Consider the following 144,179-nt stretch of genomic DNA (forward strand, 5'->3'; position numbering starts at 1 on the left):
TAAAAATGGTGGTAAAATGCAAATAACATAAATTTACCATTTTCATCACCTGAAAGCACACAGTTTGATGGCATTAAGTTCATTCACGGTGTCGGGCAGCCAACACTGCCATTTAGCTCCGGAACTTTCGTCATCTTCCCAAACTCCACAGCCAGGTGTCCCTATTGTGTATGTTTTAAATGGAAATATACATTTTAAAGTTTTTCTGGAAACTTAAACCTCTTCCTTTGGAGACTAGAAAAGACCTGCTCAGGCTGTCCACAGAGTCTGAGCTCACATTGAGCTGATCACCCTTTGCCCTTTGTTAAAACCCAGCCACGCAGGGGCTGCTCGCCGGGGCCAGCTGCCTGCCATGCCCATGTTCTTCTCTTGGCCCGTGTTTTCCTCCACCTGCCGGCTTGCAGCCTCCATCCCTGCTGACCCCAGCACAGGGCTCGGTAAACTCTTTGTCTGGAAAAAAAAAAAAATTCATATTTTCTGTCCCCGAGAACGGGTCATTAGCTCCTCAAATATTCCCTTGGGCTATGTTCCAAGCTGCTTAAGCCTCTATCCTAACTGCATTGAAGTCTGTTTCCTCTCTTCCTCCGATGCTTGCCAAACGCTCTCCCTCTTGAAAAACAAATCGTAAAATGAAGTAAAAACAAACCCCGCTCCACTTTATCCCACGTGCAGTTAAATCTTACTCCACAGAGTTAAGTTCAGATCTTTGCAAGCTGATGGTCTCCGGTCCTTCGTCCAACGAATGTTAACTGTATGGCCGCGAGTGGCAGGGATGGAGCTTGACAGAGGCAAGGAGGACAATTTCAGTCATTGTGACCTGTGGCTCAGCGGGGGAAACAAATAAATAAACAGGAAATGACAGCCCAGGGTGAAAATGCAACGTGGGAGTAAGCACCCTGTGGGAGGGCGGGCTGGGGCCCCTCACCCAACCCAGTTGAAGAGATGGGAAGGAGGGCATCCCAGAAGGAGGAAGCCTCAGGAGAGAAGCTTACAGCAGAGACAGGTGCTGACACCCGAAGTAGGCAGGTGCGTGTCCCCCAAATCCCACAGTCACCGCCTCATCTGTTTCCTACAAAGCCAGACCTGTTTCTTACGGGTTGATAGCCCTCAGTTAGTTTTTCCTACTTTTCCTGTTCAAAACTTCCAAAGAACCAATACGAGAAAAACAGCGCCTCATCTTTTGAGCTGTCACTCCTTGGAGAGACCAGGCTTTCAGGACGTTCCACACCCGGTGTTATCCTCCTTCCCCTCCTGTTTTCCTCCTTCCTTAGCACTAGGTTCAGGGGCACTGAGCAGAATATGAGTTACGAGAAAGCAACTTGAAGGCTCTGAAGTGCGATCAAAATGGTGGGTATGAATCATCATGGTTAATAATAGGATGTTTTGTACAGAGGAAAGAGCAGAGGCTGAGATCCCAGGAACCTTGGGTCTAGTTCCTTCCTCTGACTCTGTGCCCCAGAGTAAATTCTGAATGTCTCTGCAGTGCATGTTGGCACTTTCCTGTGTCTTGCACTCCATATTCTTAGACACATGCTCATCCCCAAGCACACGTGCGCACACACACACACACACACACACACACACACACACACATGCATGGATAGGTGATACAAATGTGGGGATATGTTTACATTTTTTAATACAAATTGTAGCTTTCTGGGCGATCACTATGCTATTCTTTTAATTTTTCTGAATGTTTGAAACTTTCGTAACAAAAATTTAGCAAACAAAATTCCTACCTTCCAGTTGCCTTCCGTCTGTGACCTGTGACTTTCCCTCAGTTCAGGGCACCCTTCCGGCTCCCAGGCAATTTTGTACCACCCCTTCTTCCTATATCAAAATCTGCTCAGAAATGGATAATTACCCATTATCACCTCTCCTTCGCTTCGTGCATATTTATGCTAAGTTCTTATTTTTTTTAAGAGCATTCCCATGTTATCTCTAACTGTGACATAAAAGTTTTGTGTGTTCTTTAAAGGATTTCAGGATGAGCGCGTGAGCGAGGATTGGAGGGCCAGGGAGGCTGTCTTCCCAGAGCCCCTTAACGCATGCCGTGGAGACTATGTCTGCCCGTCTACGCCCACGCCTGCACGGCACAGTATCGCTTTTTTTTTTTTTTTTTTTTTTAGGATTTTATTTATTTGGCAGAGAGAGACACAGCGAGAGAGGGAACACAAGCAGGGGGAGTGGGAGAGGGAGAAGCAGGCTTCCCGCGGAGCAGGGAGTCGGATGCGGGGCTCGATCCCAAGACCCTGGGATCATGACTTGAGCTGAAGGCAGATGCTTAACGACTGAGCCACCCAGGCGCCCCCACAGTATCGCTCTTGAAGCTACATGTCTCAAGTGGGTTCTGCTTTAAATTGGCTTTAAATTGGATGCTGTGCTGAGTTCCCTTAGCCCTCTAGACCACCGACTGCTCATTTGAAAAATAAGGCCATTGCACCAGCTGGGTACAGGACTAGCTCCCCTGGGCTGCTCGTTAAAGCATGTGGATGCCGGGGCCCCGTACGAAACACTGCCCTCGGTGCCCTGCACAACTCTCTTGAGCTACAACACACTGACGTTTATGACGAAACAGGGTGGGCTGTGTCCTCACGAGAGAGCGTCTCTCCCACGCCTCCTCTCCTCCCCCCCCCCCCCACCCACTCACACCATGGAGCTGGATCCTATCAGCCCATAGGGAATGGCTCTCCCAACTCTGCTGACCTATGAGCCTCAAGCAAGAGAACTCCGAAGAAGGTGGAGTCGAGGCAGATACTCCACAGTCCAGAAGTATTTTATTTTTTGGTCACCCTTTAAAATAAAACAAAACTGCTCATCTCTTTCTCATTACATTAGACTGTATTTCATAAGCCCCACTGCCTTCGCTGCAGTTGAAGCGGTGTTTTTCTGGTTCTTCAAAGCTCTCTTTTTTTTTGATGTGTTTTTTGGGAGAAGCTTTGTAAAAGCATATTTCAGCCTAAAAATATAAATACTTTCCTTTAGGAAGTCACCGCTCCCTTCCCCTTACATATTTGAGGAAATACTGCAGATATAACTGTAATGATGTTAAAAAGGAAACCCAACCACAAAACAAATTCCCTTCCAATGTTTTCACGGATAACAGCCAATAACAGCCGATGCCCAAATGATGGGAGGTGGGTGGGGGCCTCTTTCCCCTCAATGTCACATGCGGCCTTCCGTTCTCTGTGGGCCGACTGTTAAATAAATCAAATGAAAGTCAACAAAGGTCCTTTTCATTCTGGGACATACACAAATGCAGGGCCTAGTCCTGAAGTTTCAAGTCTCTGAGACCTTCCGTCGGCTGAGTGAGCTACAGGAATTCCTTTCATAATCCTGTGGAATGATCCTTGTTCAGAGAAGATGGAAGCCCAGAGAAGCACCTGACCAGCTTCAGCAGTGACCTCTCATTCTTCCCCGACTGTTCTCTTGCCCCGACTTGTCCGGATTATGTGATTATCATAAGACCAGCACACGGGGGAATCCTTGAAGGAGCCCTGACCGTTTTCTCTTTTCTTCAGCACATTTCAAAGAATTGACAAAAGCAATTGAGAAAAGATTTCTTTCCGACTTGGTGTGGCTCGGGCCACAGGTGCACACACCTTGCTCTTACCGTCAGAGGCGTTATGTCAACGCCAAGAAGAAGTTACAGGTGCCGGCTGAGTGCACACCATGAGCAGCTGAGCCAGCATGCAAAAATAAAATTCATGTCATCTCACAGTTTGAAGTCCAGCTGCAGATCATTATCAAGGAGTTACAGGACAAAACAGTATGAATGCAATAAACTGCTAAAATCTGTGATATGACCTGAAAGACGTGTACAGTTTGAGTATCTGGGGAAGGCTTTACGCAGAATAAATAGAATAGTAGTTACTGCTGTGGGCTTTGATGGCCAACTGCCCTGGTCCAGAACTTGGATCCGGTACTTATGAGCTGTAGGACCTAGGGCAAAATACTTAACCTATTTCTGCACTCGCCCTGCTCCTGTCCCCAGAAATACTCCAGTCCTGAAGAGTTTCAGCAGAAAGAACCCTCCTGAATCTAAGGAATAAAGTTAGCTGCCCGGAGTTTTCTTCTTTTAAGCAGATTCAATCCCCAAATACTCTTTGTACTCTTAAATTCTGCTTCTTATTTTGAAAAAAAAAAAAAAACCAACACTCTCTTTTGAAAAAACAAAAAACAAAAAAACTCATTCTTATATAAAGACCTTAGCCCTTAAAAGGAAAATTTTAAAAAAGAAAACAATTATGCAATGGCCTCTTAGGAATCTAAATCCCAATGTGTGACCTAAATGAATGATTTTTTAAAACTCTGGGTGTAAGTAGGAAGAGGAAAATTGTTCTGAAAATCATTGCCCACTGTTGAGATCATGTATAACATCCAGGTATGTTGGTATCACTTATGCTTCTTGAAATTATTCAAGGGGCAAGACTGGTTTCTTTCTCTGAACTTACGTGGAAACTACCAATTTAATTTTAATATATCTTAATCTATAATTTAAATTTTTGTTTAGAAAATTTTATTCCTTGAAGGGGGGAAAATTGGAGGGGGAGATGAACCATGAGAGACTGTGGACTCTGAAAAACAAACTGAGGGTTCTAGAGGGGAAGGGGTTGGGGGATGGGTTAGCCTGGTGATGGGTATTAAAGAGGGCACGTTCTGCGTGGAGCACTGGGTGTTATACGCAAACAATGAATCATGGAACACTATATCAAGAACTAATGATGTAATGTATGGTGATTAACATAACAAAAAAATTAAAGCTAAAATAAAAGAAAATTTTATTCTTTATTGCACCAATACCAGCAGGAAAGTTGAGCTATTGCAGCGTAATGGTTAGCTCAACACCTATTATTCATTCAAAATATGTAATCAAAAATCTAAGATTTGGTTAAATGCTGTACCATGTAACCCCAACATATTTGAATTTCAATTTATAAAATTATTAAATCCACAGAAACGTATTACAGTTTTATGTTTTCCCAATTGTAAGATAAGAAAAATAATATTGTCTATTGTTACCACTGCTTAAGAACCTGAACAGAGTTTTGCAGGCACAACTAGCTAATAATTGCTATTTTGATTTATACCACTGTAGCAATTTTATGCTAGATTTTCCAGGATCAACGCAGGGGTATAATCATTTTTTAAAGATGACCATTATGCAAGTGCAAACTTAAACAATTCTGCTTACTAGAATTTGCAACCTGAGACATCCCCTTAAAGAAATACAAAACATCCAAAGAATGTATATATGTTGAGCGAGGGGGTGGGTGTGTGTGTGTGTGTGTGTGTGTGTGTGTGTGTGTGACACATACACATGTATCACCTTTTCTCACAGGTGCCGCCTTCATGTTCTTCCATAAGCATGACAATATTTACTTTATAGCAAATCTCACTATACTAGTAAAAACATTAAAATAATTTTTCATCTAAGTGAACAAGTCAAAAATCTTTAGATCCACACTCCTGAACTTCCCCTAAAATGTGTCTAATTCAATGGTAAGATTCATGAAATGTAAAGATTAGTAAGTTCTTTTTTTTTTAAGATTTTATTTATTTAAGAGAGAGAGAGATAAAGAGAGAGCAAGAGTCAGGGGAAGGAGAGAGGGAGAAGGAGAAGCAGACTCCCCACTGAGCAAGGAGCCCGATGTGGGACTCGATCCCAGGACCCTGGGATCATGACCTGAGCCGAAGGCAGACGCTTAGCCAACTGAGCCACCCAGGAGCCCCAAGATTAGTAGGTTCTTATAAAATATCCAGTTCATCTCATTCCTAGACATTTTCTATAATTTTTGGACATTTTTAATGAAGAATTTCAATGCTATTTCTTTTCTTCTTGGATTTTTCTGCTGTGGCAGCTACAATTCGATTTTTAAAAAATGATGATCATTAAATTAAGAAGTTCTTGGTCTTGATTAATTGTTAAGAATTTTGATGCCCAAAAGATGTAGGGGGTCCCCATAAATCTCTTTTAAATGACATCTCATGAACCAGTTCTTCTTACTCTTGCCGTTGATTGGTGCTTTCTGAGACATTTCATCGAATCCTAAGTAGGGTTGCCCAATAAAATACAGGACGTCCAGCTAAATGTGAATTTCAAATGAATAATGAAAATGTTTTCAGTAGAAATATGTCCCAAATATAGCATAGCATATATTTACCCTAAATTTATTTCCATAGTTAATCTGAAATCCATATTTAACTTGCCATCCTATATTACCAAAAACTTTATTAAGCTTTATTAAGATATTCATGTATCATAAAATTCCACCACTTTAAGTATATAAGGCAATGGGTTTTAGTATATTCACAGAGTTGTACAGCCATTATCACAATCTGATTTTAAAACATGCTATCACCCCAAAAAGAAACCCTGTAGCCATTATCAGTCACTCCCCATCCCAGGGGCCCCCTTATTCTGCAGCCCTAGGCAACCACGAATTTACTTCCTATCCTTATATATTTGCCCATTTTGAACATTTGACCTATATGGACTCGCACGATATGTGGTCTTCTGTGCCTAGCTTCTTTCACTTAGCCTGATTTCAAGGTCCATCCATGTTGTGGCATATTATCAATGCATCTGTATTTTTATTTCTTAATCTGGCAACATTAATCCTAAGGCAATATGGAATAGAACCATTTTGCCTAGGATAAGGTGAAAAACTGTTCTTTACTACCAGACTCCGATCCAAACTGATCCCTGGAGCTCCTCTATCAAATTCTCACGTCTCCTTTGAACTCTCAGAATTTGCCATTCTGGATTTGGAGACCTGGGGTCAGAAAGAACTAGGCTCAAGGTAACAGGATTGGGGCAGTTAGTGGAGAAGTTGCCAGGGGTCCGAGGTATAGGATGGAGAAGGAGCTAGTGCTCTGTTGGTGGTCAAAAGGGCCTGAGCTGGTCCTCACACAAATACAAGGTTGGGGGGGTCAGAGCTGGGTGTCTGCCTTCCACACCTCTGGGCCTTTGATGAGGCCTTCTGTCCTTCTTTCTGTTTAGCTCTGCCCTTGATGATGGTTATCACCAGATTTTCCCTTTGTGAGATTTGAGAGGAAGGATAAATAACACAAGGGGGTTAACCCACAAGCTGAAGGTCGGGCTAGCCCTGCCAGGGATAGTGAGTGGTCTTGGGGTAGGAGGAGGAAATCATATGATTTGAAAACAGTCCTACTGTGCAAGTCTGAAGGGCCTGATTTCGCATCTGCCGACACTGCTCTCCCCGCACCTCCCAGATTCCAGTCCCAAGCCCCCAGCCCTGATTCCTACCACCGCCTATGATAGCTACCAGCAAGTACGTGGTGATTTAAGATGCAGGGCCCTGCTTTTGACCCTGATAGTCCGTGGCATTCATGGCCTCGAGAACTCTGGTCTGTGAGCGGTAAACCACTTCTCCAAGATTTTCCTACTAGGACTATGGAGGAGGAAGCATTAAAATTTCACCAAACAACTTACCCATGATTACTCTGTTTTGTTCTTTCTCTGTGCAACGTTACTCTTGGCCTTCCTCAGAATCAGAGAACCATATTTTCTTAGTTTGGACAGGTCTCCGGAGAAGTTATATGACTGTTCCTGAGGATGAGTAAGAGGACCTCGTCTCCTCAGGGATTTGAGGAGCAAGCTCAACCCCCTTCTCTGCCTTGCGTGACAGGAGGCTCTGTGCATGCCTGATGGAATCCAGGACACCGTCCCACGCCTTCCCCTGGTAAAATATGTATTTCAAACTTGATGTATCTTTCAGCTTAAACCTTCATCAAAGCTGTAGCCAGCATCAAGAACTCGCCCAGAGGGCCTCACTCAAACACTTCTCTCCCCCACAGAGAAAGCAACCTGCTCTCACCCCATAGCACATACTCAGCTGGCAGAGCGAATTTTTATTACATTAAAAGAAAAAAAAAAAAACCCACTGAACATCATTCTCCAGAAACCCTTGCAAAAAGGTCAGCTTTAATGCAATGCTTATCAAATGCATTTCAAGGAATCCAGCGTTTGGCTAACTTGTTCTCAAACTTTAGTTTCTTAAGGTGTTTTGTTATTTTGGGTTTTTTTTTTTTAAGTCCCCAATCCACTTCAAATTCCAAATATTTATGGTTCCCTGAGAGCAGGCTGTCATACTTTGCAGCACGGCAGGCAGCCCTGAGGCAGCATTCTTGTCTGTCAGGATTCTAGAGGGAGATGGAAGAATGATAAGTAGAAGCCACTGTGCCTGAGTTTGGTCTAAAGGAAATGATGTTCCTTTTGTGCTGTGGGAAAGCGATCCGTGAGCCATGCTGCTCCTCGGAGGCACATAACCAGAGAAGCCCGGAGCCTTCAGAAAGATGCCATCCAGTTCTCGGCTCTCCCCAGCCGCTGTTCTCCTCAGCTTACTTCTCACCCCTGACCAGCTCGGTGGAGAAACGACTAGCATTTCACAAGTTAGATTTCATCATGTTCGCCAATTAACAACAGCAAAACATGATGAGACTAAATGCATACTGCGTGTGTAAAAACTAAATAAAACTACCTTACAAATGAGAAATGTGTAAGAAAACAAAACATAGAGCCACCAAATGATCTAAGAGATTCACTTTCTAGCCGTGGGCCCAGTAACTTCTGAACATATCTCCCTCAAGACACCTCTTGTGAGGCACGAGTTATAGTTATTTTATCCACCTATCCATCAAGTATTACATACTGAACATGCCTACAGCATGTGAGGCATTATGAAATTGCTCCCTAAACTGAAAGTACCAAATGCATTTCTTGCAACTGCACGATTCGCTCATTATCTCAAAATAAAAATTCTAATTAAAAAAAATTACTGAATTCCAAGATTTTTAAAGAGACTTGTGTCCTCGTAAATAAAGAGTGAACTCTAATAGCAGCAATTCCCCGGGAAGATAATGGCTCACCAATGTCTCCTACTTGGTGTAACACTATGTCTTACGTGGCTCAATGAACAAAAGCGAGAAGATCATTTCAGCTGTGTGTCATTTACTGGGCAGGTCTTTGGGGGGAATAAATCTTTGACGTGGAGTAATTGGGAGGACTCCCCCCACAGCACCCAGTACATTATACTTCTTTTGTATCTGTGTGGGTATATATGTATACATGTAGACATATACACCTACCTACACCCCCCACCCACCCACAGACACACCCCCACATATATATGCATATACCTATACCCTTTGTCCTGCTCTTTACCAAAATTAATCCATCTAATTTATCTTTAGAGTTCTTTTAGCTTGAAATTCCACGATTCTGCGTTGTGTTAGTCAGCATCTAGCTGAACCCTGAGGAAACAGACCCCAGGACAGGACTATGCTTTTAGAAATGGGATGTTCTGGTGGAGCAAGATGGCAGAGGAGTAGGAGACCTGGATTTCGTCTGGTCTCAGGAATTCAGCTGAATAGGGATCAAACCATTCTGAACACCTATGAACTCAACAGGAAATCGAAGAGGAGAGTAGCAACAACTCTCTGAACAGAGAAGCGACCACTTTCTGGAAGGTAGGATGTGCGGAGAAGTGAATCCGAGGCGATATTCGGGAGGATAGACGGCGGGGGAGGGGGCCTCCGTCGGCCGCTTCTGGCAAGTGCTAGAGCCGCGGAGCACAAAATTGGAACCTTTTAGAAGTCGGCTCCGCTGAGGGACGTCGCTCCAGTGGCTAAGCGAGGGGTGGAACCCTCCCAGGACAGTGTGGTCTCAGGACCCTCGGGGTCACAGAAAGACCGGGGGTGCCTGAGTGCAGCAGAGCTCCCAGGTATCGGAGTGGGGAAGCCGGCTGCAGAGACGGAGCCGAGGCGCGGGCTCTCAGCTCGGGGTGGCCATAAACTGTGATCAGTGGCACAGTCGGGCCACTGCTCCTCCAGTAGGGACCCAACAAGCGGCAGAGCCAGGGAGACTCCCCTTCCTCCCCCGGGAGGAGCGGCGCGGGAGCGCACCGCAGGGATCTGCTGGGTTTGGAGACTCCACATGGGGTCGGGTGCCAGAGATAGAAACGCTCGGTCACAGGCCGGGTGAGCACGGAGTGCGGCCGGAGACCGGGGACACGGGAGTGACTGGCTGCTTTTCTCTGGGGGCGCACTGAGGAGCGGAGCCCCGAGTTCTCGGCTCCTCCGGGGGGAGATTGGGAGGCCACTATTTTGACCCTGGTCCTCCAAAGCTGTACCGAGAGCTTCCAGGGAATAAAAGCTCCTGAGAGCAAACCCGAGCAGCCTGCTTAGCCCGGACCGAAAAGGGCGGGGCAATTCTGCCTCCGGCAAAGACATTTGGGAACCACGGCAACAGGCCCCTCCCCCAGAAGATCAGTACGAACAGTCAGCAAGACAAGACCAAGTTTACCGATCAAGGAGAACGGGAGAACTCCAGCACTAGGGGAATACTGCACATAGAATTCATGGCTTTTTTTTTTTTTACCATGATTCATTAGTTTCTCAAAGTTAATTTTTTTAACTGTTTTTTTTTAATTTTTCTTTTTCCCTTTTTCAACCAACATCTTATCAATCCCTTTTTTAAAAAAACATTTTTTATTTTTCATTTTTAGAGTCATTTTATCCCTTCATAGTAGTTACCCTTATTTTTGGCATATATATATAAGTTGTTCTCTCTTAAAAATTTTGAGATACAGTTTCTTCTAACAGATCAAAATATACCCTAAATCACTAGTGTATGGCTTTGTTCTAGTCTCCTGCCTGATCACATTCTCTCCCTTTTTTTTTCTTTTTTTAAATCTTCTTCTTTTTTCAAACAACTTCTTCACTTATCAATTCCTTTTATAAAATCTTTTATAATTTTCATCTTTACAGTCATCTTCCATCCCTTCATTGTATCCTTATTTTATACATATATAAGTCTTTCTTCCTTTAAAATTTTAGGAGGCACTTTTTTCTAACACCAAAATACGCCCAAAATCTAGTGTGTGGCACTGATCTACGCACTAGCCTGATCATATTTGATCATATTCTGGTTTTTTTGTATTCTTCTGTTTTTGTTTTTATCTTTTTCTTTTTGTTTTTTTTTTCCTCTTTCTTTTTTCTTTCTTTCTTTTCCCCTGGTTTCAGGTCTTTTCTGACTTGTATAGAGTATCTTTGCTGAGGATGCTGTTAACCTGTTAGCATTTTGTTCTCTCATTCATCTATTCTCCTCTGGACAAAATGACAAGACGAAAAAAATCACCTCAGCAAAAAGAACAAGAGGTAGTACCGTCAGCCAGGGACCTACTCAATACGGACATTAGTACGATGTCGGACCTAGAGTTCAGAATCATGACTTTAAAGATACTAGCTGGGCTTGAAAAAAGCGTGGAAGTTATTAGAGAAACCCTTTCTGGAGAAATAAAAGAACTAAAATCTAACCAAGTCGAAATCAAAAAGGCTATTAATGAAGTGCAATCAAAAATGGGGGCACTAACTGCTAGGATAAATGAGGCAGAAGAGAGAATCAGCGATATAGAAGACCAAATGATGGAAAATAAAGAGGCTGAGAAGAAGAGAGAGAAACAACTACAGGATCACAAGGGCAGAATTCGAGAGATAAGCAATACGATAAGACGAAACAACATTAGAATAATTGGGATCCCAGAGGAAGAAGAAAGAGAGAGAGGGGCAAAAGGTATATTGGAGCAAAAAATAGCAGAGAACTTCCCTAATGTGAGGAAGGAAACAGGCATCAAAATCCAGGAGGCACAGAGAACCCTTCTCAAAATCAATAAAAATAGGTCAACACCCCGACATCTAATAGTAAAACTTATGAGTCTCAGAGACAAAGAGAAAATCCTGAAAGAAGCTCAGGAGAAGAGATATGTAACCTACAACAGTAGAAACATTAGATTGGCAACAGACCTATCCACAGAGACCTGGCAGGCCAGAAAGGATTGGCATGATATCTTCAGAGCACTAAATGAGAAAAACATGCAGCCAAGAATACTATATCCAGCTAGGCTGTCATTGAAAATAGAAGGAGAGATAAAAAGCTTCCAGGACAAATAAAAACTAAAGGAATTTACAAACATGAAACCAGCCCTCCAAGAAATATTGAAAGGGGTCCTCTAAGCAAAGAGAAAGCCTAAAAGCAGCATAGATCAGAAAGGAACACAGACAATATACAGTAACAGTCACCCTACAGGCAATACCATGGCACTAAATTCATACCTTTCAATAGTTACCCTGAATGTAAATGGGCTCAATGTCCCAATCAAAAGACACAGGCTATCAGATTGGATTAAAAAACAAGACCCATCCATATGCTGTCTGCAAGAGACTCATTTTAGACCCAAAGACACCCCCAGATTGAAAGTGAGGGGGTGGAAAACCATTTACCATGCTAATGGACACCAAAAGAAAGCTGGGGTGGCAATCCTTATATCAGACAAATTAGATTTTAAAACAAAGACTGTAATGAGATGAAGAAGGACACTATATCCTACTTAAAGGGTCTATCCAACAAGAAGATCTAACAATTGTAAATATCTATGCCCCTAACATGGGAGCAGCCAATTATATAAGGCAATTAATAACAAAAGCAAAGAAACACATTGACAACAATACAATAATACTGGGGGACATTAACACCCCCCCTGACTGAAATGGACAGATCATCTAAGCAAAAGATCAACAAGGAAATAAAGACTTTAAATGACACACTGGACCAAATGGACTTCACAGACATATTCAGAACATTCCATCCCAAAGCAACGGAATACACATTGTTCTCTAGTGCCCATGGAACCTTCTCCAGAAATGATCACATTCTAGGTCACAAATCAGGTCTCAACTGGTACCAAAAGATTGGGATTATTCCCTGCATATTTTCAGACCACAATGCTTTGAAACTAGAACTCAATCACAAGAGGAAAGTCAGAAAGAACTCAAATACATGGAGGCTAAAGAGCATCCTACTAAAGAATGAATGGGCCAACCAGGAAATTAAAGAAGAATTTAAAAAATTCATGGAAACCAATGAAAATGAAAACACAACTGTTCAAAATCTTTGGGAAACAGCAAAGGCAGTCCTAAGAGGAAAGTATATAGCAATACAAGCCTTTCTCAAGAAACAAGAAAGGTCTCAAATACACAACCTAACCCTACACCTAAAGGAGCTGGAGAAAGAACAGCAAATAAAGCCTAAACCCAGCAGGAGAAGAGAGATAATAAAGATCAGAGCAGAAATCAATGAAATAGAAACCAAAAGAACAGTAGAACAGATCAATGAAACTAGGAGCCAGTTCTTTGAAAGAATTAACAAGATTGATAAACCCCTGGCCAGACTTATCAAAAAGAAAAGAGAAATGACCCAAATCAACAAAATCGTGAATGAAAGAGGAGAGATCACAACCAACACCAAAGACATACAAACAATTATAAGAACATATTATGAGCAACTCTATGCCAGCAAATTAGATAACCTGGAAGAAATGGGTGCATTCCTAGAGATGTATCAACTACCAAAATTGAACCAGGAAGAAATAGAATACCTGAACAGACATATAACCCCTGAGGAAACTGAAGCAGTCATCAAAAATCTCCCAAGAAACAAAAGCCCAGGGCCAGATGGCTTCCCAGGGGAATTCTATCAGACATTTCAAGAAGAATTAATACCTATTCTCCTGAAACTGTTCCAAAAAATAGAAATGGGAGGAAAACTTCCAAACTCATTTTATGAGGCCACCATTACCTTGATCCCAAAACCAGACAAAGACCCCAACAAAAAGGAGAATTACAGACCAATATCCTTGATGAACATGGATGCAAAAATTCTCACCAAAATACTAGCCAATAGGATCCAACAGTACATGAAAAGGATTATTCACCATGACCAAGTGGGATTTACCCCTGGGCTGCAAGGTTGGTTCAACATCCGCAAATCAATCAACGTGATACAATACATTAAAAAAAGAAAGAACAAGAATCATATGATCCTCTCAATAGATGCAGAAAAAGCATTTGACAAAGTACAGCATCCTTTTTTGATCAAAACTCTTCAGAGTATAGGGATAGAAGGTACATACCTCAATATCATAAAAGCCATCTATGAAAAACCTACAGCGAATATCATTCTCAATGGGGAAAAGCTGAGGAGCTTTTCCCCTAAGGTCAGGAACGCAGCAGGGATGTCCACTATCACCACTGCTATTCAACATAGTATTAGAAGTCCTAGCCACAGCAATCAGACAACAAAAAGAAATCAAAGGCATCCAAATCGGCAAAGAGGAAGTCAAACTCTCACTCTTTGCAGATGATATGATACTGTATGTGGAAAACCCAAAAGACTCCACCCCAAAACTGCTAGAACTCATACAGGAATTCAGTCAAGTGGCAGGATATAAAATCAATTGCACAGAAATCAGTGGCATTCCTATACACCAACAACAAGACAGAAGAGAGACAAATCAAGGAGTCGATCCCATTTACAATTGCACCCAAAACCATAAGATACCTAGGAATAAATTTAACCAAAGAGGCAAAGGATCTGTACTCAGAAAACTGTAAGATACTCATGAAAGAAATTGAAGAAGACACAAAGAAATGGAAAAACGTTCCATGTTCATGGATTGGAAGAACAAACATTGTGAAGATGTCAATGCTACCTAGAGCAACCTACACATTCAATGCAATCCCCATCAAAATATCATCCACTTTTTTCAAAGAAATGGAACAAATAATCCTAAAATTTGTATGGAACCAGAAGAGACCCCGAATTGCCAGAGGAATATTGAAAAAGAAAAGCAAAGCTGGCGGCATCATAATTCCGGACTTCCAGCTCTCTTACAAAGCTGTCATCATCAAGACAGTATGGTACTGGCACAAAAACAGATACATAGATCAATGGAACAGAATCGAGAGCCCAGAAATGGACCCTCAACTCTATGGTCAACTCATCCTCGACAAAGCAGGAAAGAATGTCCAATGGAAAAAAGACAGTCTCTTCAACAAATGGTGTTGGGAAAATTGGACAGCCACATGCAGAAGAATGAAACTGGACCATTTCCTTACACCACACACAAAAATAGACTCCAGATGGTTGAAAGACCTAAACGTGAGACAGGAGTCCATCAGAATCCTAAAGGAGAACACAGGTAGCAACCTCTTCGACCTCAGCCGCAGCAACCTCTTCCTAGAAACATCGCCAAAGGCAAGGGAAGCAAGGGCAAAAATGAACTCTTGGGACTTCATCAAGATAAAAAGCTTTTGCACAGCAAAAGAAACAGTCCACAAAACCAAAAGACAACCGACAGAGTGGGAGAAAATATTTGCAAATGACATATCAGATAAAGGGCTAGTATCCAAAATCTATAAAGAACTTATCAAATTTAACACCCAAAAACCAAATAATCCAGTCAAGAAATGGGCAGAAGACATGAACAGACATTTTTCCAAAGAAGACATCCAAATGGCCAACAGACACATGAAAAAGTGCTCCACATCACTCGGCATCAGGGAAATCCAAATCGAAACCTCAATGAGATACCACCTCACACCAGTCAGAATGGCTAAAATTAACAAGTCAGGAAACGACAGATGTTGGCCAGGATGCAGAGAAAGGGGAACCCTCCTACACTGTTGGTGGGAATGCAAGCTGGGGCAACCACTCTGGAAAATAGTATGGAGGTTCCTCAAACAGTTGAAAATAGAGCTACCATACGATCCAGCAATTGCACTACTGGGTATTTACCCCAAAGATGCAAATGTAGGGATCCGAGGGGGTACGTGCACCCCAATGTTTATAGCAGCAATGTCCACAATAGCCAAACTGTGGAAAGAGCCAAGATGTCCATCGACAGATGAATGGATAAAGAAGAAGTGGTATATATACACAATGGAATATTATGCAGCCATCAAAAGGAATGAGATCTTGCCATTTGCAACGACGTGGATGGACCTGGAGGGTGTTATGCTGAGTGAAATAAGTCAATCAGAGAAAGACATGTATCATAGGACCTCACTGATATGAGGAATTCTTCATCTCAGGAAACAAACTGAGTGTTGCTGGAGTGGTGGGGGGTGGGAGGGACGGGGTGGCTGGGTGATAGACATTGGGGAGGGTATGTGCTATGGTGAGCGCTGTGAATTGTGCAAGACTGTTGAATCACAGATCTGTACTTGTGAAACAAATAATGCATCATATGTTAAAAAAGAAAAAGAAAAAAGAAGAAGATAGCAGGAGGGGAAGATGAAGGGGAGTAAGTCAGAGGGGGAGACGAACCATGAGAGACGATGGACCCTGAAAAACAAACTGAGGGTTCTAGAGGGGAGGGGGTGGGGGGATGGGTTAGCCTGGTGATGGGTATTAAAGAGGGCACATTCTGCGTGGAGCACTGGGTGTTATGTACAAACAACGAATCATGGAACACTACATGAAAAACTAAGGATGTAATGTATGGTGATTAACATAACAATAAAAAATTTAAAAAAAGAAAGAAATGGGATGTTCTGGAGCATACGGTGCTGCCTAAGGGAGGGAGATCCAATGGGGGACCTGGGACAGAGAAGGGACTATCAGACAGGAGGAGGACTCAGACAGGAGCTGCAGAGGGAGCAAAGTCAGTTGGCCATTTTTTTACCCAGAGCCAGGCCTGTACCTACAAAACTGGATTTAATGGCAAATCATCTAAAAATATGCTCATTGAAAACAGTCTACTGACCCTTTTCTCAGAAGAAACGATTGCAGGAGACCATGGGGTCAGTATTTGAACTTTCATTTTAATGCCTAGAAAAATCTGCATTTACACAGTCAATTTTCTCCTACCCTGGAGTTAAACTTTTGACTTCTTTGTCGAATCCTGGCAGAAAAGGGGCCAGAGGTTAATGCGCTTGGGAATCCAAGGCTCAGTGATACAAGAACTGTACATTCCATTATTACTTGAGCTTCTACACGTTATCATACTGAGTAAATACAGTCACACCCCACTCATCGGCAATCCAACTAGATAGCAAATGCAACAGTGGGAGCCAGGAAAGCAGAAGGCCTTGTGATGGGGTGGAAATTACAGGCATCAGAAAACAATGCCTGGGGTAGAGAGAGAGAGAGACAAACAGATGGACTGACAGAGCACTCTGCAGCCGTTCCTATTAACCCACATTTTGTAGAGTATATTGGAGGGAAGCAAAGTCTTCTAAAGAAATCAATTAATGAACTTGCATACTTCAAGACTTTGCTTTGAACAAGTGCACTGATCCATGATTAGTGATGCAAGCCTGCAGGGGTGAAAAAAAGGAGGGATTCAACACAGAAAAGAAGAGCCAGACACAGGAACATTGCAAAGAGCACAGGTGCTCTGGATGGCTGGGACAGGGTCCCTTGCCCTTAGCTGTGAGGCCAAAATGTTATCAGCTGACCTCTAATTACAAGGAAGAGGAAATCAATATCAACACCTAGAACTGTTTATATTCCTGCCTAAATGAGCTATAATATTATTTCATTGAGGTCAAGCTTTCTCGACAAGTTCCAAGTGAGGAAACCTCTAGAATTCTGGCTTATTTCTGTGTGTGCTGCATGTGACATTTGCATTCAATACACTATTCTAGTCGAGGGAAGCTCCTTGGCCTGTTATTAAGACTATTTAAGGCTAAATTGGACAGTTACAGCAAACTTAGAGTTGTGGCTTTCTAACTGACATAAATTAGAAATGACAGAGGATCTATTTACCCAAACACAAATGCTAACATCAGGAAGAAGTGGCAGGTAATAACTATAGAAGGAAAGAAAAAAAGACAAACTCTCTAGTGCCAACCCAAGTACCAGAGAGCGCAGCAGACTTCAAACCTCATCACAGACCTGTGACACACATTTGATAGCTGAAGTCTACCAAAAAAAGCACAATTGGAATCTGTACCTTTGACTTAAAATGTCGAAAAGTAAGCAAAGGGAGTTTTAAAATATTTTGTCCAAAGGGGTTCAAGAAAAATAGAAACTTGACTATCTCCACCAAGTTGTCAAGAGATGTGGACGGTTGAGGTCTATACTGGGTTGGATAGTGTCTCCCCCAAAATTCTTGTCCACCCAGAATCTGGAAATATGGCCTTATTTTGAAATAGCATATTTGCTATTTGGTGAGTGGTAAACGAAATACGGTTGGCTTTGAACTTGTCACTGAAGTTGCACGATGGGCACAGAGGCACTGCAGTGTTATTTTGATTTTTTGGTAAAGTATTTTTAGTGTAAAAAGGACAGCTAAACTCTTAGTGATTTCTATAAACAGTAAAATAATCAAAATTTCTCTTCTATTTTTGCCTTTTGCTACCTGTTGTCCCTGGGGAGGGTGGGGTAGGGCCTCCTTGAAAGAGATTATTTTATTACCCCTCATTCTACTCCGCCCAGGATGAATATGCTGGGGTAATATTGGTGACAATTCTGTAGAGTGTGCTACCTAGAAGGCACTTAACCTCCTACCAGGAGACAGGACTTGACTTGCCTTTTTCTATTTGTAACATGATTTGGCAGAGGTCCTGGACCTCAACACAGCTTAATGTTTAAGGGCACTTGATTCAGCCAATGCTAAGAAAACCATCTAGCCACTTAGTAGTGGATCCTGTCTTCTACACAACCCTGCACTGGATTCCTTTCAATACAAGGGGCATGGCAGAAATGAATGCCTCTGAACTGTGTGTCAGAGGGAGGGGATCCCTTCCAGTTTAGACATTCTGTGATAAGACAGCAGTCTGGTCCTTCATCTCTGAGTCAAGCACAAATCCCATGGGGACAGGTAGGAACTTGGTGGAGCAAGCTGGTAGGAGAAGCCCAAGAAACAACCACTCTTTACTTCCCTGGAAGTTGACAGGGTAGTGTTTCTACCCAAGTATCCCTTCCCACCCCTTGGGAAGACAACAAAGCAAGAAACCTGCTGGATATTTCCAGTCATCTCAGCCTCGAGTCCCATCTGCCTGTGAATGGAGATTTTCATTGTACTCTGAGTTGTTCATTTAACAGATATTTGTTGAACACTAACTATGTGTCAGGTGTTCTTTTAAGCCAGTTCAGGTACATCGGTGAAAAAATATAGCAAGATGCTTATCCTCATGGGTCTTCGAGGAATGCAGATAATCAACTGTAAAGATAATCAAGAAGTAACTCATGAAGTATTTTAGAAGGTAATAAATACTCTAGAAAAAGAAATAGAGCAGGTTAAGTGATTGAGGGGCTGCAGTTTTAAATAGGAAGTCAGAATGGGGCTCACTGAGGAAGCAGAGTTGGGATAGAAGAGGAGGTTGGATTTGAACTAGTTGGAGAGACAGGGTTCCAGGCACAGAGAAGAGAAGAGAAGAGAAGAGCTAGCTCCAATATTCTGCCCTAGCAGTACACGGCGGGTTCAAGGACTGTCAGGACAGCGTGGGGAGCAGGGTGAAGAGGGGCTCGAGTAGCAGGAGAGGAGATCAGTAGTAGGTGAGGTCTGATCTTGTAGAACCTTCCAGGTCATTGCATGGACTTGGCTTTTCCTCTGAAGGAAAGAGGAACCACAGGGGAGATGGAGCAAAAGAGTGACAAGATCTGAGAGCTTTTCCAGGCTTGTTCTGGCTGCTGTGTCGATTCTAGACCATTGGGGTGTGAAGATATGCAGCAGATGTTGCAATGATCCCAGTGGCTGGAGAGTAGTAGCTGCGGGACGGTGAGAAGGAATCAGCTTCTGGGTGGAACTGAAGTGACCTGTCCGAGATCACACAGCTAGTCAGTGGCAGAGCCAGGTGAGAGTAAGGTGAGCCACACCTTACCACCGATCTCCTGCTTACGGCACGACTCCTCCCCGCGGGTCTCTGGGCGTCCTACTGCCATCTATGAATGCAGCTTTCTGTGTGGGGTTGTTGGTTGTCTTGGAACTATCAGTGCATTTTAGTATATATCTTGCTGCCTGCTCGGAAATGTTTGGGGGCAAGAAGGTAGTATGTCAGCTATCTGCTCTTTGCAAGCTACTCGTCTACTCATCTTGTGATTTCTAGATGATTGTTACAAAAACTTCTGGGGCATATTCTGCTCTGCAAAGGAAGGACGAGTAACCAGGATACCAATATGCCAACCGGAAGCACCCCATGGGGATTCCATGTGGAGAGATTCTGCCCTGCTGAAGATAAACATGTGCTCCTGCCCCACGGCTACTCAAGGAGGAGGCAGATGAGCCGCCACTGTAATTACAACCATGCTGCTTTTCTCTTACCCAGAAGGTTTCCGAGGATTTGGTGACTCTGATCTGTTGCTTGGCAACATTCTCACTGAGTCGGTTCTCTTCCAATTTCCAATCCTATCCGGCCAGGGAGAATTCTCATAGCAGACACTCTGCCGTTCCTCGGCTTTTAGATTGTAAAAGGCAGATCTCGATTTAGATCTCTGACCTAAGGGATGACGCCAAGGGACCCAAAGAGCTACAAAGTCTTAACTAAACCGGACTTCAGTCTTGCCACAACTTCCCAAATGGGCCCTCCAGCAGAACCACTACAATGCAAGTGCCAGAAAGGCATGTTCGATTCACTGATGTGTCTCCAGCTCCTAGAACCATCCCTGACACATTAGAAGGGACTGGCAAACATTTATTGCATATATATGGGTAAACTACAGAATTACTCTATGGAAATTTTTATATCCCAGTCCTTTGGAGTTCTTTTTTCTGTTCTTTCTTATTTCTTGTCCTTTCTCCCTCCCCTCCTCCTCATTCTTTCTCATTTTTACATCTATATTTGAGAACTCCTCCCTCACCCCACCCCTGCCCATTTGTCATTTGCCTACTACCATTCTAGTCATTCATTAAAAAAACTGGCCCATCTGAATGACAACTGGAACCACAAGACACAACCAGGTATGATCCCTGGAAGCTTCACAACGAAGTCTTAAAGCATTTAGGAGGAAACACCAAAACCCAAACAATTCCAACTGTGCCCTTTTCATTTCCAGCTCCATATAAATTTTAGACGAACATATGGTCATGTGCATTAGTGATAGCAATGGTTTTTTTTCCACACATGAGAATGAAAAAGTCTTCTCAGACACCGTAGGCACCACAGGCCGACTGACCTTCTTTCTCTTTGCCCCAATCCTTCTGTCTCTCACCAAGCTGTGTTTCTATGTCCCTTGCCCCAGTGAAAACTCTAGACGGTGTTTTCTAACTCAAATCAAGTGATCTCTATCAAAGTGTATATACATTTGCTAAATATGCTTAGGTTGAGCTAGTAGGCTGTCAAAGTCTAGGATGGCATTCAGATCTCCGACCTCTCAGGGACTAAAGGTCCAAATATTTGCCTGAATGGCTTCATTAGTCATCCTCACACTGAAACAACCTCTGTCTCCAGCTTCTCCATTTCTGTCAGTGGTACTGCACTCTTGTGGACACTCGCGCTCCAACCTAGAAAGCAGGGTGGCAGTGTTTCCTCCATATTGTAACTCAGGAATACCAGAAAGTTGTCTTCCCTTTTCCTCGTCCTCTGGTTCACGGATGCCTGAAATTTCATAATTTGTTTTGGCTTAAATCCAAGAGAAGGGAAAAGATGTAAATTTCTTTTCTAGCGCTGACTGTTTGCCAGGTACGATCTTATTTATTCTCCATATCAATCTTATGCCTCAGACCCTTTTTATATACGAGGGAACTGAAGCACAGATGCTGAGTGATTTTTTTCAGGGTCACAAAGCAGGTAAACAGAAGAAATGATTGCTGAACCCAAGGTGGGTTGACTCCAGAATCTGATTTATCTACTACCCCCGGCTAATATCTATGTGAGCCTAGCACTGTATTAAATATTTGTCTTATTAGATATATATTGTCAGAGTCAGTAAGTTTATCAGGGTAGTACCTGATGAAGGTGCCCCACCCCCGTGGCTCTGACTGAATAAACCCCTCACCCCAACCCCAGCAGTCCTCATTCAATGACTGATGCAAGCGCCATACAAAGACCGAAGCTCCCTCGCCCCTAAGGTGGGATAACCCTACACTGACTCCCAGAACTCCCCACTGGCATTAAGCTCCAGATGTCCACAAAGAGATGTGCTTTATAATACGCCCTGTATTGGCTGCCATTCTGTTCCTCTCTCAGTTCCCAACTTACCCATAGATGTTTCTTGGGATCCTTTCCAAAATAAACTCCTTGCACTTGAATACTTTTCTCAGGGTTCTCAGGGTCTGCCTCTTTGGAACCCAAACTAAAGCAGTCGGTAACTGTCCTAAAGATAGATTTTCAGGGGAAGAATCAGCAGACTTTGAGATCATCAAACATTGGAGGGGACAGAAGAACCGTCAGCTCTCATTTGCTCCCAGAGAGTCTTAACTAAGTCAGCCATTTATTCCTTACCTCATTAGCTACAGCAGGGAGATGAATTCATGTATTTGTCCATGAACAAATATTATTCCAGTTCTAGGGAAGAGGGATAAAGCAGTGTACAAAATGGACAAAATGCCCTGCCTTTATGGAGGTTATAGTCTAGTGGCTGCAAGGAGATTTTAAAAAAGAACCAACTAGATCCCCTGGAATTAAATAATACGTATCTCAAGTACCTTACACTGTATAGGTTCCCTCTTCTCCTACCACTCGCTTTGTTCTTTAAAATTTGTCAGGGGCACCTGGGTGGCTCAGTCGTTAAGCGTCTGCCTTTGGCTCAGATCATGATCCCAGGGTCCTGGGATGGAGCCCCGCATCGGGCTTCCTGCTCAGCAGGGAATCTGCTTCTCCCTCTCCCACTCCCCCTGCTTGTGTTCCCTCTCTCGCTGTCTCTCTGTCAAATAAATAAAATCTTTAAAAAAATTTTTTTATTTGTCAGAGAAGCTTTTGTCCCCTATAGCCTGCATTTTGCTGCTTAGGTCCTTACAGGGCCACTTAATACTTCACTGTATTTTCTGAAAATTGCTAGTTACATCTAGAAGCACGATCAGAATCAGGTTCAAATTTTGGGCAACATGATTTCATAGGACTGTGTATTTCCATCAGGAGGCATATAGTGTCAGCTTGTCTCTTTTTGTGATATCACAAGCTGTCGATAATCATTACCAAGAGTTATTATTAGCTGGAATACTCCCATAAGGAAAAATTATTCCATCAGCTATTTGGTTACTCGAAAGTACAATTCATTTAGGAACACCAAAATACACGATTTCTTTTCTGTCAGTTCTCAAAATAAGACGGTTCTTTTAACATCTTCCAACATGGCCTACGAAGTTTGTTTCTTTTGAGTGACACTGTGAATTTATAGATCCACTGGGAGCCTCTTCGGCTTCACTCCAAGGTCATCCCGGCATGACGCTAGCAATATTTGGTTATTCCCTGCTTTCTGGTATGACAAAGTGTTCTGAACTCATCTTTACATTTCTTGTCTTCAGACACGGAATCAGCAATTTCTGCCAGGATTAGCTGCCTTTTAATTCCATTCTTAGCAGGAAATATACATTTAAAAAAATTCTGTCTGATCAGTAAATAAATCCTTGTTCGACTTCAACAAGTAATGCTAGGTGTTGACCCACTGCTTCCCAAGACGTAAGATCCTGAAGGCAGCCAGCTGGACATCCTGGGTGCTCTGGCTGGGACAACTTTCTCCCTCCTGACTAAATCAATAAGGCAGCTGACCTCAGTTTTGGATTCCCTCTCTTCTCCGTCCAGTTCAGTAACCGAGTAAAGAGCACCTGGTTGTTAACTTTGGTATTCCATCCACATAACTGTTCTTAGTAATGCGCGAGGACAGCACAGGTGACACACTTCTGACCATCTCAGTCACTTCCTGGCCATTGATGGCGGTGTCCAACTCTCTCCGGAGCCCTGTACCAGGCACTGGAGAGCAAAGAGGTGAAAAATAAGGAGCTCCTGTCCAGTCTGGGGACAGAATGCATCCTCTAAAAAGTCACAAGATGGACAGTATGCACAGGAAATGCTAGAGGATTCTGGAGGGCTATGGAAGGACCCTGATTGCTATGGAGGAGGTAGTGATACAGCTGAAGGGTTCCTGCGGCAGAGATGATGCTCTACCATTTCCACTTCCTGGGCACCCAGGGAGATGGCATTTCCTTACTTCCTCTGGCCACTGGAATGTCTGTGGGAACATTCCAGGTCTGGCCTTTGAAAGGGAAAATAATGACCCCTCAAAAATGTATCTTTGTGTCTTTCCCTTGTTGGTCTCCCTCCCTTCATGCTCCGCCCCCTCGGAGCTCCTATAGCCAGGCCTGTGCCTCTGGGCAGCATGCTTCTCAGGTGGCTGGCTGCAGTCACCGTTCACAAGCAGACATATCTGTGCCTCAGAGTTGAGGAGAAGGTTCCTGGTCTCAGACACCTAACAATTCTTTCACCCAAAGGGAATTTCGGGGTTACACTGAGACATGTAGAACCTTTTACCTTCTCCCAAGTCATACTGCCAAAGATCCACCTACTACTCCTGTGAGCAGAACTTCTCAAATAGGAAGCGAGAGTTCTGGGTGGGGATATAAACTGCTGAATCATAGCCTCATCCTAGAATATTACGCAGCCTTCACACACCTTACCTCCAGGGTGACTGTCACGGGTCACTAAGGAGCAAGGTCATGCCCAGGATCCATCCACTGACTCTCTTCCCACCGGTGGCTGTGATACTTTCCTTCTAAAAATAACATTTATCATTTATTCTCGTTAGGAGAAAAAGCCATTTACCGTTGAAACCACTTAAAACAGATTAATAAAATAAAGAAAATGAAAATCACCTATAATCCAGTAATCCAAAAATATAGTCTGGGGTGTATACTTCCGGTCATTTCGAAACCTCAGGGTATGTGTGCCTAGTGTTGGTTTTGTCCTCTCAAACAAGAGCCTATCGCCCGTGCTGTTTCGTAACTGGCTTTCTTCCTCGACAATATCGAGTGGCCATTTCCCGATTAAATATTTCTCTAGGACCAGACCCATATATCCGGAGTACAGGTGGTTTCACCAGGGAGGCGGGCCTTTCTCACAAAGAAGGATTTGTCTGTCGAGGCTCCGGGCGCCCGGGGTCACGGGGGGGGGGGGGGGGGGGGCTCCGCACATCTGCCAAACCAAACAGACGGGAAGGATGAAGGCCTGGGGGGCAGCGCTTGGCCTGGGCAGCGAGGAGCAGAAATCCCCAAAGCACCCACCTGAGTCAGCCCGGAAGCCTTGCGGCCGCCTTGCTGCACTCATCCCCAGGCCTCCCTTTCAGACACTAGTCGCTGGGCTCTGGAAAGCGGAGTTTCTCCACTTCTCTTCCACTGGACTTCTGAGGTGGGGGTGAGCACCCGGGGCGGGCTAGGCGGTGTGTGTGTACGGAAGTTGGGGGGGGCTGTCTAAGCCGACGCGTCCTTTCTCTTTCCGGACCCTGCCGCCCCCTGGAAAGAAAAGGTCGACTTAACACCGCTTCACCTCCTAGGTGGGATTTGCAAAATCCTTAGAAGGCATTTTGCGTTATGCTTCGGAATCGCAGCAGGGGGCGGCGGGCTTGCTGCCGCTCGCTGCCAGTTGCTCACCGTCTTTCGGACGGAAGGGGGCACCGGCGGCGGGAACGTAAAGACTACACCTGGACCGCGCGTGCGTGCGCGGCGGGGGGGGGGGGGCGCGGCGCGTGCGCGTGCGCGGCGGGGGGCGGTGCGTGCGCGTGCGCGGCGGGGGGCAGGCGGGAACGGCTGCACCCGCGGCCGTGGCATGCGGTTCTCCTGCACGGAGTCCGCAACTCGGGTCCGCTAAGTCCCCGGAAACCTGCGTTCGTCGCAGCTGGGTTCCGATTTTAGAGCAGAAAGGCTCATTGTCCTGAAGTCACCCAGCCTGTCTGACCACTTTGGAAGTTTCTTTATGCTCCGCGGAACTTGTAGTCAGTCGTCCCAGGGGTCACAGGATTATTAATGCAAGAGCTTTACCAGGCGAACCTCTCTGGGAAGGGGCAACCCTGGTTTTTTGGGGGGGGTTTTGTTTTGTTTTTGTTTTTGTTTTTGTTTTTTTGCAACCCTGGTTTAATTTTCTGTGAGGCGGGGGAAGCAACGCTTGAAAAGAAGGGTTCTGCTTACCCAGTGCGCTCAAACTTTAAGAAAAGTAAACACTTCACTATTGGACGGGGGAGGGGGGGATTATTAACCTGAAATTAAAATTTGGTGGGAAGTAGTTGTAAGCAAGTGTGCATCGACAAAGACTGTGCTCTGGCCAAACTTTTCTTCTGGCTCTTGTAAGCACCCGAGGTCTGCCCCTGGGCTTCTCTCTGACCTTGGAGAAGCCTGTTTGAGCAAGAATGCTGCTAAATCAGTTTAGGGGAAATCCTCCACCCTGGTATCTGATCCCCTGGGCTGCCTGCAGAATTCTGTGGAGTTGGTCTAGCAAGAATGCCCTCACCCTTACTTCTTGGCGATTTTCCATCCACTGACCCCCACCCTGTGCCTTGCCGGTACATCCCCATTTGTCCTTATTAGAGTCCAACTTCCTTGAGTCCGACCTCTCTCCCCTACAAAGCCCCACTGCAGTAGCCCCTCTTGAAAAAGACTGCCTTACTGTCTTTATTTAACAAGTGTTCTGAATAATTTTTTAGCAGTTTCTGATGGTATGTGTGTGCATGTGTGGGTGTATGTGGTGAAAGAGCCATCATGTAATGATTACCTGTTTTTAAACAATCAGTATGTAATATTCATTAAGCAATTTCATCTTTCTTCCGTGTCAGGCTCATGCGCTAATTTCCCAAGGTAATCATTTAGAACATCTATAATGCTGATTTTTTTTTTAAAGATTTTATTTATTTATTTGAGAGAGAGAGAATGAAAGATAGCACGAGAGGGAAGAGGGTCAGAGGGAGAAGCAGACTCCCTGCTGAGCAGGGAGTCCAATGCGGGACTCGATCCCGGGACTCCAGGATCATGACCTGAGCCGAAGGCAGTCGCTTAACCAACTGAGCCACCCAGGCGCCCTATAATGCTGATTTTAAGTGTATGGTTGAAAAAGGTTCTCAGGAATGAATGTCTGATATCAGTATCAGTTTGAAGTTATCTCACTGATTTTATCCATACAGCCGAAGATTCCTCGTAAACTTTATTCTTCAAAGCAGAAGCTTTAAACGGGTGAACATAGGCACAAATATCCCTCTGTTCAGATGGAGGGTGCTGGATCTCCTTTAGAGAAGATGAAAGCTGCTACCAAAAATGTCATAAAGCCATCACACCAACCTGACATTCCTGTCTTCCAGCTTTTCATTCAGAAGATTCTTACATAGAATAGAGGGGGAAGGAGAGGACAAACCAAAACAAAAACCAAAGTTCTTGAATAACAGGTTATTGAAGAGATGTAATATAATGGAGGATCTCGTTAGGATGCTGATTAAACTATAAAAAGACTTCTTGGTCAATCAGGGAAGATTGACTATGTATTGTGTATTAGACAATCATAGGGAATTTTTGGTAATTTTTTAGATGTAATAACGCATTGCGGTTTTTTAAAAAAGTCCTTTTATTTCTGGGTGAAATTATCTAAGAGAATTAAAAGTACATAGCCAAGTATTGATAGGGATTGAAGCTGAGTACAAGCATGGAAGTGTGTTATAGTCTCTATTTTTGTGGATGTTTGGTTATTTTCATGATAAAGAAGATGAAATAAAGGGAGGGTAATCAGAAGTGAAGAAAATATTGTAAATGTCGTCTGAGTACCTGAGGGTCCTGATCACCTCTGATAAACATGGGCTATCACAGAGCTCCTCCCATCTTGTATTTAAATAATTCCATATTTCATCTTGAAGATAGAGCTGCTTATTCCTTCCAGTTAAATTTGGCATTTGAGTTTCAGTCCTTTGATGAGGCAATGGTCGTTGATGATCACCCAAGATCAGTTTTCAAACGATACAGTTCTTCAATCTGATGAGCATTTTAAAGCTAAAAAGAAGACAAGCTTCATCCCTAAAGTCCTTGAATGCCAACGGAAAAAGCCCTGCTCTCCAGGAGCAGTGGTGAGTTTCATTCTCTCCCCTCCAATTCTCTTAGCACTGAATGTGAACCTCCCAGGTAAGAAAACATCGCTAGCTGACTCAATAGCTGACAGGTCTACGCTCAAAGCACTTGGCATGCCATGATGCTGGAAGGAGTGGATGCCAGCCAGCATACCCTTCATCACCTGCAAAACTCTTCCCTGCTTTATTTTACCAACTTTTGTATGTCCTCCCAAACTCACTCACCTAAGAGTGTCTGTTCAAGGATAATGGAAATGCATTTCCATACAAGAGAAGCACAATCATTTTATTACAAATATGAAAGCAACTCCGATGTTGCTCCTGGAGGAGCCCTGGCCTCCCTGCAGCTTCCTCACCTCCGCCTTATGCTCACCTCCACTGTGGTTCCTTTCTCCCTTGTATTTTTAGTATTTCTTTAATCGCGTGCATTTTCAGACATATCCAAAAATAGAAAGAAATGGGCCCCCCAGGCACCCCTTTACCCACCTTTAGCAATTACGAACACTTTTCAAATCTCATTTCATCCATTTCTCTCTGACCTAGTTTGTTTCTCCACCCCACCCCCGCCCCCGGAACATTTTAAAACAAATCCCAGACACCCGTCAGTTCACCAGTCTTACACCCACTTCTGCATTTATCACCCTGTAGTGGAATTTGTTTGCAATGGCATTTTCCCATTGGTCTGCAAGAATGGGGTGTCCTTTATGGCTTTAGCAACCAGCACGCAAACTGACCCATGGTAGGTGGTCAGGAAACACTTGGAATTCAAATGTGTGAGTAAGGGCAGCTGCTTTATTGCCATAGACTTAAGAACATAGGTCTTGGGGCACCTGGGTGGCTCAATGGGTTAAGCATCTGCCTTTGGCTCAGGTCATGCTCCTGGGGTCCTGGGATCGAGCCCCATGTTGGGCTCCCTGCTCAGCAGGGAGCCTGCTTCTCCCTCTCCTGCTCCCCCTGCTTGTGCTGTCAAATAAATGAATAAAATCTTAAAAAGAAAAAAAAAAAAAGAACATAGGTCTTAACTCACAGAATGCACAATGCCTCAGTCATCAAAAACATGCTCAGCCCAAGACTCATTATTTAGGACCAAGCACCTGCAGCGTTAGGACGGTGGCCACGTGCAGTGCCTGGACTTGAATCCCAGCTCTGCCTCCACTTGTGGTGTCGCTGGTATGACGGACTGTATGTTCCAGAGCCGGTGGCAGTTTCTCCTGTCCCACAGTGTTCTTCCCGTTTCCCCATTTGGAGGTGGAGTTTATATTCCCTCCTCTTGAAGCCGGGTGGGCTTGTGGCCACAGTGGAAGTGCTGTTACATGGTAGCCCGGGCGAGGTCACAAAAGGCAGGGTGGTTTCCACCTTGCTTCCTGGGGCCCTCATGCTGGAGCCCCCAGGCCCCTGGTAAGGTCCTAAGACTCGATGAGCACAGACTCCCAGCCAGCCCCCGCCCGCTTCAGCTCCTGGTTCCATTCCCGCCTATTCTAACTGCAGTTATGGTCGGACCATAACTGCCCGAGTGACCCCAAGCCAGAATTGCACAGCCACACCCCTCCCGAATCCCTGACCCACTATGACCGTGAAAGATGATGATTGTTGTTTTAAACCGTCAACTATTGGGGTGATCTGTTCTGCAGCAAGAGAAAACCAAACTATTGGCTCTCTGTGCCTCAGTTTACACATCTTTAAAATGTTTCCTACACATTAGGCTATTGGGGGTATTAAAGAGGTAAGAACATCACTGGCACATGACAGCACTGAATAAATGCTGGCAATCATCACTTGGGAAACACACATAGTTTAGAAATCTTGCCCAACCTAATAAAGATAATATTTGCAAGATCTCATTTGCCACGCATGCTGATACCTTGAATAAGGGTTGTAATTACATAAATAAAAAATCAACTTCAAAGTTGCTAGGAGTTCTTTCAATAATTAGAGAGAAAACAGAATTTTTTAAAAATGCTTTGACTTCGCTTCTACTTCCCTGTCTGGTAAAACATGCTTCAGAAAGCAGACACAAGCATGAGGAAATTGAGTGGAAGAGAAGGTTTCTCACAAATCGGATCTTTGAAGAAAACCTGAGTATAATTAAACAATGAATTTATTTTTCACGAAAACATGGGATTTTATACTCATTTAGGGAGTCTTACGGGGCTCAGATGTGTCTGAGAATGACACTGTGTGCTAAAATAAAAGGAAGACATTTTTGGAGCTCACCAAAGGATGGCATGAGTATCATTTGTGAAAAATGTTTCAAAACAAATCCATATGCATTAAAAAAAGGCATCTGAAATGCCAGGATAATAAAATAAAATGTGAATTTGTCTTCTTATATATCTTAATGCACAGGATCCATGATTTTTAACTTAGCATCCATTCTTAACACTTCAGTTAGAGAGGATTTACAGCGTGAGAAAAAGGGGAGGGGGAAGGGGGGGCAGGAGAAAGTGCACATCCCTATCTGGTGTCACGTACTCATTTAATAATCTCTCATCACCAATGCTGCACATCACTGCTTCTCGAAAATTACAGTCACAGCTATTTATTTACTGTACCATTAAGTAATACAATTCATCCCTAAGTATTTTCTACATTAGGAGTTGGGACACTTAAGGTGCCTTTTCAGGGGTTTTAGGTCAAGAGGGGGAGCTTCAGGAAGGTATTTGCTGGGACATGAGCCCTCCCCATTAGAAGGGTAAGTCTGACTTTTCCACTGAAAAGCGGCCTGTCACTCATTACAGTGCCAACGTGGGAATCCCAACTCAGAATTCTTAACAGCTATTATCAGGGACAGTATCAACTGGAAGACGTTTTATATTCTGGGTGGAGATACAATATGGGCCATGAAAGAAAGGACTGAATTAAAACAAAAGAATCCTTCCTTTAAGTAACATGGAAAACATTTTTTAAAAAATCCACTCTAGGGGACGCCTGGGTGGCTCAGGCGTTAGGCGTCCGCCTTCGGCTCGGGTCATGGTCCCAGGGTCCTGGGATTGAGCCCCGCGTCGGGCTCCCTGCTCGGTGGGAAGCCTGCTTCTCCCTCTCCCACTCCCCCTGCTTGTGTTCCCTCTCTCGCTGTGTCTCTCTCTGTCAAATAAATAAATAAAATCTTAAAAAAATAAAAAAATAAAATAAAAAATCCACTCTAGGAGTCATGCTCCATAAAACCTTTTAAAGAATTCAAGGATAAGGAGCCTACGACTTTATGAGGAAAACTGAGTTGAAATCGCAAATTTAACTTTTAGGGCCGTAAAATACAAAATTAGGCAAATTAAGAATTTTTTCTCCCCTAGACATTATCACCCACCTCCTCCTCACACTTGACACTCAATAATCTCATCTCTGATTATCGAGTGCTTACCTTCATGATACAGGAGGTCAAACTTCAGTGTATCCCTCCCCCAAATTTATAATGCTTTATTAAAAATGTATCCCTGAGTGGTGTGTGAGACTGGCAGAGCAATAGAGAGCACCAGACGGCATGCAGTAAAAAACAGAAGGTAAGAGACTTCCATGCGGACAATGATGGTGGCTGATGGCCCGGAGGCAGGAAGGGAAAGGCTGTGAGGTTCCCCCCAACACCTGTAACCTGACTTCATCAACAGCTCCTGCAACACGGTGACAGTTTTGATTTTTTGGACCCAGGGAAGATGATGATTTCATGTATTTTTGAATTAAAATTTTCCAATTTAAAAATAAGAAAACAGAATATATTCACAGTAGAATTCATGATATGGGAGAAGTCCCGGTTGGGAAAGGGTTATTCTATTGCCAGCTCTGAGGATGATCGAGGGAAAAGCACAGAGCTGTTTATTTGGTGTAGAGTAGCAGAGTTACACAGACCACAGGGACGTCAATGCCAATAATTTTAAGGTGCATGCCAGTGACTGATTCATTCTAACACCTACTTCGTGTTTGACAATGGCAGTGTGAACATCTGAGATCTTTATTACATAAGCCCTGCACCAGACCATCTTCATATTCAAAGGAACCTGTGAATTTTTCAAGCTGCAGATTATATCCCGTTAGTGGGTCATGAAGTCAGTTTGGTAGGTTACACTAGGGATGTCTTTTAACAAAACAGAAGAGGATATAAAATATATGAGCATATAGAATATAAGTATTTCATGATCTTTTCAGTTTTAGACATTTACACATATACACATGTATGTACTCATGTATGTACTCAACTATATAAACACTGACACATTCTGATAACACAGACCCTCCAGTAGATGCAGGCATATTCTTTTCAGCCTTTCCATTAAAAATAATAATAATAATAACAACAATACAGATGTCACTGGTTGAGCACTACTGTGGGTCAGCCACTGTTCCCAAGCTCTTCTCATGTATTAATTGTTATTATTCTCCTAATAAGGCTAGGAGATAGGGATTATCATCATCTACACCTCACAGACAAGAAGACAGAGATATGCAGAGGGTAGGTAACTTGAACGGCACGTCCCCAGCAAGCAGCAGAACTGGGATCTGATCCTGGACAATCTGTGGAGACAAGCTCCTGTGGTCTCTACCTGAAAAGCCAAGAATGAAGGGAACCCGTGTCCTCCTGAGACAGAGAGCCCGTTTCACTGTCCAAGTCTCCCCGAAGGCTAGCAGAGCAAGTTCTAGAACGCAGATCTCCCAATTTCCAATCCTATGCTCTCCCTAGACCTCATACAACAGTATTCTTAGTAAAAGCGACTTTGTGAAGCTGAAATCAAACAAGCTTAAAATAAATGAAAGATACATATAAGTGTCCTTGAAAGAGAATGTATTTATTTACATCATTATTTCCTTTTTACAACTCCTACGCTTTTAAATAATAAAATTTTCCATGAAATCCGATAAGCTTTAAATTAAGATATTTTAACAGAAGAAAATTATTACAATATGATTTTTATTTACATGAATTTCCAAGAGCTTTAAATAGTTCCTTTTGAAACGGCACGATATAACTGAAAGCTCTCATTTAGAACTTGCATCCTTTTCCAAAACTTTTAGTTTAAGAAATTAAGCTTATAATCACCTCCTTGTAGCTTGGATTCTTAGAGATGAAAATCTGTTAAACACACAAATACAAACCTGCTTCATAAATGATCCACATTTTGGCTGCAAGCTGAACCTCTTTCCCATGTTTTGACACCAAGCAGAGATTTTTTTAGACACCTTAAATTGCTTTGATTAAAACTTTCTGGAAGTTTTCTGGATCAGTCATACAACTGCTTACGAGTTGGGATGTATGGATTCTGAGCACTCAATTCAATGTATGAGGACGGGCTGATCTCCGGTTCAGCCAACTCTGAAAGCGACGCACCGGGATTCAGAACTTCCCTGGGGCAGCTTAGGTGCACTTTCCTCCCCATAGCCAGTCCTGTTTGGGAGGCTCCCTTTTCCTCTGATACTGCACATGCGAATCACTTACTTTAAGAACCTACTGTTCATAAAACTACTTCCAACAATAACAATGGTCAGACATCTTTCCATGTCACACTGAGAGATTTCAAATATTTATTAGTGAAACTATAAGAGAGGATAGATTTTCCTAATATTTTAAGCATGAGTTCCTCTGAAGAGTTGGTGTAACAACCATTAAAAAATAGAAAAGATTAACTTTTACCATGATCAAAGCTACAGTTCACAATGAAAAACTTCTATAGCTCCGTCCACCTTCTCCGGAAGAACAGCCGAGGGCCAGTCTTGAACTTCATGCGGCAGCAATAGAGGTATCATCCACGAGCCGGCCCTGTGGCTTGAAAGAGGGGAAACAAGACGGGTTTATAAGACAGTAACAAGAGCTCTATTAATTGAAAAGATCTCAAAATTCTTGGAACTGTTTCACAAAAATGGAATAAACGTGTTCAAGTATCAAAATCACATTTGTTTCTCTCCTTCTTTCACCCCACCTTCTTGCTTCACTTGAACCTGGGGCGGGGGGCAAGCTTCAGGGCCAAGGCGCTGCCCCTGTCCCCTCTGCCCGCAGACACTGACACTGCCAGTCGACCGCATACGTCCACTGACTGAATCTGCCTCAGTCACTAATTCTCTCCACCCTGGGTCCTAGCAGCTACTGATCGCGCGCCGGGAGCATGTGAAAGGGAACCCATTTGCCATTCCTGCTTCAGGGATAGTTTTATTTTCTCTCTTGCTCAGGGCCCTCCTGCATCCCACGCTTGAAGAACGCCACAAACCTGAGCTGAAAGACAAGTTCCTTGGGGATTCAAGGTCTCCCAATCTCCTGTTTGTAAGAAAAAGCAATTCACAATGAACTAGAATATCTAACAATGAACACTACAAGGATGGAAGCAGCAGATAAAAACAAAAATTTCCCTTTCCCTAAGGTCACTGAAAAAAAGTTAAAACATCATATCACAAGAGTAAAGGCTACGAAAGAATAAAAGGTATCGTGACTGTACTTAGAGGTAAAACTTCTGACAGGTTAGCAATACCCCAGGGAGTCATCAAGGAACTGAAAAGATTAAACTCTTGCAAATAATCTTACTAAGCGGATGTACATTAGCAGACCTTTGTGGGAAAAGCATGAGATGGTATTCAGGACATGAAACAGAACAGTGTTACAACATCATCACCAAAAGCCACTGGCTGGGCTTGAAGCAGAATGGTTCCGGTGAGACTCCCTGAGACAGGGAGGGAGCACTCCTGCTTTCAGTTTTATTGCTGTACGCTTTATGCATGCATGCGCGCGAGTGTGTGTGTGTGCACGTGTGTGTATGCGTGTGTGCGCGTGCACGCGAGTGTGTGCGCATACGTGTGTGCATGCATGCGCGCGAGTGTGTCTGCGTGTGCACACGTGTGTGTATGTGTGTGCACATACATATACGTGTATGTATGCATGCATACGTGTGTAAGTTAGGCCTCTGACATTCAAGCAGGAACGGAATGAATTAAAGAACAGGTGCTTGGTCTTTTGTACTTCACATAATCTTTAGTACTGATAGAGGGTGTTCAGTTTCAGAAACGGAATAATGGGGGCACCTGTGTGGCTCAGTTAGGCGTCTGCCTTCAGCTCAGGTCATGATCCCAGGGTCCTGAGACTGAGCCCCACGTCTAGCTCCCTGCTCAGCGGGGAGTCTGCTTTTCCCTCTTCCTCTGCCCCTCTCCTTGCTTGTGCGCTCTAATAAATAAAATAAAATCTTAAAAAAAAAAAAATGAAAGAAAGAAACGGAGTAATGGCTCAACCTGGTTATATCCTTACCAAACACAGCTTTACAAACAGGGACAGAAGACAAGAACATCATGCAATTAGAAAACTGGAATCTACTTTTCAAAGGAAGAAAAATATTAATCCAGCCTTGAAGTAGAGCAGCGCTGTCCAAGAGAAACTTTCTGTGATGATGGAAAAGCTCTAGTCAGTACTGTCCAACATGGGAGCCACCTGTCACACTGATTTACTGGGCACTTCAAGTGCGGCTAGTGCAACTAACCAATTCTTAAATTAAATTAAATTCTAATTAACTGTAATTTACATCTCGGTAGGGCTCACATGAGTAGTGGCTATCATACTGGAATAGCACAGCTCTGCAGTTTACTAAAGGTGTGAAGGGATGTACAACTTGAGTCAGTAAGACTTCACTAAGTGGGGAAAGGGTAATCCTCAGTCACAGGTCAAACAACTGTCACTCTAAGACTTCCCAGTTGATAAAGGAGCCGGCTCTGAGGATCCCAGCCAACTTTTTTGGCAGCAGTCAGGTTACTAGAAGGTAGTACCTGTATTTAGAAAAAAGAGCATGGCAGTTAGGAAAGGGCATGCTAGCTATGCTAAAACTTACAAATGTTTATTTTCCTGGAACCTTTCCTTATGGATTTAAGCACTACCCGGCAAAGGCTTACTGTGGAAGAACAGCAGAAGACTGAACTAGCACGAGCTGGGATTAGGTTGGGTGTACCGAGCCCTACAGGGAAAGGAATGAAAGAGATTCATCAGCGGATCCGAAATCCTGATTCCCCAAAATGATCAACTGTCACGTCTCAAACAGGCGGTGTTTGTAGAGCTCTGTCTATGCGGATACCTACTCCCACGCTAACTAAAGCTGTACTTCTTTTTTTTTTTTTTAGATTTTATTTATTTATTTATTTGAGAGAGAGAATGCGAGAGAGAGAGAGAGCATGAGAGGGGAGAGGGTCAGAGGGAGAAGCAGACTCCCCGCCGAGCAGGGAGCCCGATGCGGGACTCGATCCCGGGACTCCAGGATCATGACCTGAGCCGAAGGCAGTCGCCCAACCAACTGAGCCACCCAGGCGCCCTAAAGCTGTACTTCTGAATTTGGGAACAGCACGCTTCAAAGGTCACCCATGCCGCCACTGCTCCCCACCTGGGTCTCAAGACTTTTCCCCTGCAGGGTGACCTGAGACACGACAGGAGGAACAGCAACAGACGTGGCTTGTGAATGTGAACAGGTGGAAATGTTTAAAAAGCCACTGCCGGGGCGCCTGGGTGGCTCAGTGGGTTAAGCGTCTGCCTTCGGCTCAGGTCATGACCCCAGGATCGAGCCCCAAGTGGGGCTCCCTGCTCAGTGGGGAGTCTGCTTCTCCCTCTGCCCCTTCTCCCACCCCCTGCTTGTGTGCACACAGTCTCTCTCTAATAAATAAATAAAATCTTTTAAAAAATTAAACTAAAAATTAAAAATATTAAAAAATAAAAATAAACTGCTTTTGGCGCGGGGTAGAGGTTATGTGGGACATCTCTGTACTGTCCTCTCAATTTTACTATGAACTTAAAACTGTTCTAAAAAAAAATTCAGTCTTGGGAGCCTGGGTGGCTCAGCTGGTTAAGCGACTGCTTTCGGCCCAGGTCGTGATCCTGGAGTCCCGGGATCGAGTCCCGCATCAGGCTCCCTGCTCGGCGGGGAGTCTGCTTCTCCCTCTGACCCTCTTCCCTCTCGTGCTCTCTATCTCTCATTCTCTTTCTCTCAAATAAATAAATAAAAAATCTTTAAAAAAAAAAAAATTCAGTCTTTTCAAAAAGCCACTATTTAAACACAGGAGATCTGTAAGTATGAGATTTTTCTTTTACAATTTACAAGTATGGTGCTTGGAAACGTTAATAAATTATTGTTTTGCAGATGGAAAGATAAAAGCTAGGAAGATTATAAAGGATACATCAACACAGACTCATTTATCATTTACCCCATCCCAGATTGTGTAAAGAAGGGACAGTTCCTCCAAACTTGAATAAGAGACACACAAAACAGGCAAGGGGAAGCAATGTGACATGTCCTTCCAAAAGGGAGTATAAAGTTAAAACAGAAGACGGTGCACAGGACGCATATATATCCACATATACCCGAGTTAGAGGAACCCACAACCAGCTGGAGGGAAGCCTTAATGTTAGGCAGCGAGAACAGCTTCAGCGGAGGGGAGCGCTGTGCTGAATGAACCTCCCGCACAGCCCGGTTCGCTCTCTCCCACACCGACCATGACCATCTGACACATTCCTTTACCCCAGGAACCTGGACACGGTCCCCATGTACAACATCAAAACATTCAACCCGAATACAGTTTCTGACACGGGATCATTTTCAGAAAAGGCCCCAGTCCAGTATTACACAGGGAATTAGGACCATTCAAGGTTCATGTTTAGAAAGCTGATCCATTTTGACTAAAAACTAGTTACAAACTAACTACAATGTAAAAACATACTTTACTAAGCCAAAGAATAAACACGTCAAAGGATCCTGCAAGGGTAAATCATTATCTACCTAAGGGAATGAAAACCTTTGAAATTAGATTCTGTGAAATAATAGCAACTTTACACAAATGAACAGCAATACTGCCAAACTCATATTGTAACAATCAAAGCTATCAGTCTCAAAATATTGTTCAGTGAAGCTTACATGAAAGAAATACCTCTGGTTTGTTTTCAAGACAGGAGACTCAAAAAGCAGACAATTTCTAAGCCTTACCTTTACAAAAATACTGGTAGGTATAAAACGCCTGAGCAGTTGATTTGTGAAGTGAGGAAATCTAAGCAGGTTGACGTTGAGAGACGGCAGTTGCTGGTAGCCGGCCATCAGAGGGTAGAAATTATATAACATTTCCTGTTCGGTGCCAGGGAGGATCCGTAATCGAATCTATAGCATAACAAGTTGTAGAGAAAGACAATCAAAGGTACATGCTTACAGCATCTTCACGGTGTCACCCCTTAATTATTCACAAGTGACCGGATACCCAAATCTTTCTGGTGAAATGTTCTCTCTCTCCTAATTCCACCTTCCAGATTCTAAAATACAGGGCTGAATTAGTGTGACATGAGGACTACACAGATAATAAATGAATTAAAAAAATGTGCGTGATTTCTACCAAGATCCAAACGGCAACTTGCACCAGCTTAAAAAGGGGAAGACGACATGGATCAAGATTTTCTGTGTCTGAGACCAGGTAGATTTTTTACAGTCACAGTATGTTATGAGATAACTGGTAGAAAGGTATCTTTGTATACATTACGTCAACGTAAGACAAACTAGTTGTTTCCGGTGTTTTCTTTTAGGGGATCTTTGTGGCGAGGTAAATGATGTCAGGGGAAAAAAAGATGTTTGGTATCATATATTTTTATAAATCAATATGTGAAAAAGATGAGGACACTCTAGAAAAGCTTCCTCATTTGCAAATGAGTACATATAGTATGTACATGTCATGTACCAATACATAATAGCTAATATGATGTATTCTATGTTATCAACTTAAATATGAATGCACTTACAGTATGTTTCATATATAATTCTATTTTACGTTTAACAACAAACATAGCATTCACATTATGTACAGCACAGATGGCTAGTCAGGGTAGACAGTTCTGAGTATTAGGACACATTTCTTCTTCTAGTTATGTCCTCGTTGATGCAAAGTATTTACTGACTATTGAGGGGTGTCTGTTATCCACTTTGACAGCAGAAGACAGAATTCTCACTGAAATACGGTTTTGCCTGGAAGTGTATGTTCCATTCAAAAACGTGATGAACTTTTCCACCTCTGATTTGAATGAGTGAATCAAAACACCTGAACGATTTTTTATTTTAAATATAAAATCGTGTCTAAATGTGCCAAAGATGAGTAAGTTCTGTGCAAGATCAAAAATCTCTAAAAAGTTTCACTGATAGTTCAGAAGAGAAATCAGGCTTTTTTTTTTTTTTTCTAAGTAGGCTCCACACCCAACATGGGGCTTGAACTCATGACCCCAAGATCAAGAGTTGCATGCTCTTCTGACTGAGCCAGCCATGCGCCCCAGAGAATCAAGCTTTTAATATGGGTAATAAGGCCTCTAGGCCTCCAATTAAAAGACACAAGTACACGCACTCTCACACACACACACACACACACACACACACACACACACACACACTCAGTAGTAATAAAAGGGAAATCTAGAATTTTCAGGAATCCAGGGCACCTGGGTGGCTCAGTCGGTTAAGCGGCTGCCTTCGGCTCAGGTCATAATCCCAGGGTCCTGGGATCGAGCCCCGCATCGGGCTCCCTGTTCCATGGGGAACCTGCTTCTCCCTCTCCCTCTGCCTACTTGCTCTCTCTCTGTATCTCTCTGTCAAATAAATAAATAAAATCTTTAAAAAAAAAATTTTTTAATAAAAATAAATAAATAAATAATAAAATTTTCAGGAATCCTATTACAGTCCAAGGATTTGTGAATTCTTGTTTTATAAAAAGAAAGAACTTACATGTATGATCTCAATGTGAAAAGGGTTACCCACTTAATCCACCTCTTTATGAATTATAGTTAATCTTTAAAAGTGGCTAAAAGTGCTCGCTTCGGCAGCACATATACTAAAAGTGGCTAAAAATTTCCTATCAAAATAACAGGGACCACAATCAGCCTTATCCGTTCGTTTGTAAAAGCGAAATATATAGCTCTCCATTTCCGGGCCACACTTCTCTATCTACGTAAGCAACCCAGTGAGATACGACCTATACCTGTTTGAGACCCGAGAACATGAAGGCATCACTGGGCTCCACAGAAATCTCTACATCTTGAACTAAGCTGGTCTTGTTCTGTAGGTGATATCTGACAGGTAAGGATTCTCTGACACGCCCAAATGATGGCAGATCTGCAGAGAAAGAGGACACATTTCTTTTGGTTAAAAAAAAATAGTTCACCATTTATGAGTTCTTTTTGTAAATGAAATTCATTCCGTAGACATAGGATTATTTAAATTAGTGATAATACCGCGCTCTCGCTAAGTAAGAAAATTCTTTGATTGGACAACAGCCCATGGGACTATGATAAAACAGGCCCAAAAGAATCGAGTCTCCTCGTAAAGCTGATTGACCTAGAAAGAGTCGTGGCTATCAGGAGGTGAATTATATTTTAGGAATAATTTTTCAAGTCTATAAAACATTTCTCTAAATATCCATCACGGTTCAAGAAGGAATGATAGGCATCACGTGCCTCCTGATGGGAGCACACACCATTAGCCATGAAGTATTCTTGCCAAAAACTTGAACCTGAATCTGATCAAGCCTATAGATCTCACCACCAACTCCCAGGGACCCTCAAAACTGATTACAATGCAGTCGGCAAAATCCAGACTATGGGAAGCTCTACAGGACACCGGACTCCATTTCTTTAACAAATGAACAGCAAGGAAGAGGGGCAGGCAGTGGTGGTGAAGGACATGATGGAGCAGAGGGCGGGGGGGTCTTCTTGAGCATAGATTTCAAAAGTACGAGACATCCATCAGCTGCAATGCGAGACCTTAAAACAATCTAAAGAACCTTCACAGAGTCGACCAGGGAAATTGCGACACTGGAATTTGATAATAGTAAGAAATTATTCCTAATTTTCAAAGATTTTATTTATTTATGTATTTAGTTATTTGAGAGAGAGAGAGAAACAGTCTGAGAGCGGAGAGGGTCAGTGATGATAACAGAATTGTGATTATGTTTCGAAAAATAACCACTAATATTAAAGATGCAGACAAAAATATTTGTAGATGAAATAATAGCTGGGATCTGCTTTAAAATAAGGGGAGCAGGAGGCGTATGTAGAGGTATGGATGAAACAGGACTGATCAGAATCTACTTCTGTAAATGCCGGGCACTTTTTTATAATAGAATTTTTTAAACCTTAGAAGCTAAAACAGGTATTCTTCCTGGATTCTTTTCCTCGAGTACAATCTGATGCCGTTACCTGCGTTCACGTGGAGAGGAATGTTTTCTACGATCACGTGTGGCAGAGTGACGGCAGTACTGATGACAGGAACATTCCCCATGGCTGAGGTCCTGCGGCAGAAAAGGGCAGCTTTCAAACCCAGGCTTCCCGCGAAAAGTTAAAAACAGGAAACGTGTATACGCACCAACGTGTTCCAAAGGAAACAGAAATTACTTCTACATTTTCTAGAACTTTACTAATGGAAGTTGTTTCGTGAAAAGCTTTCGGAATCCTGTTTGTGGCTGGAACGTTTCCAATCCACAAATGCCCCAACCCACGGCTGCTGCTTGGCCCCAGTGCCGTAGGGTAAATCGAGCACGCCAGGGGGCACACCACCGAACACAGTGTTTGGCAGCAAAACGCTCTCAGTGTGGGTGGCCGCCCAGTGACCGACATTGTGACAGAGACCTCCTTCTCACCCTGCAGCCGGCTCACAGCTGAGCAGGGACCACTTGCAAGCGGACTACTACAACGATTCTAGAAGTACAGAGTAGAAACCGAGGAACTAAAAATATGTTATAATCAATAAACAGGGTGCCATTCCAGCACTACCGAGAAAAAGTGAGTACCATTAGGAAACTGTCAAGTATCTTTCCCTCTGTTACAGTTAGAATGGGAACTACAGGGCCAGCTGGGTGCTATCTGACCAAGGAGAGCCCTTGGGGAGAGTTATGTATCTAGAGGCAGAATAGCCAACACTCTGTGCCAATTATTATACAGCAGAAGCGACAGGAAAAACCATCTAACCCTTCATCATTAAGAAATACGTCTTTATGGTACTACAGTAGCATGATGGGATAATTAAACAGTGTCTTCACAATACCATTTTAATTCCTAGAAACATAAATTAAACTAAACTTCAATGTTTAGTAAATTCAGAAGTGGGGAAAAGAAAGTTAGTTTTTTAAAAACAAAATTACATTATTTTTCTGTTCTCATTTTTAATATATCTTATCCACTGTTTTAAAATTTATGAAAAAAAAACTGAGTCATGCTAAGAAAGTAACACATAAAATATCACATATCTACCTCCCAGCCTCAGAAAACCTAACAATATAGCTGAATCTTCCCATGTACCCCTTCCTGCTTGCACTCCGCAGAAGCAACTACTATCCTGAATTTGGTATCTATCATTGCTATGTGTTTCTTTACACTTTTCCAAATTATGTATGTGGCCCTAAGAAGTACACAGTGTTTCACATGTTTTCCAATATTATATACATGCAATTTGTTCATATTCTGAATATCTGCAGTTGCTTTGTTCACTTACTATTAAGTTACCAGGTGTAGCTCTGGTTAATTCATTTTCACTGATAACACAACATCCCATTGTATGACTATGCCACAATTTATCCATTTTCCTGTTGATGGATATTTAGTTTCTAACTGCTGACTACGATAATCAGAGGTGCTACGAACATTCTTACACATACCCTTGGTGTGCACGTTTAAGACTTTTCTATTACTATGGGGTATAGACATCTTCAATTTTACCTGGTCCTGCCAGACTTCCAAAGGAACTTTTGACAAACCATGCATTGTTAAACCTTTTTATTTTTCCAAATTAGTGGGAGCACATCGGAATCTCAGATTCCTAGTGCGTCAAGCTTCTCTCCCTATGTTTACTAGCCATTGGCTTCTTCTCTTTCCCTTACACCGCATACTCGAGATTTTGCTCAACTTTCTGTTAGACTTGTTTTTCTTATGATTTGTAGAAGGTCTTGATATGAACTCTAATACTTTGTCAGTTTTACATGTTGTAAATAGCTTTTCCCAATTTGTATTTTGTCTTTTCACTTTCTACATGGCATTTTTAAATGAACTAAGAAACTTAATTGTAACAAATCAAATTCACCAATTTTAGTGGCTTATACATTTATCTCTTGTTTAAAGGAACTCTCCCTATTCCAAAGTCTTAAACAATTCTCTTATTTTTTACTAAAAGTAATAAAGTTTTGCTTTTCACAATTAGAACTTGAGGATACCTGGAATTGATTTTTATAAACATTGTAGAGATCCAATTTTTTCCCAAATGGACACCCAACTGTTCACCACCAATTGTGGAACAGTTCATCCTTTCCCCACTGATCTGTAATGTTCCCTCTCTAAAATATAATTTCCATATGTGTGGATCTGTGGATCTATTTCTAGACTCTCTCTTCTCTTCCACTGGCTTATTTACAAACCCCCAAGCCAATATCATAGCAGTGACTACTGTAGCTTCACAGTAAGTCTGCGAATTTAGAAGAGCAAGTACCCTTGCCTAGTTTTTCTTCTGGCCTATCTTGACTATTTCTGAGGTTTTGCCTTTCCAAAGAAACTTCATGATCAAGAGTGTCAGGTTCTACAGGTTCTACAAAAACAAACCAAAGTAAGCTATTGGGATTTTGAAGGAAACGGCACTGATTCTATAGAACAGACAATATTAGACCTATCCAAATCCTACCCGAGACCATTCTGTATATTTCCCCATTGATTTAAGAATTTCCTTTAATGTTTTAAAGTTCTATAATTTTCTCCATAATGGTAACACATGTTTTCTATCTGATATACTCTCACTTACCTTATAATTATTGTTGTCATCTAAATGATACCTATTTTAAAAGTACATTGCTGGAGGTTTATTACTGATATAGAAAGCCAACTGGATTTTGTATATTGAATGTTATATCCAGCAACCTTGCTGGAACTCTTATAATGCAAATAATTTGTTGATTCACTTGGGTTTTCTATGTAAACAATCCTATTGACTGCAAGTAAGAGAAGTTTCTCCTAATGTTTTTAATGGTCCTGTTGTAAGAATTCATTGGGCTAAAATTTCATCAGGATATTAAGGTCACAAATTGTGACAAATACAAATGAAAGTTTAATGATCCTTTTTAATCTTTGTGTTTTTGACAAATGGTTAGTGATTGCACGTGACTTCTAGTCTTCACCCTAGGACTGAAAGAAGCTTTCAAATATGAAATGACAATGACAAATAATAAAGGCATGAGAATAGCACAGACAAGGAAAAAGAGACAGGGCTGATATAACTTACCTCTTCCAGGAGATAATATAATGCCCAGTTGCTACTCCACCTTCAACATTTCCAACAGATGGGCACTGAAGACAAAAGCATTCACTAGCACTCTCTCCAGTCTGTAAAACAACTACAAGAAATAGTTTTTATAATCCTTATGCAAGGATTTTCCCTATGAAAGGAGAGTTTCACCTCCGGTAATGGAACAAAAACAGAATACTTTATCAGTTATACATTATTTATAGAGACTTAAAAACTAAGGCTCAGAGATGTTAAATGACTTTTTCAAGGTCACAAAGTCCCTGTCCAGGTTTTCTTTCTAATATATCAATATTCCGTTATAATAAAAAGAGGCGAAGCAGCTGTAGGTCTGTGACAAGTTCCCATGGGAACTAATGAAAAGGAAAAGTCTGGAGTCAGGATAATACCATTTGGTGATTATTTTTCTTTCTCCATATTACTTCGTGTCTCCAAAGAAAACATTTCACAGTAGGGAAAAAGAAATTTTTAGTTAACCCTTAAGGTACTCAAAATGTCATTCCAGCCAACTCGGGCTTTTCTGACAAACGCACATAACTGACACCATCAAATGGAAACACCTTATACGGTGCCTCGTTATTGTCTAATTTGGTTATTTACCTCTTACACAAGGATGCTGTCCTCTTGCCAAATTTAGTCTAAATTCCTGATGACAAGACAAAAGCTCAACTGACCCGAGGTCTCCCTGTCAGCCCTTCGCAGCCTGGGGGGCCCCTCCTTTAATGCCAGCCAGCAACAGGGTCCATGGAGGACCGATGTTAGCACATCTGTGAGTGAAACTTTCAAACGATAATAACAAAGTCTTTAAATATTAACTAATTGTTTTTATGGTTCTCCAACGAAGAAGGCTGTGAGAAATTAATAGTTAGGTTGTGGGGAGCAACTGGAAGTCAAAGGGAAAAAAGCTGGGCCAATTTCTACATTAAGGCCTAGGAAATGATACTGTAGCCCGCTAAACAGAACACACATTAATTCAAACCTCTTAAGATACCTTTTTTCTCAGAACCTGGGACATTCATATTGCCTCCCCCCTGCCCCACCTTGCTCCAGCAAGTCCTCCTTAATTCTAGGAAGTTAACCAAAATGATATAACCTTTATTAACAATTAACATTAGGGTCAACCTTATGACCTAGTAAAGTTGTTATTTTTAGTATGTCAAACATAAATTTTCTAATGCATGCGTTCTGGTGTTCTTAGAGGTGGGAGAGAGAATAATGCCATGCCACCCCCTTCCCCAAAGATAACCACATCATAGTTCCCAGAATGTTACCTAACCTGGCAGAAAGGACTTTACGGATGTGATTAAGATAAGGATCTTAAAATGGGAAGATTATACTGGATTATCCAGTTGGGTCCAATGTAACCATGAGGGTTATGAGGGAAAGAGGGAGGCAAGAGGGAGCCTGAGAGAAAGGGGACAATGGAAGCAGAGGCGAGAAAAGAAACATGGGAAGATGCTACGCTGCTGGTTTTGAAGCTGGAGGACGGAGCCGGGAGCCAAGGAATCCAACTGGCCTCTGCAAGCTGAAAAGGGCAAAGGCGAGGATTTTCCCTAGAGCCCAGAAGGAATGCAGCCCTGCCAACACCGTGACTTTAGGACCTTTGACCTCTAGAACCTTCAGATAAATCTGTGTTGTTTTAAGCCACCAACTTGGTAATTTGTTACAGCAGCAACAGAAAACTAGTAATGGGAAATTCAAGGTGGACGTTATTCATTAATTATCACTTATTATCATAATTATCACTAATTATAATTCATTAATTATTCATTAATTATCACTTATTAAATGCCAAGTACTACGAGGCTGGCAATACAGAGAGGATGATGTCATGGCTGCAGCTCTTCAAGAGCACACAGCGTAGTGCAGGCGCCATAAGTGTAAATAAATAATTACGATAGAATGGTTACGTGTTATCACACGTACAAGATACTTGGGGGGTAAAGAAGGAAGATGACCCAGCCCTGTTTGGGAAGATCAAAAAGTCAAAGCTTACAGGAGTCCTGAAGAGCACACAAGAGTTCGACAGGTTGAAAGAAAAAGGAAAGGGTTGTGGGCCAAGGTACTAACATGTTCAAAACCAGAGGGAGGCGATGTTTGCTGACTGTAAAGTTTGGCTTGCTCGAAGTCTGGGAAAGAGGAAGGGGCAGAAGAGAGGCTCGTGCAGAAGAAGCTAGAAAGGGAAGCTGCGCTGGCAAAGATCTGGAATGTCATGAAGCTTTTTAAGTGGGAATGACACGCTCAGAATAGTTTCTTGAGAAATCAAACTCTGGCAGCAATAGGAAAGGCAGAGCAGGGAGAGAATGGCAAAGAAGAAACCAGCTACGGAGGTATTCCTGAAGGCCAGAGGAGAGACGGGGCCAGTCTCTGGATGGCAGACACACGAAGAAGGCAGAACGTGGTGCCGGGCTGGAGGAGCACGCACAGAGGGCGTGTAGTTTGTCTCCGTGGGCCCTGGCTGGAACCAAGCGCGCACGGATTCCTCTGGCTGGACTGCGGGATGCAGGCGGCCTAAGGCTGTGTGGCAGGTGGAGACTTGGTAGAAAAGGTAAAGGGAGCCAAAGTCAGGATCCTGGAAATGACCAGCACTGAAGGGGCCAGGAAAGGAGTCAGCAAAGAATGGACAAATAACTAGCTTGTGTTGAGCTGTTAGGAGACGAGCACTGGACTGAGGTTTTCATGTAGATTATCTCATCCAGACTATGACCTCCTTTGACTCTGAGAAATGATAAAACCCACTGAACAGTCCGACACAACAAAAGAGCAAGCAGGAGGGCTGAGAACGGACTCCAGGTCAGTGGGGCTCTAAATCTCGCGATCGCCCCCAAGTCGGCACAGGGAGGACGGAAAGAAGGGGACACGGAAACCAAGGAGAACCAGCGGCAACGACTTCCAGAACCGGGAGAAAACCAAGTTCCCAAAGCCAGAAAAACAAAACCGACGAAGGCATTCTGAAAGCAAAAATGGGTTACTATTATTATTACTTCACAGACTGTGGGACCTGTCTGTAGCATTTAAACAGAGAGGTTTAGGGCCACGTTTGATTTTACCTGTGTGTCCGTCCGCCCACCTGTTTCACCCACCCTCCTTTACGATGACTTTCCAAAAATGCACAGAAGTGACTATGAAGGCTGCTTGCCCTTTTGCTGTCTTGAGAACCTAGCAAGGCGCCATACGGTGAAATCGATAAATATCGGTGGATTATTTATTGATAGATGTTAAAACTTATTTATAGGCCAGATACAAAAAATACACTGAAATTCTAAAACTACTCAGCTAATTTCAACCTGTACTGCAAATCAACTATATGATTTGTAACACTGAAGTCCAGTAGTAGATAAACAAATAGAGCAAATGACTCATTTATATTTGGTTTTAAGAATATATCATGATTTTTTTGCATATAATATTTACCCTTATAACATAGCTGAGCACAATTTTGCTTGGGTTAACATTCAAACTCATTTTTTTCTAACAGCTCAAGAAGCATACAAGCCCAAAGTATGATGCACCAGAAAAGTAATATCCTGGGTTTAAATCTCTTCTCTCTACTGTTTTAGTTGATTTAGCAAACTTATTGTCTACTCTTTTATATTTCCCCCAAGTTTCTTCAATAACCATCTTTTACAAGTTATACATAATAGTAAACAATTAAAAATTAATAAGAAAAAAGTAATCTATAAAAAAATCCAAATATGAAAAAATATTTTATTTTCAAGTACATTTTTCAAAGAGTAACTTCCTTACAGTAGCAAAAATCTTATCTTTTAAAATAAGGTATACTCAAGCAAATTGTAAATGATACTAATTCTACCTTAATTCTAAATTTATTCACTTTGGTGAGTGTCAGTCTCAGTTACCCTCCCTTAGCAAAAAGCTAACTCTTACACTGGTAACCTACACACACACACACACACACACACACACACACTCTTACACTGGTAACCTACACACACACACACACACACACACACACACACACACTCTTACACTGGTAACCTACACACACACACACACACACACACACACACACACACACACACACACACACACACACACACACACACACACACACACACACACACACACACACACACACACACACACACACACACACACACACACACCCTGTCTTCTAATTAAGTAGGATGATCCACATTCTCACCTTTGTCCACTTGGGACTCTAGCTGATCCACAGGAGTCATAGAAGGAGCAAGTTGGAGCTCACTGGATACAATAGTGAGGGCCCAAGGTGAGGCACTTAGAAGGTCCGTCATCAATAGAAAGGGGATGTCCGCATAGACCCTTTCCAGGTGTTCAAACTGTCACAAATGAAGACAAAAGGTCTGTTTAGAACTACAGTAATCCATTTTCCTTTTTCTGGTAATTTCTACAACTGAAATGATTTCCAAAATGCTTCACAAGAACATACCTTTGTAGAGACAAATTTAACCGCGACATCAAATGGAAAGACAGTTTCTATAGTTACAGTTTCATCCTGCAAGAAAATTTAAAGGGCACGTTCAATGGCTTTTCTAAACTTAAACATAGTTTTAAAAATAGAAGGTGTATAAAACACAATCTGTAACTGATAATAAATAATCCCAATTTATATATTAAGAAGGTAGGATCTTCCCCTCAGGTAATATTTGTAAAAACCTATGTAGAGAGACCAGACCACTATTTCTAATAAATTATCTTATGGTTTTATAACAGTTCACATGGCAAAGGGCTTTCTAGCACATTAATTATCTCAGGATCTAGTAAAAGTGAGCAAGGCAGGCACTGTCACCATTTTACAGAAGAGGAACCAGAGGTTAAGGAAGGTTAAATGATTGGCCTCAGCCCACAAAGCTAGTGGCGCCAAGTCTAGAATCTGAGTCTTCTTTCTGTCTAAGTTCTTTACCTGGACTCAACACAAGATGACTAATAATAATGATAGTAACAATAATAAAATATGACAGTGCTATAATCACTGTACAAGCATTACGTAATGTTCGTAATAACTCAAGGAAACAGATGCCATTATACTTGCCATTTTTTTTTTAAGGATTTAAGATTTTATTTATTTATTTGAGAGAGAGGAAAAGAGAGTTCGCACACATGTGCGAGGGCGTGCACACAGGCACGCACACACGCGCAGTGGTTGGGGGGGACTGGGCAGAGGGAGAAGGAGAAGCAGACTCCCTGCTGAGCAGGGAGCCCGACATGGGGCTCGATCCCAGGCCCCTGAGATCATGACCTAAGCCAAAGGCAGCTACTTAACTGACTGAGCCACCCAGGCGTCCCTATACTCATCATTTTAAGATGAAGTGGTCACACATAGCTAGTAAGTGACAAAGGCAGATTTCACCCTTAAGCCTGTACTTTTAACCAACGTGCTACATCGCCTCCCTGAGTCTATTCACTGAACAATGTGGTTACTATGGCTTTGGAACCAAACCACCCATCCCATTGGTGAGAACCCTTTAAAAAAAAAAGTCATGTTGATTAAAAACTCAGGCTGTAAAAATGCCAGGTGGATGTGGGTTTTAATCCTTGAGGACACATACTTATAACCCTGAGGACTTTGGGCACAGTGAGGTGACCCTGGGGAGGGGACACGGTCTCTGAGTCTGTTTCACGATCCTCACAGGGCTGCTGACAATGAAGTGACACAATGCATATGCAGCACCAGTGGAATGCCTAAACCATGTTTATTATTATTATATGCTTCAAACATTTCCTCTCAATACCATCAAGCTAACTTTTTAAGAAAGTGTAGTAAGTAGGATATTGATGGTTGAAAACGGATGCAGGGGTTCCATGATCTAAAGCCCAGGGCCTCAATATTCCCCCACAGAAAAGATATATGGAAATGAAGAAGCAACTCAATGAGTAGCTTCGATGTGGCCTACTTTAAACTTCCACATGGCCTACGAAGCAGACACACATGCAGGTAAAAATGAGATTTAATCCAGTGAAGGGAAAAGAATTTACATTTGAATTTCCAAAATGTCTTACAAGTAACACTAGGACCTGTAAGACAGACATTCCATGAGAAAAGCGCCTCTTAGTAAAATAATTTTGAAAGCTAATCACCACAGCCTTTTGTGAAATTCTCAACACACATTAGCAAATTCAATGCAGTGCTAAGCCCTGAAGTCAAGGTATCTGTTTAACACCTTTTAACCGAACATATCTGACCAATTCATTCTTTTGTGGAACATCTATTTCTGTCCCTCAGAATGAGTGTCCCTTAAAAGCTTATCTTGGGAATGGACTGGCTGATAGAAAAATAAATAGCTTCTCTAAAAAACTAAAAGACAACCTCCTGATTAGGAAAAAATGTCTGCAAATGACATATCCAATAAAGGCTTAGTATGCAAAATATATGAAGTATTTATACAACCAAAAAAAAAAAATCAAATAATCCAATTAAAAAAATGGGCAGATGACATTTTTTGTGGACAACAGTATGGAGGTTCCTCAAAAAATTAAAAATTGAATTACCGTGCGATCCAGTAATTCCACTACTGAGTATGTACCCCAAGAATATGACAACACAGATTCAAAAGGATATATGCATCCCTATGTTTATTGCAGCATTATTTACAATAGCCAAATTGTGGAAGCAAACCAAATGTCCATCAATAGATGAATGGATAAAAAAGGTGAGAGGCACACCTACACCCACACGGTGGAATACTATTCAGCCATCAAAAAGCATGAAATCTTGCCATTTGCAATGACACGGATGGAGTGAGAGAGTGTGATGCTAAGTGAAATAAGTCAGTCAGAGAAAGACAAATACCATATGATTTCACTCGTGTGTGGAATTTAAGAAACCAAACAAATGAAGAAAGGAAGAAACAAACCAAAAGACTCTTAACTATAGAGAACATACTGATGGTTAGCAGAAGGGAGGGCGGTGGGGGCATGACAGAAATAGGGGAAGGGGATTAAGAACAAGCGGCATGCATCTCAGTAATACCACGTCCTGAGGAGAAGAGAGCACTGCACACCGCTGTAGTGTGATTCCGGGATCGTTACTACAGAGCAGACAATTATTTTAAAAAGGTATGTTCCAAGTCTACTAGAAGCTTCATTATCCGAAGTAGAAACGACATCCAAGGCTGAGGACTCTAAAGCTGCACAGAACAGTACTGTTCTTGTTTTAGAGATGAGGAAATGGAGGCCAGAGGTTTCCGTGGCTAGCCTGAGCGCCAGGTTAGGAGGCCACGCTGAGATTGGCACTCTCACCTCCTCCTCCGCCCACCAGGATTCATTCCAGCGCATCGGGCTAGGTGAAGTCTTTGATATATTCAATGCCTTCCCTCCTTCCACTTGGGAAATACTCCTAACTCTCTTAGGATGGGGTTGCCTCCCACTGACTCACGAAACAGCCGATGGCCCAGACTCTGCGCTATAACCTTCCTACAAATGGCCAGACTGACTGGCCTTCTCCTCTGCTGGCTGAGGGCCCACTTCCGGAGAACAGGCCGAAACAACACAGGAAGACTAAGCAGACAGTAGATACCGAGACTGTCCATTACTAAAAGAAGATACAAGCAATTCCAGACAATATGGTTAAATCTAAATAAAAACATGGCTCCCCCAAACCACTGTAAATACAACAGAAAATACACCAACGAGGTGACAGCAGTGGCCTCCAAGTGGCCGACTATGACCATGCTGGCCTTATTTCTACCCTCTACCTGTACTTAGCAGCAACAATTTCCATGGTCCTTTCTAACAGAACAAAGATTTCATAAAGGGAGACCTCCCATCCTCCAAAATCTTCAGTGTATAACCAACTTACAGATTTTGTCTAATGTGTGATTTTATACGGAAACACATAGGTTTAGAGTCTCAAACTTTTTGCAAAAGATCCCAAATTCCTTGACCATACAAAAAGCCATGGAGGCCAATTTTCTGAAGTGTGAGCAATGACAGCCATAGTATATCATTTATAATAGTTATAAATGATTAAAAAAAAAAACAAGAAATGTTTAATTAAAATTGGTAAATTAAAAAAAAATTGTTAATAGATTACAAGCACCTAAGCTGTTCATCTTGTTACAGGTAAACTAAGAAACACAAAATAGGGAATACTCCACACAGGAACCTTCCTGAAGTAGCTATGAAAAATTCTACCTTGGGGCGCCTGGGTGGCTCAGATGGTTAAGCGTCTGCCTTCGGCTCAGGTCATGATCCCAGGGTCCTGGGATCGAGCCCCGCATCGGGCTCCTGGCTCAGCAAGGAGCCTACTTCTCCCTCTGCCTCTGCCTCTCTCCCTGCTCATGCTTTCTCTCTCTCTCTGTATCTCTGTGTCTCCAATGAATCAATAAAATCTTAAAAAAAAAAAAGAAAAAGAAAAAGAAAAAAGAAAAATTCTACCTTGTGACACTTGCAAACAATTTCTTTGTCTTCAATAGTTGTATTGATCAGGTAAGAAACATACACGAGAAACATTCTTGAACCCACTGTTCCACAGCGAACGTATAACATTTTTTCCAGCTGTAACAAAATAAAAGTACTTTAATAATTCAGAGATTTCCTCCTGACACATACTCTAGGATAATGTTGCCCACCTTTTAAAAGTTTATTGTACCAACAGGCTAAATTCTTGAACACTTTTTACCGGCTGCTCCTGCCTCAATATAAGAGCGGGATCATTACTATTCCACCTGTTCTTACTATCATTGGCAACTTCCCAAGACTGTGTTTAGTTCAGAAATAAAAGCTGCCTGAGGGGTTATTCCATTAAGTTACACACTTAATGTTATTTAGGTATTTTATCAAGGCAACTAGTTCTCCATATTAGGGTCATTTGCTCTAAAATCACTCGTATAAAAACTGCTTACAACATTTTACACATTTAAATACGTAAAATGTGTATAAAATGTGCATTAGTTAAATCCCATTTTTAGCCCCAGGATATGCTGTTAAAATGCTCTAGAACTATCTAAGACCCACTACATATTTAAAACTGCAATCTAGTTGCTTTCCTCTCCCATCGTAGTTGACCAAGGTTCACCTGTTCCCCCGGATGTAAGTCTCCCACGGGAATGTCAGTGAGTAAAGCCGGGTAGGACTCATCACACAGTTCTGTTCCATGAAGAGACACGTGCGTTTTCTGAGTTAAATTGGCATCCTGTCCTAAAAGTGTTAATATCGGTGTTTTAAATACAGAGAATTCAAACTTTATCCTAACAATTCATACCGCACAGCCCATTTCATAACTACTTCATAACCATATTTTAAATACACTTCCTGTAGTTGACACCACTGATATTTGTTTTACGTTGAATGAACACTGACGAATTTTTAAAAAGGAACGTTTACCAGGTTTTAAACCAGCGGTGAGCTTCACGTCTCTGATTCGGGTCTTCTCGTGGGACTCAACGGTCACAACCAAACAATACATTTCATTGGTCAGGGCAGGAGGGTCATGTCGCAGATGCACAGAAATGTTTGGAACTCTGGAGATGATCCTTTGAGAAAAAAAAAAAAAACCACCTTAGCTGAGTAAACCGGATTCTTAAGAAAACAAGTTATTCAAACAAAGTATTTAGAAGAAACAAGATGGCCTTCCACAATCTGCCTAGCGAGGTGGACGTACATTGTGCTTGCCTGAATGACTATGCTGTCCCAGTGAAGTTCATTGTCAGGGAGCTTAGGCCGTCTTTTGAAAGAACGCGAGGCCTGCAAGGCTTCTTGGGAGGAAGCAGCGTCCCCTCCTCCTCCTTGCCAATTTAAAACCACACATCTTCCCGTCTCGTGGCCCAGAACCAGATCTACCGAAGTAATCTGAAAGATGGAGGGCTGTCAGAAATGCCACCTCATACTTGTCACCATCCCCTTGCGACAAATGACATAGTGACTGCTGGCCTGCCGAGTCCCTCTAGAGACCCACAGGGTGATGAGGTCAGAACACCTGCTGGGGCAGCTGTCCTGGTCATCTATTAGCTGTGACACTGACTAGGTTCACCTTTAAACGGAGATAAGAACCTGATGTAACAGATGCTCAGTTAGTGGCTGCTGAGTGAAATACATCAATGGTTTGATGACCATTAGCATACTCATAACCTAATTCCTAATTCCAAACGTATTTTTCCTGAAGACATCTATAATATTATTAACTGAATAAATGTCCCTTTCAACTAAATCCATTAACAAATGTACTCAAAATAGTGTTATTAATTATGATTTCCATCTGGTAAGCTTTCTTAGGTACCTTGCAAAAATAAAATATGTAATTAGAGATTTAGTCAAAATCAAAGAATTTTTTTTTTAGTGAATAAGCAAAAAACTCTGGATTTTAGTTAATAATAAAATGGACAGGTTCACAGAAAGTGTTATGGGAATACTGGTAGTATTATGTTTCTTAGAAATGGTCCTAAGTTTAGATCAGCCAAATATCATCATGGTTTTCAAGCCATAGAAAACATGCACTTAATGAAAGCTTACTATGTATTAATCACTATTCCAAGCAATTTACATTAACTAACTGATTTAATCCTCATGAAACACTAAGAGGTAGGTACCATTATTATCCCCACTTTACAGATGAGTAAACTGAGGTACAAAGAGGTCAAGTAACTGGCCAGGGCCACACGCTAGTAAGCTGGAGAGGTGGATTTAGACCCATGTAGTTTGGTTCAGTTTATGCTCAATAAAAATAATATTTTCATCATATATTTCTAAAAGGCACTTTAATTATGAATATTAAAAGAATCCTTTAAAATATATATGGTCTTCATTTTTCTTTAAAAAAATGCGATCAGAAATGTTTAAACCTCAAAATGATATAGCTCTCTAGCCTGAATTATGTCATATTATACAAAATATAATTGCTACAGTACTTAATATATATATATTTTGTTTAAAAGTCTTTAACTGATTATGTAGTCATCAAAAATGAGGTTGGCCTTACGTACTACCAGGAAATGATGCCTAATATCCACTGGTAAGTGAAAAAAATCAATGATAGAATATTATGTATAGTATAGTCTCAAAAAAGGAAAACCCACCAAACCATGAATGATTGCCCTTGGGAAGTCCAAGTGGACGATGTTCATTTTTTACTCAATAAACTTGTGTACTATTTGAAATTTTTTCTGACATACACATACTTTTGTCACTTAAAGTATGTTTTAACAAATTTCGTAACTAACCTCAATTTTCTTTCCCACGTCTTCAGTTTTTGCAACAAATTTAAATAAAAACTTCCTTGTTTTACCAGGAACTAAGCACATCTTTCCCTGAGTCAAATTTTCTAAAACTTCACTTGCTTTGGTTGCTTCTTCGATTACACAGAACTGGTTATATTCCTGTAAAAGAGGTCAGAGCAAGGGTCACAGTTTATAAACATCAAATGTCATATGCTTTGCTGACACTGAACACCAAATGATTTGGAGTGAGGTAAGTTTGACTGCTCGAAAACTAAAGCCTCACGAAGGGTGATTAATGAGAAGTAGCTTATGCCCAATGGAAGCTAATCCTCTCCGAGCTACCACAAGGTAAAGAGACAGTTCACCGCGTACAAGCTGATTTCTGTAAACATTTACACATCCCTTTCATTTGGGAGGAATAAAGATTTATTCTTTGTTTCATTGGATGCTTCTGTCTATCATCCCCTTTTCTTAAAGAGCTTTCTTTTTACTTGGCTTCTGTGACGCCATAATATCATCCTTCTTGACTACTTCCTGTTTTTCCCTCAAAGGTCTTTTTTTTCTTCTTCTTGTCCCCTTAATTCAGAGGCTCCACAGGCTTCATTCCTTGGCTTTCAGTTCTTTTCCCTTTATGTTCATTTCATTGCAAAGTTTATTCATTTCTATAAATTCCACACCACTATGCTAATATTTCCCACATTAAAAACTAATTCTGTCCTATTTCCTTGGCTGAAAGTTTATATCCAAAATTGTCTAGGGGGGAGAATTCCACTACCACTCAAATTTAGCATGTCCCAAACTGGATGTACATCTACCGGCCCAGAAGGGCACATTACTTACAGATGAGTAAAGGGAGACATCCTTCCTGTGTACATCTAGACCATCACCATTCTCACCCACCCAAGAACTTTCCAAGAGTCGCCTTCTATCCTAGCAAATGAATTATCTTCACAGAAAATTCTTCTGAGTTTAATACTTTCCCTCTAATTTTCATTTCTATTCCATGCTTCTGAAACCTAAGTACTACTTTTTTTCTTATGATTTGTATCTTGGATTTCAAATAACACATATGCAGAATATAATCTAACTTTAAAAACTAATTGCTTTACATTTTATATTAACATTTTAAATTAGTTTTTAATTATAGAAGTTGTTAAGAAAAGAGGGGAGAAAGAAATGGGACAGTAGGATATTATAAGAAAAGTAAAAAAAGAATCTATTTATCCTCGAATTCCAGATTTAAAATATTTCCAAAAAAAATTTCATAGTTGAGCAAAAAAAAATTATCTGTCCTAGGAGAGCTTATAAAGAAAATAATTTACCAAAAAACCATACAGACAAAAGTGAAAGCACAGCTGTGACAAGTACTATGGAGGGTTATGGCTAGGAATACCCACAGGGTAGGCAGGGATGGTGTCCCTGCGGAAGTGAGGCTTTTAAGGGCATCACACACGAGAAGCAACTGTAAGAAGAGGGACGACCAATCCAAGAAGTAACATCACGTACAAAATCCCGTCATACTACTGAGTGATCTCACTTACATATGGAATCTATAACCCACAGAAACAGAGTAAAATGGTGGATGCCAAGGGGTGGGGAAAATGGGAGACGCTGAGCCAAGGGCACAAACCTGCAGTTACGAGACAAACAGGCTCTGGGGATCTAATGTGCAGCATGCAACTATAATTAATCAAACTGTATTATATACTCAAAAGTTGCTAAGAGACTTGTTCCCACCACAAAAAAAAAAAAGGTAATTATGTGAGGTGATGGATATTAAGGAACCTTACTGCGATCACCATTTTGCAAATTATGTATGTTTCAAATCATCATGTTGTAGGTACACTTAAACTATAAAATAAACAAATAGTTATTGGTGGGGGGAGGGAGGACGGTCCTTCATTCATCCTATCCCCCCCCTTCTTTATCTTCTACGACAAACACTCAGCAATCCAGACTTCTCTATTTGTAAATACCTCTCGTAGCCCTTTCTTTCCATTGCCACCACTACCATCCTAATGCAAATCCTCACACTTTAGTACTTGGGTTCACATAAAGAGGCTCCGGTTGGTTTCCAGAAGAGCATTTCTTTCATCCTATTTCATCACTGGAATAAAGTTTCTTAAATTCTAAATATCATGCTCTTGCTTTAAAACTCTCAAACTAATCAGAAGGAATCATCGGGTAATGGTTCAAAGCTGAATAAAACACAATGATCTGGTTCATTGAACCAATCCTATTCCAGGGTTATTTCTCAGTTGTGAAGAGTCAAAAAAAAAAACAAAAACAAAAACAAAAACAACAAAACAAAACAACTAAGATAAGTAAAGCTCTTTCTTTACCACCATCCAATAAATAGAACATGAATAAATGAATGGATAAATAAATCTTCAAATACTTCTCTTACTAGCCGATCCCTGCTGAACTCTTCAAGCTCCTTCAAGCCATGCGGGCTCATGTCGCACTGGCCTGGCTCACAGCCCCTCCGCTCTTGGGAGGCTGGGGGTCCCTGCTGCCCACAAACCCAGAATGTACACTCCTGCTTCCGTTGGGCGCTTCCTCTTGCCAAACATGTTCCTCCTCTCTCATCACTTTACGGTATCTTCATTTCCTCTTTATCCTTGAAACCTCCTCCCTTTTCTTTGGCATGCCTACTATAACTATATTTCTAGCCTATCATATAACTTATAGTCCTCACTACCTACTAGGGCAATTTGCGGGTCAGTCCTGGTCCCTGCCCCCAAAATGCTTCCATTTCAATGGGGCTGACATATGCTAAGTGCTTTGAGGTTCACCACGATGCTAAGAATATTTGCTGGTGAAATGCTTGCTGCTTAATAGCTCAATATACTTTCCGGGTGACCAGAAGATAATTATCTCTGAAATAAGCTTATAACTGAAATATCTGGAATGTAATCAAGTACTTGCCAACATTCTAATACGTTAAAGAAATGTACAGATGTATACAATCCCAGTTCTGCAGAAAGAAAAAGCCGCTTCTATGCGCATACACAAAAAACGTCTCAATTGTTCAGGAAGTTAATAGTGAAGACTTCCGGGGAATGAAATTGGAGGGCACACGCTTACTTTTCATTTTATATCCATCTATACCACTTCAATTTCTTTAACATCAAATATTTAACAGTTTTACAATAAAAAAGCTAATACCAATGTTAGAATGTAAAACAAACGATTCTGAAAATTAATTATATTTGATAGACCTCATTTGAAATTCAAGTTATATATTACAAAAAATAAAAGTTCCTACATTTCATAGGATGGAATAAAAACAAAACAGAGAGGGAAAAGTGTAAAACTTGAATGGCTAGTACAGAAGTTAATCCACTTATTTTCAAATAGACTTTACCAAAGTCCATCATTTGTTACTATGCAACCATTAAGACCTAGAATTCGCTAAGTTCATTTCATCTAATTTAATGCAAGCTACAGTAAGATATACACATGGTAAAAACACAATAAGAGGTACTGTTACCTGATTATTAAAGCTGACACAGAGCTTGGAAAACCGAATGGGATGTGGACAGTCAGCCTTCAGATAGATATCAAATCGCACAGGAACATCAACATGAAAACTTGGGGCGTGAAACTTGGCTTTGCATTGTACTAGAAATAAAACAGAGTCACACACTACAGGACCCTCAAGACACACACCCATGATTCTCTGATCCACACTCACTCTTCAGGAAGGAAACATCTACCCTGGATAGTCTTACTGAATTCTGCCCTTAAAGCATTTCAACACACATAAATGCAGCTCATTTTCAAAAAAAAAACAAAAACAAACAAATTTAAAGAAAGTATAACTTCAAAATCACCTTTCATTCTAAAAACACAGTTGCTCCTGAAACGTAACTAACATAGGAGTTTAAAGGGAAAAAAATCATTTTGTTTTTTTTAACTTATTTCAAAACACCTGCCTAGGCATTACAGAATAAGCTTTTTAAAGGACAGTCTTTTCAAGTGTATTTCAAATCACACTTAAACTACAAACGAACAAAGTAAATTTGAATACATAAGTTAAGGATTTAAAATTTTGAAAATATAAGTCAACGGGGAGAAAGAAAAAAAATCACTTTCATCTACAGGATGACATATTTTGAACATTCTTTGACTTTTATATTTATGGTTCCACGTGTTCATTTTGTAGCAAAAAGGATGATTCCTCTGAAATGACACTACAGGCGCTGGCTACCCACCGAATGGCACGAAGTCCTGCACCCCTATTGTGAAGACACCACTGCCGGCCAGGGAGACTCGGTCTGACCACAGCTTCTGAGCCGTTTTCACGGCTAAGACATCACAGTCGGGTTCCGGATCAGGACTCTCATTCTACACCAACACAGAGTACAATTCGTTCAGCTAGCGATAAAAATACACAGATACAGGTCTAGATATCCCCGGGGTGCCTTTTATAGAAAGAACTCCGACTTACCATCAGAACATTTATGAGGTTCTTTTCGATCCGAGATTTCTGGTCATCCTTCAGAGTTGAAGCTAACATGAAGGAAGTAGGAAAATAACTGTCACTGTAAGACGGGCCCGTAAGGCCACCACCCCCAAAGAAGGTATTAAAATACTACAGAATAAATACCTCTTCTAAGATGGCTAAGCACAATTCCAGACAACGTACAACAACACAGCTTCCTACGTGAGCCCCAATGCTCTAGATACTCGCATTTGAACTTGATGGGAAAAATCATTTCAGGACATATTTAAAAAAAAAAAAGAAAGGAAGGAAGGAAGAAGAATTTTGTTCTTCTCAACTATCATGACACCTCAACTATAGTAAGTTCCATGAAAGTATGAGTCCCTTCACTTGGCAAACCGATCTAAACAGGGTGAAAAGTATGGTCAAAGATTCGAGAATTATTCTTTCAGTTTTAAGAAGCTTAAAGACGCTACATAATTTTAAAGATTCAGGATTTTACTGGAAGAACACCAAGTTACCTCTTCCAAGGAGTTCTAGGGAGTAAGTAATGTAATCTTTTAATTGAGCCATGAGGTAGGAGCACTTCAGAGCTGTAGTCAATATGGACGTGAGCAGGGTCCACCATCCTTCACTCCGATAATCACACATCACATAATCCAGCAACCTGACAGAAGGCAAGATGTCATCAGACATGCTCAAACAGCTTCACAAGAAAGGCCTTGAAGACTTCTTGGAGGAGATAACATGCTTGACTCATTTTATATACACGTCAGAAACTCTTACTAAAATAGTTTAACAGGTAATTTCACGTTTAGCTAAATGTGGTTTCCTAAGACTTTGAGAATGATTGTACCAGCAGAGAGTACTTGAAAAAAATACCACAGAAATGGAGTTTCATAGAAATAGAAATAAGTATGGAAATAATAAATCCTTCAAAACACATTTCTGTTCTCATTTTGCTGTAAGGTAATCAGATTACTTATAAAAATAAATGGGGAACAGGACTCACTTCAAAGCTTTGGTATAATCCTTTGCATAATAATACTCCTCTCCCATTTGAACCACTGTAAAGGGAAAAAGATCTTATGTACATAATTCTGAATTATTCAAAGTGGCATGAAACTGTGGCATGTTATGAATACATACTTAGATGACTTTTCATTCTTGGACATTTATACTTCTTAAATTGTGCAACAGCATTGCTCAGAAGAGTTATTATTATTTCCTGTTAGAAGAGAGAAAGTGTGAAAGATTCCAATAAAAATAATCTCAGGTATTCCTTGAATACTGCAAAAAATAGTTTCTATTGGGGGAAAAAAACAACAACAAACTTACAGAGTGAACAACACTTCTCTCCTTCAGCTGAATGGCAAGAATTCCCACCTTCTCTTTTTCAGGATCAGAAAGATCAAAACCTGTGTAAGATAAGATGCAACCCATTTTAGATGGCTCATTTAACATAAATCCTTCACATGAACATTGGAAGTGTACACTCGTTGAATCCTTTACTTAAATAAAATGTATTTAAGATTCTTAAACATTCTAGAATTTTAAAGATTCTAGGAGACTGCTTTATTGGCATGGCAACTTCTCTGTGATCTCTGTTCTGAAGAGAACATTATTGAACTCAGCATTCTCTTGCGCAGTGGAATCAACCACCTGAAGAATAATACCAACATCATTCTCAACATAGAATATACTTTCTGGAGATTAAAGTAAATAATTTCTTAACAATTAAGGTTTGATTGCCACAGAAATTGCTGAAATTAAGTGTTTATCAAACCCAAAAACGATGTAGAGAAATTTCTAAGGTGATACAAGTTAATACTGCTTTAAAAGATCTAACATAGTAAATTGTCAAAGTTAACCAGAATTAAAATATTTAAATAGACCAAAGTGGTTTGTTAATTGTGTCATTTAAGACAAGAGGTGTACAAATGTTTTAATCACACTCACAAAAAGTTATTCTAAGATGTAGTGATACAAACAAAACATCCTAAAAACTAAAGAACTGAGGAATCTTTAAAAAGATGTCTAGTGGTGCCTGGGTGGTTCAGTCGTTAAGTGTCTGCCTTCGGCTCACGTCATGGTCCTGGGGTCCTAGGATCGAGCCCCACATCAGGCTCCCTGCTCCGCGAGAAGCCTGCTTCTCCCTCTCCCACTCCCCCTGCTTGAGTTCCCTCTCTGGCTGTCTCTCTCTGTCAAATAAATAAAATCATTTTTAAAAAATTTAAAATTAATGAATTAAAAAATAAAAAGATGTTTAAAAAAACACACATTTTTACCTCAACATAATTTGTTACAGCCTATGTAGCCAATGGAAAGACTGTGATAGCAATCTGTGCCTTCTGAGGTTGAGAGAAAAGGGAGGAGGGAAAAATTATTTACTTAGTATTCCTTGTCGCCATGATCTTTGTCCATAAAAGTCAAGAACGCCTGTTTGTGTTTCTAACGGATCAGGATTGGGGTATGTTACAGAAGCCTGTAAAATAAAACACAGCCCTAAATAAGAGTTTATGAACCTATCACAAACCAATTCACCTTCAAACTTTGACAGAATAAAAATATTTTCCTAAATACAAATACTAAACATATGTCCAGATATCAGTTGTGAATATTTTAACGTACATTAAATTTTCACAAACATGAAAAAAAATGTTCCATTTAATACCTAGGCAGTTTCATAAGAATTAAATTAATCAACCCGATTCTGACAAATGATTTCATATTAACTAACTCCTTAATTTTCTTTTCATCTTTTGCTATAACAAACCAGTAAAAATTTTGACAATTATGTTTGATGTTTATTCCAAATGTATAAGTGCTTTTTGTGCAAATGAAAATAATGTGATAAGGAGTTTTAAAAAGAAGACACTATTTTCCTTCTTTATCACTTGTGTATTAAGTCCTGGTATTGGTTTGGGAGGGATATTTTTGGCACCAGAATTTATAAATTCACACTGCTTTATTTTTCTTCCTTGTAATTTTTTCCCTCTGAAACCAAAATATAATGCAAGTACATTGCTGAGAAATACAGAAAACATCCAAAAGGAAAAGGACAAAAATCTAAATCACCTATAAATCTATTACCACTATTAACAGTGTATACATTAGGGCGCCTGGGTGGCTCAGTTGGTTAAGCGACTGCCTTGGGCTCAGGTCATGATCCTGGAGTCCTGGGATCGAGTCCCACATCAGGCTCCCTGCTCAGCAGGGAGTCTGCTTCTCCCTCTGACCCTCTTCCCTCTCATGCTCTCGATCTCTCATTCTCTCTCTCTCAAATAAATAAATAAATAAATAATCTTTAAAAAAAAAACAGTGTATACATTAGGCTTCCAGATTTTGTACGCAAATATTTGTTACCAATCGGAATAATTTTTCAAACTGCTTTTTTCATTTAAATATATTCTGTAAATTTCACATCATTAAATATTCTTCTAAAACATTATTTGTCATGGCTGCCGGCTGTCCCACATTTTAACAAATTCCCCATGTTGTTCATCGTGTTATTTATTTTTTACTTTACGATTAATAAGTCTGCCCAAAGAACTTTATAAGTAAATCTTAGTACTTCTCTCTTAGGTTCTCTTATCTGCCTGAGACTTTCTGAAGATAGGGTCCAAAGAGATGCATGATTTTGAGGCTTCTCAAATTATTATTTGACAGAAATATTATTCTACACTCCAACTAAGGGTATTTGTTAATCCCATTTCCTTATATTCTTATGAAACATAGTTTTATTTTATTTATTTATATTTTTAAAAGATTTTATTTATTTATTTGAGAGAGAGAGAGAGAGAGATAAAGAGCACGAGAGGGAAGAGGGTCAGAGGGAGAAGCAGACTCCCCACTGAGCAGGGAGCCCGATGTGGGACTCGATCCTGGGACTCCAGGATCATGACTTGAGCCCAAGGCAGTTGCTTAACCAACTGAGCCACCCAGGCGCCCGAAACATAGTTTTAATCACCTTTTAAAATACTGTGCTCAACTGGGTGTTATGAACAAACAATGAATCATGGAACACTACATCAAAAACTAATGATGTAATACATGGTGATTAACATAACAATAAAAAATTTAAAAAAATACTGTGCTCAAATTTTAATATGCTTAATTTTTAAATATAAAACATGCAATGAAGTTATAAATCATACACAAGTAACGTGGTAGAAAACAGTGTAGTTATATCATGATTTAAGGAAAAAAAAAATCCAACATTTTAAGTACTAACATGCAAACTGTTTTTGGAACCGTTTTTCAAGTAGCACTGTTGATAATGTTCACCTGTCTTCAGAGAAGAAAACTGCAGATTTTAAAGGAAAATAAACTGATAGAACTGTACAAATGTAAATGTATTTATACATCTACCTACCACGTTCTTTAAATTTTAAAGGTGCTTATGGAGAAACTGGTATCTAACTATAATCACCCACAAGGAAGGCAAAATGAAATGTCAAGTTAAGAAACTGCAATTAACATTATGCTTCGAACAGATTCTTAAGAATTTTCCACAGAGGAAAACCCCAGGAAGAAAAAGAAGTCCGAAGTTATCCTCTCTCGTGGGTCAAAAGAAAGCATATTCCTCCAAAGTCCTTCAAACTCCTATGGCAGTGATCAACAGGAGTTACAGCATGGCTCAGACTAAACTGTGACTTTTATTTTAAAGTAATTTGCCCTTGTCTTATTGCCAATCATAAGTCAGTTCTTCACAGAAAAACTTCTGCTTAATCCACAGGTGGAAATGGAGTACTCAGACTAAAACCGAAAATAACCGTGACTCCTGAAAATATAGAAGATAAAAACTGATTCTATTCAAAGGCTTGGAAAAAAATTATGAGCATCAATTAGTCTTATCTTCTTTTGGGAGAAGATTAATACACTTCCTAAGCACCAGATAATACTGGAGTCGGTAACTTACTTCATGGTTACAGAGGGTTTTTGCAAGCTGCTTCCGCTCCTGGGCATAGTATGCTGCCTGCTGGTAATAGAAACCAGGATTCTGAGTTTGAATAGCTGTCAACCCTAACTTAATAGCTTCATCAAATAAATCTCCAAAGGCCTGGAATCTTAAAGAAAAAAAAAAAATCAAGAAATAAAAAAAGGATGAAAAAGAAAAAGGAAAGAAAAAGAAGCTTACGTCTAATAACTATTCATCCTGGAAACATAACCTCAGCAGACTGTGTTAAAATAATGCTACTGATGAACTGTAAATTGTTGGGTTTCTTGGTAAATACTACACACACTAATTACGGGTTACAGATAACTTCTACATTGAAGTCGACTCTTCTGTACTGACAAAGCGTTACAAATATACCATCAAAGTATGTCAACACAGTTCCCACCACTCAAATACAACCATGTTTCTGGAAACAATTTCATTTTAGAATTTTTAAACATCAGTCTTGAATAGCCAGTACCATGCCAGCAGGGATTTTTTGTTCCCGGCTAATTCTCAGAACCTAGGCACATGGAGGAAACTCCATAAATACATGCTGAATAAAAGAGATGGTACCATGAATTAAGTGATTTCCATTAAGGAACTCTATGAATCAATATCTAACATTGCTGGAAACACACCCTATGCTAGCTAGATCTCTAAAATGCCTACTTACTGACAAAAAGCTTAGCTCAATTGAGAACCAAAGTCCATGCTAATTCCACTCCTCCAAACCCCAAGTACTTAAAGAACAAAAATTCTAAAAGTATAATTTAAAACATACTGTTTAGACATCCATGCAGCATGCTCAAAAGACAACTCTGCACTTCCGATTTTTTTCTTACACAAGTCAATGTGTTTTCGGAACTGAGCAATTGCATCCAATGGGGTGTTGTGCTGAAAACACAGCCTACAGATCTGCAAAATGTAAAATCAACCCCAAAATAAAGAAGAAAATAGAGTCAAAAGGCATATTCATTTAAAAATATGTAAAATGTGAGACTAACTTTAAAAAGACTATGACATTTCCTCTCTTAAATTCTTGGTAAGGGAACGGATTTTCTCTATTATAATGGCTATGCTAAAATCAGCGGTTATATCCCCTGGATAAAGGAAATAAATTTATCCACATCTGTACTGAGTCTACTGTATACCTTAGAAAAGCTTATTCAAAGTATAGAATAGAATAAAAAAATTATACCCAATGAAGAACATAAGGATGGACGAAAATAAAATACTACTTCCTCTAGGACAGATAAACATTGTTTTAGAATTGGCAGAAAGCTAAAGATTTTCTGTACCACCATTACAGCATAGTGGCCTCCATATCATTCTTGAAAACTTTTTATCTGGAATGCTATCTCAAAACAGTAATCATCTATATCTATGTAAGTAAAAGGAAAAACAGAAGAAACGAAGCCTAAATTTGTATCCACATGCTTATCATCAGTTTTATATTTTAGGTACAAGGAATACATGAAAAGTTAAGTCTCTCATTCATCTCTGTCCCTCAGCCATCCAATTTCCTGTTCCAGAGGCAACCAGCTCCCAGCATGTTCCATGATACAGTCTATGCACGGACAAGTATATGAGCATTTATAGATCAACTATACTTTTTAAACAGAGAGCATCACACTAAATACGCTGTTTTGTACCTTACTTTTTCACCTAATATTCCATATCAATAAGTAGAGCTGTCTCATTCTTAATGGTTGTAGAATATTCCATTGTCTGGAGTTATACTTTATATTAACCAGTCACTTATGGCTGGGTTGTTTCCAATTCTCTCCTATTACAAGATGCAACAAATATCCATACATATGTGATTTGCAAGTCTTGGCACATATATGAGATAAATTTCCTGAAATGGAATTGCTAGATCAAAGGGAACACCCACTCTAAATGTATACAGTCATCACAGAAATACCCTCTACAGACGTTGTACCTATTAACGTTGACACAGTGAATCCCAGCGTCTACGTGCCCTCAGGCCGCCATCCCAGTGCCAGCCATCTTTAAAAGATGAGTGTGGAAAGATTAAAAGCAAAACAAAAAGACCCACCTGCCTTCTGGGGGCATCTATTTCTACCATGTACAATCTTCAAATGCTTAACTAACAGGGATGAAAGTTTTCTCTCAGGTGATCAGCTACACATTTTGCATGATGGTGCCATTAAACCAAGGAAGGCCTACATACTTCCGATTTGTTGCATCTTATAAAATTCAGTAATACAAGTAGCTTTCTTCTCACTCTCTCCTGCTCCCACTTAAAAACAGAAGGCCCTCCTAAAGGAGTTTTACAAAAGTAAAACTGCTCTAAGAGAGAAGTCTGAGACCCGTGAACTCAAAACCAAGCATTACAATTAGGCTGCTAAGAACCAGGGTGCTATTTGAAATAAGGGATATAAAAGAGGAGAACATAATTAATCAAATATTTTTCAGAGCAAGTAACTAACTTTGGTTTTCAATTTCAAAAAGATAATCTAATATTCAAAAACGAGTTTCCTTTATTTGAAGTAGAACCATTACCTTGTAGTTTATAAATCCTGCCATAGTCTTTATTTCCAGAATATTAGTTTCATGGGCTCGCAACTCATGTACAAGATTATAGGCGGTCCTGTAATTCCTAATATAAACATGTGGAACGTGGTTAATTATTAATTTCAAGAAAATCTTCCCCAGAACAAATTACTAGAAATAAGAGACAATATTTACTCAACATTTCTTAGCACTCAACAGCTCAGGAATAACTTACACATTTCGATCTCTGATTTCCTGAGAAATGATCTATTGATTAATAATATGTGGGAGGAATCAATGATGTTTCACTGAGAACAGAACCATCACACGTACATTGTTCTGTGGCTAACATCTGTCGATAACAGACAGAAAATAAGTTGAAAATGGAAGTGGACAATTGTCCAGAATTACGTTAAAAAGTTAGCATTCTGTCAAAAAAAAAAAACAACTTTTTTAAAAGCACCATTACGAGCTTCTCCAACAAACAGAAATTGTATTAGCGAAGAAGGTGCTATCAAGACTGAGCACCGGTCAACGGCTTTTAAGCCCAAGTATCCCTGCAAGTTCAGAGGACACTGCTGATCTCCAGCATGGGCTGGAGACGGGGGAGTGGGGTGGGAAAGGAGAGCCTGCTAGGAGGAGGCCTACCCTGAGGAGGGAAGGCAATGAGGAAATCTCAGTCTCCTCCAAAGATAACTCCTTGCTCCCAACTTCCTCAGGTAAAATTTTTCTTTCCAGAATTATTTTTGAGCAGAACTAGAAGTGAAGGTTTTTAACTAATACCATGGGTAAGGAATGAACTACGTTAAAGCCAGTTATAATCACATGGAGTCGCTGAGATTTAGAGAACATAATCTGGTGTTCACCACCTCCACAATAGCAAAAAAGGAAGATGTTTCTGCAATATTCCTCTGAACAATAGATTTATTTATTTTTTCTTATTTTTCTGCCCTGTACACTTAGCCTCTCTTCAGTTTTAGGAAAGAAAGCTGTTTTTTTATCTCTATCTTATACTGCACTGTCAATCTTCAAAAAATTGAGTGACAGCTAGAAAAAAATGTTTAATTAAATTGTGCTCTTAAGTAAAAGGAAAGGAATAAAATGCATCATCACTGCCAACACATATACTACTAACTCTTCAAAGCTTCTAAGCAGAGCCTTCGTATTAAAAATGAGGCTGAGCGGTATTATAAACTTAAATTTTTTTAATTAAAAATAAAATCATAATTGAATTAAATAAATGCTTTATGCAGATTAAGAAATTCATACCATTAGACAAGATAATGTTTAATATATACTTAACTGTGGAAATCAGTCAACACAAAAATTTCACTGAATATACAAATAGTCAACAGGATGAGAAGAATTTTAATATGTTTCCTGAGATCATGAAATTTAATTAAATTAGACCAGAAAACTTTATGATACTATGAAATTTACTTCTGATAATAAAATGAAAAATTTTTCTAAATCTCAAAAATATTATATTCCACTCATCCCTAAACAAATTAAATATTACATACCTGAATCTAACCAACATAAGCATTTTAAAATTGAAGTTTGGTTGAGAGTCCCAGAAGTTGCCATTAATACGTTACTATTAACATAAAGGTAAGAAAAATTTAGTCTGACAACTGTTAAAAACTTACTTCAGAGCATTTTGTGTATCTTGTTTCAATTCACTGAAGAAAGCTATTTTGAACTGATGTCTAACAAATAAAAGCTGAAAAAAAGAATAGAAAAAAGTTATTATTACACACATTCTCTTAAAATGTAAAAATTACGATAACATTAAGAGGAGACATCAAAGTACGAAGGAAAGTACTCAAAATTAAAGACCAAGAATTATTCCAACAAGCATTGTTAAGGAAGCTAAAAAATCTGTAAGAACTTTAAGGGCAAAAAGTAGAAAGACAAACTAGTTTTTAAAAAGCTTAAAAAAAAACTTTAAAAACATCAAAGCATTACAAATATTTAATAATCTCTTTCAAAATAATCAATGATAATAATCTGCTCTTAGAATGCTTCTATTATTTCCTTCTTTAGGAAAAATAATTTACCTGGTGTGTTGTTTTATTCAAAAATTCTTTATGAGATTTCACTCTTCTAATCTCAGTGTAGTAATAAGTCTGTGCATGTTCATAAAAGGCATTTTCTAATCTGTTTAAAAAAAAAAATCAACATTCAAACACTAGAGTTATTTTAAACCAAACTGTTCTCAAGAATCACCTTTATAAGACCTGAAAGTGAAATCCTGACAGAGATGATATCTAGCTTACTTCATGGTAAAGACAAAAAGTAAAGCAAAATATACTAAATTTCTAAATAAAAAATGTACTAGATAAGACCCCAAAAGCCATTTCGACTTATTTACAGTCTAAGAAATAACTAATAAAAATAACTTTTTTGTAATTTGTAGACATTAGGTGTTCTCTAAGATTACTTCCACCCCTTTCATTTTATAAGAAGTATAAAAGAAAAAGATTTCCAATATTCACTTAATTTGACTATTTTTTGTGCTATTAATATTTAAGGTGAGAGGATAAGAAAGCTAATGGAAAAAGCACCAAAAATAAGAACTGGCAAATGAGCTCCCTTCAGCTCAGGTCATGATCCCAGGATCCTGGGATTGAGCCCCGTGTCTGGCTCCCTGCTGAGCAGGGAGTCTGCTTCTCCCTCTCCCACCCGTGCCCCCCGACCCCCGCCGCCAGCTTGTGCTCTCTATCAAGGAAATAAATAAAATCTTTTTAAAAAAAAAATACTGGCAAGTGAGAGGAAAGTAGCAATTACAGGATTCAAATCCCGCTTCACTCCCTAACTTTGAGATAACATAGGAACAAAGAAAATTAACCACAGATAGATAGACAAATCAAAGTTCCTTTTGTGAAAATAAGTATGTATTACAAATATCTGCCTGGGGCATGAAAGAAAGCTAAATTCATAGTTAGATAAGGCTGGACTTCAAGGTTTTTCCTCCTCAGAATAAAACAGAATTTTGAAACTATACTCAAAGAGTTTAGACATATCTAAGGAAATGCTAAGAAAAAAAATGGAGGGGCGCCTGGGTGGCTCAGTCGTTAAGCGTCTGCCTTTGGCTCAGGTCATGATCCCAGGTTCCTGGGATCGAGCCCCGCATCGGGCTCCCTGCTCCGCGGGGAAGCCTGCTTCTCCCTCTCCCACTCCCCCTGCTTGCGTTCTCTCTCTCGCTGTGTTTCTCTCTGTCAAATAAATAAATAAAATCTTTTTCAAAAATGGATAAGCCAAAAACTTTAAATATTTGATATACTTCCTAAGGTAAGATTTCCTATTTTTATTTTTTTTAAGATTTATTTTTGAAAGGCAAAATATGATACTAAAAAAAAAAAAAAAAAATCCGCTGGTTAGCATGACACTGATAGTCTATTGCCCTAAGAAGAAAGGTCTGGGGATTTGGAACTCAGATTTTTAAAAAAGAAAAATGCTTAACTCATCACAAATTTGACAATTCTTTTAAAAGTATTTTGACTCAAAATGATCAATGAACCTCTAAAGCACAAAAGATTCTCACAATCACTCAACACATCACACAGAAGTTTTACACACATTCTATTGCTTTGACACAAGAAAAAAATTAACTAAATCACTGACATCTTGTAGCCTGTAAACTAAATACATCAAAATGTTCTGAAAGCACACGAATGAGTGAGGGTGCCACCAGTAACTCTGCTAATTCCCCCCTAGATCAGACACTGAATGTGATGATTTACTGATATTCAGCCTTACCCTCTCTCTTAAGATAAAACGCAAATATGAAGAAAGGGTCTAATACTGTCTTCCCCCATCTCCTGTGGACTGTCTCACCCCTGGTGCTCACAATTCAGAGTTTGGAGGTCCTAGGTCCAGAGCACTTGCTTTTTACATCAGTCTTTTTGACACTGTACTCCTTAAATGTGGCATTATTCCCAGGAAGGGCAAAAGCCACAATTCCTGCTTCTCTTAGCTGAAGAGGACATTAAGGCGGGGTTTCTCACCCTCAACCCCACGGGCGTTTCTTTGTTGTGTGGGGCTTTCCTGTGCCCGGAAGGACCGAGAGCAGCATCCCTGAACTCTCCCCACCAGATGCCAGTAGTGGGAAGGAAGGCTCCATGGCGGCCATGATAAATGTCTCCGGCATTACCCAATGCTCCCTGCAGGCCCAAATCACCAGAGTTAAGAATCACTGGATTCAGGGAAAGGATGGAGGACGATGGCTTTTTAAAGAAGGCTGCATGTGAACTCAGCCTTAAAAGTTGAGCCAGAGAGCCCAGAAAGGGGAGCTGGAAGGAGAGCACACTGACAGGAAGCCACACCGTGAACGGGGAAATGGTGCAGCGCAAAATCAAAGGCCTCGAGAGGTGGTCAAAGGCCGGCTCCACAGTCAGCGTGGAGTCTGCTTGTTCCTCTCCCTCTGCTCCTCCCGCGGCTCTCACTCTCTTTCTCTCGAATGAATGAATAAATAAATAAATAAATAAAATCTTAAAAAAAATAAACAACTTCTCTGCAGCACTAAATGCTAGAAAACAAGGGACCATGGTCACATATTTTGTGAGATATGGTCGTGTCCCAAGTCAGATGCCTTTCATATAGAAGGGCTTTATAAAGATATTTAAGATATGGTCGGCCTCAGACCCTTCTTAAAAATTATTGAAATAATACATCACCATATCGAAAATGAAGCAATGAAGGCCAGAAATGAAGACACTATCATATGAAAGGACAAACAGGTCATGAAAGGACATATGGTGCTTACTGAAAAATACAATGGAAAAAACATGTATATATTTTTTTAAAAAAATGGAAGTTGACTTAGATATACATTTGGTGTCAATGAGGTAATGCTACGTGGCAGTTCAGCATGTGTTGTATGATTACATCTATTTTTACACTAGAAGACATATCTGGACAGAGACTTGAGAAATTATTGATAGTGGTTCCAACAAGGGACTGGAGAAGGTTAAGGAGCTGACAAAGGGGCCTTGTGTTTTCACCTCCTAGCCTCTATACCCTTTGAATTTTTTCCCATGAACGTGTATTTTTTTTAATTAAACGAGTCTAATCAACCAATTTTCCAATGCCTCTGAATAATCTAAAGAAAAAAATGTTTAAGATCTTTATTTACCTTATAATATAACCCACCAGGTGGTCAGTGTGGGGCAATACAAACAAAGATTTTCCTGAGAGTTCACAGGCATTACATAAAGCTGCGGCTCTTTCTGATGCAGTAACATCTTCTCCTGTTGACAAATCCCATAAAGGTGAAGAGAGAAATAAAATGATTTGTGTATTTTTCTAAACGAATGGTTCCCCAAATCTAAACAACATAATTAGGAAGAAAAACCAAACCCCCTTTCACCATGTCAGAAGGCCTCCTGGGATCCTTGAGAGGTGTGGGAGGGGGGAGCGGGCGGTTCTCAGAAGTCCCACAGTACCTATCTGTTAGGAAAACCCTGTGGAATTTTCTACTGAGCCAAGATAGACAGGCCAAGTAATGCCAACAGATATGCCACATAACTGTTTCAAAACTGTAACTAAAAACAGAAGCAATAATCCATGAAAGTGGTTTCTAAAACTCGGATCCCACAAGTTTCAAAAGAGAAACAAAAAACATTTTGGCCTCTCAAAGTCTTAGAATGTAGGAGAAATAAGCATTTGAAGCTAAGACATTTTCTTATAAGAAACTAGAAATCCTATAGCACTTCTCTTTGTTCTACAGCACATTCAGGAAAAAAAAAAACCACAGGAAGAATATAATTTCAAACTGACTTCAGATAAGTAAGTAACATTCTTTTTTAAAAAAGTCAAGTGATGAAATGTTTTGTCAATTGATGTATGCCTATATAGTGAGGTAAGTGGAACTGGGGGGGGGAAGAATATTTTAATATTAGTTTTTATTAATATTTTAATTTTAGCATTTTATTTTTTACGATGCGCATTTATTCACGCATTAGTACTTTTTAAGGTGAACACACCATCTTTCCTATAATTGAATGCATAAAAGATTTTAACATCAAAAACTATACCTCCTGATAATAAGAATGAGAAGTATAAAGCAATTAATTCATTATCAATTAACTTTGTGATACCTGGTGGCAAAGGAGTTTTCTTCTGAATCAGAACCACTGCAACTTTTGTGTTTCTCCCTTGTAAACTTTGCCTGCAATGGAAAAATAATAAAATTAATTAAATATACCTAACCTGTTTTGACTTTTAAAAAATGTCTTCAAGACTTTACATAGGGGCACCTGGGTGGCCGAGTGAGTTAAGCACCTGCCTTCGGCTCAGGTCATGATATCGGGGTCTTGTGATCAAGCCCCACATCGGGCTCCCTGCTCTGTGGGGAGTCAGCTTCTCCCTCTGCCTCTGTCCCCCCACCTCCGCTCGTGCTCTCTAATAGATGAATAAAATCTTTAAAAGAAAAGACTTTACATAAAGTACAAGCTTGATGACTCAATTGAAGAAAGAAAAATTTCAACTAAAAACCCCCAAGATTAGAGGAAATCTTTTCCTGCATACAAAGAAACTTGTATGCTACAGTGATTTGTTTTAAAAGGATACTCTCATATCAAGCTCCTAATCCTGACAAAAATCTGCTTTAAATATATAATTTCATGTAAAAGTTCTAAGGCAGCTTATTTCTTGATGGTGATACGTTACACACTGGTCATCCGAAAGAATTATTTTGAAACCGGAATGGTGATAACACAAGTGTCTTATGAGACTAAATAGCAAATTACTGTACTTCTCCCCCAATTTATAAAGGCAAGAAAAAAAAACATTTGGAAATTCACACTAATGTGTCTTCTACATTTCTTCACACACCTTAGCATTGTAGAAGTTAAGCATTCACGTTAAGCTACCTGTCAGGAACCAGACAAGCGTCACTGGAGGTCGGCAATCCCCGAATGAGCGCTGCAGTCTCAACAGCACTCGGCTGCCTTGAATAAACACTGGGAAATTGTACAACCTCCCAAGGTCCATCCAATACACGGAGAAGACTTTACCTGACGATTTCCACTCTGGTAGCGCACTCGGACTGCTTTTCTTTCCACTGGGGCTCATCCCAGTCCAGTTCATAGAACACAACCACCAGGGCCGGCACCAGATTCAGATGTTTATTCATCCAGCCGGTCTTCAAGATCCCCTTAGGAATGTACCATTCATAGGAAGTTCTCTGCGAACATTGGCAAAAGCAGAAGACACTGATTTGTTAACAGCAGAAGCCACCTGTTACTGAGTGGGACGCACTTCCTGTGCATTCATCCCATTCCACATACACGGGACACATTTTTAAGATGAGGAAATTCAGGCCTACAGAGATCACACAAGAGCTAACAAGTACTGGAGACAGAATCACAACAGTGAGTTTGCTACAGATGCCATTGAAAGAATAACCGGGGGCGCCTGGGGGGCTCAGTCGGTTCAGTCGTTAAGCGTCTGCCTTCGGCTCGGGTCATGATCCCGGGGTCCTGGGATCGAGCCCCGCATCGGGCTCCCAGCTCAGCAGGGAGCCTGCTTCTCCCTCTGCCTCTGCCTCTGCCTCTCCCCGCTTGTGCTCGCTCTGTCTCTCTCTCAAATGAATAAATAAAATCTTTTAAAAAAGAAAGAATAATCAAAGCCAAAGCACTTCTAATAATGTCCAGGCTCTCAAATATCCTGGAAATCATTAGCCCCTTTCCGGGTAAATTCCATTCCTCACCATTCCAGGTTCCGTTCCTGTCAATGCAGCTCAAATAAAATATGATCTAAAACCCAATATGGCTTCATTTGTTTCAAAGACATGTTGCCAGGATGGCATTTTACCTTACCTGTGGATGGAGGAAAAAAAATGAAGGACAACTCTTAAATACAGAAGTGTGGTAGCAGTCGCTCGGGGGTCAGCAGTAAGTGGCTAAGTGCCACACCATGGGAGGGAGAGGGCTTGGTGTGAATGTTAGCCCTGAAGAAATTCACTGAAACCTCAAATTGCTTCCAAAGCGCCAGCCCCAACTCAGACTACTCCCAACGGTCTCTTCAAGTGAGGAAAGACAATAAGGACGATAAGGCAACCAGACACAAAAAACTTAGGGACTCAGGAAAGAATACAGAATCGGCACATGAAAAGCTCCCGTGCTGGAGAATGGATCCAGCACAAAATGCAGAGGGCTGTGCTGGGCACTGGACCTCCTAGACACAGCCTCCACACTAAGAACAAACACGTAATGGCCAGGGTACTCTCCCTTGCACAGTTCCAGAGAGAGCACACAGCTTCGACAGCCAGGGATATGAAACCGCATCTCTACTGGTCTGCCACACATATGCAGAAGGATCAGCCAGCCACCAAATCCACAGGTCCTACCCTTCCAGAGTTTCACTGAGAAGGCCTTGCATTTACATTTTTCATAAACATTACCAGTGATGATGATATCCTTGGTCCAAAGACCGGTCTGTCAGAAACATTGCTCCAGGGCAAAATATAAAAATAAAAAAAAAAAGAGCAGGTGGCTTATTTTGATCAGTGTGTCTTATTAACCGACTTTCAGACCACCTCATAAGATTATGATAAACAAATCAATATACATGATTTTCTTTAAAAAGCAAAGTAAGTACTTTTTATTTACTAGCTGCTATTATTAACATCATTCTCTGATTTTGTAGGTAAATCAGAGTCTCTTCTATGATGTTCAACCTAAAAGTCAGTTTTGAACTTAATAACTTTCCTCACTCCACACTAAATAAACTGTTTTAGTTTATGTACGACTCCCCAGGGACAGAGAGCTTGTCTTATTTAAATTTCTATCACCAGCCTATTGCATAGCTCCTAGTACCTAACCCAAAGCAAGTGCTCAAAAGATATGTGTGAAATTGAACCAAACTGCAAAGACCGTGGATTCTATGATGATACTGGGTAATGCTAAATGGGAAATGTGAGACCGTCCTTTTACTTCTTTTTTCTTTTTTTCTTTTATTTATTTATTTAACAGAGAGAGACACAGCAAGAGAGGGAACACAAATGGGGGGAGTAGAAGAGGGAGAAGCAGGCTTCCCGCCAACCAGGGAGCCCGATGCAGGGCTCGACTCCAGGACGCTGGGACCATGACCTGAGCCGAAGGCAGACGCTTAACGACTGAGCCACCCAGGCGCCCTGAGACCTTCCTTTTAGAGAGGGCTTTGTGGAGACCAGGAAGGGCTTTAAGGAAATGCAAAAAAAGCAAACCCAGGATAGAAAGCTTAATAATTATAAATTATTCCTCTAGAGTTAAAAAAAAAAGATAGCTATCATTAAACATACCTATCATGTATTACATACATGAAAAAGCCTCGGGTTTTCTTAATGCATCACTATAACCATGGCTTTGAGAAACTCAGGGGTTTTCCAGCACAAACATTAGGAACAAAAAAGGTATACACGCGTACAGAGGAAGAGAGGTAGAGAAGGAAAAGACCCCATGCAATCACATCATTACCTTCGGCCTACACTTGGGATACTCATGGTCACCTGGGAGCACCTTGAAAGATATTGGTACCCGATCAGCCCTCCGATTGGCACAGAAAGCGTCCCAGACAGCTCGATGGACAGCATTATAAACCACATCCAGGCCCGTAAGGGTAACAAAAGCCATAGGCCGACAACATAATTCCACAGGGAAGTCCCACTGTGTGGGGCTCATGTTCAAGGTGTCAGGAAAAATCTGAAATACAAATTAAATACATTCAAAATGTTTTAAAAGCCCATATCCATATCTCATCTATGAGCCTCCACCACTTATAAAACATTACAAAAAGGCAAGAGACTGAGCCTTTTCGAGTGTCTGCAGGAAGGTGATCAAATTAAAATAGGTCTCATGACCCATTTCTGATATAAAGAAAAATAACTGCTGACTTACATATAATAAATACAACTACCTAATTTCTTTATAATTGCTAACATCTAATTTCTGAATTCCTGGGAAATTATTAAGATAATATGCTAGTTATCTAAATAGCTATGATTTCTCACTTCTCCATAATTAATGTAAAGCGTACTATTTAAAGGAAACTCTAGAAGAGAAAAACTAACAATGAATGAAAATGTCTAGGAGAGACAAGTTTCCACTGTGTCCTTCAGCTGAGAATCAGTCTATAATAAATCCTTCCACACACTAATTATAGAAAAGCAATTATATAAAACTGTTTATTCCAAAGAAAACTGCCATTATATTTTAAAGACCGTTTCTCATTTCCAAAATCATGTATCAAGAGTTCCTTTTCAAAGGTGATCTTCACCAGTATATCTTACAGACCTCAAATGCAATTTTTGTGAAAAGTGAAAAGCACTGTACCACTACTTGATAACCAAATATTTTTAGCTGAAAAGTCAATTTAAAAAAAGATCATAAGACTTCTCACACTTAAGTACTGAAGGAATAATGGGTATTGAATAAATGATTTGGAAAGCTTACCAGAAATGATACATTTCTACAAGATATAGAAGTTTTAGAATTATTTAAGCAGATATTTTCCAGACAGGATTAAGCTAATGAGGGCAAAGGATCACCAGTTCAGAGAAAGAAAAACTCTGGTTCTAGGGAATTTGGGGTTGAAAATTAAGAAGAGATGGTCAAAACACATTATACAGGGGCCTTTGCTTTATACCAAAGAATCTAGATTAGAGCCCTAAAGGTCCATTTCTTCATTTAAAAACCCCAGAGGCTCAAGAGAATTAGCTGTGGTCTTTGAATATGGAGTGGAAATAAGGGATCTAGAAATGACTTACAAAGCTTTAAATCACAGTGCTGTCCAAAAGAAATATAATATGAGCCACATAAATAATTTAAAATTTTCTAGTCATATTAAAAAATAGAAAAACAGGTGGAATTTTAATATTCTATTTAACCAATATGTCCAAAATGTTACTACTTAAACATAAATATGTTACTGAGGTATTTCACTTTTCTGTACCAAGTCTTCATTATCTGACGTGCATTATACACTCACAGCACATCTCAATTCAGGCTAGCCAATTTCACATGCTCAATAGCCACACATGCCTACTGGCTATCATAATGGACAGCCCAGCTTAAATTATTGTCAATCTGTCCCCAAAAATTAACATATGAAAACTGTATCAGAAATTCTTGCCACATACTATCAAAAGCTTTTGGCACTTGAGACGGTACTGCTTATTCTACAGCAAAGGGATGGGAATGGGAAAAACACTGGCAAAGGACAGGTGCAGAGGTTGTGTGGATCTTAATGACAGTCTGTAGAAATTTCCAGATCTCCTAGAAGAAGCCAACGAAGCAATAACAAAGTATGACATGCAAGGAGGTGCAAAAGTCCTAAGTGAACACGCTGGAAGGGAGATCATGTAACGCAAGGGGAAGTAATCCGAAAGCTAGCGTGGAAAAGACTAAGGAAGGTTCTTGAAAAGGATGACATCCTGCAAAGAAAGGCGACCTAATCAAAGTGGCAGGTTAAAAAACGCAATGTGGTCACTATTTTTTAATTCATGGAGGTTCAGGGTGTAGTACACAAGGCTGGTAAGGACCACAAGACGATTCTAAGAGGAGTGACAAATTTGGGGCCGGGATGGACCGGGGGTGGGGGTGGGGAACAGATGTTGAGAACGCGAAGCACCCACTTGATTTAGAAAGATACCATCCCCAGGGTCTCAGCATTCTGCCCAGGGATATCCAATGGGGAAAGGGAGAAATAACGCCGCAGCCCTCAAGGCAGACGCTATAGTCCCCCTCTCCTCTCCCTCCCCTTTAAACCTAAAGGCCCTAGGGGCTGGAAGAGAAATGCCAGGACTGCACCCGCAGACGCCGAAGGAAAACGCAGCCCCCCTCCCCCCGAAAACCAGCATTGTTCAGAGCTAGCTCTCTCCCTCGGCGGCCTCGCCTGGCCCCGCGGGTCTCCGGGGCCGGACTCACCCAGGCCGCACGCCCCGGGCCCGCTGCAGCTGTGGCCGGTCGCCGCAAGCCGGGGGAGGGCGCGGGGAAGCAGGCAGGGTGTCACAGAACGCCGGGGCCCGGCCCTACCGCCACCGCCCCAGAGCCGGTCCCCGCAAAAGCAAGACTTCCCGGTCCCCGCCTGCGCAGGCACAGGAAGCACTTTGGGCACCTGAGTGACAGCGCTCTACGCCAACCGCTGTCCCGAAACTTAACGCGGCTCCACAAAACGTAGGAAGACGCTCCATTTCCTACGAGAGTAGGAAACAGGGGTGGGGAGAAAAGGAGCCAATAGGAGAAGCGAGAAGGAGGAGGAGGCGGAGCCTCTGCCGCTGCCGCCCTGCGGCGTCTCCCCAGTCGCCCCGACGCCCCACCCTCGGCGGCCTCGGGCTCCCCGCCCACAGACCGCCCGCAGGCAGCTTCGCGCTGCCCGGAGGCCGGTGGCGCGCGTGACTCTCGTCCGCCGTGCGAGGGGTGTGCCTCCCGCAGCCCAGGGCTCGGAAGGGGGACGCCCCGGGCTCGGGGCCACTGCTCTCCCTTTCTCGTTGTCGCAGACGCCCTGCCGGGGGGCGTCCCGCAACCGGCGCGATGAGTGCCAACGAGGACCAAGAGGTGAGTCCCCCTGGCTGGACGCTCCTTCCCCGCGCCGGCGCGGTGCCTCGGCTGCGAGAGACGGCGGCTGAGCCCCCCGGGGCCCTGCCGGGTCCCGGCGCCGGGACGAGCGGCCCCGCACGTTCCTTCGCCCCTGCAGCGGACGGAGCCTGGCTGGGGTGCCCCAAGTTTACGGGTGTCCTGCGAGGAGATGCCAAGCACACGGGAACGGGAAGGGTCCACCTCTGCCTCCGCTCCCGCTGTAGCTTTCAGTTTTGCAAGCCCGGGAGTGACCCCATGCCTCCCTAATAATAAGGATGCGTGTCCTTGGTAGGCGACCCAGTGCTCTTGCCTCGCCTTAAATCCCCAGTGTTCTTGTTTAGCGCTTGTGTACGGAGTTAAGCTGTTTGGAATCTGATTACCTTAAAATTTTAAAATTTCTTGGCTGGTAGGGAGAGACTTAATTGAGATAGTTAAATTTCCGGTGGAGGAAAATAATGACACTGCCTCCGATTTCTGGCCTTTCTGTTTGGTGGAATCATTTATCCATCTGGTAGTTGTCCAATGGAAATTAAGGCTATTTTGAGCATGCACGTACCACCTGAATCGTAGAGTTTATGCTCAGCTATTTTCTCATGAAATGCCACTTTGACATTGAATCATATGATCGGGGAATGATACAGGTCATCTCTAGGGGAGCCCTCTAATTGTGTAATGTGTCCAGATGAGGAGAAGAGTTTGCAAAGGTAAAGTGGATGCCCCGGGGCTGCACAGTGAACATGTGGGTAGAATCAGAACTAAAATCCGAGTCTCTTAGATAAGTAATTCACTCTTCATTTAAAATATATTTGTCGAAAGTTAGCACTTTTACAAGATAAATGTGATAGAATCCCTGGAATGGAAGTTAACCTTAAAAGGACCCAAAGTCCAACAAGCTGGTGAAATCCCTTCTAAACTGTTCTTGCCAAGTGAGTTTCTAAGTCAAGGCACCAACAAATTCTTACTGTGAAGCATGGAGCCTATCATGTCATATTTCTCCAAGTTTGGCCCATGGAGCACTGCCTTAGAATCATCTGGGTGATTGTTAGAAAAACAGGTGCCTGCACTGTACCTCAGGTTTACTGAATTGGAATTCCTGGGGGGCCCAAGGATCTCCATTTTAACAATAGAATTCCATTCTTCTTCCACATGACTGATTTTCAGATCTTTGAAATCAGTTTTCTGCCCCGTTTTTCAGATGTCCTCTTCTCACACTAAATGATTCCTTTTAGCTTTTTTCCATATGTCCGTTCTTTTTGTTCCTTCATTGTCTTGAAATTGTGTGTCTGTGGACAGATTAAGTTTACTTATGTCCTGTTTTAAAATTGTGGCATCACAGTTTTCTACAGTTAGTTACTGTCAATTACAACCCTTTAAGTTTCTGTACAAAGCAATTTGTCTTTCATCCTCTACTTGTATGTTTAGTGATCTAAAGACAAGTTCTTCCACTTACCCTATAAAATTTCATCTCGTTAGATGGTTTTTCGAGGACATTTTGAATTCTTATTCAGCCACCAGCCTGATTCACTGCTCCATCAAATTGTCATTCATCAGTTTCATGAGGCTGCCTTCAATTTTTGTTACTGACCTACTCATTAGTTAAAATACAGGAAAGGATTAAGGGCAGGAGGAGTAGCCCTATATTTTGAGTAAGGTGGTTCTTTCTAATCTAATCTTGGTTTTTCTTGAATCCAGTTGAATTCCTGTATTTTTTTCACGTGAAGGTAGCAAGAGAAACCCAGGTAGACTGTTCTGTGCCTTTCCTTGATGTACCAATCAAGTTATCCTCTCTCATAAGGGTTGCTTACATTTATCTTGTTTTTCGTATGCTTGCCAAGGCTTACAGACTGCTACTCTTTATTCCCCTAGGCCCCCACAAACTATTTCTTTAATAATCTATTCTAAAATTTTGTCTGTCTTTAGTTTGTAGCATTCATGACATGCATCTTTTTGAAAACTAAAAGATGTACCAAAGTACCGTCTTTCTTTGCTTCTCTTCTTCACCCATTCATCAGCAATCACAACAGTGACTGAGTCTTCTCATTTGTCAGCCCACAGTGTTCTAAGAAATATTTCCAGGCAAGGATTATTAGTTACATTTTCTCTTGCAGTCCTTTTTTCCATCTTGGGTAGATCCTTGTCAAACCTTTTTCTAACCATCATTTTTTTTTTTTAAGTTCTTTTTATGATCTGTAAGTGGTTTTTCAAGCTTCATATCATTCTGTGGGAAGGATTACAAATATAAATAATACATGTAAACAGTGGGGAATTACTGTGCTTTGTATTTCTCATCTCCAAGTGTAATGCTCTTTCTACCCCAGCCTAGGACACATGCTTTGGAGTTGCTTTAAACTGACTTATTTTCCTCCTTGCTGGAAAGGAGAAAATAAGATATTCTTTTTTTTTTTTTTAAAGATTTTATTTATTTATTTGAGAGAGAGAGAGAATGAGAGATAGAGAGCACGAATGGGAAGAGGGTCAGAGGGAGAAGCAGACTCCCTGCTGAGCAGGGAGCCCGATGTGGGACTCGATCCCAGGACTCCAGGATCATGACCTGAGCCGAAGGCAGTTGCTTAACCAACTGAGCCACCCAGGCGCCCGAAAATAAGATATTCTTCCCAGGATTAATGTGAGAATTAGTGAGATAGTGCACTGTAAAATGCTTAGGAGTGCCTGGCACATAATTTTAAAGTAAGTATTAGTATTAATATTGTGTCGCTACACTCACATATATACGTTATATACACATATTACAAACATCAAAGGCCATCTAGAAGTAGCTAAGTTTTACATAGTTGAGTGGGCTTGAATCAGAAACTAAAGACCCTCTATTTCTAATCCACTTATACCACTAAACAAAACTCATTTGATTCATTCTTTTTTCAGATGGAACTGGAAGCTCTACGTTCTATTTATGAAGGAGATGAAAGCTTCCGGGAATTAAGTCCAGTGTCATTTCAATACAGGGTAAGATGTGACATGACTAGGAGCCCTTGCCACTTTGCTAGAAAAGATTGAAGGTTGCTAAAGATGCTTTCATTTTTTTAAATGATTTTGTTTGTTAAATTTAACAGTTTAAATTTCTTACATCTTTGGATTTTCTGAAGCCTTTGGACGAAAGCTCATCACCGTGACATCAGTTATTTTTAGCTTTTGAAAACAATTCAGAAACTTTGAAAAACTAAGATAAACTTGTTTTTGTTGTGTCAGAATTATCAAATGTTAGAAGTGGAAGAAACCTTAGAAATTATATGGTCTTGCCTTCTAACCTTAAAGATAGCATCTCTCAGTCATAACTTCCCAAGCTTTCCCAGCTGATGCTGATAAATACTAGAATTAAAATCCAGGTCTCTATTCCAAGTCTAGTATTATTTCCCCCCCCACCATGATACAGTCAAGAAAACTTGATATTTTCCTAATTCCATATAAGTAATATATGTGAATATTTTTTACATATTCTTTAAAAGGGAATTTGCTCATAACTGTTCTCAACATGAAACAGCACCAGTATCTTGTTTTGTAAATAAGTAACATAAAGCATTTTTCCAGATGATTATAAGTAGTAGTGGTGTGAGAAAGTTTTTTTGTATAAGACTTAGTTATTTACATCATCGTTTAAAATAAATTATGTGATAAGTGATCCTTAGGTGTCATTATTATAGACTATTACAGAAGATGAATTCTTTATCATTACTTTCTTTAGAGACTCTCTTCTCTGTTTAGCTCCTCTCAGTTCCCTTTCAAGCTCAACAGTCTTTACACTGCTCCATGGATAGAACAATAAAAAAACTTAATGGCCAAGGTTAACACTGGGGTTAAGTCCTAGGCCCTTTGATTTGAATCCAGCTGCCTCCCCAGACTTCCCCAAACACTACTACTTACCCCTTAGCAAGTAGGAGATTGAACACTGCCCCATACTTTCCCAAATATCTGTATTAACAGCGGTTACTTGTTGACCACAGTATACACAATGTAGTAGGACATGTGTAAGTCCTACAGGATGGATACTCTGCTGTGACCGCAGGATGGATTTCAAGGGTATAAAATGTGAGGTTTGGAAAGCTTGTTTGTGTTGAGAGCCAGAGGACCTAGGGTGCAGGTCTGGCTAGGTCCTGGTCAGACCCCTCAGTTCCTCTTTAGCAGACTGGTTTGGTAACCTCCTGAATGATTCTCCCCTTTCAGTTCGGTCGGAGGCTTGCTCCCACACCTCACCAGTAGTCCTCCTGCAGACGACTAGGTAGCTCTCTGAAACACATAATTAGTTACCCCATTCTTTCGTTTAGAAGGGCTTCCCCATGGGTTTCTCCTGCCTATAGAATAGGGATTAAATTCCTTAGCTTGACACTCAAGGCTCTTCTCTTTGATTCAAATTGCCTCTCCAGACTTTCCCATCCACTACCATTCATTAGACACAGTAGCCTGTGGAACATTTCCCTGCATTTTTTTTTTTTTTTAAGATTTTATTTATTTGACACAGAGAGAGCGACAGCAAGAGAGGGAACATAAGCAGGGGGAGTGGAAGAGGCAGAAGCAGGCTTCCTGCCTAACAGGGAGCCCGATGCGGGGCTCGATCCCAGGACCCTGGGATCATGACCGGAGCTGAAGGCAGACGCTTAACGACTGAGCCACCCAGGCGCCCCCCCCCCCATGCATTTTTTTAATACTGTGCCTGTGGACATGCCATTTGCTCTTTCCCTCACCTCACGTCCCTCATCCAGCCTACTTCTCCTTTAATGCCTAACTCAAGCTCCTCTGTATTTGGGCCTTGTCTCCTAGCTTTCCCTTGACTTCAAAGCAGAATTGACCATTCCCTATTTCTTCATACTTTGTTCTGTCTCTTTTAAACTTTTAATCGTGCTGCAGTTTCACGAGTTACCTAAATGTCTGCTCCCCTTGAAGACGGGAATGGTCTTATCTCTATTTTTGTATTTTCTGTACCTAGGACTGTAGGAGACACATGGCACCTTGTTTCTACACATACCTTGAGTAAGGACTTAGTAATTGCATAGAGCAAGTAACTTTTACCACTTTTTCATTAACTCTGGATTTGAAACACAAGCATAAACTGATGATGTCATCAACTTACATAGGTGTATATCAGCAGGTCCCTAAGTTTATCTGACATAATTTCTTTTTTTTTTAAGATTTTATTTATTTATTCGACAAATAGATAGAGAGCACAAGTAGGCAGAGTGGCAGGCAGAGGGAGAGGGAGAAGCAGGCTCTCCCGCTGAGCAGGGAGCTGGACGTGGGGCTCGATCCCAGGACCCCAGGATCATGACCTGAGCCAAAGGCAGCCACTTAACCGACTGAGCCACCCAGGTGCCCCTATCTGACATAATTTCTAAGCCTCACCTGATATTGGTGTGTCTTGTGATTGAGGGCGAGGGGAAGGGAATAAAAAATTAGTGGTCAGAGAGTAAAGGTGAATCAAGTGACAATTCGGGGTGAAAATTTTTTCAATCTATTGCTGTTGTCTAAAAATAAATATTTTTAAAAAGCAGCACATACACTAAAAATATTACAGAGGAGATCAGCGTAGCCCTATGCAAGGATGGGATGCTGACTCATGAATCATTCCATAGTTTTATTAGAAAAATCACCATTTTGCAACCACCAACATGATGATCATTTCAGGCAAGGCTCATTAATGGATGCTAAAACCTTTGAGTGAAAAGTTGTTGAGAAGCAGTATATTCACATGGTTTTGTAGTGTCACTCCACAGATTACTTGTTAATTACAAAATGGGAAAGGTACCTTTACATTGAAGAGATTTGAAGAACATCACCTTAACTGATCAAGCTTAGTATCACCAGTGATGATTCCAGACGATCTTATGTGCCTCCTTATATGATGCTGTGGGAATATGCCCCATCACCTGTGTAGTATCCCTACCAAAATATTTAATGTGAATTGGATGCAGGAAACAGTCCTGATCTGGGGACATTATACAAGAAAACTGGCCTTAGATTCTTTTTGTCATGAAAGATATTTAAAAGGCAGGCAGGGTGGCTGGGGACTGTTCTAAATTAAAGCAGAATAAAGAAATTTGACAACCAAATGTAATCCATGATCCTCAGTGGATTATGGATTTGTGGGTTGAGAAGGTGGTTTATTAAAGGACACTTTGGATATGAATGGGGAACTTTTTAGATGGATTACGAATTAGATAATATCTCTGTATCAATGTTGAATTTCTTGGGTGTGACAATGGTAGTGTAGTTCTAGAGGAGAATGTCCTTATTCTTAGGATACTTTACCCTGTAAATATTTAAGGATGTTTCATCATGTCTGAAACTTACTTTCAAATAGTTCAACAAAAACCAAAGGAAAAAAAAAAGTCACCCCCATTGGGGGAGGGGGCAATTCTGTAACAGAAAGAGAAGTGGATGGAGGCAAAGGTATTTGGTGAATAAGATAGATACATGTCAATGAGTGGTCATTGTCCTATTCCAGTTTCTCTATGAGATTAAAATGTTTCAAATACAAATTTGGGGAGAGCAAAAGAAATAGAAAAGACATGTTTAAATTATCCAAGTGAAGGGGGTGGAAAGTTTCAAACTTCCGGTTATAAAAAAAAATTAGGGATATAATGTACAGCATGGTGACTGTAGTTAGTAACATCGTATCGCATATTTGAAGGTTGCTAAGAGAGTAGATCTTCAAAGTTCTCAGCCAGCCTAAGGCATTCCTAAACCTTGTCTCTTTACCTTTTCTTTTTTCTCTAAATTTTACATTTCCTTTTCTGGTCTTGGGATTGTGCTAATGTATATCAGTCACTTGTTTTGAACACCTCTTCTGATTTGGCAATTAGAAAACTTAGGGCAAAGATTAGGTCTTTCAAGTTGGTGGATTATTATTTTTGTCCATTCTCTTCCTGTCCCCCACAGTTGATGTCTTATCTTTATCCCCAGAAAGCTCTGATGAAAACAAAAATTCATATAAGACAGTCCTGATACTGGAAAAAGCTGGAGGGCTGGTTGGAGAGACAGGCCATGGACATCAAGTCAGGTTCTATTAATACGGCTGTCACCCCCTGCCAAGTCTCAGCCTGTACCCCTGAACTTTTCAGAATACTATGTTTCTGGTCTGATCATGAGCATCGGCAATAATTCATCATTTTAAAAGTCATAATGAAATATTCTGTCTTTGTATCACTTTTTACAAGCCTAAGATTTCCCTTTTCTTCAGATAGGTGAAAATGGTGATCCCAAAGCCTTCTTAATAGAGATTTCCTGGACAGAAACATATCCCCAAACACCTCCAATTATATCTATGAACGCTTTTTTTAACAACACCATGTGAGTAGTGTTCCGTTTTCATTGTTTTTTTGTAATGCTGTCTCTTCCTTTTCTCTCAGCAATATGTTTCTTGTGCGTTTTAGATCATCGGCTGTAAAGCAGAGCATATTAGCCAAGTTACAGGAAGCAGTGGAGGTCAATCTTGGGACCGCCATGACCTACACATTGTTTGAATATGCCAAGGACAATAAGGAGCAGTTCATGGAGAATCACCAGCCCGTGAATTCTACGGTAAGCTCGTGCTTCGTTTTGGTTTCACTTTGCTACTACTTCAGCTTTGCTAATTTTTTTTTTTCTTTAATTGGAAGGAGATATTGTGTTAGATTGAAAATGAGTTAGGGGCGCCGCGCGTGGCTTAGCTAACTGCCTGCCTTCAACTCAGGTCATGATCCCAGGGTCCTTGGACGGAGCACCCCCATCGGGCTCCCTGCTCAGTGGGGACTCTGCCTCTCCCTCTGCCTCTCCCCCAGCTCTTGCTCTCTCTTGCTCTCTCAAATAAATAAAATCTTTAAAAAAATAAATAAAATAAGTTGTATCTGAGTTAAATTAAGAATAGTAAATTTTAGGTTTTTTAGTGTCTATTTAATTTTAAAAATGAAATCATATCCTTTAGATCTTATCCTTCATATAAGACTAGAATACTCATGTGCCCACCAAAAACTGAGGTGGTGTTGAACCAAATATTTGTTTAAATGTATTTAATGTCTTCATAAAGCTCAGATTGAGGATTTCTGATGTGGTGCTAAAATACATTTGAAATTACTTTCTTCATGAGCCTTCTTTAGTTGTCAATAGTCTTGCCCCAGTTCACTTTGAACGTGATGCAAGCTTGAAGAGACTTTATTAATAGGAAAAAAAAAAATTTATTTCTAAAAGTATTTTAGGAAATCATCACCTCTTATGACCGCAGGCATCTCTTTTTAGAGCTGCACCCAGTCATGTGCTAAAAGACTTTCCGTGGTCACAGTCTGTTGAGTTCTGTGAACCAGGCTGGTGGCTTTCTGAGAGCAGCTGCTCTGTTGTCTTCTACTTGAACATGTCTGCCTTCTACGTTCCCAACAGAACACAGAAGAACACTGAGGGCGGCTGTCTAGCGATAGAAGGTGGTAGCAGAGCTGGTGGGCTATGGGCCACACCAGGTGGCCCTGAAATCCTCACTGCACCTCTCACCATGTGACTTTTTTTGATGGGGGAAAGGGGACCAATGTCTTAATCTCACTGTGCTCAGTTTCTTCTTTTGTAAAACAGGGATTATAATAGTATCTACCTCATAAGATTGTAGTAAGGATCAAATGAGTAATATATGGACAACATTTATAGCAATGCTTGGCATCTAGTAAGCATTTTAAATTTTGCCTATCACACTCTGATTACATGAATCCAAATTAAAATATTTTTTTGAAGATTTTATTTATTTATTGTGAGAGAGAGCAGGGGGGAGGAGCAGAGGGAGAGGGAGAGAAAATCTCAAGCAGACTCTGTGCTGAGCACGGAGCCCAATGCAGGGCTCAGTCTCACAACCCTGGGATCATGACCTGAGCCAAAATCAGCAGTTAGACACTTAACTGACTGAGCCACCCAGCACCCTTAAAATATTTTTCTTCATTCATGAAGATTTTCTTCATTTCTTCAGGGAATCAGGGTTTTCCAGGTAGGCATGTGTGATTTTTCTAAAGACATATTTAAATTTCCAAATCAAGCAGATTACCTGAATTATAAAACTACCTTAGAAGTTCAGAGCTTCATCATAATGTTGGTATCACGTCTTCTTTTTCAGAGACCTGGTTATAACAATGGAACTAACATTATGTAAGTCCCTCTATGGGAACTTTTAGAAGAATGAAAGCAATGTGCTAATGGCACCTGATCTAATAAATGGATAGTATAATATAGGATTCTTTTACTTCACAGATCTAAAAATCGTCAACTCGTTTGAGGATGTGGCCATATTTAGTGTAACTCAATAAGTTTTCAGGCATTAGTGTAGGAATTATTTGTTTTTTTCTAGATACCCATAAGCAGTATCATCTCCGTTGAAACTCCTAATACAGCCCCATCGAGTAAGAAAAAAGAAAAAAAAGAACAGCTTTCAAAAGCACAGAAACGTAAGCTGGCAGATAAAACAGGTTTGTGTTTTGTTGTTTTTTTTTTTATAACGCAGACAAATGGGTTGCTTTTTAGTGTGGTATGAGTGCTTAATAAGGATATTTCGATTTAGAAGAGTAGTTCTCTCTTCTTCATCCTTGGAACATTTGGATCGGACACTGTCTTGGGTCACAGATCTATATTGAAAATATTTACTACTTGACCACAAGCGATCGCTGTTTGAGGGGAAGGTAAGTAAGTGGCAAAATGGCTGTAAATGAGTCTCGAGGTTGAGAAACAGGGTAGCATACAAAAGTGTATCCTACCTGTACCCTTTCTGACCTGTTTGGGATTTTCCTCTTTGTTTACCTCTCTGGCAGATATGTGTATTACTAAATATTTTTTGAACTATAGCTTTCGTTTGAGATGAAGTCTGGTATGCCATTAGATCTTAGCACAATAAATAATGTAATGTTTTTACCTGTAGTTGATTTATTTATACAATTGGAATAAGATTTAAGAATAGAATTTCTGTGTCTCCTAAACCAGAGTCATCTTATGGACCTTTAGGAGAGAATTTATAATTCTCATATCACCAGTAATATCTGATCTCTTTATTTAACCTGAAAATTTGCAAATTGGTATCAGTCTGTAAACTTTTTTTCCAGTTAAGGAAATGTATATATTTATATACATATACACAAGTGTGTCCACGTATACTACGTCTGTACGTGTGTGTGTTGGTGTAAGGTTACAAGCTGCCCTTTCTCGAAAAGAACTGACCCTTTTACTTTGGTGAGGAAGTTTAAAGTAATGCCCTTTTATAAAGGGATGGCAGGTTTTTTTGCTTATGTTTAACGTCCTGTGTGGCAGAATGAAAAGATTGCAACCCTTTGTTGGCCCTCAAAATACATTTTGAAGTCACAATAGTTTGTGAAATAACAAATCTGGGAATCCATTATACCTAATATTAAAGCATGAACAACCGAAGCAGTGAATTATTAGTCATTACAATCTGTTTTCTAGAATTTTGGTTAATGTCTTTTTTAATGCTGTAGCGTCTCTGTCAGTTCATTACCTGTTGCTTTCATACATAATGACCTATGATCATTCCCTTTCATTATTGTTTCCCCACCTCCATCTTTTTGATGATGCCCACCTAAGAGGCACTATCTTTCTGTACTTACGGTATAGGAATTTGTGACTTGGAGCTTGCATTCTAAATAAAACTTTAAAAGGACCGGGAGTAAGTTTTAGTTAACAAAATTGGTGATCTGCCCCCACACCCCTGACAACCAATAAACAGTGGGATAAGATTCTTATTGGCCTAAAGGAGAAAAGAACCATTAGCATCTAAGATTGAGGTCCAGTAATGCTGCCTCTGTCCTGTAAGTACCATGAGGTTGGTTTCTGTTTCCCTTGTGTAAAATTAATGTATTGGTTTTAAATGCAGATTTTGATGATTTCATAAAACGAGATGTATAGAGCTATATCAAGCATAAAGGAAATCACACCTTTTTATACTAAAACACTTACATTTAGTAAACTGTTCTTCAAGTTTGAATATTCTATTAAAAGAATGAAGTTGCTTTGTAAACTATAATTTTTTATATAAAGTTTCGGCTTGTTTTCAAGCACTCCCAACAGATTAAAGACCTGTCAGATTAAACAATGTTAGGCTAAATAATGAATATTTTATCAGACCACAAAAGTTAATAAATAAGTTGACCAGGCCTCCTCTGAGTTTCGAGACCAGACATTGATTTATAAGGACTCTTGTCTTGAGCCTAGCTTCGTAGTTTAAAAACCCTCATGAAGCAGTAAAGTAGCACAGCGTCTCACTTAAAAAAGCCGTGACCTTATAAAAAGGGGTAGAATTGTACAAGTGCATGAAACTAAGAAATTGATTAGTTCCTCTTCCTGGCGTTTCCAACTCACCTCCATGTTTTTGTCTTAATATCATGGTTTTGTCTTGAATGGAAATAGGGTAAATGTGAAAGGGAGCGTGTCTGAGTTACTTTGCAAGTATCCCGAGGAGAACAGTGCTTTCAATTCACAATGATGATAAACTGGTTTTCCAGCTTAATAATACATGATTTAAAATTTTAATCTATTATTGTGTAGATCTATTATTCTGTATTTAATCTATTGTTGTGTAGAATGGTATGCAAAAGCTTATTGTTAGAGTATTAATTGCTTTAAAAATTACTGCTTGGTCTTACAAAGTTACTGTTTTTATCCTCTAGATCACAAAGGAGAACTGCCTCGAGGATGGAACTGGGTTGATGTGGTGAAGGTAATATAATACTTATATTCTGGGCTTCAAAACATTGTTATCAATCTGCCATCAAATAATGAAATTTATATCTTCATTTTTTCCCCCCCTCAACCTTTGAATTTTACTGGAATGGCTGTTTCCCTTTTTGCTTCAGCATGTAAGTATTTTTGAAATATCTTTCACATTCGTTTCTTTCCTACACCTTCAGTTTTAGATTTCCTTTATTTAAATAATGGAAAATCTGTAGAACTAAGCTATAAGTATCATGAAGTATGACTGCTTACGTAAGTACATCTGAAGAAGGAACATGCCTAGCTATGACTCTGGATTAGCGGTAGTGTGGAAACAAGAAACAAGGCATGGAAAGGAATGCTTTGATTTCTTAGTAGAAATTCATATATATGTTTTAAGGGCAAACCCTAGATGGAGTTTCCCATCATTGTCAAGAAGGATTTTCTGTTTTTCTTATTTAAAATTGTTTACTTTTCACCTTGAAGTTTTTTGCCACCTTCTCTCAATATTTTTCTTATTGGTAGCTTCCAGTATATTAAAGTGATGCTTACTTAATCCTTTTTCTTTTTTTTTTTTTTAAGATTTTATTTATTTGACAGGGAGAGACACAGCGAGATAGGGAGCACAAGCAGGGGGAGTGGGAGAGGGAGAAGCAGGCTTCCCGCTGAGCAGGGAGCCCGATGCGGGTCTCGATCCAGGACCCTGGGATCATGACCTGAGCCAAAGGCAGACGCTTAATGACTGAGCCACCCAGGCGCCCCTAGTTAATCCTCTTTGTAGGACTTCATGAGATGAGTTTTGCATGCCAATTAGTGCCACTACTGCTGTGAGAAGTAATGAATATGATCCAAGGGTAGTTAAAGATTAGAATTTTAGTGGGGACCTACAAATACAGGTGATTTATAAACAGTATATTCTTAGAGTTCGAGTCAGCAGTTTGGGCCATGGGGTACCTTTGCTATAGAGACTGTTTAAAATAATCTTTGTGCCTAATACAGAAATATTACCTGGGAGTAGGTGAGCTGCGATCGGAAGAAAGCAGCAGTATTTCTCGTCCGCTTCCTGGGCAAGGGGCTGAGCGCACATAAGATGTCTGTGTGGGTGCGGCTTCTCCCATGTTCTCTCATTTAGCCACGCCCCCCTCCACTGATGCCTGATGGATACTCCGTGTTGTCCTAGGTGTGCTTGTATGTACCTCACCAGCCAAGTCGTTTCCCTCCTTAGAATGCTTCAGGCTTCAGAATGAGAGTGCATCCTTCCCAGACAGTAGCCGTCAGCAGAAATTGGGCTCAGAAAGTAATCCGATTAATCCAAAGGTGGTAGTTAGCTCCTCCTTGCCTAGCTCCAGAAATTTAGTTTTCTGCTTGTTTTTCAGAGTCCTTGTTAATATAAATTAGAATTTCAACACATATAAAGGAAATGAAGATTGAAATAATCCAGTAATCTTGGGAGATAGGCGAAGGTATTTTTAGGAGGGAGGTTAGCACGTAGGCGGGTCTGGACTCAGAATCTGTTATCCGAAGCTAGTAGTTTCCAAATATGATCTTGGGATCCCTGGGAGGTCCTGGAGGCCTCTGGGCCTCTGCAAGGTCAAAACTGTTTACATCCTAATATTAAGGTGTTGTTTGCCTTTTTTCCTCATTCTCTCACAAGTGGACAGTGGTGTTTACCAGGGGCTCCATGAAGTATAATGATGCCATCACTAATACTCTTCTCTTAGAGCACTAATAGAATGTGTGCTTTTGTATTCTTGTGTTTTCCAGAATTTTCTAAGGTGGTGAGTAGGTTTAGAATCTAAGTATGTGCATTTTTATATTAACTCAGTTTGTTGGGGCACCTGGGTGGCTCAGTCGGCTGAGCATCTGCCTTCGGCTCAGATCATGATCCCGGGGTCCCGGGATCGAGCCCTGCATCGGGCTCCTTGCTCTGCAGGAAGCCTGCTTCTCCCTCTCCTCCCTGCTTGTGCTCTCTCACTGTCTCTCCTTCTCTCTCTCAAATAAATAAACAAAATCTTCAAAAAAACAAACAAAAACTCAGTTTGTTCTTAGTACTCGTACTGTGTTTCTGTTCATGGTTTTCTGTTTTACCTGCCTTACTGTGGAAGCAGATTTGTGAAAACCCAGCTGTCTTCTGTTGAGCTCAGGAATAAAGAAATTCACAAAAATGTAAAACAACACTATTCTTCGCATTAAGTTTTATTTGTTTTAGAAGACACAGCTTTTCATTTAAGAAATGTTATTCGGTGATCATGGAATGAGTCTGTTGTTATTTTTACATGAACTCAATTCCTCAGTTTTAATTTCAAACACTGTAGGTTTAATATACATTTAAAAGAAAGCTCCTTTAAGATCCTCAAAGTGGGAAGAGGAGCTGGGGCCAGAATGTTTGAGAACTGCTACCCTTAACAGTTTCTGCTTTTCACAGCTTCCTACATTCTCTGGGGTTCTCAGGGTTTGGGTTCATTGGGGATTTCTTGATGGCTGGGTCTTTATTCTGGTCAGAATTGTCTGTGTATTCTTTGGGAACTCCTCCCCTTCCCCCGCATTTGCTAAATTCTATAGATTTTTATCAGAAAAGACTTGCAATTTAAGATTTTTATCATATTTTTATTTTATTTTTTTAAAGATTTTATTTATTTATTTGACAGAGAGAGGGAACACAAGCAGGGGGAGTGGGGGAGGGAAAAGCAGGCTTCCCGCGGAGCAGGGAGCCCGATGCGGGGCTCGATCCCAGGACCCTGGGATCATGACCTGAGCCGAAGGCAGACGCTTAAAGACTGACCCACCCAGGCGCCCCTTTATTGTATTTTTAAAACTGTACTTAATTTATGTGGTGTTTTTTTTACCACAGTATTTAAAATTTTTGAAGTCTTTATTGTGAAAATGATAGAAGAACGTCATTCATTTTATAAGTGGCACCTTTTGTATGTTCTTGGTTCCAGTTTATTTCTTGGAAAGCTTCAAGGGATTTTTTTCCCCCCTTGCTCTATTGAGGTTGTATTTTTAAAGAATTGTGTTTAAAGTAGCTGAGCCTGAAGTTGAAAAGTAGTTAAATACGTTGAACGCTGTAGCTGGTATTAAGTTACATGAACCTTGTTGTCTGTTGTTCTATCAACTATAAATATTTATTTCTCGTAGTAAGTGAAAACAGTGAACTCAAGTAATATGATAGCTTAATCTTGTTGATGATGTCCTTTTTTGTCTTTTATAGTTAAGCAAAACTGGCTCTAAAGATGATGAATAGTACTTGGAATTGAAGACAAGGGAAGAACATCCTTTAAGAAGTAAACTGGGTTCAAAATCCTTCATTACTCTTTTCTGGTATTGAGGTGGCTTTTTATAAAACAGAATTTTTTTGTATGTTTCTTATGTAAAAAACGTTTTAAGCTGAAAGTTCATGAAGAGATCTGGTTGTATTAAATTATTTTCACAAACTTGCCTTAATAAAAGGTGAAATGTTACTGTTTAGTATACTTTATGAAGATGGTTGAGCTTTGTAAATGGACAAAATGGGAAATAATAAATAATCAATGTGAATTTATATGCTCTTATTCTAGTGGATGTGATATTTTTTAAAGGAGTAGGAAGCCCTTTTGAAACTCTCACCCCAGTGGATCAGAATACTGAGTACACAGTTACTCTGCGGCATGATCCATATTAATAGACTTCTCGTCTTAATAAAGTCTTCATCTCTTCTTTCTCTTAATTAGTGAAGCATAAATTGCTCCAGAGAAATTTAAATACTAATATTTGAACTTTTACATAATATTCTTTGTAGTTCCTTTTTATTTTTCGAGGGTGAACTGCTTCTTTTTAGTAAATAACTATCTGTTCATCCTGTTCCTTTGGGTCATGATATTTGCCCGTGAGAGTTTTCAGCCATATGTGGAATAGGAGAATATAAAAATAAATCTGCCAAATGCATTCAAAAGCATTTGAATAGAAGTGCTGATTCCCACTGAAAACATTTCTCTTTGCTGCATATACCAAGATGGGAGTAAAAGATGCCTTAATATTTAATTTTTGTATTGTTGGAGACAGTGGTTTTAATAAATTCCTGTTTATCTGCTACTGTGTGGTTTTGGTTGTCTGGTAACAGGTCTCCTAAATGGTTTAACATAAAACCACCTCTCAAGTCTTGTTTCTTTTCAAGTATCCACGTGGGTTTCTCAGCCTGAGCATCTTCCTAGTTATAGACATAGAAGTGTTTCAAATGCTGAATCATAGTACAGGCTTGATTATTTTTTTTAATCACGAGTAGGGTACCCTATTACTGTCGTGTAACCAGGAAGTTACTGATGTGTCTGTGTGATTCCCAGTGACTGCATTTGCTTCCCGGCTGGAAAACCCTAGAAAAACCTTCTAGAAATAAATATTTCTAGAAGGGGAGGCTGTGTTCCTCCAATTACACCTGTGCAGCTCGGGTCTGAGTTTTTAAAGAGTAATGAACTTGTAGAGACACGTCCTTAGCATACGAGCAGTTTAAATTACGTCCGTGGCTTTTACTGGGCTAACGTTAGGCTCGGTTAAATCGTGTGAGTTACACAGTAAATACAATTATGGTGAAGAAGTGTAATCTGATTTTCAGAAGCTGAATCACATTTGATATCTTGAACTAATAGAACAAAAGCATTAAAATTCAAGACCACCGGAATATGGCCAACTTTTGTTCTGGGGGTTGTGTGTACATGGTTTTTGTTGTGTTGATTTGTTTGCTTGTTTTTAAAGAAACTGAAACTACGACATCTGCTCGTGGAACAAACCGTGTTTTGCTCTGAAGATTCTGAAATTGTTCAGGCTTCTTGTGGTTCAGAGATGACAAAGAATAATGCTAGTTAAATGCCAATGAGCTATTTTTACTCTTTTTATATGAAATGTACAAATTTAGGGGGTGATGGTGGCAGGTGGTGCCTCTGACCACCTTCTGGGAAACACTGATGAAACATTCTCATCTGTATTGCCATCATCTGTTCAGCACTCTGAGTGTATTTTCTCAAAGTCCGTCTACCTGAAATTGTATGGAATGACATCATTAATAAGCAATAAAACCAGAATTACACACAGTGCTTTTCTCTGTGTTTTATTTCAAGTCGATGGAGAGAGAATTGTTGATTTCACAAATTTGCACAGACTTACCGTGTAAGATGTACCCTCCTACGAGAAACTGTTTAAAATGTTGAATTGAGAAAAAATTGTTTAATGAGCTGACAAGAAGGTAAAGGATACCCAGAGTCTAAAAAAACAATTTTAATATTTTATTTATTTATTATTTGAGAGAGAGAGTGAAAGAGAGAGAGTACCAGCACAAGCTGGGGGAGGCAGAGGGAGAAGCAGACTCCCCGCTGAGCAGGGAGCCCGATGGAGGGCTCCATCCCAGGACCCTGGGATCCTGACCTGAGCCGAAGGCAGACGCTGAACAGACTGGGCCACCCAGGCATCCCCCAGAGCCTAAAACATTTAAACAAAAGTTGGAAGCTTGAGGTTAAGGACAGCTTCAGTTTTCACAGCGTCAGGGGCCCAGAAGACAGATGAGGTCTGGGATCAACCCAGGTTAAGGAGTCACACACAGGTACACACAGCATGCGTGAGGCTGAGACCTATCCCCCCGGGGGGACCCTGAGGAAAAATTCCTGTCTTGAACTTTGGTTCTCCATGGAAGGGTAAAATGTAAACAGATGGACATGGACTCTCCTGATGACTTACAACAGGGTTCCTCACACTTGGATTTCAGCCCAAATTTTTCCCCATATGAGTGATCTTAAAAAACAACTCCTCAAGCCAGGATTTTAGTTTAAAGTGGTACCATCTGGGCACCTGGCTGGCTCAGTCGGTAGAGCAGGTGACTCCTGATCTCAGGGATTGTGAATTAAACTCCCAGGTTGGGTGTACAGAGTATTTTAAAAATAAAATAAGAATTAAAAAGTGGTGCCAACCGGGTAGAGCCTCTGGGCAACTAGTAGAAATGACCACATATTGACCCTGGAAGAACCCACCTTCAAGCCAGACCTCCAAAGAAAGCCCCACAGTAGAGTGCTCGGAATGCGCTCTCACGGTCAAAGCCACGGTCCATGGAAGCGGGACATTGTGACAGTCTCCTACAGGGAAGCTGAGGGGAAGGAGCACTTCAAGGATGTATTCTTACAACACAGACTCTTAGATGTTAAGAGGAATTGAGTAAGGAACAAGAAACTATTAAGACGCATCAAGCAGATTTGGAAAAGAACCAAATAGAACTTCTCGAAAAGTAAAATAACTGGAATTAAAGTTACAGATGAAGACGTGTGCTTTGGCAAATCTGAAGTATAAATATCCTGTGGAATGAAGGCGGAACTAAATTTGCACTTTGGGATTTTCTCTTTTCAATTGTAACCTTAGAATCTTTCTTTCTTTTTTTTTAGATTTTTTATTTTATTAGAGAGAGCGCGCACGTGAGGGGCCGAGGGAGAGAGAGAGGCCAACTCCCCGCTGAGCAGGGAGCCCAATGTGGGGCTCGATCCCAGGACCCTGGGATCATGACCTGAGCTAAAGGCAGATGCTCAACCCACCAAGACACCCAGGCACCCCAATCTTGGAATCTTTCTGCATTATTTCTTCACAGGCCCCACCATTTTAGGTCAGCTGGGTGATTTGAGCTTTCCAAAAGTTCTGCTTGATAATTGCACGTGTACCTTCCAGGACCTTGTTTCAGAAGAGACCAGTTAAGGACAAGGATTTGGCCAATGTTTCCAGAGGTTGTCCGTGATAACTTTAAAAAGAATAAATTTAGAAATCATGCTCTGTAATAAGAGTTTTGTCACTGGATAGTCCACAGAATGAAAACAGAACAAAAGGCATTATCTGGTAGGAATTATCTGGTAATCTATGATTCTAAATTTCAGTGTTTCCATTATGTGACAAAATAATCAGGAATTGATCAATGATCTGAAGTGTTTTTCTGTGTGTGATCCATTAATGAAGAAACTCATTGAAGGTCTTCACCAGCAATTTTCCAATGGAATGGAAGAGAACAGAATTCAACAGAAAATACCAGTGTATATCACATGTTGTAAGGGTCTTTGAGTGCGTGTGACTGTTGTTTTGGTTTGGGGTGTGTATGTGCACCTACTGTATAAAATTTATTTCTTAAAGTACATCACAGTGAAAAAGTTTTAAAGGCACTGATCAGAGCATACAAAATGTGGGACAAATTTTATATGTAAAGATTTCATTTTTAAAAGCACAAAATGGGGGCGCCTGGGTGGCTCAGTCTGTTCAGCGTCTGCCTTCGGCTCAGATCATGGTCCCAGGGTCCTGGGATCGAGCCCCGCATCGGGCTCCCTGCTCTGAGGAGAGTCTGCCTCTCTCTCTCCCTCTGCCCCTCCCCATGCTTGTGCTCTCTCTCATGCACTCTCTCTCTGTGTCTAATAAATAAATAAATAAAATTTAAAAATATGCCTCTCAACGTGCTAAACACATTGATTTTGCATTATTTAAAAAAAAAAAAAGACCAATGAAGTAAAGCTGCATTGCGTAGTATAATGGGAGAGGAGCAAAATGTTAATTTAGGGTAGGATCTTTGAATGACTTTGTAAATTTATAATAATGAAAATTCTTGCATGACAGCGTTGTTTTTTTGTTTTTAGATAATAGTAATGTATCAATGCTGCTTTCTTAGTTTTCACAAATGTATTATAATAAAGTTAAGATGTTACCAGTAGGGGAAACTGGGCGAGAGGTATGTAGGACTTACCTATAATATCAGCACATTTTTTTTAAAGTCTAAAATTAGTTTCAGATTCAAAAATATATTTATTATGGTGCGTGCCGGTCCCTCCAACCCTGAGAGCGTTGTAACAGCTTCCCCGCCTGGGTGGCCCAGTTGGTTAAATGTCTGCCTTTGGCTCGGGTCATGATCTCAAGGTCCTGGGATCGAGTCCCACATCGGTCTCTCTGCTCCGTGGGGAGTCTGCTTCTCCTTCTCACTCTCCCTCTGGGTTCTCCCTCCCTCTCTCTCTCTCTCTCTCAAATAAATAAGTAAATAAATAAAGTCTTTAAAAAAATTTTTTTTGAAAATTTTTAATAATTTTTTTAAAACTCTGCGTCCAGGTGACACACAATGTGACATTCTTTTCAGGCAGTCAGCGTGGTGATCCTCCTGCGTGCCGTGCGGGCTCACCACAATGACACCTGCCGTCAGCAGGACAGCTTTTGAACTGAGCACCTTGCATGAGGAACTGCAAGTGCTAATGCCTGAATCAATGGTAAATAGCTTTAACAGTTTTAGCTTCTTACTCATAAGAACCCAACGTAAGAAAATGCGTCCTATTCTCCCACCATTTCTCGAGGAAGAAACGTTTTCTTCCTGGGCTTCCTGTATAAATCTAGTCACTAAAATAAATTGTTGTCATGGGCTGATCGTGGTAAGAAAACAGATGGGAAACACCGGCACCCTCGCCCGTTCTCCCCTATTTCGGCTGCCGGCACCTGGGAAGTTGGAAGTAACCTCGCGTGTCCTTCTGTGGCCTTCCGGAGCATTTCTTTCCCGTGGCTCCCACAAAGCTTTGGCCTTTGGGGACACTATTCTCGGTATTTTAGGCAACAAGCCATCTCCGTGTCCAGTTCTGTCCTTTCGTTAACAACAGATAACGGAATTTGGAAAAGGAAACTTCACACAGGGGGAAAAATGCACATGAAAACATTTTTTGCTTCGTAATTAAGTGGCTAGAAATTAACCTTGAACATCGTCCTATGATGATAGTTTTTCAAGTACAGAAAGGTGAGGAGAGAGGTTTGCTTTTAATGCGTGGAATTGCATGCAAGGTGAGACTCCGTGTTTCTCCCAAGGGCAGTGCTGTTCTGAGTCACTTGACAACCCACCCCGTTTGTGAAGGAAAATTCTCAGGCTTGGACTCCGGGTCCTGGGAGATGTGAATCCCTCTGAGGTTTCAGTGGAAGCAAACACTTCATCAATTCCTACATTCTTTTCACGGTCTGTTTTGTATTCTTAAAAATCATACTAGTTGGGTGCCTGGGTGGCTCAGTCGGTTAAACATCTGCCTTCGGCTCAGGTCATGATCCCAGGGTCCTGGGATCGAGTCCCACATCGGGCTCCCTGCTCAGCGGGGAGTTTGCTTCTCCCTCTGGCCCTCCGCCCTCATTCTCTCTCTCTCAAATAAATAAATAAAGTAAAGTTACACTTTTTCCACTTCTACCCAATAATATGATATTTTTAAACACGAAAGTGCAAGAAATGAAATGCTGTTGAAACCTTTCTCCCCCTTTCCGTTTCTATGTCTCTGAAGATCACAAAATCTAGAATTTGTCAGGTTGCCATTTCACTTGCTGAATGCTGAATACACTGACTAAAATATTCCTTACCTTCCAAGGGCTGCTCAAAGATAAAAATTTAAATTGATGGGTGTTATTTAGAATCATGATAACTGAGAAATCACAGAGTTTGGTTATAAGAATGTCCATCTGCTAAAAGAAAAGTGTAACTCCCACTACATGCTGACAAATCCCATCTGTTAAGATTTTCCCTTAGTTTCTATATTTTTCTTTTGTATGTCAGTGTTTTAAAATTCTTTATTAATTTTTTATTTTTATCAAAGCCATACATATACTTCGAGAAGTCAACTAGTTCCACGAGGCTTTTAATGTAAAAGGTAATTCTCCCTGCCACACCCCTGCTATCCCAATTCCCACCCCCCATAAGTAACTGCTTTCAACAATTTTTAGCTTAAACTGGCCCACAGGACCCCGGTCGGTGGTCTCCTGCTATCTGTAACCTGGGCCCCAAGACTGTCTGCCATATTCCTGCCTTGGAGCCCCTGCTCTGGCCCTTGCCTCTGCCTGGGACTCTCTCCCTCAAATAGTTACATGGTTAACTCATTCACCTTCGGATCTGTGCTCCAAGTCTAGTTTTGTTTTTTGGTTTTTGGGGTTTTTTTTTGCTTTGAGTGAAGTAGAAAGCCCCTAGAGGGTTCCCCGCCCACACCGGCCACAGCCTTATTGAGATATAATTGACATATAACATTGTGGAAGTTTTTAGTGCACAACGTGATGATTTGAGACACTTATCTACTGCAAAATGATTACCACAATATGATCAGTTAACACCTCCACCAACTCACATCATTATTTGTGTGTGTGTGGTGGGAATATTTAGGATCTACTCACTTAACGACGTTCAAGTATATAATACAGTATTGTTAACCATAGTCACCAGGCTGTATATCAGATCCCCAGAACCTACTCATCGTATAGCTGGAAGTTTGTGCCCTTTGACCAGCAACTCCGCATCCCCCCACCCCCCACCCCCAGCCCCGGGCAACCACCCATCTGCTACTTTCTGTGAGGTCAGCTCTCTCAGAGTCTATATACAAGTGAGATCACACAGTATTTACTTCTCTTTGTCTGACTTTTGTCAGTTAGCACAATGCCCTCCGGGTCAATTCATGTTGTCCCAAGCAGCAGGATTTCCTTTTTCATGGCTGAATAGTATTCCATTGGGGCGAGGGTTTGGAGCAGAGGATTGGGGCGATCTGCCTTAGGGTTGAATGGTTTGTTCTGGCTTCTGGGTTGAGAATAGACTGAAGCAAGAGGGAAGGCGGGGAGACCAGTTTGGAAACTATCACAGAACTGTGGGTGGAAAAGGGTGGTGGCATGAACTAGGGGGGATGTGAGTGAGAAGTGGTCAGTTACTGGATATATACTGAAAGAACTGCTGCCCAGGATTTGCTGATAGATCGATGAAGGATGTGGGAGAGATAGACGTGCACCAAACATGAGTTCTCTAAGTTTTTGACCTGAGCAGTTGCAAAAAAATCCATTGATACAGATGTTAACTCTCCTTAAATTCTGTAAATTTAAGGTAATCTCAGTGATATTGCAACTGGATTTTTAAAAGAAAGAAACAAGCTTATTGTGAAGTCCTTACAGAAAACTAATATACAGGATAGTCAGAAGAAATACTGAAAAAGAAGGGTAATAAAGTGAGATTAGTTCTACCGGTTAGTAAAACATCTTTCAAGCAACAGGAATTAAAATGGTAAGGAACTGGCACCACCTGCTCCTGTCAGTGACATAAAACAGACCTACATGTGTAGAAGAAAAAGAATTCAATATATGACAGGTCTGTAGAAAATTTCTTCGGTAGATGGCAACTTCTTGAATGCATCATTTCAGGATGAGATGATGTTCCTTAAGTAGGGCACAAAACTCCAAAGTCATAAGAAAATGCTAAGTGTGATGACATAAAAGTGAAAATATTCTGCATGGAAAAAAATCCCATAAAGAAGATAACTAACTTTAGGGCACCTGGGTGGCTCAGTTGGTTAAGCATCTGCCCTCAGCTCAGGTCATGATCCCAGGGTCCTGGGATCGAGTCCCGCATCGGGCTCCCTGCTCAGTGGGGAGCCTGTTTCTCCCTCTCTTCCTCTGCAGCTCCCCCTGCTTGTGGTCAGTCTCTCTCTCTGACAAATACATAAGCCTTTTTTTTTTAAAAAGATAACTTTATCTTTCTTTTGAAAGAAAGTTTAATTTTCAAAAGAGATATTACTTTCAATATACATACATATGTATCAAAAGCTGTTAGAAGTTATCAAGAAGAAAAATAACAGAAAAACGAGCAAAGAATGTGACAGTTTGAGAAAAGGAACTATCAGTGACTGTGAAAAAGATATGAAGTCTAGAATAAGAGACATTAAAACTGCAGTGAGATTCTATTCTTCTATGAGGTTGGCAAAGAACAAAACGTTTGGTAACACCGTTTCTGAAGGTGTGAGGAAACAGGTTCTCTCTTCCAACCTTCTTCTGAGTAAACTGATACAACCTTTATGGAAGACAATTCAGCAGTATCTGTCAAAATCACAAAAGCCTTTGGTGCAGAAATTCCATTTCTAGAACGTGTTCCCACTCCTAGACTTGTCCATGTTTGAAGGGACCCATGTGCAGGGATAATGTCCTGTATTATTACTCGCCCCAGCCAGTATCAGTATCTTTAGATGTTCCCTGAGTGCGAGGCAGCGGGGTGGGTCTGGGCTCAGTCAGAGGCTGTGTGGGAAAGTGAAAAAAGCCTCTGTGTCGGAATCGGGCAGATGTGTTAGAATGTACACCCTTCAGGGAGTAAGTCGGAGGGGGAGACGAACCATGAGAGACGATGGACTCTGAAAAACAAACTGAGGGTTCTAGAGGGGAGGGGGTGGGGGGATGGGTTAGCCTGGTGATGGGTATTAAAGAGGGCACGTTCTGCGTGGAGCACTGGGTGTTATGCACAAACAGTGAATCATGGAACACTACATCAAAAACTAATGACATAATGTATGGTGATTAACATAAGAATAAAAAATTGTTAAAAATAAAAGAATGGGGGCGCCTGGGTGGCTCAGTCGTTAAGCGTCTGCCTTCGGCTCAGGTCGTGATCCCAGGGTCCTGGGATCGAGCCCCGCATCGGGCTCCCTGCTCCGCGGGAAGCCTGCTTCTCCCTCTCCCACTCCCCCTGCTTGTGTTCCCTCTCTCGCTGTGTCTCTCTCTGTCAAATAAATAAATAAAATCTTAAAAAATAAAATAAAATAAAATAAAATAAAAGAATGTACACCCTTCAGCGTTGTTTGTGTGAATTTAAGGAAATTCAACACGTAAGGACTGCTGTGCCCCCAGCAGAAGACTCCTGCAATGAAGGGCGCTGAGCCCTTGGCCCGGGTTCCTCAGCTACCGCACAACCCAGCATGGACCCAGGGGCCATCCAGCCCAGCGCATGGGACGTGGGCTCAGGGAAAGCTGAGCTGCTTCCATTTGCGGCTCTGAGAGGAACAAATGGTGTCACTGTGGCCCATTTCATTCAGTCTTAGTTACTTCCTGCAACAACAGAACATGGCAGGTTGATTAACTCTCTTGCATGGTCATCTCTTCCAGCGTGTTGTTACTTCTTGCCATCCTCTGTGAGGTTGGGGCTCTTCCCTTGGCAAGAATGACAGTACCTTGAGGGGTGCCTGGGTGGCTCAGTCAGTGAAGCATCTGACTGTTGATTTCAGCTCAGGTCATGATCTCAGGGTCGTGAGATCGAGCCCCATGTAGGGCTCATTGCTCAGTGCGGAGTCTGCTCGAGATTCTCTCTCCCTCTCCCTCTGCCCCTCCCCCCACTGCACTCTCTAAATAAAAAAAAATATTTTTTAAAAAGAATAGTAGTACCTTGAATCACCAGGTCGTTAGGAAATGCTATAATGGGTACAGAGCAGGAAGTAAGTGGTAGTGACTATTTTTTTAAAGATTTTATTTATTTATTTGAGAAAGAGAATGAAAGAGAAAGAGCATGAGAGGGGGGAGGGTCAGAGGGAGAAGCAGACTCCCCGCTGAGCAGGGAGCCCGATGTGGGACTCGATCCTGGGACTCCAGGATCATGACCTGAGCCGAAGGCAGTTGCTCAACCAACTGGGCCACCCAGGCGCCCAGTAGTGACTATTTTTTTAATAAATTTCTTTGTCACCTTTGTTCCTCAAATCAGATGTCCCTGAATATCAAACAGCAACTGCTTTTTAGTTTATAATCCTGGCTATCTATCATTCCACTGTAAATAACTAGAGAAAAATACATTTTCTAAACCTGTGTTTTTCAAACTGGTTCGTAACCTATTAGTGGATATAAATTCAATTTAGTGGGCTTTTAGTGACATTTTTGAAAAAATGAACAGAGTAGAATAAGAGATCAGAATACAATATAAGTTCCAGAGTAGATACCATCCTGTGAAACATTTTCAGCTTGTTTGTTAGAACCAGTGTGTTTACATACGCAGGTGAGGTATCAAAGGGACTGTGTGTTCTTTTTTTTTTTTTTTTAGAAAATTGAAAACTCCTTTTCTAAATTCTAAACTGCTGCTTGGCTTGAACATTTGTGAGGGTTTCAGTGGAATCGGATCAAATGATCTTGTGTGTAACCAGAACAAGCCCTTCGATGGGACCAAAGATGCCAGGAAGTCGGTAGGAGTGAATTCTACAAGCCAGTCAACCAGAGAGCGTCCAGAACGGATTGTCCCTGACACCAGCCCATCTAACAGAGCCCTCCGGAGTTCACTTGGAGAGACTGCAAGAAACAAAATCTACACATTTATCGTCAGCAAATGAATTCTTGCTTTAAAAATTTTAGTTTTCTTCTAATTTAGAACAGAATCATGCATTTTCCTTAAACCTCCCATTTTTTTTTTATAAGCTGCAGAACTAGTTTATTTCCCACCTGAGTTGTACCTGTGAGTCATGCTAACACATTATGCTTTATGGCAAGACTTCTACTTTACTACTGTGCTGAGTCAGTGATTTAAAACGGAAAAATACTCGAATTTTGACACCCACGTTGTGATTCTTTCAGCACAAGGAGAATATCCCTCTGAAGTGATTGATAATTAGCTTAAAAGTTCTTTCTCCATCTTTCTCCACTTCGTCCTTACCTAAGTTCCCTTTTCCATATTCAGTGACTCTATTTATTCTTGAAAGAAATGCTGAGTGACAGTGTCTTTTTTAATTTTTTTATTGTTATGTTAATCACCATACATTACATCATTAGTTTTTGATGTAGTGTTCCATGATTCATTGTTTGTTCATAACACCCAGTGCTCCGTGCAGAACGTGCCCTCCTCAATACTCATCACCAGGCTGACCCATCCCCCCACCCCCTCCCCTCTAGAACCCTCAGTTTGTTTTTCAGAGTCCATCATCTCTCATGGTTCGTCTCCCCCTCTGACATACTCCCCTTTTCTTCCTTGAGTGACAGTGTCTTAGTAGGAAAGACCTGTCAGGTGTCTCCACGTAGACGGTGGGCCCGGGTCTGGCTGCAAAGCACTTGAACCTGTGTCAGCATCTGGCCCCACAGACTTCCGCCCGCCCCTTCCTGAGGCCACTGGGCCAAGTCACCTTCCCTAGCAATTTCCTTACCGCTCTCCCTGGTGAGTACTCTACTTTTCTTCTTTTTAAAAAATTATTAGAGCTTTAAAAAAATGTTTATTGAGATATAATTGACATATAACATTGCACAGGTTTTAAAGTGCCGATTTGACAAATTTATATACGGGAATGATTACCACCGTCGTGTCAGCCAACACTTCCATCATTGCCATACAATTACCGTTTCTCTCTCTCTCTTTCTAAGATTTTATTTACTTGAGAGAGAGAGAGAGCCAGAGAGCACAAGCAGGGGGAAGGGCAGAGGGAGAAGCAGACTCCCCAGTAAGCAGGGAGCCGGATGCAGGTCTCAATCCCAGGACCCCGGGATCATGACCTGGGCCTAAGGCAGACGCTTAACTGACTGAGCCACCCAGGCGCCCCTATCACTTCTTTTTTTGTAGTGAGAACAATTAAGGTCTAGTCTCTTATTAGCAGTTTTGAAGTATAGAATGCAGTATGGTTGACTATAATCACTGTGCCGTGTGTTAGATTTCCAAAACGCATTCATTTTCTGGTTGCAAGTTTGCACCCTTTAACAGCATCTCCCCATTTCCCCCAGCCCCTGGTAACCACCGCTCTACTCTGTTTCTACCAGTTTGGCATTTTTTAATTTTTTTAAATTTTATTTTTATTTATTTATTTGACAGAGACATAGTGAGAGAGGGAACACAAGCAGGGGGAGTGGGAGAGAGAGAAGCAGACTCCCCACTGAGCAGGGAGCCCAATGTGGGGCTCGATCCCAGGACCCTGGGATCATGACCTGAGCCGAAGGCAGGCACTTAACGACTGAGCCACCCAGGTGCCCCTGGCTTTTTTTAGACTCCATATGTAAGTAATATCATACACTATTTGTTTTTCTCTGTCTGGCTTATCTCACTAAGCATAATGTCCTCAATATCCGTTCATGTTGTCACAATGGCAAGATAGGATCTCTCTCTTTCTCATGGCTGAATAATATTCATATATATATATATATATATATGCACCCCCCCCACACACCATCTTCTTTATCCACTTACCCATTGACAGACGTTTATGTTGTTTCCATATCCTGGCTATTGTGAATAATGCTCCAATAGACATGGGAGGACAGGTACCCGATCCTTGACATCCTATTTGAATTTCCTTTGGATACACCCCCAGAAGTGGGATTGCTGGATCTTATGGTAGTTTAATTTTTTAATTTCTGAGGAACTTTTGTACTGTTTCCTACAGCGGCTCCGCCAATGGACATTCTCACCCACAGTGCACAGGCTTCCCTTTCCCACACCCTTGATGACTCTTATCTCTTGTCTCCTGGATGAAAGCCAGGCTCATGGGGGAGAGGTGATAGCTCCGTGTTGTTTTAACTTGCATTTCCCTGATAAGGAGTGATCTTGAGCACTTTTCATGTACCTGCTGGCCATCTGGGTGTCTCTTTGGAGTACTACACTTTTTGGATCTTCCTTCATTAACTCGACAGAACTTGGTAGCTGCAAGGATTTCTAATTTCTATCAGGAAGAGGCAATTTGTTGGCACTTAGGGGAAAGATCCTGGTGAACCTTCATTAGCTGAAACCGTGGAGCCCTGCCGTAGACAGCCTAAGTGAGACCACCAGAGTGAGAACTGCATTTCCCACCTCCCTGCTGGTGTTCCTCTCTCCTGTTCTCCGCTCTTCTGTTCCACAGACACGGAGTCCACATGCTGTCGTGAAATCCCAAGGTGGCCGCTTCCTGGCCCCAACCTCTTCCCCAGTGGCCCTCTCGATCATATCCAAGTTCCATGTCCCCTGCCCCCATGAAAATTCATGTTCAGGCCTCTGATTAAATGCCTCTCTTCAGGGGCGCCTGGGTGGCTCAGTCGGTTAAGCGTCTGCCTTCAGCTCAGGTCACGATCCCAGGGTCCTGGGATCGAGCCCCATGTCTGGCTTTCTGCTCAGTGGGGAGCCGGCTTCTCCCTCTCCCTCAGCTTCTCCCCCTGCTTGTGCTCTCTCTCTCTCTCTCAATCTAATAAATGAATAAAAACTTAAAAAAAAAAAAAAACACAATAGGTCAAATAAACCTAGCCGTGGACTAGGCCCCTGGGTCATGAGTTTGTGCCCCCAGCAAAGTATGGCCATCATGTGTGTTTGTGCCTTGCACAGGGGCCTCGAGTATAGACTAAAATCCGTGTCACACACGTCTCGCCAAGCTGCATGCCCAGGCAGGGGACCGCCTCATTGGGAAGAAAGCAAACCCTTCTCTGCTTGATCTGCCTAAAGGAAGAGTGCCCTTTCCTAATTTGCATGAAGTGCCCCTTTGTCCCAGTAGGGAACATGCAACCGAGATGAACAGCATCATGGTAAAGCTGCCGCAGGGCCTCCCTGTGCGGGACCTTCGGCAGTAGAACCCAAGAGTCACACGTTGGTGACCATCTATGTGATGGTACCCAGTCTCTGCTCGTGGTGTTATTTTCTGGGGTTCTGAGCATAGCTTGGTTTACATCCGTGCAACTTTTACGTTGAAAGTTACATGGAAGTACTTTTACAGTAAATCTTATGAAGGGGAAAAAAAACAGGGTTTTATGAGATAGGTTGACCTTGGGGGACCCACTCTAGTTTGGTGACAGCCAGTGGGGAAACTGCATTCCTGGAAGAGAGAACCAGGTACATTTAGGCAGCCCTTGGATCACCCAACCCACCCTTGCTCTGGGAAGGCAGCTTCCTCGGTAGGTTAGCCTGGGGCTGGTAAATGCATCTGCATTTTCAATTATCATTGGCAGGTACTAATGGTTGGCTCAAAGACCACATTTCTCTCCTCAGCCTCTCGCCTTACAGATAGATAGTTTTAAGTCATCGGTCGTTTTTCGCCCCAAACAACCATAAGGGCTAAAAATTTCAGACCACCCATTCTCCCACGGTGACATATGTTGCCATATTGGTGACTCTGTAGCAATTTTTTTCTAGCCTTCTAGTTCTTCTCTAACATCATACAGGAAAGTATCATCAATGAATGTAATTGGTGGGGCCCCTGTGTAGCTCAGGTCATGATCCTAGGCTCCTGGGATCAAGCCCTGCCTCAGACTCCCTGCTCAGCGGGGCTTTGCTTCTTCCTCCCTCTCTGTGCTCTCTCTCTCTCAAGTAAATAAAACCTTTTTTTAAAAAAATGAATTTAATTGGTCTGAAATATTTTTCTTTTTTTTTTTTTTAAAGATTTTATTTATTTGTCAGAGACAGAGACGCAGAGAGAGAGAGACCCCAAGCAGGGGGAGCGGCAGGCAGAGGAAGGAGCCGACTCCCTTCTGAGCAAGGAGCCTGATGCAGAACTCAGTCCCAGGACCCCAGGATCATGACCTGACCCAAAAGGCAGTTTAACCAACTGAGCCACCCAGGCATTCCAGTCTGAACTATTTCTATAAAAATTTCAGGAGAAATACCCTTTATTTTGCTAAAATTTGCTAAAATTCTTTCTTCTTATATATTTCTACATGCTAATTAATGTCCTTTCAGATTTTATCATTTTTCTCAAATGTCCTTTAAAGCAAAACCAAACCAATCCAAAACAAAAAAAACAAACCAAAACAAAAACCTTTTTTTCTCTTCCAGGATCCAGTCTAGAATTACACTTGCACTTTGTTATCATGTCTCTTTGCTCTTTAATCTGGAACACTTCCGTAGTCTTTTTTTTTTTCCTTGCGAGACCTTGACATTTTTTATAACAGTATGGCCCAGAGATTTGTATGATGTCTCTCAACCTGGGGTTGTCCAGAGTTTCCTCATGATTAGCCTCGGGTCACGTGTTTTGGCAAGAATGTCTCAGGAGTAATATTGTGGCCTCAGTGTGTCCCGTCAGGAGGCACATGTTAGCTACTCTCCTTGTGCCTTGTGACGTCAACTATGAACACTGGGCAAAGGTAGTGTCTGCCAGGTTTCTCCACTGTGAAGTTATGACTTTTTTTACCTTTATAATTCATAAATATTTTGTAAGGAGATACTTTGATATTGTGCAAGTGGTTTGTCCCATATCCAGGTTTTACCCGGAGATCCTATTGCTGATTCTTGCTTGAAATAACTGACTGTGGAGAAGTCCCAGTGGTGATGTTCTAATTCTATCACGCCTTCTGCATTTCTGTGTTGGCATTCTAACGGCCCGGCATTCTCCTGCACACATTAACTTACATCAGCACCAACTCATTTCCATACTGGATTTATTCTGTAATCCATTTTATCGTTATTTATTGTACTACTCAATTACTCTCAGATTTGCCCAGGGAACACCCCACCAAACTGGCACCTATCTCCTTTTGACAGGTCCCCATTATTCTCCAGCAATTCTTCATTTTCTGGCACAGCGATATTCACGAGGTTATTTCTTAATGAGTTCTTGGACAAAATCCCAAAATGTGGCCCAGTGAAAGCAGTTCTGTAGAGAGCCAAGCTGCTATGATCCAAAAACGCTATTGATGGTCTTGCTTGATTCCAGGCTAAAACTCAAAGAACCCAGAGGAACAGGCACTCCACCAGCCATCTCCTATAAATACTGCTTCTTCTAAACTGACTTTTGATAAGATTCGGACATCAGACAATCCAAGATTTTGTTTTCTGGCAAAGGTCAGCAGCACTGTCCAATATAACTTTCTGCAATGATGGAAATGTTCCATATCTGCATTATCCAAGAAGGTAGCCACTAGCCACGTGTGGCTTTTGAGCACTTGAAATGTGGCTAGTGTGACCGAGAAACTAAATTCTTCATTTAAATCTGTTCATTGTGTATGTCCACAATAACCAAACTATGGGAAGAGCCCAGATGTCCATCGACAGATGAATGGATAAAGAAGATATCGTGTGTATATATATATATATATATATATATATATATACACACACAATGGGATACAACTCAACCATCCAAAAAATGAAATCTTGCCATTTGCAATGACGTGAATGGAACTAGAGGGTATTATGCTAAGCAAAATAAGTCAGAGAGACAATTATCATATGATCTCCACTCATATGTGGAATTTAAGAAACAAAACAGAGGATCATAGGGGAAGAGAGGAAAAAATAAAACAAGACAAAATCAGAGGAGAGACAAACCGTAAGAGTCTCTTAAGCATAGGGAAAAAACAGGGTTGGTGGGGGGATGGGGTAACTGGGTGATGGACATTAAGGAGGGCACGTGATGGAATGAGCACTGAGTATTATTTAAGACTGATGAATCACTGACCTCTACCTCTGAAACTAATAATACACTGTATGTTAATTAATTGAATTTAAATAAAAAATAAAATAAAATACGTATAGAAAATAAATAAAAAGCAAAATAAAAAATAAATCTTTTAAAATAAAAAAATAAATCAGTTCATTATAATTTTAATTTATATAAACACATGTGGCTAGTGGCTGCCATATTGGACACAAGTCTAGAGGGAAGGTTTCCTATGGCATTGATAGAGGATGGATTTAAATATACTAGAGGAGAGGGGCGCCTGGGTGGCTCAGTCGGTTAAGCATCTGCCTTCGGCTCAGGTCAGGATCCTGGAGTCCTGGGATCCAGCCCCATGTTGTGCTCCCTGCTCAGCGGGGAGTCTGCTTTGCCCTCTCCCTCTGCTCCTCTCCTCCCCCCACCCTTTGCTCATGCTTGCGCTCTCTCTGTGTCTCTCTCTCAAATACATAAATAAAATCTTTAAACTATATATATATACACAAACACACGCATACACATAAATATACACATATATATACTAGAGGAGAATGATAAGACACAGCAGTAAATGATTAAACAATTAAAGAATTTTCTGGAGGTATTGAACTCAGAACTCGAGAACAGTTGTATTTCTGCATTATTTAAATTGTAGATTGCAAAATCACAATGCTCTACTGAGGCAACTCCTGATTTGTGACAAATCATCAAAGCATCAGCCTATGGGATATTTGTCCCCGTGTTCTTTCGTATAGAGACCCTGCATCCACATCATCAAAAAGTTATTTCAAAACAGTAGTATCTGGGGGGCGGGGGGGTAGCGATGGAAGGAGGGAGGTAAAAAAAAAAAGTCTTATTTTCTGTTTCCTCAACAGTCTTAATTTTCCTTAAGTATGCTTTATTTATGAATTGGTTATATACTTGGTGGAAAGACAAACAGGGTTGCCTGACCCTGAAGACTTCGGTTGCCTGGCAACAATCTGATGAGCCCAGAGCCTCCTCTCCCAGCAGGAGGGGCTGTGCCCAAAGGCAACTTCCTGCAAGGCCAACAGGTGCTAGCGACAGCTGACACCCTGTACAGCTTCCATCCAACCTCAGACTGCCCGATGCCCAAGCAGACATCGTGTCCCAGTTGGCAAGGCCACTGTCATGCTTACTCTTTAAAAAGGGAAAGCAGCTGAGTGGGGGTGGGGGGCTGAGTCCTTTTGGAGTCTGGATCCACATTAGTCCCAGCGGCCTCGCCCCGTGTCCACCCACACGGTGCTGAGGTCGGACACCGGGCATCTCTTCAACCTCTGCTTTTCTGTGCTGGGCTGCCCTGACTCTCACCATTGTTTGCTCAAGCCCTTCGAAGGACACAGTTTTAATAAAAACAATCTAGATTTTCTCCCAGATAGCTGACATCAAGGAAAATCATCCATGAGAACTCAGTGTATTTATCATAAAGAAAAGAATCACTTTTGAGATCACTGTGGATTACATGGTAAGAAGATTTCATTGTTAATTTCCTGATTTTGACGGTGCTCGTTTTGCTTAGGTAGGAGAACGTCCTCATTTGTAGGAATTACAAACTGAAGAGCTCAGGGATGATGGAGCATTCTATCAGCAATTTACTCTCAAATGGTTCAGGACAGTTTCTTCTATTCTTGAAACGTTTCCATATGTTTGAAATTATTTCAAAATCAACAACAAAAGAAGTACGTCAAATAAGAGGGCAATGGACTCCCTTCTCTGGAGATAACACGCTCCCTGGTGACACGCCTACAGGAGACGTGTTTGTGTCCCCCCCCCCAAGTGTTTGTTTCCCACTCTTTCTTCCCAATAGAACCCTGACTGTGTTTATCTAGCCCAGGCTCCTTTGCGGCGGGGCACTCCGTTCTGGGCAATGAGATGGAAGCTGACGGTTTGTGGGAAAGCTTTTACTTTCTTGATACAAGCAAGTGACACCTCCAACTGTTACCCTTACCTTTCTTCCAGCCTGAGAGGTAGAAATGAGGTTGGTAGAGTAGCCTTCATCTTGTGATGATGAGGCAATAAGAATGAAAGCCAACACTCCAGGGTGACAGAGGAGAACTGTGGGTCCCTCCCGATGGCCACACCGAAAGGCCCCACCAGCTCTGGACCACCCGCCTCTGTGTGCTTGCCATGTGAGAACTGTAAGCCCCTTTCTGTTTCAGCCCCTGTGGCCAAGTTTCTAGTTATTTGCAGCTGAGGCATTCCTATGCATTTATATATGTATTTATACACATGCAGGTTTTAAAAAGATAAATGGATCATAGTATGCATATTGTTTTGCATATTGCTTTTTTAAATTTTTTATTTAATAATATGTCTTAAGGATCTTTCCATGTCAGTTCTGGTAAACACAGTATTTCAGAGTATGAAGAAATCACAACTGATCCACTCCCCTATTGATCGTTTCTAATTATTAGCCCTTGCAGGTGATATTGCCTGGTATAATCTCATAGTGTATCTTCCCGCATGTGTCAATATTTCTGTAAGAGAGCCCTAGAAGAGGAATTGCTGTACTGTGTGCGGGGCGGGGGGGGGGGGCGCATTTTGTTAGATGCTGACAAATTGCTATCCCAAGACTGTACCTTCAAAGTCCTTCCAATAGAGTTCAGAACCCATTCACCCACGCACTTACATAAGCAGAATAGTGTCAGCTTTTAAATGAGTAATTTTAAATGTGTCTGCATTTGCCAGACTCCTAGTGAATTTGAGCACCTCTTCATGTAGTTCAAGGCCATTTGTATTTCTTTTGACTATTAGTATCCTTTTGCACATATTTTTACTTAATTTGTATCTTCTTCCTGTTGATATGCAGGAGGTGGTTTTTTTTTTAAGATTTTATTTATTTATTTATTTGAGAGAGAGCACAAGCAGCGGGGAGGGGCAGAGGGAAAAGCAGGCTCCTCTCTGAGCAGGGAGCCAGATGCGGGGCTCGATCCAAGGACCCTCCCCCCCGCCCCCCCGACCCCCGACCCTGACCTGAGCCAAAGGCAGATGCTTAACCAACCGAGCCACCAAGCACCCCTGTGCAGGAGGTTTTTATGTGTTAAGGGGCAGACAGTCAGGACAATCTACAGCCTTTCTATCCTGCAGTCTTTAAGCTGATGTCTGCATTTGTTACCGTGGATCCTAAGCTTAGAGTTTCTCTGGGGCTCCCTTCGGAGAACAGCTTCCTTGCCAACAGTCCTCTCATGCACCTGGGTTGAGTGGTGTATCTCTGCCTTCTTCCTAAATCTGATGCCCTTTGCTTTCAATATTCCAGAACCCCTCCCCCCCAAACATTCTGATTCTTTTCCAGCCCAGTTATAGATTTATTCTTTTAAGAAATATATTATGTATCATTTCAATTGGATTTTAGGAGAGAGGGAGGGGAGATAAAGACAAGTAGTAACTGTGTCCTCTGCAGAGGAAGCTCGTTCTGCATTTCCCACAGGTCTCTGGGGTCATTGTCAAGAGTAAGCTCTCAAGTCGAGGAGTAAAAGAATAGAATGTCCTCCACCCGCCACCAAAGGAAAGTAGTTCAAATACCAAGAAGAGCTAATGAAAATTTGTGGATTTTTCAGAAAAGAGGGAAGATAAAAGTCATTTATTCCTGAAGGCTAGAGCTCCTGTATGTTTAAGTGGCTAATAATAGACTAATAAGTTATTAAAGAAATGTCTTCCCCAGTCGTTTTTAATTAAATGCAAACATCCCTGGGCTGCTGATAGAGGATTCACTACTTAAATTTACAAATGATGTTGAATTTGACATCGGGATTAGAATATCAAAAATTAAAACTAAGGCACATGACTGAAAGCCAGGTGTTCAGGAAATGACTTGAGGAGAATTTACACCATGGAATCTTCATATCTGCGTCTGAATTTATTTGAATATATAAATGCACTATTTTTTTTTCCAAAAGGAGATCTTTCTGATACCTCTGAAAGTAATTAGAAACAGCAGCTTCCCCTAGAAATGTGTTCCAAAGCCCTGGAAGAGGAGACGGGAACCCCGATGGGGCTATGATGCCAAAGTCCCTAAAAGACTAAGGTAAGTCAGCACTGCTGGGTGGTGGTCAGGACAAGGGATGCAGGTCCAAGGGCAGAGCATATCAGAGCAGGGGACAGAGAGACATGCAAGAGTAACCTGTATGTCCCGCAGGCTCAGCCCACACGGGGATCGAGAAGCATTGCAGGCCCCACTCATCTTGGCCGGGGGGCAGGAGAAACAGAAGCAGAAGCAGTCGTGAGGAGCAGGGTGGGGGAGCTACCAGAAGACTGTGTGCAAGCGCCTGCAGTAGGAAACTGAGGCCACCCCACCCTCACTGCATTCCTCAGGCTCTCCGGGAAAGCCGAACCACCGGCATGTGCAGAAATGGATACAAAGAGATTTACTTCAGGACTTGATTCACCCTATTGTGGAGAATCAAGGATAGGCCAGCAGTCTGGAGACCCAGAGTAGAGTTGATGTTGCAGCTCCAGTCCAGAGGTAGGCAGACTGCTGGCAGAATTCTTTCTTCTTTAGGGGATCTCAGTCTGTTTACTCTTAAAGCCTTCAACTGATTGGACGAGGCCCACCACACTGTGGAGATAATTAATGTGCTTTACTCAAAATCTGCTGAGTTAAATGTTTTTTGTTTTGTTTTGTTTTTAAGTAGGCTCCACACCCAGCGTGGAGCCTGATGTGAGCTCCCAAGACCCTAGAATCAAGACCCGAGTTGAGATCAAGAGTCAGACACTTAACCAACTGAACCACTCAGGAGCCCCTACTGAGTTAAATGTTAATGTCATCTAAAAAATACCTTCACAGTGACATCTAGACCAGTGTTTGAATATCTGAATACCGTGGCCCAGCGAAGTTGACACATAAAACCAACCATCATATCCAGCTTTCTCCTGAGTTCTTCCTCAGCTGGTCGGGAGACCCGGGATGATGAGGAGGGCTGGGTTTCCTGTGGTTCCAAAGGCAGTGAAGAAATGCCATTTGGTTTTGGTCATCATTGCCTGGGTCTGAGGAAAACCTGCATTAGAATAAGCATTGGGAATCCATCATGTTGTGAAAAAATTAACATTATTACCTCATTCCATATGCCCAGTAGGGTAGTCTACACTCAGATGTTGTTCAGATTCCTGACAAATCCCTCCGTCACCCTCAAGCCTCAGTTCCCACTCTTCCAGAAGAGAGAGGGGCCATTCTTTATTTTGTTGTGGTTGTTCTTATTACAAGAAGAAAAGAGGGGCGCCTGGCTGGCTCAGTTGGTTAAGCATCTGACTCTTGATTTCAGCTCAGGTCATGTTCTCAGGCTCGTGAGATCCAGCCTCACATTGGGCTCCACACTCAGCGTGGAGTCTGCTTGAGATTCTCTCTCACCCTCTCCTTCTGCCCCTTCCCCTGCACTCTCTCTCTCTCTCTCAAATAAATAAATCTTTTTTTAAAAAGAAGAAAAGAAAATATCAAAGCTTTCTATTTTTCCTTTTCCGGAGGAGAGAGCAAAGATTCATCTCTCCACCAACCTCTGAGCTTTACATGTCTTCTGAATGAAAATACGTGCCTCTGGGGAAGAAAAAAATGCATTTGTGAGCTTAAACGTGTGTAATAGAGAGCGTCCCAGCAGAAAAGTAATTATATATCATGGAGAGGCTGGTTGAAGGGAAGGTGTAATGTTTGCCAGAGCACTGTCCTAGCTTTCAAGGGGAATTGGGCCATTATAATAAGTAAAGAAACCAGAATTGGGCCATTATAATAAGTAAAGAAACCACTGGATCATTAATCAGGTACATCTGGATTCTAATTCTGGTTCTGCCACTGACTGATCATGTGACCTCAGGCAAATTGCTTCAGAGTTCTTCCCCTCAGTTTTCCAAATCCTTGAGATGGAGTTAATAATACATGCCTATTGTGCTTATTAATTTTGATAATATATATAAATGTGCAAAGTGCCATGTAAATGCAAATAACTATCGTTTCTTTGGATGGAGACAGTTGTTCTATGAATAAAATAACATTGCAATTGGGAAACTAAGGTTTATGTCACCTACCTGGTCATTTTTTATCTTTAATTAATAGGTAGTGGAAACTCTAAGTAAAACTTGCTAAGCCTCTGGAAAGAGATAGCGTTTGGAGCCATTTGGCTATAAATTTTATGAACTATGGAAATGTTGATTTAAATTTTTATTTTTCCTTCAAACTTGGAACCAGAAAGAACAGTAGTGATGTTGAGGGGCTGGAGTTACATGGCAGATATATAATCTATCCAGCATCTCTCCCTGTTGGGAACTTTCCTTCCATTCCGAGTGTGTGGACTCCACCCGAGTGTGAGGCTGTCAATCACGTGGACCCTCTTTCTCCTGTGCAGGCGGGTGTGTGGCCCAGGCTGGCCAATCAGAATGCCCACCTTCCTCGACCCAGTGACTCGTCCAGGGGAGGTCATGTGACCTAACCTGACTCCTGAGCGCTTCTACGGCGTTGATATAAATGCTGAGGAAGACAGGTCCTCTCTCTTCTTTGGGACTGTGAGCATATTGTCATTGGCTTCTTAGCAAATGAGTTGTGCCATGAGTGGAACAGTGTCCCCTCTACCCCCAAATTCATGTCCACCCGGAACGTCAGAATGCAACCTTAATTGGAAGTAGGGTCTTTGCAGGTACAACTGGTTAAAAATCTTGAGATGAAATCCCCCCGGAACAACACATCTATGTGCCAGGGAGCATCAAGGATCGCCAGCAACCACCAGAAGCGAGGAGACGCCGGGGATGGTTTCTCCCTCAGAGCCTCCAGAAGACACCAACCCTGCTGACACCTGATTTTCGACTTCTGGACTTCAGAACTGTGAGAGAATAGATTTCTCTCCTTCAAAGCCCCCTCGTTGGTGGTAGTTTATGATGGCAGTCCTAGGAAACGAATACAGAGTGTTCTGCAGAATTCAAGAAGTTGAACAAACACTGTGGGCCTCAGGAAAGGTGGGAACTAAGGAAGCCCCAGGGACTTGGCTGCAAGTGTGTGGACCTTCAACGTCATGCTCCTCTGTGTCCTGCAGCCTCATCTCTGGCAGTCTCCGTGTCTCTCAGTTGAAATAAAGTGAGAGAAAAACAATCTGGCCAGTTGATGCCAGATGCCTTCCATTGGTCAAATCACTATGGCTTAGGAGAAAGCCAGGCACTGTGTGGACCCACCCCTTGTGGAAAGGGGAAAGTTCTCACAAAAGGGCGGTCTCAGGGAGCCTGGATATTCCAAATCTCATCTACTGCGCTTCGGTCAAGTAGCAGGTCATTGAGATAGACTCGTGGCTTCTAATTCCGTCTGATCATCATAATCCCCTAGGAAACTTATAAAATTGTAGATTGCTGGGTCCCACCCCAAATTTACATGATGGGAATCTCAACAAGTATGGCCTGGGACTTTTTTTCCCCAAAAAAGTCATTAGGTGATTATGGTGATGAGCCAGTAGGAATAGTGGGGCCATGCTAAATAAAGTTGTTGGAGAAGATTTGTCATAGGTGTGATTTGAACTGGTCTTGGAGCAGGCATACAACTTTGTTGGCACGAAAGAGTGAATTCCAAGCAGATTTTTAAAGATTCTATGAGTCCTCATAGATTAAACTGCAGTGTGCACCCAGAAATAGCTGCAAAGGAAAGATAAATGGGTGAGTAAGTTGGCTTTGCAACCTGACTTTGCCATATGGATTTGTCATTGAATTTATTGTATGCTGTCATTTCATGATCGGTTTAGTGAATCAACCCCTTTCATCCATGTTTCAGTGAAAATTGTGTAATATCCCTGGGAGGAATCTGGGCACGTGCACCCTTGAATTCAAAGGTCTTAATGCAATACAGTGAACGCCACCCTGTAGTACCTGGATTTGAATCAACATTTTATAACAGAAATAACTGACATTCTGCCATAATTTTTAAAAAATATCTTAGTCAAAAATCACTCCTCACCAAAAGATATTTTGGCTTCATTCTCATCAAGAGCAGTGGTTTGAAACTTATCTGATAGTTGTAACTGAAATCTTGGATGTACTTTTTCTAAATATTTGCATTCCAGAGGGTGGCGTTCTCTAAATGTCACTCGTGCACTTGCATAAACACACACACACACACACACACACACATGCGTGCGCGCGGAGAGGCAACACTCCCCAAGGTCCCCATTTAGAATAAAGGACACTGCTAACCAAACTCACCGCTGTCTAACACTTACTAACACTATGTGCTGTGGACAATACAGCATTGATGCTTTTACAAAATAGGTAGCCTTGAATGCCCTTTGGAATTTAACCTGTAGGTAACAGAGGACTTAGAATCTGATCTTACCATAGTGTGAGCCTGGGAGTGAATAGCGGTTGAACACTTTCAGATTGCTTCCTGGGCATCAGCTACTGTTCTAAGTGCTTTTGTTAATTCATTTAAACCTCACAACGAATCCATGAGCTAGGTTCTATTATGATTATCCCCACAAAACAAATGAACAAAGTGGAGTACATAGAGATTACTTAATGCATCCAAGTCACATAGCTCACAAATCATGGTGCCTGGGTTCAACCCAGGCAGTCTGGCTCTAAAGATGTGGTGTCATAAGAAATATATTTGGCCTTTGTCCCTGGTTCCTGGCACAGAGCTCCTAAAACCCTTGGAATTTCCGGAGTGATAGGGATGTCTTTTGTTACTTGTCATGAACCTCTTTTGACCACATCTGAGTTTATGCTAATGAGGCGACTTGGGAGAGAGCCCCTACAGAGCCTCAGGTGGGGCCGATCACCAGAAAGAACAAGTAGATAGAAAGTTGGAACTTTGGGTCCCATCCACCCACCTCTCTAGGAAGGGAAGTGTGGCTAGAGACTAAGCTCTATAAAAACTCTTAAATAACAAGGTTTGTTATGCTTCCTGGTTGGTGCTTGGAGGGTGGTGGCCCAGAGGCGGCCCAGAGACTCTGGGCCCCCAACCCCCATACCTTGCCTTCTGCATGTCTTTCGTCTACTGTTCTGAGTTATATCCTTTATAATAAAGCAGTAGACCTAAGTGAAGTGTTTTTCTGAGTTCTGTGAACTGTTATAACAAATTGTTGAACCCAAAAAGGGAGTCACAGGAACCCCTGGTTTATAGTGGTTGGTCAGAAGTGTGGGTAGCCGGGAGCTATGACTGGCAACTAAGGTGAGAGCAGTCTTGTGGGACTGAATCCTTAAATCTGTGAATCTGGTACTAACTCCAGGTAGTTAGTGTCCAGCTTGAATTGAATTTTTGGATTCCCGGTTGGTGTCTAGAGAATGGGTTGTTGGTGCTCTCAGCTTCTCTTACCCTCTCCCAGCGGTCATGGTTGAGCCTGGGAAAATGGCCGACATCTCCCAAGGAAGAGATAAAGAAGAAGAGAAGTTAGTTAACTACAGAACTCTGAAGAATCTTCATAGTTGGGACTAAACAGAGGGCGAAGGAGACAGAGAAAAGGTCAAAGAGATTGGAGAACTCTGCACCACAGGGTCAGAGAAACAACAGGAACAACACACGGCAGGGGCCAGATGCCTCCGAGACTTCAAGAAGAAGAAGCTCCATGGAAACTTTTTACTGGACTTCAGGGATATTAGTGACTTTCAGAAGTACAAATCTGAGGAGAACCAGAGTCAAGATCCACAGTGCAGAGGATTCAGGTGTGACCAGCCGTGGCGGAATAGAGATGGCAATGATGGGAAGACTTGTCTTTCAGATGGTTTGCTGTGGAAAAGAATGAGAAAGGGGTATAGTGTTAAAAGGTAGAATAGGGACCGCAGTAAAGTATCCTCCAAACTGAGAAGGCACTTTGAGACCAAAAGACAGAGCAGGACCTTCGTCCACAGATTTTACAGAGTGAGGGGATGAGCAGAGGTCACTGTGGTGAGGACAAAGGGTCTAATATTTAACAGACCTCATGGCGCCGTGTGTGCCCCGCAGTGGTGGGCGTAGAGAAGATGTTATCTCTATTCGTTATGTAAACAACTTTGGGAAAGATCAGAACAGGCCTTCCCACATTCCTGTCAGGGCATGCATTAACCCCCAAGGGGCGCGCAACATACTGTAGCCCTGAGGGGGGTCACCTCGCAGACAGGATCAAGATGGCAGGCCAAAGATGGAGTCAGCACTCCTACAGGTTGGAAATAATAAGTTATCAGCAAAGTATAAGGCCTTTGTTTGTATGTTTGCTCATAGGGAAACAAAGACATGGTAGGTGCTCAGGTAACTTGCACGCAAATGAAAATAATAGCCCACATTTATTTTGTGTTTTCTATACACCAGGCACTATGCTAAGCACTTTATTTATATGAACTCATTTATTATTTCCAACAATCCTATTTGAAGTAGTGTTAACGCTTATCATCATCTCAGTACGCTGTGGGGAAACTGAGGCAAATAAAGTTTAAGTCCCTTGCCCAAAACTGGGCTCTTAAGCTGCTCACTACTGCCCATAATGATGGGCTTGAAGATCAGATGGAGACAAGACTTTTAGAGGGCCTGAGCTTTAAAACTAAGTCCAGTAAATGGCATTAATATTCATTAATGATTTTCTGTATTATCCAGGGAATGGGTATAACCATGAGAGGTATTAGGAACAAAGCCTTGAAGATTTAGAAGATAAAAGAGCATGATACAAACAACTCTCTTCCTCACCACTGTTTCCTCGGCAGCCAGCACCACGTGCCTAATGGGAATTCCAGTGATATTTGTTGAAGAATAAATAACTCCAAGCCACAAATTAAGATGATCAAATTGGCAATATTGATTGCTCCCAACAAAATTTTTAGTTATGTTGAAAAGGAAGAAGTAGTGGGAGAAAAAAGTAGCTATTTTTAAAAAGTACATTACGCAAACAATGAATCATGGAACACTACATCAAAAACTAATGATGTAATGTATGGTGACTAACATAACATAATAAAATTAAATTAAATTAAAAAAAAACAATAGTTTCTACCTTAACAGAGCCAACTATCTATTTTTACAACCCATTTGCCTTTATTTTCTTTTGAGGAAAATATGGGACAAATAAAAACAATTATTAGGAAAGGAAAAAAAAAGTACATTCTGTAACTTCTTGTTAACCTTTTCACATGAAGATTGCTTCTTTTTAAAAATCTAACTCTAAGGGGGCCGCCTGGGTGGCTCAGTCGTTAAGCATCTGCTTTCGGCTCAGGTCATGGTCCCAGGGTCCTGGGATCGAGCCCCGCATCGGGCGCCCTGCTCGGTGGGAAGCCTGCTTCTCCCTCTCCCACTCCCCCTGCTTGTGTTCCCTCTCTCACTGTGTCTCTCTCTGTCAAAGAAATAAATAAAATCTTTAAAAAAATAAAAATAAAAAATAAAATAAAATCGAAATCTAAGGGATATTCCTTACCATCCCTGTCTTTGTCTGTCCGGATGGCTATAAAAAAAAAATCCTGTAGGCTGAGGGGCTTATAGACGACAGAAATTTACTTTCTCATAGTTCTGGAGGCTGCAAGTCCAAGATCATGGTTCCAGCCAATCTGGGTATCTGGTGAGGATCTGCTGTGTCTTCACCTGGTGGAAGGGGTGAGGGGTCTCTCTCGGGCCTCTTTTATAAAGGCGCTAATCCCATCATGAGAACAGAGGTCACCTGCCCGCATGACCTGACCACTCTCAAAGGCCCACCTCTGCGTATCAACACCTTGGGGGTTTGGATTCAAACATATGGATGTGAGGGGAGGGCACATTCAGACCAAATCCATTTCTGTTCCTTTCCTCTCCATAAGAGTTCTTAGGTTTTGTGTGTGTGTATATGGGGTGTGTGTGTGTGTGTGTGTGTGTGTGTGTGTGTGTGTGTGTGTTATTTTTTTTATGTTATTTTTTTTTAATGATTTATGTTGCTGAAACAGCAGAGGGAGCTAAACTGAACAAACTTGAGATTGATGCTATTGTCCAATGCTTCCGAGGCACAAAATACATGAAAACCAATCATGTTAGTTTTCCATTCTACCAGAAACAGGAGCAGGGGAGTCGCAGTAGTTAAAACAAGATGCTGGAGCTGAAGCATCGCTTTTGTGTGTTGAGAGAGCCTAACTCATGCAACAGCGCCTTCTGGAAGAGACTGTGGGAACAGCACTCCGACTCTTCCTACTAAATCCCATCCTGGGGGAGACAAAGGGGCTGGAGGGCTCTGTGCATGTACACCACCTCCAACATTTGCAGGCCACCTCGGAAGTGGTCGGGTGAGGAAGGGAGTTCCAGACCACCTGGATCTCCTTTCACTACAACATAGACTCCATTTATGGGTAATGTAATTCCTGATATATTGGGGGTTAAATCTACCTTTCTATTTGTCCCATCTGTTTCATATTTTTTTGCGATGGTTCATTTTATGTCAGTTGGCTGGGCCATGGGGTACCCAGATATTGGGTCAAACATTATTCTGGGTGTTTCGGCAAGGGTGTTTCTCGATGACAGTAACATATTAATTGATAGAATAAAGCAGATTGCCCCCACAATGTGGGTGGGCCTTGTCCAATCACTTGAAGGTCTGGATAGAACAAAAAGATCAACCTTCTCCCGAGTAAGAGAATTATCCAGCAAACTGCCTTCAGACCTCACCTGCACCATAAGCCTTCCTGGAATTTCCTTAAAAACTGATACAATCAACATTTCAGAACTTAAAGAAATAAACTTCAGTTATTTGGGAAAGTACATGCACTATCTCATTCCCTGATTATAATGCTGAATGTAACAACAAGTTGTTACTATCTGCTTATTATTAGACTTACTGGTCCACTTATTAATTCAAAACCTTCTCTCATTCCAAAAGAAACATAGCCAGAGTCACACAGGAAATATTTGGGGAGTAGAGGTCATTGCCTCAATTTTTTGATTGTCCATTTACTGATCCAGGCACTAAGTTAAAGACGGTGCATGAGGCTTTTTTTCCCTACTGTATCTGAGAGTTCTCCGCGCACTTTTTTCTTTCTTTCTTTTTTTTTAAGTAGGCTCCAAGCCCAGCGTGAAGCCCAGTGCGGGGCCTAAACTCACGACCTTGAGATCAAGACCTGAGTTGAGATCAAGAGTCAGATGCTTAACCGATTGAGCCACCCAGGTGCCCCTCTGCATTCTTCATTAGTGCCATACCTGCTAATACAGAAGGGGCCAGTGCATTGCACTTATTAATATGCTGAAAATATTTGCTCCCGACATCTGTCATTTTGCATAACCATGAATACAAACCACAGACACCATCTGGGATGTCAGAGCAAAGGGGAATGTGCCTGTTTGAAATTCTCAACCAATTTAATTTCACAGTTTTTAGAAGTCTTGTTTTTCTTCCTTGATAATCATAGGGAAAATAATTAACAATTATCCTCTGAGTGATAAAATTACTACAAATTAAGAAGCTGTTATGACTATAATTTACAAATAATTACGTGACAGGAAGGAGCATGAACAGTGCAGAACTAATGAAACAAAATTAATTAAAGCTGCTGAGAGATCATTTTGCTTTTTTATTGATTCGTTTTGGTCCCTTAAAGACAGACTGCTGTCCCCAAGATGCTTTATGGCACTGAGAACTACGATTCCAAAAGACACCCGAAGATCTTGCTCACAGATGCGTGTGGCAAGTGTGTTGAGCTGCGTTGCCAGAGGCACAGGGCTTGAGGTCTCATCGGAAGCTTCCGGAAAGCAGAACGGTCTTAATGCAAAATGTTAAAACCATTGACATGAACATGAACGAGGGGCGAATATGATGATGTCTAAAGCAGTGCTTCTTTACGGGGGCGGGTGACCTCAGAAAGACAACAAAGTGGGACCTCTGAAAATGATTTCAGGTCTCAAGGAGACACCCACATCCCAAAAAACGATTCTAGACACAGACCTTACACCCTTCGCAAAAAATTCAAAATGGAGCAAGACCTACATGTAAAACGTACAACTATAAACTTCTAGAACATCCTATGAGAGAAAACCTAGAGGACCATGGGTGACTCTGAATAATTACGAATAAAGCTGCATACACATCCGAGTGCAGATCTGTGGGTGGACGGAAGTCTTCAGGTCCTTGGAGTACATCCCAAGGAACATGATTGCTGGATCCTGGGGTAAAAGGATGTTCGGCTTTGTGAGAAGCTGCCAAAGTGTCTCCAGAGTGGCTGCACCATTTTGCCCCAGGACCAGCGGTGACTGAGAAGTCCTGGTGCCCCACGTCCCTGCTGGCTTCTGGTCTTGCCAGCGATCTGGGCTGTCACCGTTCTGATGGGCCAGCGCCGGGATCTCAGCGCTGTTTTATTTTGTGTCTCCCTGATGAGGCAGGTGCCCTGATGAGGGGTACCTTTTCCTTATTCACCATCTGTAGGTCTTCCGTGAAGTGTTCAGATCTTTTGCCCATTTTCCCCTCTTTTATATTTTTTTAAAGATTGTCTATTTATTTATTAGAGAGAGAGAGAGAGAACAAGCAGGGGGGTGGGGAGAGGGGGAGGGAGAAGCAGGCTCCCCGCAGATCAGGGGGCCCAATGCGGGGCTCCATCCCAGGACCCTGGGATCATGACCTGAGCTGAAGGCAGACGCTTAACCCACTGAGCCACCCAGGCGTCCCTGCCCATTTTCCCCTCTTTTACAAAGATACTTTATTTTTTAGGCAGTTTCAGCTTCACAGGATGTACGCAGCCTCTCAGATTGGCCTCTTTCACTTAGTAAATATGCATTCAAGTTTCCTCAATGTCTTTTCATGGCTTAATGGCTCATTTATTTTCAGTGCTGAGTAACATTGCATTGTCTGACGTAATTTTATGTAATATGCCAAATCTTGACATAACGTAAGATTTTTCTCACTTGCTTTTCTGTATATCCTCTGATTGGGTCATCAGAAATTATACTTGTAGCAATTTTATTTTCAATCGGTATTAATCGAAAAAGCAGCATCAGGCGCTCTTGGCAAATGCAAGATCACACATAGTTTTTGGTAATTTTTAATTTTGAGAGCTCTTAAGAGCATTTACAGTCTGTAAACAATGTTGGGATAACTTTCCGATAAATTATTTTGACATACAAAGTTTAGCACATCTAGAGATGATTCTCATGGAATATTTTTTCTAAAAAAGACTTAATTCTTCATACAAATCTATTTTGTATAAATCTGAATTCAGTTTTAAATATTAAATTTACACACTGGCATTTAAAGGTTTTCTCTGGCATTTCCTCTAACTTGTGGAGGTGTTTGAAATTGGCTTCATGATTTTTATACAACCGAAAACACTTGTTTATGCACTCAATAATTGTATCTCCAATTACAAGGAAAATTTAATTTAAAAATTTTCTTCCTCATTAATAATTCGTTCTTTTGAAGCTTCTTATGAAAGTAGTGTTCTTTTCAGTTGAAAGCAATGACCTTTAAATTTAATTTCCAAGCCTGCAGATATTTGCTCTGCTTTGCAGTGTTCCAGCAGTTTTATAAATGGGAGATCCGAAACTCTTTGAGAATTCTAGTAACTTCCTGATAGGCTTTATTGCAATTCCCATGTTTATGCTTTTCTTTGGTAGTAATTTACTGACATACTTTACTGCCCAAGCACCCGCAGTTCCTGTCCTGGTGCTCAGGCTGGAGAGTTAATATTTGTGCACCCACTGCAAGGAGGGGCTTGAGACAGGGGGCCTGGCCCGACCCCCACACGGAGACACTCTTCTCCTGTGACTGCAGCTGCTACTAGTATTATCAATCAAGGCACAGGGCCTGGCCCCCTGGAGCACCCCCCACAGCGCCCTGACTGTCCCCAAGGCACACATGTGTGTGTACCTGGCCATCACATCAAAGCTCAGCACCTGGGCCCTGGCATATTTCTGCTGCTCACATGCGTACTCCGTTGTCCCATAGGACTTCACTTACGAGACACGAATTCACAAATAAAATGATGAAGAATTTCAAGATGGAGACAGCAGAGCGTGAAACCACCCATGCTACATGAAAGAAACCAGTCACGAAAGACCACTCGTCATGTGATTTCACTCCTATGAAACCAAGTCACAAGCTCGGGAAGCCGGCCCGGGCTTTCACTTGCCCTTGCCCGTGTCCCAGTGGGGTGCCACGTCCCATCAGCAGCACCCAAGGACCACTGGGGATGGTGCAGGCATCCTTGGCCCAGTGTACCTCGGCTCTACCTCTCACCCTGGTTGTTGCTTAGAAGATAAGGGTGCGACAACATTCAAAGAGATCACATTCTAACGGTGCAGGGATTGCAGTCTAAAGAATGAAGACAAGACATAGTTGGATGATGTGTTGTTCTGTGTTTAAGTCATAACATTCCAAATAGAAAAGCTTACCTGACCAGAAAAGAAATTATTGTTCACATTTTTCCTGCATACTTTGTGGAAGACTTGCAGTTGCGGCCATGGTCAAGGAAGCATGGTACCAACCTTTGAGTCCCTGGAAGCCAGTGTTTGTGGGCAGCCAGGTGAATGATACAGCGTCGTGAATAACAATGCAACCAGCATTAAATAAATGACGTAGGGAATTGCAGAGACAAGATCTATGTTGTTTCAATACACACACAAGGTCTGACGAGCCATGGCTTTGCACGTGTAGGCAGCGCTGCTACCTGTTCTCATGATGGGAGAAGTCAGTGTAGTCAGGAACGGGGCATCTACGATAAAGAACACAAAGAGATGATTCGTGGGCATGAACAAAAAGAGACGGTGCTTGAACACCAAGAAGAATCTTTACATGCACTGATTGGACGATGAACACATGCTTCCATATCTCCTCCCTAACCATTATTCTAATTTTTTATTAACAAATCACTGTACCTGAGGTGGGTCCCTCAATTTTTAAAGACATTCTTTCAATCAAATTGTTTATATAGACAAGGGACTTGCAAAAAAATATTTGCCCAGAACTCATACATAGTAGGGGTAACACTGACCTCCCATGAGACTAGAAGCTTCTAGAGAACAGGAATTGTGTCTGCGTTGTTTACTCTGTATCCCTAGTACCACATGGATTTGAACCGACCGTCCTCTACATATCATCATCTAGTGACATTCATGGGTCTCTCTCAAGGATGGGTTGTACAGAAATTGTTCCGTTGAAAACTGTTGCCATAATCAGGACTTAGAAATGATTTTGTAAAACAGAGAACGCTCTACTGGTGTTCGGCATGAGCCAAATTGGACTCACGGAGCTCTTCTCAGATCCCGTTAATGGTTTATAGAACGCCTGCCAGATTTCAGGCACTCTTCCATACATTACTTCAGTCCGCCGTGCTGACGATCATCACACCATCTGCATTTACAGGGGAGTAAACAGACATGACAGCTTGGTGTCACCATGTCATTAGCAGAGCAAGCATAGAAAGAGAATGCTTGAGTTTCCAGGGCATGCGTTGCCTGGGTCTGAGGGAGCGCTGCGCTGCCCCCACCCTTGCTTCCGTCTCCTAGGCTATTATATTTTATTCATAAGTCCCTCAAATTGGTCCAGGCAGTCTCTCACCACATTGCTTTCATGCAGCAGCCGATGCCATCCACCTGGGGATCAGAATGGTGGCTATTCCGTTGCTCCCGTTGCCACGACAGCCAGTAGGCTAAGTACTAATCTTCAGGCAATGAAATAACATCATTTGTGAAAATGATTACTGGCAGGTAAGCTACGCGACCCTGCAAAAATTGGTTGATGTTATGTTTGCAAATGAGCCCCAAAGTGTCCTTTATAGACAGTGAGTCATTGCTTCTGGAAGAGCCCAATTCAGACCCTGCGTCTCTCTGCAGCCTGAGACTCCATGCACATCTCCCCTTTTCAGCCTCAGAGCTGAGTCTAGAGAGTGGATTTCTTTTTGGATAGTCTGGAAGTTCCTGGCCACTTAGAACACCCTTGTTGAAGCACCACCAGGTAAAAATTGCCCAGACCTAGCTGAAGAATCACAAACAGGCTTGTCAACCCCATGGCAGTGCTCTGTAGGACATGCTCATCCAGGGTATAAAGTCAGACCAGAGACTGTTGGAAATGTGGTGCCAAACGTCAGACAAAAGGCTCTCTACTAATCCAGAAAGGTCTGAATAAAACACTACCCATTCTATAATTCATCCTCTGTGTCATAATTCATAGCCAGTCTTCCAGGTAAATTACACTTTAACTAGAATTTAGAAATTCTTGCAGAACACGGGTAGAAAACAACCAAGATAAATTCCCATGGTTATAAAGGACACACGACTTTTTCTTATATAAATGTCTTGTATTGAGTGTCCACCAGCTGGTGAATTGATAAATACAATGTGTCTATTCACACAATGGAATGGTATCCATTTGGCAATAAAAATGAATGAAATACTGATTCCTGCTACGAGGTGGATGAACCTTGAAAACATTATACTCAGTGAAAGAAGTCAGTCATAAAAGATCACATATTGTATGATTTCATTTCTGTGAAATGTTCAGAAGGGCAAATTTATATCGACAGGTCACCGGGGGCTTGAGTGGGGGAGTGGGGATCGGGTGGCGGGGAATGGGGAGCAACATCTAATGAGTACAAGCTTCCTTTTAGAAAGGACGAGAACATTCCAAAATCAGATTATGGTGATGGTTGCTCAACCTGGTTAATGTATGAAAAAAACGTTGAATCGTAGACTTTAAATGGATGGATTGTATGATAAGTGAGTCATATTAAGAGAGACAGAAAAGTTTTTCATATTTGGGTTTTAAAGCATTCATGGCTTATTATAGATTATAATTTAACTCTAAAAATTAGAAGACTCTCACTTCAGAACTGGGTCATTTAGATCAATAACTTTAGGTTAAGACCGTGCTCACAATACTGAACGCAACAATTAAAAAGGGCAAGGTTAAAAATAGCCTGCTTTTCATGCTCCTTTAATAACTTACTACTGCTCTTCCCTGACGAGTTGTCAAATTCTGAAGTGAGGCTCTGAGGGAAGCTGTTAGAGCACCAGGGAAAGGTGAAGCTTGGGTGGTGGGCCATGTGCCTGAAAACAAGCTTAGAAATCTAGCTGAAAGCTGGCGGATCCACAAGATTTATGGCCCATGTGAAAATATGCTAACTCAACTGTAAATTGATACAACACCAAATTGACGCCATCTTCTTACATAACACGGTCTAAACTGCCAGGCACAAACTTTTGGGAGAATTAATTGCAGCGTGTTAAATTTAAATGGAGTCTCCAGTGACTCGACAGAGGCCTGTCAGAGGCTGTACAAAATGGTCTCGCACCAGCTTGCAGGAGAGATGGAAGAGGTTCTCCAACACATGCTTTCAGCCAGAACAAGGGAAGAGATTTGAACAAATTAGCTCATGCAGTCCGTAAGAACGTGGTGGGAATTTGGGGCCTTAAATTTAACTTCATTTAAGCCTTTAGGCCATGTACAAAGCATTACAGGCCTTTAGTTATGAAAGCACGATGGGGCTTTTAAATCTTTTGAGCGTAATCTTAAAAGGTCACAAATTAAGTATTCCTAGTGGGGCATGTGAATGGCTCAGTTGTTTGAGTCTCCGACTCTTGATTTTGGCTTAGGTCATGATCTCAGGGTCGTGAGATCCAGCACTGTGTCGGGCTCCACACTCAGCGGGGAGTCTGCCTGAGATTCTCCCTCTCTCCCTCTCCCCCTGCCCCTCCCCTCTCCTGCTTGCTCGCTCTCTCTAAAATAAATAAATAAATCTTTTTTTTTTTTTTTTTAAGAATATTGCTAGTGAGTGAAGCGGAGTGGGAGGTACGGGCTTCCAGCTATGGAATGAGTAAGTCATGGGGGTAAAAGGTACAGCACAGGGAATGTAGTCGATGGTGTTGCAATAACACTGTAAAAAAAAAAAAAGGCTATTGCTAGTGAATGTCTTTCTCAATAGCTCTAGTTTTTTTCTTGTGTTTCTCTCATGGAAATTGCAGCATTTGAAATTCCTTCTTGAAGTAGCTGGAGCTCCAACCATCTTTCAGGAATCGCCATTGTCCAAGCAGCGTTTGACTCCTGATGCAAGGTCAGTAGGGCATGAGCCCCCTATGTGATGAGCCCTTCAAGATTAGTGAAGAGCCAACATCCTCCCGTCTTTTTTGTTTGTTTGTTTTGGTTCACTTTTGGGAGGACTTTTGTTCTCTCTTTAGAATGACTTTATACCTCATCCTGCTACCCCGCTTCCCTCATGACACTCAGGAGTCATAGGAACACGAGGAACGCTGCCTAAATCAGAAAGGGCCTGCATGGAACCTTCTGTCTGTTTATTTTTCCCTCTGAATCAGCTGGTGTTTTGAATAATGACCAAAGGTCTATTTTTATCCAAGCAACACTTCTGCATTTTGAATTCATGACATAGGTCTTAGGATTTGATATTCTGTATTTCAAATTCTCACCTTCTGTAGTTTAAAATGCTCACGGTCGTATGTTAACCATCACCGGATGGAGTCATTTAGTGGGATAGTCTCCCTTCTTTAGATACTACCTCTGACTAGAAATTCAAGAGATCTGTTCTTCACGGATGTGTGTTCCTTCCACCCTGACTTGATTATATTTTAAGGAGTGTTTTCAGGCCCAGGTAACACTGGGTCTCCAAGATTCAAGGACCCTAGGCTTCTCTGCGTCTCTCTGTTTCCTCCTGTTCACAGCCTCTCCTTCTTGTCCTTTGACTCTTTTTTTTTTTAAACTGGTCATAAAATTAAAAGTATAACTCATTATTCTATGCCCTAGGAGATTTTATGTTCTCTATTCTTAATTCAGGAAATGGGTTGATCTAACACCATTTATTCCAAACCTTGACTCATTAAACAAACTTCTAATCTAATTTGATAATTGTGGTGGATCCAATCATACCAGGTACATTAGTAGACTCATTAGTAGATTCATTTTTCCTTGTTAGTTAATAAATGGGCTGTCTAATTTTAATTAGAATTTAAGAAATGGATAAAGAAGCTGAGAAGGACAACAACGAGATAAAAAGACCAGATGACTAAAAAAATCAATTCTGACTTGGACATTCTCTAATTCCTTAAGATTCTACAGAGGAGGTGAGTGGAATGTTTCATGTTCTTAAAGCAACTCTTATTCAAAAAGCTGGGTTTTTTAATAATAATTAAAATATATTTCATAGTCCGTGTAATTCACCCATTTAAAGTACATGATTTAGTGGTTTTTCATATAGGCACAGAGTTGTGCAACCATCACTAAATAATTTTTGAAAATTTCACCATCCCCAAAGAAACCCCTTATACATTAGCCATCATTCCCCATTCCCTAACCCCTAGGACCCCCCACTCCCAGCTCCAGACACCAATCGACTTGGTGTCTCAATGGATTTGATTATTCTGGACATTTCACTTAAATGGAATAATTAATATGTGATCCTTTGTGGACGACTTCTTTCACTGAGCATGTTTTCAAGGTTGCATTCATGTTGCAGCATGTGTCAGTACTTTATTTCTTTTTATTCCTGAATCATATTCCACTGTATGGACATACCACATTTTGTTAATCTATTCGTCAATTGACAGACATTGGGGTGTTAAAACTTTTTGGCTCTTATTATTATGCTGCTATGAACATTTGTGTACAAGTTTTTGTGTGAACAGTTCTCTTGGGCATATACACTAGTGTCCCCTTACCCACCCGAGATTTGTTCCAAGACCCCACTGGATGCCTGAAACCGTAGATAGTACCAACCCTATATATCTCTCTTTTTTACATACATACCTATGATAAAGTTTACTTTATAAATCTGGCACACTAAGAGATTTACAACAACTAATAATAAAATAGAGCAATTGTAGCAATATACTGTAATAAAAGTTATGTGAATGTGGTCTCTCATGCACACTTATAATATCTTATAATAATTATCTCAAAATATCTTATCCTGTACTCGCCCTTCTTTTTCTGTGATGACCTGAGATGATAAAATGTTTACGTTATAAGATGAAGTGAGGTGAATAATGTAGACATTGTGACCTAGCGCTAGGGTAGTATTCACGTCCTGACGCTTGGTCAGAAGGCAGATCATGTCCTTCCAGACCACTATTGACCTTGCGTAACTGAAAGCCTGGAAAAGAGGGCACTAGCGTACCTTAGAGCAGAATTGCTGGGTCACATGGTAACTTTATGTTTACCTTTTGAGGACCTGCCCGTCTGTGTGCCATGGTGGCTGCGCCATTTTACATTCCCTCCAGTAGTTGTAGGAGGGCTCCAATTTTCCCCATCTTTGCCAACACTTGGTGCTATTTCTTTTTCATGATAGCCATCCCAGTAGGTATGAGGCAGTATCTGATTGTGACTATTTTTAATGAGTTGTTGAAAGACCGCTATAGGTAAAAAAAGAAGACTTTGCCTATTATGGTTACCTTTGTCATCTGATAGACTTGATGTTCCCTGCGCTGATTCCATTGTCTTTTAAGATGAACATTTCTCAATCTTTTTTTTCCCCCAAAATATGTTCCACTTGAAGAAATATTGAAAACTCACAATATCCTGAAGTTCTCATATACCTCCTAGGTTGAGAATCATCTTAACCAATTATCTGAAGCTTTCTGATTTTACAGAGCAGGAAAATACAGTTGCTAAGTTTGTATTTGGCCAGTTATCAATTGCAATAAACATAATTTCATCAAATAAAGAATATTTAACCCTCAAAACAGTAGAAGACCCGTTTCAGGCTAAAAGAGAGTCTTTTCCCATTTTACCTGCACACACAACCACACACACATGTACTACCATAATTGTCCTTACTGAAAATCCTGTAGGACCTGTGGTGAGGACTTACACTGGAATAACGTTGTTGATACTCTCACAGGCAAGTGGCCTTCTCTGACAGGCGTACTCCCCTAGAGGTGTTATGAATGAACAGCGCCATGGAGAAAGGGATGTTGCCTAAGTCTGAGCCGAGAATGTTCCAGTAGCCACCTTTATACTTCTTCAAGTAACTCTGTGCCAAAACTACTGGCCCTGCCTGTGCTCATTGCCTGAGTATAAAATAATCTTTCTTTGACGAAGACCAAAACCATTAGATGAACGGTTGGCGGGAAACCTGATAATGGAGGCGTCGGCCTGCTACGTGTGGCACATACTGGTCTCTCTGGACTTTGTAAAAGCAGGACAATAAGCCATTAGGTATCACATGACGTGATGCCAACAGAAGTACACAGCCCCTCGTGGGAGAGATTTTTGACCCTAAAGGTGAACCTGAGCTTGTCATTTAGATCTCTAGGTCCAACTATCAAATTACAAGAAAGACAGGGAGTTTGCAGAGTAAGTTGAATAAATACCACAAGGACACAATCTGCGGTACTGATGTGGGAGAGTCTACAGACAACAGTCACAAGTAGAAAAGGGATTGTTTGGGAATAAAGGATATTTAAGAGACACGGCAACCCAGTGTAATTTGTGATACTTGTTTGGATCCTGATTCAAACAAATAACCTGCAAGAAAGGCATTTTTAAGATAAAGTGGGGCATTTCAAATATGCTCTGGATATTAGATTATATTAAGGAATGGGTTTTTAATTGAGATATAATCAACATACAACCTTATATAGTTTCAGGTGTGCAACATATGAATTCAATACTTGTATATATTGTGAAGTGATCACCACATTAAGTCTAGTTAACATCTGTCACCACATGTAGTTATGGAATTTTTTTCCCTAAGAAGTGGTTATTAATCTTCTTAAGTGATAAAGGTCAGAGTGGTTATGTTTTTAAAAAGCCCTTATTATTTATCACTCAGAGATGCACACTGAAGTGTTTATAAGAGACATGTTATCTGAGATTTGCTTCAAAATGCTCAAGAAAAAAGAAGGAAGGAAATATACTGGGGCAATAAGTGACATAAGATGGGGATTATTTTGACAATTGTTGAAACTGAATAATAGATACATGTGGACTCATTATACTATTCTCCTTTCTGTTGCATATGTTTGAATGTTTCCATAATAAATAAGCTAAATAATAAAATAAACTTCCCTCCTTGGAAATAGAGGTAGATTAAAATTTAAAAGTACATGGTTTATTAGGGAAAAAAAGTGAGTGGGGGGAATAGCATAAATTTCCCTATACATTATTCTTCTGCATTGCTTTGGGAGATAGTTTGATGCTAACTGATTTTTTTTAAGACTTTATTTATTTATTTATTTATTAAGATTTTATTTATTTATTTGACAGAGAGAGAGATACACCAAGAGAGAGAACACAAGCAGGGGGAGTGGGAGAGGGAGAAGCAGACTCCCTGCCGAGCAGGGAACCTGATGCGGGGCTCGATCCCAGGACTCTGGGATCATGACCTGAGCCGAAGGCAGACGTTTAATGACTGAGCCACCCAGGCGCCCCCAACGAACTGATTTAAGTACGATAAGAACTCATGACTCTACAAGTCACCAAAAGACTAAAGTAAAACAAAATTCCCAGATTGAATGGAAGGCAACGTATAGAGAAACTCCCAGGAGTCAAGCCAGGCAAGAGAAGTCATAACTAACTGAGAGCCCAGAGAAGACGAACTGCATAACCAAATGAGGACAAGGGAAATGGGAAATATAACTTTAACCCTGGAATCAGAAAATTTAAATGTTTTCAGTTGGTTTTTTTCACTGTCGACACCCTCATCCTGCTACTTCAGACAGAGACATTTTCTGTTCAAGGAGGGAGTTATAATTTCATTGAGTAGAGTCTATGGCCTTGACCTCCAATGTGCACAGGCTGTGGAATTTAATTCCAGTCCCCTGGTAGGGAGCAAATAACTTGCAGTATGTCCAGTAACCTCTTTGCAGCTGGCTTCCCATGCCAGGGTAGGCTGTAATCAGACACCAGCCCTATCATCCCTACTAACACCCAATTGCTTGCTTGGACGCTGCTTAAGGGAGGTGGTTAAGCCACGTGGAAGGACTCGCACAAGTGCGGGACGACATCAAGTGTGCTAATTGAAGCAACTGGGCACGGAATTAGCGCTAAGAGACTCTAAGCCGGCCCTCTACATCAGTGCTGTGTCATAAATATACGGGAGCCACAAATGTCATTTTAAATTTTCTGGTAGCCACATTTGAAAAAATACAAAGACATAAGTAAAATTAATTTTAAAAAAATACTTTATGTAATCCAATATATCCAAAATATCACCACTTCATGTTGAAATAAGTAAAGTTAGTTTTAATAATATATTTTATTTAATCCAGTATATTTAATCTTCATGTAATCAATATAAAAAAAACATTTTTTTAATACTAAGTCTCCAAAATCTGATGTGTATTTATACTCTCAGCACATCTCACATACTCACCAGCCACATTACAACTGCTCATCAGCCGCATGAAGCTACTTAGGCTACCATATTGGACGGCGCAGTTCTAAAGGATTGAGGGTGAAGTTGTATAGACACCAACTAGAGAAACTTCAGCGGTACGCAAGTACAAACGAAATATTTTTATTAGGAGGGAAAATGTTCAATATTAAACTCTTACGTGAACCCAAGTGAATACTTTTGTCTTGTGGATAGTGAGATGAGCTGGCAGCCTCTAGAAGAGAGCTAAGCCTTCTTCTCTTCGGTCTGAGGACAGTGCATTGAGTCTGAATAACCACAGGAGTGATGAAACTTGTTCACACAGGCTTGGAAATGTGAGTCATGGTAAATATGTGACGGGTAAGCAGAAAAAGAATTAGTAATCGCTAGACAATTGTTTCTCTTTTTTTTCTTAAGGTTTGGGCTTCACTTTATTAAGAATATAGTCCAGGGCGCCTGGGTGGCTCAGGTGGTTAAGCGACTGCCTTCGGCTCGGGTCATGATCCCGGAGTCCCGGGATCGAGTTCCGCATCGGGCTCCCTGCTCAGCGGGGAGTCTGCTTCTCCCTCTGACCCTCTTCCCTCTCGTGCTCTCTATCTCTCATTCTCTCTCTCTCAAATAAATAAATAAAATCTTAAAAAAAAAAAAAAGAATATAGTCCAGCAAAGGAAGCAGAACCAAACATGACAGAAAGTGACTTGACCACGTGGTCACAGAGGCGGTGACAAGGGCAGCACCCGAACCCTTACCTCCTCTGCTAGCTCTACAGGAATCCGTATTTTTGTCAGAAATGGAAGGCTGGAGTGTCGCTTGGGAGACAGGACCATCATGGAGGCTGGCTTCTCGTTGTCTTTGTTCAAGTAAGCTCCATGGGTCCCATCTCCAAATTGTCCTGTTTCCATGCTCACAGACCCCTTTCCATGGCCTGTCCCCATTCCTACATTCCTCACACACATCTCAGTGAGAACTTGAGGGCTCTGTCGCAAATGCAGCTGACTGCCAAGGAGCCCCTTCTCTTTCTCCTCCAGCCTCTGCCTCTCCACACGTGCCTCTGGGGTGGCTCACACAAGGCCATCGTGAAAGAGGAATCTGAGGGAGAGTGAAAAGAGGCAAAGCTTTCTCCAAAGACCCTGAAACAACCTTGAGTCCTCCTGGTTTCAGCTGAGAAGCTTCTGGTGAAAAGGGTGAGAGATTTAGCTCTCATCTTCAAGGTCCTCAGGTTGACATCCTGGGGGTGGTCTGTCTTCTTTGGCCATTAGGGCTGTGGTTCACTAGTCCTGGAGGGTTTGGGGGTGCCGCTCCTCCCCAGACAGGGTCATGTTGGCGCACATGGAGCCGTATGAGCAGCCCTCTGCCTGTCACAACCCTGACCACGTGGTGCTTCGGTCTCCCTCGCCGTGCAACACCCACCAACGCTTGCACAGCTCCTTCTGTGGGCTCCCAGCCACAGCCTGACAGTTTTTAAAAGAGAATCAGACCAAAACGATTCCCCAAGTTGCACAGTTTAATAATATTACGAGGGGTGCCTGGGTGTCTCAGTTGGTTGAGTGTGGGACTCTTGATCTCAGCTCAGGTCTTGATCTCAGAGTCATGGGTTCAAGCCCCACATTGGGCTCCATGCTGGGCATGGAGTTTACTTAAAAAATAATAATAATAATAAATAATAATTAAAAATAAAAAATAACAACAACAACAACAATAATAATGTTACAGAGCCCAAACTCTGGGTAAGAACCAAGCTCTACCTGGAAAGTTACAATGCGCAGATGTACCCTCATAGAGGTCGGTTCATCTCTTTTGGTTATATTAAATTCAAAACCACCCCCTCCTCCTGCTGCCCACCCCCCACCACTTCTGTGCCACCTATGTGTACACCACTGGTCTCCAACAATCGTGTTTTACAGGCTGCATTGTATGCCTGGATTCCCGTCCACTGAGATGGAGGAAAAGACATTCACCCCTCTTGCAAGAAGAGTGGGGCACCATGTCAGACCATTGCCTGAGAACATGGAAAGACCCTGCAATTCCAACCTGAGGTCAAGAAAGTATGTGTGCCAGTTAAACTCAACCTACCCAAGCTGCTAGCAGTAACACTCCAACAACCACAGTCAACCAAGCTCTGAAGACTATGAAATAATGCCACTCTCCTTCAGGAAGCTTGGGTGCCTCCAAGACTTGGCTTTTGGCTTCCTCCCTACTGAGTGATCCAAAAGACAGCAAGGAGAAAACCACCATACCTTTTTTAACCTAGTCTTGGAAGCCCCACCCTGTCAGTTTTACCACACTCTACTGATTAGAAGTGAGTCATTAAGTCCGGCCCCACTCCACACTCAAGGAGAGGAAACTTAGACTCCACCTCTTGAAGGAACACGTGTCAGAGAATTGAAGGATACATTTTAAAACCACAACAACATATGTGGGCTATACTCCTCTTCGGGGGCTGCTCCCGACTCTTTCACACCCACCATCTCCTGAGAGGTTCTGCAACATCACCTCCAAGTGGTTCCTGCCTCAAAAGGTATTTTCCCTCCAGCCATATGAGGGTCTCCTGACATAGACCCTTCCAACAATCTAAACCGCTTTCAAAACTTCAGCTTTTGACCCATTAGGGGATCTTGGCCAGTTTTTTTTTTTTACAAATAGATGAGATAAGAAAATATATACATGTATTCCACATAGTAAGGATAAGTTTCATGAAATATTTCTTTCAATTCTTTCTTCATTCACCTAAATAGTTATTGAAGACCTCCAGTGTGCCAGGCACCATTTTGGCACATTTGGCATCCATAAGTGAACAAAAGAAAGATCCTGTGCTCTAGGAGCTTACACTTTAGTGGAAAGGTTCAGACCATAAAAATAAACATAATAAAAGTAATTATTTGGTATGTCCCAAGGTTTGATAGAAAAAGGAAAAGTAGAGCAACATAAAGGAGTTCAAAATGGGGGGTTAGTTGCAATTGTTATTAAGGGAAATAGGCATCCTTGAGAAAGTGACAACTAAATAATACGTGTGCATATTTAAGTGCATACTTAGGCGTGTGTGTGTGTGTGTGTGTGTGTGTGTGTACACTAAGTCTACTACAAAATTAATTTCTAACCGTGAATCATGAAATCTAAAAAACACTGCCACTAGCGACAGGGTGGTCCAGACATAATGGGAAGGAAAAAGGCAAAGAGAAAAGGAAGAGGAACAGCCTTTTTTCCCTTCAGTTTTGGGGCCAGAGCTAGTACCTGTTTGGTGAAGAATGAGGATGGGGCCATCTTTCAAAACCAGCCCCGAGCTGGTGTGAAGCACCACCTCAAACCAAGAGATTTGTCACTTTCTTCACCTGGCTAAACCCATGCCTTTTAGTTAAAAACCTATCTCGACCTTTATCAAGCTCACTAGTAAGGTCATAAATACAATAGGCTATGATGTAGTTCGAATAAACTGAAGAAGCATGGACGGGTTCCAAATCCTGATGAGGTGGGAGTTACGGGAGGCACGGATCCTGAGGAATTTTCTGGAAATAGCAGTGGGGAACACTGCATGGGGAGAAAGGATTTCCACAGAGAAACAAAGTGTGTGCAAAGTCCTAGAGGGGAGATGTATGGCATAGCGAGAATGCAAGCACTAGGATTCTAAATTATGGGGTGGTAATATGGTGAGGTCAGAGCCAGTCTGACTTTATTTTTTTTTTAATTTTTTTAAGATTTTATTTATTTATTTGAGAGAGAGAATGAGATAGAGAGAGCACATGAGAGGGAAGAGGGTCAGAGGGAGAAGCAGACTCCCTGCTGAGCAGGGAGCCCGATGCGGGACTCCATCCCGGGACTCCAGGATCGTGACCTGAGCCGAAGGCAGTCGCTTAACCAACTGAGCCACCCAGGCAGCCCTCCAGTCTGACTTTAAAACCCATGTCAAGAAACTTGGACTTCATCTTTATACTGGGGGTACATGCTCACAAATGCTTACTGATAGGGATGTGCTGTCCAACACATTTAGGGACCACGGATATAGAAGATGAACTGGAAGGATCCCAAGGTGTCATTCCTCCTCAGTGCCTGGGAGGCATGATCCCAGCTCTGCGAAGAGGGGATCCAACCAAGGCCTTGTTCCCGGCTGAGTCCCACACCGGGAGCCACTAGGCACAATGGGCTCAATGATGCAGAGACTAAGTGAGTGGATTTCATGGCTGCCATCCCAACTCTGGCCCCAACAGAGTGCTTTCCAGGAAACGGAGGCACCCCAATGGTCCAAGAGAGAAAGGACAGAAGCAGGAAGTCCTGGTAGGACCCACAGGAGGCAAACTAGCAGGGCTATTTGACCAACACTCAAAGTTCAGGGAGCCTCAAACTGTGGCCGCTGTTCAACGACAAGTTTGTGCAAAGAAACAGGGTGAGGCTTCTTCACAAATGCAGAGTTTGACCTTGAACCCTCTCTTTTTCTAATAGGCATACTGCTAACCATTGTACAGGCTGTTGTCATGGTTACTCGTGTTTGGGCATTCGTTGTGATGATGAAGAGCTTTTGGCTGCCCAGGCTGTACTGCTGGGAGAGAGAGTTTTTTTCATGTTAAAACCACTCCTACTCACTTGATGACCTCTCTCCAAGAGAGCACTTGAAGCTATGAAAAGACTATTCAACTTTATGTGTTACTTGTATTTGTGACTGCATTGCTTGATAAGACCCCTTTGATAATACATGTTTCTTCATTTGAGGACCTGCTTTGTTTTAGGTTTTCCTCCTTTGTAGTAGATTTACTATTTACTTTTCTCTTAGTTTTAAATTAAGACTAGGTAAGGTAGGATTTTGCATTCATGCTTTGTTTATTGGTGCATTCCCTTTTTAACAATCTGCTCTGTGTACAATTTTCAGCCTATTTTAATCTTTTAATCTTCAACAACCCTCATCTCTGCCACTACATAATTAATTGCTGTCAAATACACAATGAATTTTTTTAAATGTCAGCCTTATTCAGAATACAATTTTTTTTAAAGATTTTTATTTATTTCAGAGAGAGAGAGAGAGAGAGAGAGCGTGTGCATGTACAAGTGCGGGGGAGCAGCAGGGGTAGAGGGAGATGCAGACTCCCCGCTTAGCGGAGAGCCTGATGTGGGGCTCGATCCCAGGACCCTGGGATCATAACCTGAGCCGAAGGCAGACGCTTAACCGACTGAGCCACCCAGGCGCCCCCAGAAAACAATTTAAGTAAAACATAACCAATGAATAATACAAGAATTAGGTATTGTACTTTTATAAATATTCCTTTTGCTTATAATGTGAACTCATTAGGCACTTAACTTTACTGTTTTCCCATGGCTCATTGTTAGATGCTATGGAAACCCATGACTGCTGGTACTTGTACTAGCTAAATGTGAGGGTAGCAGGATAGTTTCCAGAGAAGGGGGCCTCAGAAAACCTACATGCTACCCTGGTTTCACTGAAGTCCTTAGAATTTGTTTAGACCAGGGGCGCCTGGGTGGCTCAGATGGTTAGGCGTCTGCCTTCGGCTCAGGTCATGATCCTGGGGTCCTGGGATCGAGCCCCGCATCGGGCTCCCTGCTCGGCGGGGAGTCTGCTTCTCCATCTCCCTCTGTCCCCCCGCCTGTGCTCTCTCTCTCTCACTCTCTATCTTAAATAAATAAATAAAATCTTTAAAAAAAAAAAGAATTTGTTTAGACTAACATGTGACAATGGAGAAAAAATCAAAACCTACGTAGGAGGTTAAGTCAGCAGAATTGTGTTGTATTAAATTTGGAAGATGAAGACAAGCAATAGATTGGGGTTGACACCTAGGTTCCCACTTGTGCACTGGCCCGATAGCTCCAGTCAGTGAGCTAAGGAACAATGGAACAGGGCCAGCTTTGAGCAAGAAGATAATACATTCAGTCTTGGACATGTTGAGCTTGTCAAATTTTTGAGACATTCAAGTGGAGAAGTAAAGTAGGGAAGATCTAAAATAGAGAGGAGAAGTTTGGAGATGTCAACCTGGAAGCCCTTAGTGTACGGCTAGTCACTGGCGCTATGGGCAGAGTGGAGGTTTACCAAGGAGGGTACAGAAGAGGAACAGAGTTTAGGACAAAGCACTAAAAGAATCCTGATATTTCGAGGCCAAAGGATGAAAGTTTCAAGAAGGAAAATAAATGGCTACTGTACTCAGTGATCAGGTCAAACCAGCATGGACTGATACCAGGTACACTGGAGCCCTTCCCAGTTGTGCTGGGAGCAGGCTGAGTGATGAGAGGTGAGGAAATAGAAAGCAAGTCTCTACACGTGTATCAAAATTTGGTTATAAAAGAGAGAAGAGGAACATGGTGGTTGTTGGAGGGAAGGCTGATCAAGGCATAGTTTTTTTCTGGTTATGCTTTAAGATGGGAGAGGGTGTCATGGAAAGAATCCAGTTGAAAGGGGAAGGTTGAGGCCATAGAAGAGGAAAGGGATCATTGGGAAAGTGGTAGGGGTGGAGGTCTGATGGTCAGGAAGGAAGCACACCTCCCATGTAACAGAAACTACTAGAGGCTCCATTCCGGTGCCAGGTAATTAATTTACAGCAAGTTGAGAGAGGTCTTGGCAGATGACTTCAATTTACTCGAAGAAGCTGAGGTGAAGAAAGGAGATGTAGGGATGAGAGGTTTAAGGAAAGTGGGAAATTTCAAAGCCATCGCTGAGTGGAGAGGGAAAGGGAGCAAACCCGGAGTCATTAAGACCTCCAGGCAGTGCTGAGCGTCTGTGAGAAGTCAGCGACATTAGTTTAGAAATACCCCCTTTCGCCGCCCTAATGGAAAGACTGCCAAAAGTTTATTGAATAATGTTCGTATCTTCTTGACAATTACTTTTGACAGAAGCGTCATATCAATTGTTTTCTTCCAGCCACATTTTATTGCCTGTATTTCTCTTTCATCACTCCTGAACGTCAAGTTCAAATCCATGAGGAAGAGTGAAAGTAATGGAATCTAATTTTTTTTTTTTCTTGACTCCTAAAACTACATATACCAGAGTGGCTGAAAAGCTAATCCTTGAAGCCAGCAGAGATACTAATCTCAGAATTCGCATTTGGAATGCTGGCGAGGGGACACGTATAACCGTAGCCTGAAAAGAGTGGCCTTGCAAGATGGGCTGGGGTGGAGGGGGTGGTGAAGGATGCTCAGAATTCATTAAGTCATGAGGAGTAAAGGAGGTTATTAAGATGCAGTTAAGGAAATAGTATGCAAAACCAAGCTCAGTAAGCTAAATAAACCCAGGGATTTGAGTGTCCAAAAGCCAAGTAGCTATGTCACCTTGAAAAGGATTTTATGAGACACACAATAAAGGGCAGTAGGAGGCCAGGCAAAGGCTGAGAATGGTAAGAAAGGCAATGAAATCTTCAAGGAGAGAAGATGGTGAATGCTGAAGACAAACACTCTGGGAGCAATAGGAATATAAAGGAATAAAGGTACATTGAAGATCTTTAATTTCTTAAATACCTTATATTTACTAATATCTTATATTAATGAAGATCTTAAAATTTGAATGAAGACCTTAAGGTAGTAGTTTTAAGAAATTAAAGATCTTCAATGTAC

General features: G+C 41.4%; 2 protein-coding genes and 2 long non-coding RNA genes across 9 annotated transcripts; 2 read left to right on the top strand and 2 right to left on the bottom strand.

Moving 5' to 3' along the window:
- Window positions 1-22,723: 22,723 nt before the first annotated feature.
- On the bottom strand, window positions 22,724-25,384 carry LOC113924407. 2 transcript variants are annotated; one of them, XR_003520663.2, is made up of 3 exons: window positions 25,023-25,384; window positions 24,420-24,514; window positions 22,724-23,715 (listed from the first exon to the last, which is right to left on the bottom strand). It is a non-coding gene; the product is annotated as an uncharacterized LOC113924407 (long non-coding RNA). The 2 variants fall into 2 exon arrangements; XR_003520662.2 differs by lacking the exon at window positions 25,023-25,384 and adding an exon at window positions 24,615-24,876.
- Window positions 25,385-32,596: 7,212 nt separating this feature from the next.
- Window positions 32,597-79,210, bottom strand: TRAPPC11 (trafficking protein particle complex 11). 2 transcript variants are annotated; one of them, XM_027599062.2, is made up of 30 exons: window positions 79,045-79,210; window positions 76,597-76,821; window positions 74,155-74,324; window positions 73,237-73,307; window positions 72,273-72,387; window positions 69,196-69,295; window positions 68,785-68,858; window positions 67,145-67,241; window positions 65,400-65,533; window positions 64,598-64,745; window positions 62,068-62,161; window positions 61,015-61,094; window positions 60,826-60,904; window positions 60,689-60,743; window positions 60,198-60,343; window positions 59,683-59,744; window positions 59,447-59,579; window positions 58,723-58,853; window positions 55,233-55,388; window positions 53,678-53,865; window positions 53,401-53,549; window positions 53,093-53,214; window positions 52,453-52,572; window positions 48,506-48,571; window positions 48,239-48,395; window positions 44,053-44,164; window positions 40,992-41,083; window positions 39,776-39,909; window positions 37,756-37,923; window positions 32,597-33,584 (listed from the first exon to the last, which is right to left on the bottom strand). In XM_027599062.2, the coding sequence occupies exons 2-30, from the start codon at window positions 76,798-76,800 to the stop codon at window positions 33,540-33,542; spliced, it is 3,402 nt and encodes a 1,133-aa protein (XP_027454863.1). In that variant the 5' UTR covers window positions 76,801-76,821; window positions 79,045-79,210; the 3' UTR covers window positions 32,597-33,539. The 2 variants fall into 2 exon arrangements, with proteins under 2 accessions (XP_027454863.1, XP_027454864.1); XM_027599063.2 differs by lacking the exons at window positions 64,598-64,745; window positions 65,400-65,533 and having other exon boundaries at window positions 79,045-79,209.
- Window positions 79,211-79,428: 218 nt separating this feature from the next.
- Window positions 79,429-96,431, top strand: RWDD4 (RWD domain containing 4). 2 transcript variants are annotated; one of them, XM_027599728.2, is made up of 8 exons: window positions 79,429-79,674; window positions 82,579-82,659; window positions 86,885-86,994; window positions 87,078-87,225; window positions 89,003-89,120; window positions 91,326-91,375; window positions 91,512-91,514; window positions 94,580-96,431. In XM_027599728.2, the coding sequence occupies exons 1-8, from the start codon at window positions 79,651-79,653 to the stop codon at window positions 94,610-94,612; spliced, it is 567 nt and encodes a 188-aa protein (XP_027455529.1). In that variant the 5' UTR covers window positions 79,429-79,650; the 3' UTR covers window positions 94,613-96,431. The 2 variants fall into 2 exon arrangements, with proteins under 2 accessions (XP_027455529.1, XP_027455530.1); XM_027599729.2 differs by having other exon boundaries at window positions 86,889-86,994.
- A 9,588-nt stretch (window positions 96,432-106,019) lies between these two features.
- LOC113925102 lies at window positions 106,020-132,388 on the top strand. Of its 3 annotated transcripts, none has more exons than XR_003520915.1 (5): window positions 106,020-106,282; window positions 115,355-115,482; window positions 115,594-115,920; window positions 131,278-131,366; window positions 132,270-132,388. It is a non-coding gene; the product is annotated as an uncharacterized LOC113925102 (long non-coding RNA). The 3 variants fall into 3 exon arrangements; XR_003520913.1 differs by lacking the exon at window positions 115,594-115,920 and adding an exon at window positions 128,894-129,024; XR_003520914.1 differs by lacking the exons at window positions 106,020-106,282; window positions 115,594-115,920 and adding exons at window positions 113,365-113,596; window positions 128,894-129,024.
- Window positions 132,389-144,179: the final 11,791 nt, after the last annotated feature.

Source organism: Zalophus californianus, chromosome 2 (genome assembly GCF_009762305.2).
Source record: "Zalophus californianus isolate mZalCal1 chromosome 2, mZalCal1.pri.v2, whole genome shotgun sequence".
NCBI classification, from domain to species: Eukaryota; Metazoa; Chordata; class Mammalia; order Carnivora; family Otariidae; genus Zalophus; species Zalophus californianus.

What these genes read in the sequence shown, in the direction of transcription:
- TRAPPC11 (XM_027599062.2), bottom strand. Translation starts at nt 76,800, where the DNA reads ATGAGCCCCACACAGTGGGACTTCCCTGTGGAATTATGTTGTCGGCCT. An exon ending in AGAGAAGTGTTGTTCACTCT is followed by an intron (nt 60,905 to 61,014) that starts GTAAGTTTGTTG and finishes CTCTTCTAACAG; the next exon opens with GAAATAATAATAACTCTTCT. An exon ending in GTCATTCAGGCAAGCACAAT is followed by an intron (nt 53,550 to 53,677) that starts GTACGTCCACCT and finishes TTTTTCTCAAAG; the next exon opens with GATCATCTCCAGAGTTCCAA.
- RWDD4 (XM_027599728.2), top strand. Translation starts at nt 79,651, where the DNA reads ATGAGTGCCAACGAGGACCAAGAG. An exon ending in GTGCCAACGAGGACCAAGAG is followed by an intron (nt 79,675 to 82,578) that starts GTGAGTCCCCCT and finishes TTCTTTTTTCAG; the next exon opens with ATGGAACTGGAAGCTCTACG. An exon ending in TAAGCTGGCAGATAAAACAG is followed by an intron (nt 89,121 to 91,325) that starts GTTTGTGTTTTG and finishes TTTATCCTCTAG; the next exon opens with ATCACAAAGGAGAACTGCCT.